This window comes from Gambusia affinis, linkage group LG11 (genome assembly GCF_019740435.1).
Source record: "Gambusia affinis linkage group LG11, SWU_Gaff_1.0, whole genome shotgun sequence".
NCBI lineage: Eukaryota > Metazoa > Chordata > Actinopteri > Cyprinodontiformes > Poeciliidae > Gambusia > Gambusia affinis.
Genome location: NC_057878.1, coordinates 11,836,395 through 11,942,466, shown reverse-complemented (window position 1 = coordinate 11,942,466; position 106,072 = coordinate 11,836,395). Strand labels below are relative to the sequence as shown.

The 106,072-nt window shown below is 39.3% G+C and overlaps 9 protein-coding genes and 1 non-coding gene across 19 annotated transcripts; 3 read left to right on the top strand and 7 right to left on the bottom strand.

Moving 5' to 3' along the window:
* Nucleotides 1-1,675: 1,675 nt before the first annotated feature.
* On the bottom strand, nucleotides 1,676-26,425 carry dcaf6 (ddb1 and cul4 associated factor 6). Of its 4 annotated transcripts, XM_044130897.1 has the most exons (21): nucleotides 26,032-26,425; nucleotides 21,969-22,030; nucleotides 18,413-18,505; nucleotides 17,371-17,556; nucleotides 17,169-17,282; nucleotides 15,800-15,935; nucleotides 14,886-15,097; nucleotides 13,077-13,170; nucleotides 11,734-11,853; nucleotides 11,139-11,492; nucleotides 9,593-9,778; nucleotides 7,949-8,008; nucleotides 6,621-6,807; nucleotides 5,573-5,682; nucleotides 4,465-4,783; nucleotides 4,289-4,330; nucleotides 3,719-3,857; nucleotides 3,304-3,460; nucleotides 3,113-3,201; nucleotides 1,863-1,968; nucleotides 1,676-1,773 (listed from the first exon to the last, which is right to left on the bottom strand). In XM_044130897.1, exons 1-21 carry the CDS (start codon nucleotides 26,117-26,119, stop codon nucleotides 1,715-1,717), a joined length of 2,913 nt encoding a protein of 970 aa, XP_043986832.1. In that variant the 5' UTR covers nucleotides 26,120-26,425; the 3' UTR covers nucleotides 1,676-1,714. The 4 variants fall into 4 exon arrangements, with proteins under 4 accessions (XP_043986832.1, XP_043986833.1, XP_043986834.1 ...); XM_044130898.1 differs by lacking the exon at nucleotides 4,289-4,330; XM_044130899.1 differs by lacking the exon at nucleotides 9,593-9,778.
* Nucleotides 24,184-35,522, top strand: LOC122839387 (mitochondrial pyruvate carrier 2-like). The gene is made up of 5 exons (XM_044130904.1): nucleotides 24,184-24,259; nucleotides 32,435-32,475; nucleotides 32,718-32,802; nucleotides 33,117-33,228; nucleotides 34,609-35,522. The coding sequence occupies exons 1-5, from the start codon at nucleotides 24,199-24,201 to the stop codon at nucleotides 34,646-34,648; spliced, it is 339 nt and encodes a 112-aa protein (XP_043986839.1). The 5' UTR covers nucleotides 24,184-24,198; the 3' UTR covers nucleotides 34,649-35,522.
* A 1,083-nt stretch (nucleotides 35,523-36,605) lies between these two features.
* Nucleotides 36,606-40,583, bottom strand: rpl24 (ribosomal protein L24). Its single transcript, XM_044130903.1, has 6 exons — nucleotides 40,499-40,583; nucleotides 40,297-40,372; nucleotides 39,626-39,736; nucleotides 37,954-38,090; nucleotides 37,086-37,149; nucleotides 36,606-36,736 (listed from the first exon to the last, which is right to left on the bottom strand). Exons 1-6 carry the CDS (start codon nucleotides 40,501-40,503, stop codon nucleotides 36,656-36,658), a joined length of 474 nt encoding a protein of 157 aa, XP_043986838.1. The 5' UTR covers nucleotides 40,504-40,583; the 3' UTR covers nucleotides 36,606-36,655.
* On the bottom strand, nucleotides 38,842-39,022 carry LOC122840486. Its single transcript, XR_006372243.1, has one exon. It is a non-coding gene; the product is annotated as a small nucleolar RNA SNORA23 (small nucleolar RNA).
* A 370-nt stretch (nucleotides 40,584-40,953) lies between the features above and the next one.
* On the top strand, nucleotides 40,954-46,866 carry cep97 (centrosomal protein 97). The gene is made up of 11 exons (XM_044130896.1): nucleotides 40,954-41,100; nucleotides 41,598-41,740; nucleotides 42,049-42,207; nucleotides 42,314-42,415; nucleotides 42,527-42,640; nucleotides 43,168-43,334; nucleotides 43,431-43,595; nucleotides 43,698-43,876; nucleotides 44,409-45,060; nucleotides 45,197-45,272; nucleotides 45,923-46,866. Exons 1-11 carry the CDS (start codon nucleotides 41,064-41,066, stop codon nucleotides 46,403-46,405), a joined length of 2,277 nt encoding a protein of 758 aa, XP_043986831.1. The 5' UTR covers nucleotides 40,954-41,063; the 3' UTR covers nucleotides 46,406-46,866.
* A 1,883-nt stretch (nucleotides 46,867-48,749) lies between these two features.
* nxpe3 (neurexophilin and PC-esterase domain family, member 3) lies at nucleotides 48,750-58,731 on the top strand. The gene is made up of 6 exons (XM_044130894.1): nucleotides 48,750-48,890; nucleotides 49,843-50,041; nucleotides 53,671-54,452; nucleotides 54,856-54,923; nucleotides 54,994-55,215; nucleotides 55,304-58,731. The coding sequence occupies exons 2-6, from the start codon at nucleotides 49,949-49,951 to the stop codon at nucleotides 55,864-55,866; spliced, it is 1,728 nt and encodes a 575-aa protein (XP_043986829.1). The 5' UTR covers nucleotides 48,750-48,890; nucleotides 49,843-49,948; the 3' UTR covers nucleotides 55,867-58,731.
* Nucleotides 58,732-61,817: 3,086 nt separating this feature from the next.
* On the bottom strand, nucleotides 61,818-71,676 carry me3 (malic enzyme 3, NADP(+)-dependent, mitochondrial). 2 transcript variants are annotated; one of them, XM_044130892.1, is made up of 15 exons: nucleotides 71,512-71,676; nucleotides 70,889-71,118; nucleotides 67,938-68,071; nucleotides 67,231-67,380; nucleotides 66,855-66,930; nucleotides 66,037-66,198; nucleotides 65,806-65,909; nucleotides 65,620-65,729; nucleotides 65,291-65,388; nucleotides 65,084-65,197; nucleotides 64,897-65,002; nucleotides 64,288-64,430; nucleotides 63,996-64,169; nucleotides 63,710-63,808; nucleotides 61,818-62,831 (listed from the first exon to the last, which is right to left on the bottom strand). In XM_044130892.1, the coding sequence occupies exons 2-15, from the start codon at nucleotides 71,111-71,113 to the stop codon at nucleotides 62,670-62,672; spliced, it is 1,857 nt and encodes a 618-aa protein (XP_043986827.1). In that variant the 5' UTR covers nucleotides 71,114-71,118; nucleotides 71,512-71,676; the 3' UTR covers nucleotides 61,818-62,669. The 2 variants fall into 2 exon arrangements, with proteins under 2 accessions (XP_043986827.1, XP_043986828.1); XM_044130893.1 differs by having other exon boundaries at nucleotides 71,216-71,522.
* Nucleotides 71,677-72,928: 1,252 nt separating this feature from the next.
* On the bottom strand, nucleotides 72,929-79,554 carry ildr1b (immunoglobulin-like domain containing receptor 1b). 3 transcript variants are annotated; one of them, XR_006372074.1, is made up of 9 exons: nucleotides 79,233-79,518; nucleotides 77,561-77,731; nucleotides 76,640-76,789; nucleotides 76,326-76,445; nucleotides 76,084-76,230; nucleotides 75,656-75,778; nucleotides 74,542-75,410; nucleotides 73,720-74,120; nucleotides 73,472-73,540 (listed from the first exon to the last, which is right to left on the bottom strand). XR_006372074.1 is itself a non-coding variant. In XM_044131356.1 (8 exons), the coding sequence occupies exons 1-8, from the start codon at nucleotides 79,279-79,281 to the stop codon at nucleotides 73,502-73,504; spliced, it is 1,668 nt and encodes a 555-aa protein (XP_043987291.1). In that variant the 5' UTR covers nucleotides 79,282-79,554; the 3' UTR covers nucleotides 72,929-73,501. The 3 variants fall into 3 exon arrangements, 2 of the variants coding, with proteins under 2 accessions (XP_043987291.1, XP_043987290.1); XM_044131356.1 differs by lacking the exon at nucleotides 73,720-74,120 and having other exon boundaries at nucleotides 72,929-73,540; nucleotides 79,233-79,554; XM_044131355.1 differs by lacking the exons at nucleotides 73,472-73,540; nucleotides 73,720-74,120 and having other exon boundaries at nucleotides 74,147-75,410; nucleotides 79,233-79,554.
* Nucleotides 79,555-80,811: 1,257 nt separating this feature from the next.
* Nucleotides 80,812-96,015, bottom strand: ildr2 (immunoglobulin-like domain containing receptor 2). 4 transcript variants are annotated; one of them, XM_044132103.1, is made up of 10 exons: nucleotides 95,877-96,015; nucleotides 91,503-91,832; nucleotides 90,708-90,827; nucleotides 88,154-88,210; nucleotides 87,141-87,287; nucleotides 86,881-87,054; nucleotides 86,429-86,542; nucleotides 84,500-84,695; nucleotides 83,307-83,973; nucleotides 80,812-81,366 (listed from the first exon to the last, which is right to left on the bottom strand). In XM_044132103.1, the coding sequence occupies exons 1-10, from the start codon at nucleotides 95,917-95,919 to the stop codon at nucleotides 81,331-81,333; spliced, it is 1,884 nt and encodes a 627-aa protein (XP_043988038.1). In that variant the 5' UTR covers nucleotides 95,920-96,015; the 3' UTR covers nucleotides 80,812-81,330. The 4 variants fall into 4 exon arrangements, with proteins under 4 accessions (XP_043988038.1, XP_043988040.1, XP_043988039.1 ...); XM_044132105.1 differs by lacking the exon at nucleotides 86,429-86,542; XM_044132104.1 differs by lacking the exon at nucleotides 88,154-88,210.
* Nucleotides 96,016-96,138: 123 nt separating this feature from the next.
* LOC122840092 (cell surface A33 antigen-like) lies at nucleotides 96,139-102,027 on the bottom strand. Its single transcript, XM_044132248.1, has 7 exons — nucleotides 101,868-102,027; nucleotides 101,450-101,604; nucleotides 100,491-100,704; nucleotides 99,480-99,644; nucleotides 99,262-99,378; nucleotides 98,379-98,502; nucleotides 96,139-98,262 (listed from the first exon to the last, which is right to left on the bottom strand). The coding sequence occupies exons 1-7, from the start codon at nucleotides 101,917-101,919 to the stop codon at nucleotides 97,647-97,649; spliced, it is 1,443 nt and encodes a 480-aa protein (XP_043988183.1). The 5' UTR covers nucleotides 101,920-102,027; the 3' UTR covers nucleotides 96,139-97,646.
* Between the last annotated feature and the right edge of the window lie 4,045 nt (nucleotides 102,028-106,072).

The window sequence follows — 106,072 nt, the reverse complement described above, 5'->3', positions numbered from 1 at the left end:
GAAATGTTTTCAGAGGTACATGTAGCTTATCCATTTCTACATTCTAAGTTGTATTGAAGAACCTCGGCTTATTTATGAAACTCGTATTATAATGTTATTCCCTCATCAAAGACACGCCTGGAGTGTTTTTATGAAATTCAGTTTTACTTTGTATGTTCGCTTATTTTTTTTAAACTGGTACTTTTTTAGTAGGAAAAAAAACTACACACGAGAAGTGATATAATCTTCACTGAGGTTCATTTCATTTCCTATTGTAACTATGGATACAGATATTTGTATTAAAATTTTATACCATCGAAACTCAATATTTTTTATTTGTGAAGGTTGTGTGTCTCTGCCAATTCAATTTAATTCAAAGTCAAAAATACTTTCCTTATTGACCCTAAAGGGAAATTAAATGTTGCTGTAACTCATATAATCAAAGAATCTCCTGTAGCAGTCTGTAATACAAAAGCCTCTGACTGAAGACACTTTTTCTATGACAGTTTCATGTAGAGGAGGCTCAGACTTGTCCATAATTTTCTTGATTTTATGTAAACTCATGAACACGCAAGAAAAACGAAAAGAAGGAAGTATCGGTAATTTAGTTGAACTCCCAGTAACCTCTACCAAACTCTACATGTTTATATTTTGGACAGTAGGACGAACGTCAAGATGCAATCTTTTGACTGTTTATGATGCTGCAACAACAGAGGATTTAAAGTGTTTCTTGTGAATGTTTCCCAGGGATGTCAACAATAATGTAGGCGTCCATCTCATTAAGCTAAATGTTTAAACGAAGCTTCATCCTGATTTTTGCTCCAAAACAAACAAAAAAAACTCAAATCACGTCTTACAGTTTGAAATACATCTGACTGATGTTACAGCTCTGTTTATTGTGCATTTGGCCATATTAGCTCTATGAGTCACAATAACTTAACGCTCCATCTCTAGCACAAAAAAAAAAAAAAAAAAGGTGTAGTTTATCAGAGTAAAACTCTTCTCAAACATTTTTTTTTTTAAACCCAAGTCAAGTAAGAAAGCAAACAAACACGTTTAATGCATGAAAAATAAATAAAAAGGGCAGCTAAGTGAGAAATACTTCAGCTTTCGATATTTCCCAGACGGAGACGGAGCCTGCGTTCAGACACACAGCTGCTCAAAAAAAAAAAAAAAGGGACAGCTGTAAGCAGCAACTCAGCCGCTTAAAGCCGAGTCGTTTCCATCGCTGATCACAGTTCTTTCCGTCCAAACTCTATAAAACAACAGAATTAAAGCCTTTGTATTTTAATTAAAGTCTGTATTCACATGCTTTAAGTGCTGCAGTAGCACGTCAACATTTCATTGCTACAAATTCAAAAATGTTAAACATTAACACTGATCCAACTCTCACCGTCTCCAAACAAAGAATATTGCACTTTAACATCCTTTCACACCAGCCGCTGCAATTAGCACTCTAGACACACACGTTTATATACCCATACTGGCGTCCCTTTGCAGTCACACAGCTGTAGTTTATCCTCATACAGAAACATCAGTAAGAAAGTTCCTTAAAAAAGAAAGAAAAAAATAACACATGGGCCTAGAAATAACACTAATATCCAAAAGGAAGTATTCTACTAGTACAAATCTCGGGGGTTCTTTGCAAGTGCTATACAGCAACAACAAAAGGTGTTGGTTCTTTTTTTTGTTTTTCTTTTTCTTTTTTTTCCATGAAAATAAAATGCCAACTTGGCTACTGCTCTTCCTCGTTTTCCTGACCGGATCCTTCAGATCGATCGCCCTCCAGGCGATCTACAAGAAGAAGAAGAAGAAGAAGAAGAAGAAAAAGTTGACACAAGAGAAAGAGCGACGCTTTGTGGGTCGTTTGCGATGAGGTTTACCTGATCTGATGTGATTGAGGGACGCCAACATTCGGAGCATGAAGGAGGCCGGGACAGTGATTGTGTTTCTTGTTTCTTCCAGCATCAGCTCATTGCGGGTTATGACCTTTATATATATAAATATATATGAGTTTTATTTTCTGAAACTAGTGGCAGGAACATAGAACTTTTTAATAATATTCATAATTTTAGATTTATGTCTGTAAAGAGAGCTTTCAGGAAGTTCTTGTTGTTATTATTATTATTATGTTTCGTCTTCTGAAATTATCAGGGCATCCAGCTGGACAGTGTTCAGCCCCAGGACAGAAGTATGAACTTTTCAAATGAAAATTGGATATTAAAACAAATAGCAGATTATGCGTTTCAATCTGTCAAGAATTTATTTTTTGGTTTCCGCACTGCTTCACCTTTGGTGTCGTGTAAAGTTGTTTTAGGGCTGGACAACAAATCAGTTTTATCAGTATTTTGCCAATGATCTCCTTGGGTTTCCAAATGTTCAAAGTGATGTCAGCACGCCCAGGGCGGCCATCTTGTTTGACGAGCATGCTTAACCACTTCTATTTTTCTTTGAATTACGGTAAACTCAACAACAGAAACGGTCAAGAGTTTTTTCTTATGAAAATAGAGTCATAATATTACAGAAATGGAGTCATAGCAGTATGAGAATAAAGTTAAAATAATGCTAGAATAAAGTCTTAATGTTACTAGAAAAGGGTCGCAGTGGTCCAGACGATGACCAAGAGTAGTATGTAGAGGAAGTATTGTATGTGAATGGAAATGATTATGGGGATGTACTGCTGATCTCACATTTGTGCCTTTATGTATGGTTTCGTTTTTATGTATTTATGTCATTTTGGATGGGCTCTTATTGTTGTGTTACAGTTTTGCCCCTGCTTCCAAGATGAATTTCTCCTACGGGAGACTAATAAAATGATCTTATCTTATCTTTAATGTTAGGAGAATATCATAGTAATTTTATGACAAAGAAAACCGAGATATTTTTTTTAATCCAAACTAATTTTTAGACTTTCTTGTGGTGAAATTGCATCTTTAATCTGCTAATATTATCATTGCATTCTTGCAACTAAACAAAAAAAAAAAAAAAATTGTAAAACTCACAGAAGAATTGACTGAAATAAAATCATTTGTCATTTCTTTTTTTAGAAAATAGATCAGAAAAAGATGACTCAGCGATATTATTTTTACGCTAAATCGCCCAGCCCTAAGTCGTCGTATATCATTTGTTATACCTCCTCAGCAAGGACTCTGTTAAAAGACGCCAACTGCTCCAGTGGTGACCAAATCTTGATGTCATAGTCTATCCCCGAAGAAGCCAAAACTGGAGAAAAAAAAAAAAAAAAAAGCATAAAAATACTAAATTACACAGCTGTATTCCTTTCGTCTCGTTCTATAATCCGACCACCACCCTGACTGGACTCACTGGGGTCGTACGGGTGCGGCTGCAGGCAGTTGACCACGTGGTTGTCGGCTTCCAGCAGCATGAGGTGTTCCGCGGTGTGTCTGTCCCAAATGAAAATGTGTCCGCAGTCCGAGCCGCTCATCACAAAGTTGTTGCCCCAGAAACACGACTCTTTTATCTGGACACGAGGGCGAGAAGCACCTCAAATGTCACACAGACGACTGCTAGAGGATACCTAAACGTTACAGGTGTCTCAAGTTCTTCTGCTGTGAGAGTCATAGAAACGGATTAGCTTTCAAAAAAAACCAATAAATAACCTCGATTTTCTAAAAGCACGTACATGTGTTGATTGTCTGCGTCGAGATAAAACCAATGGATTTACCTGACTTTTCTGTTTACCAGGCGTGTTGGTCAGTTGGACCGGGCTGATGCTTACCATTGTTCTGGAGTTGCGGTGGCCCTTATAAACCATTTTCACTGAAGGTCTCCTGATATTCTGAGTTTCACTCTCCTCCATCTCTCTTCTCTCTTTCCTCCTGCGAAACAGCTCCTGGATGCGAGCTGCTGCAGAGCGCCTAGCAAAGAAAAAGCAACAAACCCACAAAATTTAAATAACTCAAAAAACATTCGCAAATTCATGCCGAGTCATGATTTGATTTACCCTAGATTTTTACATTTCATCCACTAGAGTATTGTCTAGGATGTTTTTTTTTTTGTTTTAGTAAAATCACCTGCAAGAAGCATCAAAACATGTAATTCTTTTCATGTTTTCCTCATGCACACGGATACAATAAATGCAGCCGTGGTGTTTTTAGTCACGTCGTTTGTGATCACATGCAAACACTCCATACTCAGCTCTTTTGTATTAATAGCTCGAGTCAAACCAAGTCAAAACAAAGAACGGGTTAGCTGAACACTTTGTGGTGCTTTTGGCTTTAGATGCTGTGCAGCAGATCACGCAGCTCCAGTGTTAGCTTGTTTTAGGTTTCCAGAGCGAGCGCGTTACCTGATCATCCTATCTCCTACTGCAGATCCTCTGGAATTAAATCTACATTTGTTTGAAAACAGTGAGTGTGACAGCACAAAACTTAAATCAGAAAATCTATCCTTAAAAAGTGCAAAGATGTTTTATTTATTTATAATTTTATAGATACATGTAGGGTGGAGGCTCCTATGTAGTACCTCTGCCCCTGCCCTCTGAATCTGGCTGGTGGGATGAGAATGGGATCGTCGTCGCTGTCGTCGGAGTCCTGGTTGCTAGGCGCCGGCTGACTCTGACCCTCCACGCCCTCCTCTCCGGCAGGCTCCGCCCTCCTGCAGTCGCCTGACGGGTCTTCGGAGCCCTCTGGCTGACTCCTCTCCTGCGGCGGAGACCCGGTGCATTCCCACTCGGCGGGGCCCCGAGTCGTGGAGACGCCGAGGGGGCCGACGCCGGAGTCGTCGCGCAAAGACTCTGATGTGGCTGCTGCCAAACTCTGCTGCCTAGAGGACTCACAGGGAGCTGAGGAGCACAGGAAGTCACACATGGTCCAATTTATTCTGAAGTAAAATGTATGATTAAATTTGAGGATATAGTGCCAGCTAAAAGTATTCATACCCCTCGAGCTTTTTAAGATGTCACATCCTGACCTTCAATGTATTTTACTGAATTCTGAAGCCAAGAAACTGCATAATTGTGAAGCTAAAGGAAAACAACCAGTGGTTTTTGGAGTGATGTTTCCTTCTTTAGCAATTTTCTCTTTTTTAAAAAAAAAAAAAAAAAGAAAAAAAAAAAGTGGCATCCATTTATATTTAGAGCCGCTTTTACTCTGATACGTCCAAGATAAGATCCAGTGCAACCAATTGCCATTTGTGCAATTTCCTTTGTTCTGTGAAGCCCCCAGATGTTTGTTACAGAGTAAAGAGCATCAAACAAACCGAGAAGCAAAGCAGACAAGTCAGAGAGGAAGGTGGGAGGTTCAAAGCAGAGGAGCTGTGCACTTTATGGAAAAGTTGGAAGAAGAAATCTGTTGGTGAAAGAAAAACCCAACAAAGTCTTTTGCAGTTTGTCACAAGCCATGTAGGAGACACGGCAAACATGTGAGCGAAGATGCTCTTTTAACAGAGGCCAGAATTAAAAAATCTGAGAATATACATTCCCCTAATTGGCTCTCGGCTTCCTAATTATGTACAACTCTGTGTTTGTTTCGCATTAAAATGCCAGTGAAGGCACTGAGGTTTACAGCTGTGACAAAGCTCGAGTGGCGTCAGTACTTTTCCAAGGCACTGAACACTGAAGGACGTGAATCACCCTGTTCCGACGCCGAAGTCTCCGCTGACAGAGTCTCCTGGCTGTTTGGAGCCACGACTTCAGATGTTTTGGAGACTCCGGTGCCCATTGAGCTCGACGTGGTGCTGCTCCTGTGGAGAAAGTCGAACAACGACCAACTTAAGAAGAAAACTTGTTTTACCATAAAGAAACCGACAAAAAGTGGTGAAGGATGGATTTTTGAGACCCAAAGATACATGATAACCTAAATCCTATATCCAGAAACAAGTGCCAACTCATTTAAGTAGGAATAAAGTCAAAGTGATCTAAAGAATCAAAGATGCAAAATCTTCCAGGCTAAAACTAAAAAAAATCCAGAATCAGTTTATTACTGCAAACAGAACGGGTCTAAGAGTCGCATCGGCCGATGTCCAGGAGCCATCTTTATCTCTGAAGGTTTTACTGATTTTAGCAAACAATCTGTCAAAATAATCCACAATATGTTCCTGAAAAACATTCTGGATTAAAACTACTGTGGCTTAATGTTGGGTAAATATCTGGTCCATCATTTATTCACCTACATATTTGGATTTCTTTATGGTTCATACAGGAGGCGGAAAGCTCTCTATAGACAGACAAGGCGGAAATATTTACAATCATTAAATCCAAAATCTTGGATTTAGGTCAGGAAAAAAAAGCCAAAGTACCAGTGGAGATACTAACAGATCATGGAGAAGTCTTTCGATTTGAATCGCAACACTTCCTAATGAGAAACTACAGGCCAGTGCTGTGCTGTTTTTGGCAAACGAATAAATTAAACTGAGCAAATTTTTCTATAAAAACACCATTCCTTCTTTCAATCAGTTACTTGCTTTGTCGTTTTCATTTAAAACATCGTCAGGGCATCAACTCTAATCTGATTTTAAACACAAACTCTAAAGCTTTTTCGGCACATCGTATCTGTTGGTCACTTATTTTAATCTGATATTTTATCCAAGCCATTTATCAAGTTAAAACACAGAGTGATTGCTGAGAAAAGTTGCCACAATTTAAGGTCCGGACAGAAACCGTCTCTCTGCTCGTCTCTCACCACTCGTCGGTGAAGTCCAGCTTGATGGTGCTGGTGGTGGTTCCCTCTGAGCTGTAATGCAGGCTGAGGACCGGCTCTGCTGCGCCGGGTCGGGTGGTGGACGGGGTGGGAGTTGGGGTGGTGGGGGTGCTGCTGGTTGCTGCGGTAACCGATTCCTCAGGATTTGAACCTGCAGCCTCTGCTGCTCCTGACGGCAGAAACAAGATGGAAAGCAACGGCGGTTGAACGTCTCGTGCTTGCAGAATGAGCGGGAGAGCGCTGGAAATGTGTGAAGAAAAACAATTCTGAAAGGTTTTGAGAACATGCAGCACGGGTTAACCCAGGGAAAACATAAAAAGGTTCATCAACTATTGGAGAAGAATGTTTAAGCAAATGAATTTAAGAAGAATTAATACTGAAAGACAATCTTATAGCTTACAATATACGTGCAAAGGTGAAGATTTATTACTAGATTATCTAACTCTTAAATATTCTAAATTGTTTAAAACAGACTGAGTTTGTGCAAAAACAAACTGGAAAACTAACTGTTTTTATTTATTTGACATTTCCAAACTCTATAACTCATCAAAACACGTTATTTCCAAATGTATTCAGAAAGCAGAGCCTATATAAGTGGCACTTCATTAACAGTCAGAGGGCGGCGGCAATAAAAGCAGCCAATAAAATAAAAGTCATATTCAGATGTATATTACATTCATATAAGACATTTAACAGTCACTATGCTGGAAACGATCATTTTTCATGAACTCTGCGCTTGACATCTATTTTTATTTACAGTTGGGGTTTCTGGTGACACCTAGTGGTCAACATAAGTACAGACGAGCCAGTTAAAAACATTAATTGTGTGATAGAGGGTCAAATCCTCAAATCAAAGAAAGTGTAAAATAAGGCTGTCAGTTACACTGAATCACCAGCAAACATTACTCTACTCCACCTACTGATAAATTCGCTTTTATTTATAATAGGTCTGCATCCTTAAATAAAAATATAATACAGGAAACACCTGTCAGTTGTTTAGCTCTTGGTAAGACGTAAGGTTGGAGCCCAAGTATTAACTATTAATTAATTTGTTAGGATACGCTTTCACTCATGTTGAACTGCATCTCTTGCATCTTCAACAGGTGCAAGAAAAAAAATCTGCAGTCTGCTTCAAAATCCACACATCTAATTCTAGTAATTAGAATCACCATCTCCTTTCCTGCACGTTAAAGGTTGTGTAGGTGTTGGACAAGAGGATGAATAGAGAAAGAGCTGAAACAAGACAAACAGGACAGACGCGTTCTGAGGCGGAGAGAGAGAGAGGACAGAGGAAGGATGGAGAGACGCACCCTGCTGTTCATCCAGAGTCATGGATCCCAGCTGTTTGTTTACCACAGACGAAGGGGAATCTGGAACACAAACCACACAAACTAAACACTTAGCAAGGAGTTCAAAGGTGAAGGCTCACACGCTCAAGATGCTTAAGCTTCACAAACTTCATTCGAGTTACACAGTATATCCGCAGCTACATGTAGGCGCTGTGGCAGATTTTTACAATGCACAAAGAGGGAGATGAGCAAACCTGAAAAGAAACAACAAAATCAGAGTCCACATCTGCTTACTGCACAAGTCACAAAAGTATTAATATATCCTTACATTGTTCCACATTGGAATGTCAGACTTTAATTAAGTCCTTTATTTATTTACCCCCCCAAAAAATGGAAATTATATCCAGCAAATGTTGGCGTGACGACTAGATGACAGCTGAGCAAAAGCAAAATGCAGCACCAAGCGTCCAGTAAACGTCCCAATCAGACACGAAACATTCATTTGAACTTTGACCTCAGCTGAGCTGTCAGTCCACTGGAAGACAACTCACAACACTGACATATTCAGTGATTTTATTTACATCTGAAATAATTAATCAGATTAATTGTGATTAATTGATTATTGAAATAATCGTCAACTAATTTAGTAATTGATTAATAGCTAGATCCCCCCCCAAAAAAAGAGCACACTCAAAATGCGTAATTATGCCAAAACTGCATAAAAAATATAAACACTTTGGATTTATGATAAACGAAAACCATTCCCTAAAAACATATTCTGCCTAAAACTCATCAAACGGCATTCACTTTTTGATTCATTCGATAAAAACTCTTAAAAAAATATTTTGCTGTCCCGTTATTAATCAATTAATCCAACAAATGATCACCAGATCAGCCCTGCACTGTGTGGATTTTAAGTCCAGCAGCAAGAACTGACGTCAACTTTAACATGTTGATGTCAAGCATTTTTTTCAGCTACAGATGCTACAATTGACCAAGTGTACACTAGAGAAATGCTATCTTATTGCATTTTAGGCATTTTTATTATTTTAAAAAGTAACTGAATTATTTATCTGTACTTTTGATGCATTTATAATATTGTAGGAAATAAGTTTGAGTGGGAAAATGAAAAATCTACAAAATGTTCCCTCGTTTCAATTAATCAATTAAACGTCAGAATGATAATGAGTTGTAGTCCAAATTTCCTTCAACAAATCTGGTGCTTGAAGTTTCATGTTTGACAGGGACTTTAGTTTAGTTCTTAAAGTTGAAGTGATCAAACCACAGGAAGGAAGCCAGTCGCAACCAATCTTTAACGCGTCTTCATCATCAACCAGGGAAACAACCGCTTGAACCAAACCAATCAGAGAATCACAACCGCTGGTGCCACTCCAAACAGAGAGTCTGCAGATGAAAACCCAAAGCAACGAGGAAAGGAAGGGAGTGAGAGCGTTAGTGAGTGAGGGGAGCGGAGAAGCTGCTGGCGGTTATGGGTTTGTGAAACGGACGGTGCGTTAGACGGGGGGTAGTGCTGGGTTCTAGCAAGACCAGGATTTTCTGGAGCCAAAGTGAGTCTGCAAACAAACATGTCTGCCACGGTTACATGAAGAAGCTCAGACACAGAACTTGACAGGCGTTGCTGCAGGTTTGGAGGGAGGGGGTAACCTGTATGGGGTTGCTTCGGAGCAGCAGAGGCGGCGGCGGCAGCGGCGGAGGTGGCCCTTCGCTCAGAGGCTGCGGAGGAAGTGGAAGCGGTCGCTCGCTGACCCAGTCCCGGGGGGTCGGCCAGCCGAAGCAACCTCTGCAAACGCCTACACACTAAACTTATGGGCAGCCGATGAGGACCGTACTCTGACGGAGAGGCAGAGGAGAGACAGGGACAGTGGATGAGCCATTAGGAGGACAGAGAGGGGAGGAGGAGGACAGAGAGAGGGGGGGGAGAAGGAGGAGGAGGAGGAGGCAAAGAGCAGAGGGACAAAGAGAGGGACAACAGGATGCTGAAGGAGAAGAAGGTGAAGCTGCTGCTGCTTCTCGAGTGGAGTGGCTCCAAAGCAGACGCTCAAACACACTCACAGATCCATTATCGCACATACTGCACTGCAGAAGCACTCACACTCCTTTAAACCATTTCAGTTTGTTACATAACCACAAACTATGATGCATTTTTCTGGGATTTAACTGGCAGGAGAACGGTTCATTAATTAAATTGCAAAAAAAAAGTCTGTGTAAGTGTGGTGGGCATCTTACTCAGCTCTCCCGAATCAACGTTTTGCAGAAAGTCGTCTCACTACACAGGCAGGGACATGTCTCTACCATTAATCCCCCCCCAGCTCTTAACTGTTAAATAGTTCAAACTTAGTCAGACTGGACAGATTTGGCTACGGATTCTCAACTAGATGTAGGTCTGGACTTTGAATGGACCAGTTGGACACAGGACTGGGTTTGGTCTAACCCAGAGGTCTCAGAACGCTGTGTTGAAGCACAGACTGCTACAGGAGACAAGCCTAAGGCCCTGATCTAAACCATTCAGGTCCCATCAGCTCTGAAGAGCGTTTCTTTATCTGCTGAAAAGGAGCATCACCGTATTCATAGTGGAGGTGGTGTAATTCCATCAAACGTAAGTACCGTAGATTTTCACTTGTTTCCCAAAATGTTCAGCTTTGGTCTCATGTAACTAGAGCAGTTTCTTGTTGACATTTGGTACAGCTGTCCTATAAAGATCTCTGCAATTTCCTCAGAGTTAAAGTGAGAGTTCTCTGATTAATACAGCACACCTCAACACAACTGAATTAATGCAATGCTAGGGAAAGTATGTGTATTTTTTACTCGCATTTCACAACTATGAACTAGTTAATTCATATGCATTGTCCCCTTTATAAAATAGATAATAATTCATGACAAATGCAGGACTTTGGTTTGTTTATTTAGATAAACAAACTAATATATCAGTAATATTTTCGATCTATGTTTCTTGTTAGGTTGTGCTTTTTTCCCCCCTTTTATTGCCACACATTAGATTCACAAAAATATTCCCAGTAGAGCTTTTTATTGAAGATCGAAAGTTGTTCGTTGTGGATGTAACAAACTGTGAAACATTTCAGAGGGTGTGAATATTTCTGTGAGGGACTGTAAACAGCGGGCCAAGTTAGCCCTGAGTATGCCTTCACACTGAACTGAAGTGACGCCAGTCAAAGTATAACTAAACTCTCACCCGATAGCGCAGGCTCAGAGGTGGGCGTGGCTGTGGCTGTGGGCGTCCCGGTCGTGTCCCCCTGACTCCTTTGCTCCGAGTCAGGGGAGGAGGTAAGAGGAGAAGAAGAAGAAGCGGCCGAGCTCTCTACCAAAGACGAGCCGGAAGTGGGAGGCGCAGTGACTGTTGATGACGACCCTGAGGAGGAAGAGGAAGTGGATTTGGACATCGGGGCTTCGGAAGTGGCTGCAGGACTGGAAGGGACCTCCAGGGAGTCTGTCTCCACGGGCCTGTCGGGGCCCCCGGACTCCTGGGTGGAGTCTGCACCCGAGGCGGCAGGAGTGTTTGCCGAGCCCTCGGGCCGGACAGCAGTTCCTAGAAATGCGGCAATCAATTGATATAAATTGATTGCCTCCTCAGATTAATAATTGAGAACAACTTATTAATACTTACTGAATAAAAGACTAAGCTTCAGACTGAAATGCGTCACAATTTTACAATTTTGCTTTAAATATGACTGCATATAATCAAGTTTTTGGCATGTTTTTTTTTTTTTTTTTTTTATATATGGTACAACACACTTAAACTAAGGAGGAATTAAAAAGCGAGACCTCACCTCTGGGCCGAGCCGGAGGTCGGCTTCCTCTGCTGCTCTGAGCTTCGCTGGCCTCTTCAAACCACCGGGACAACATGTCCGACATTCTCTGCATCAGGGACACATTCGGACTGTGCTCCCCTAAAGCGTGAGAGGAGGGGAAACGTTTCAAAATGACATTTGATTCTGCTCCGAAAATATAGGCACATCCCAGAAAACGGTTTTCAGACGGGAAAAGCATTTCTCCAACGGTTGGATTGAGGACCAATAGCATCCCAACATCTGGGGCCCCGATTTACCACTACGCCACGCTCTGCCCCAGCCCAGTTCATGCCAGTCCTGACCTTGACAACATTGTGTTTGACTGTCCACAGTGAAGCAAGTTTCATGTTGCTGTGCAATGAGAAGGTAATACCTTTTTCAAAACCGACATTAGCAGCTTTTTCTTTACAAATGTGCGCAAAACTTTTCTGATATTGTGCTAATGTTGGGGGAAACCCCCCCCACAATTTTGCAATAACAATGTTTCCATTTAATAAGAAATGCAATTAGCGTAATTAAGTGTGTTCACGGGGTGAGTCATCATGGACGGATGGAAATACTTCCATGATATATATTCATATCTCAGCCACAACAACAGAGAAAATCAGAAATCAGAGGAGAAGTCGGTGTTTTATTCAGTTACTGAGGCAATACTTGAGAGAGGCCTCTTAAAATATGCAGCGTTTTGGGGAACTCGTAGTTTGCGATTTCACAGAAGAGCTATGGAGTGATGACAAAAACCAAACCCGATTTATACCAGAAGATTGTTGGTGACAAAAAGCAGATGATAAAGATGCAACGAGCTAAGTGACTCTTCCATGATTTAATAAATTCAAGGTACTGAGATAAAAACTATTATATTTCTGACAAAAAAAACAACAGGATTTTGTTGCCCTGGTTGCTAAAGCACGCTATTCATGCACAACAGCAAATCATTGTATGGGTTCATGTTATTTGTACCACATCTTGATGGAAAGCTACACTGGTTGCTCAACTTGTTTGATTATCGTGCTGAATTATTTTATCATGTAAAGTGTTATAATTGCACACTTATGATTTAAGATGCTATGTTATGAATGTCATTAAGTGTGCATAACTGTTGTTTTGCAACGTGAACCCCAGGAAGAGTAGCCATTGTTAAGGTAATAGCTAATGAGGATCCTAATGAACAATCTTCTGTGTTTATTGGGGATTGTTGCTCCAGACTTGGAAGATGAAAGTGTGACGAAGCGTGAATGAAAACATTTGGGCAGGCTTGGTGCTCTCTCCTGGAATGTGTGAGGTCTGCTTTAAACAAGGAGCAGAACATTCTGTGATCTTACCATCTCTTTCTCTTTCGCTCTCAGGACGGGCTCGGGGTCCCGTGTCGGACCAGTCCCCCCGCAGCCGGAGCCGCTTCACCGGAGGCTGCCTTAGCTGTGGAAACACGCACGCAGTCAAAGATTAGCGGTTTGTTAGTCAAAGCACAGTCAAAAATAACTCTGCTGCCAAAGCAAAACACTGCCCGTCTCTGTCGGCGTCCTCTCCCACCCCCCTGGCAGCACAACTTAGGCTGCCCCCTTTTTTTCCAGTCCCTCGGATGCTTTGCGGTGCAACCGACCGAGAGCCAGAAATAGAAAATCAAGGTCTTAGTGGAGGGACTTTCAACTGCTTCGCACAGGAAATGTCATCAGGGTCTGGACAGGTGGTGAGAAGCAGCGCAGACGGGACGAGACAGGAGGAGGAGATAAGAAAGAAAAAGACCAGGAACTAAATGAGGCCAGAGGTGGAGGAGAAAGACAGATAAGAGAGGTGCCTGTGCCCCCCCCCTGTCCCCAGCACTCTACCCCTCAGCTCAGACTATTTCAGTGGGTTGAGGAACGCCGTCTGCGTCTGTCGCTGTATTTGGAAAGGAATGTGTGAGTGTGTGCACCTCGACACAGCTGAAACCCAGGCACCATGATCTGGCACATTTAAACGAACAACCGCAGCACAGACTTCCTCACCGGTTGTCACAGTTTCATACTAACATTACACAGTAAGAGGGGGAAAGTGAAGAAATTATCCTTGGTGCCCTTCCAATTCTTCACTGCAGCTCAAAAGATGCGACTCTTTTTCCAATCAATAAACCCTCCATACCTGAGCACTAACAGGAGGGAGCAACACTCTTCGGTGAGGAAGTTGCTAACAGGGAAAGAAGATTCAAAGTTGCTAATAGCCGTTTAAAAATGGAGAGAGGAAGCACAGAAGCTATTTTAAAAAGTGAAACTATTTTCTGCAGGTTGAGACAAGTTCGTTCAAGCTGTGAGAGCGAGCCAGATTTTCAGGAGTTAAGTCTGAATAAGTTCCAGCAAGAATGACGCTTTTGTTTCGTCTGAACGGAGTCTGTAAGGGAAAGTGCTACATTTTAAAATGTTGGCAGCCTTTAATCAAACTGCTGTTTTGATTAAACTCTTGAACTCTTCTCTCAAACAAACCGTCTGACCTCTTCCCCTGAAAAATATGAACAATTATGTTCTACGTGATGAAATCTGAGGAATCTGAATGGCATAAAAGACAGTTTTACAGTAACCAAAGACTAGAAACTGACGATGAAACATTGATGACATAACTTGAATAAAGTATGCATACTTGCTCTTCACAACATTTCATGACAAACATTTTCAGTCCACTTGGATTTTTGTTGTGTAAGCCTGATTGACGGATAAACAGATGGACGAAAGGGCAGACAGACGGGCAGACATTGTATTCCCTAATCAATCATTTAAACATGTAGTTTAAATGATTGATTAGGGAAAATGATCTGGAATTTTGAATATTTTTTTCCACACTTTGTTTTCATTTTCAATACTTATACAGAACTTGAAAATACCTAAACTCCATGCTTTTCCAGACTGTGTAGGAACCATGGAGAATCGTTCTGTAAAGCCACAACAGAAAAAGCTTTCCTGACAGAAACAGATGATGCATCAAAAAAAAGAAAAAAAAGTAAAATCTCCCTGTGAGAAATTAACACTACATTCAGATGCTGCTGCGTAAAAGAAGACCACAAAATGTTCCTAGCATGACCAATGCTTCTAACAGTGTTGAAAAGTGACAAAGGAATCAGGAAAAAGAAAAAAAGGCTTCAAAGCGTCACAGTGTGACCTCACCTCCTCCCTCCTCTCCTCCGACGGGCCCTTGAGCTCCCGGGCCTGGTCATCTTTGGGGTTGAAAAGGTAGATGTAATCCGAGGAGTAGCTGACTAGCACCTCTTGACCGTCCCCGCTGTAGCAGAGAGACGTCACCCTGCACGACTTGTTGGACAGGTGGGAAGGTACGAACCGCACACACATGCCCGTCGTTCCCCGGCCCATGTAGTTACCTGAGAAAGAAAGGAAGACGTAATGAAGACGTGACTATCCGTTTAATTAGTCCAAGTCATCAGATGTGAAATGGGTGCTTAGAGTTCGATTGCTTTCCCCACATATATTACACAACAAGCATAACTTATAATGTAGAGACAGACTGAATTGTTCTGAAAACCATAGAAGAGCTGCTCTGTCACTTAAAATCCAAATAAGCTGCAATTTGCTACACACCAATACATTCGTACATCTTTGAAAAGCAGAAGTGGAGCATACTGCACAACCAATGAGGATGCAGTAAGTGGTTTATGTATGGCAAGTCAAAAACAAAAAACTCATCTTTTCCAGCAGCCATTGTATAGCGCACACAGCAGTAAAGTCATCTGATGTAATATGCTGGTGCTCCAGCATATTACACCCTGCTGGTGCAGGGTTGCCAGGTGACAAGCTGGGCCTTGCTGGGGTTGCTAGGTAATCGTAAAATCTGACTTAATCTTTTTTATTTATTTATTTTTTTTAATAGCTAATTTTCCAGAGACCATGAAACATTAACTTGGTGCCACAAAATGGCTGAGTGTTTTTTTTTAAGCCCTTGGGCTGTGTTCAGAAACAGCAGAGACCCAAATGGAAGCACAAAATGTGAACTTTGCATAATATGGTCCCTTTAAATCTTACTGAAATCAACATAAATACAAAGAATCGAAACAGGGGCAGTTTACCTGTGGCTCTGGTTCCTAGCATGCGTCTGTCATAGATTCGCACTGAGCTGTCTGAGCAGCCCACAGCCAGATAGTATGGCACCAGAGGTGAGATGGATATGGAGGTCGCCGCTCTTCGGCAGTTAATCAGAATGTCCTGGGATCATAGCAAAAATGCCACAAGGTGAAGCTCAGAACGACATAAACCAGTAATCTGTTCAATAAAGCTTAAAATAATTTAAAAAACGGAGTATTAAAAATATAAATAAACGTAGGCTACAGAGTCTCACTCCCTGCAGAGCCTGCTGCAGGCGGAAAGTAACACTGGTTTGCAGGTACAGAAGAAATATAAGCCTGAACTTAAATGCATTCTGTCAAGTTTTTGTAAGAAAAAAATAGCATAGAAGGCCAACTTGTGATGATTTTTTTCAGCTGATGTGTTTAAGCTGGAACAAGATTTTATAAAACCGGAAGAGCAATAATGACGCCACAAATGCACATTTCTAAAAGTTAAGAAGTTAGACTAATTCACTTTCTTATAACTAAAGCAAAGAAATACGTGGATAAGGGTAGTTTTTTTGGGGTAAAGCTGCACAACATATCAAAGTAGAGCATCAATGTTTGCAAGATGTTTGTTATAAAGGACTGCTTAGAGTGCAGTAATTGTTTGTAGATATCTTAAAGAGAGCAGGAGAAAAGTAAACATGCTTGGAGACTAAATTGCGAATGCTACAATGAAATAATCAGTATGCTAATTTGTGCAAAGCATCACGATACATACATTTTTCAAAGTATGAAAGGGTTCATTTTCCAGACTTTTAATCTCCAATGTACGAGAAAAACTCTGCTTTCAGAACCAAACCGTCTCCAGACTGGAATAAATCTCAAAATCTAAAGTATCTAAAAAATATTAAGGTTGGTAAATGTGATCTTTTTTTTTTTCGGACTTGTTTTTCTGGTAATACAGAACAAAATAAATGACATCTTTTGAAAGAATGGACGTCCCTACGCTAGTCGAGCTAATCGAGCTAACGTGATGTTTGGTTGTTTTTCCTCCTTCAGATCACTGACGGATCTCCTCTCATAAGGAACAGCACCAGGGTCAAGCAAGGCAACGACGATGCCACCTGGTAAAACTATTCAAGTAGTTTTAACGTCATGGGTTCTAATCTGAAGAATGAAACATGAGACAGCACCCACGCAAAGGCTTTCTGCATCGCAGGCAGCCTGGACTGAAGTCAAGAAAACAGTTTGCCGAAGTACTTCAGAAAGAAGCAACAGCGCCACAAGGTTGACCTTCAACACTATGAGGATTTAGTAAACGCTCAATTATTTCTGTAACTTCCTACTGATATTACTAGAATTAAAAAGAGCCCAGTTGTCAGCATACATCCTTGCAGTCTTCTTTAGTGCAGCTGGTTTTTGTGCGAAGGTCAAACCACCGCACCGTGCCGTCCTCCCCACACGACAGGAAAGTGTAGGGATCATTTGGTACAGTCATAATCTGAGCGGAATAAAATAAACACGGTCAGAGAAGAGGTCATTAAGTAAACGTATCATTTTATTGGGGGAGCAGCATCGCCGTTCAGCACCTCGTAAGCTGTGCCGTAGTGGCAGGTGAACTGACACTGCCGGTTGTACTCGGGACTCTTCTCGGTGTGGGTGTAGAAGATGACGCCGTCTCCGGAGCAGGAGACGATTTCCTGATCGTTTGTGTGAGGCATGAACTTCGCACTGAAGATGTTCGCTCGATGGCCAGAGCGGATCGACTTCTTCACCTGAAGACGGGAAAACAAAAGTGGACATTTGGGGTTAATTTGTGGTACCTAAAGCTCCTGTCCAGCTTAAACTTCAATTTTATTTTTTAGATGTACTTTTTAGATACAATATTTTAGATGTACTTAATTGTTTCTAAATATTATTTTAGCAATGTTTAACCGTCTGCATATTGCAGCCTTTTTACAAAAAGAGAAATAAGCAGTAGGTGATGTTTACATATGCTGTATAAAAACTTTTTCTTATTGTCAGAGTAAACGTTGTCTACTTCAGGGCATTTTGCTAAATAAAATGGAATCATCTAAACTTTTCTCAAATCCAGAATCTTATATCCTTTTCTTTAGCCCAGTCACGTTCAACAAATTTGAATATTCACTCCAACGAGGCTCGTTTGTCAGATTAAAAGTGCATTTAAAAAAATAACCTTTAAACAGGTGTTAAACACGCTTTTCCACAAACCCATATTTCTGTATTAAAAATATTTTTTATTGGCCTAATATAATATCCTAATCTTAAATGTCATGTTTTCATTTGCTGAAGGAGGAAGATCATGATGATTAGCAGAAATAATGATGCCAGGGTTACAGCTCGCCTCAGCACCAAACGTAAACCATTGAAACGATAAGGTGAAATATACCAGAAAATCTAACGGTTTTGTTTGTTCCTTCAGTGCCACGTCATATTTTCTAATTTAAATATGTCTTATATTCCTGTTGCAATAACCTGCATCTTATGAACTCCGACAGCAAAGTAAGTAAGTCGTGTGAAAAGTAGGGAGACGTAGAGCTCCCTTTCTGAGGTTCAATTTATCTCCGACTGTTTCTGTCGTAGTGCTAAACGTCACAGGTTACCACCAACCTTCTTGTTGTACGGGTTAGTGATGACCAGAAAGGTGTCGTCTGACCCAGACAGGATGTATTCGCCTGTGTCGTTCCAGGATATTGTGTTGACCTGAGAGGAGATGAAGGAATAAAGTGTTTACAGGGCTGACAGAAAACTAATGTGGAAACTTCATGCCTGCATTCTGGCAAAAGGAGACAATACTAAAAACTGTAGACATCTACTAATAACTTTTCTTTATCATCTTAAAGTTCTTTTTACTTGTGTTTCTCTCTTTTATTTTGGATTCTTACTCTTCGCATTGTTGTTTGAACCAAATAATCATCCATATACTTGTGTGGACAGCCACAAATATCAAATTTTACAAGACTGGTTTGAATTGAGTTAGTATAAATATCCACATGTGTGTTTAAATAAAAACATAACATGCAAAGAAACACAGTAGCTTCTCAAATGTGACAATTAATTAAATGTTTCTGTATCACAACTGACCAGAAAAAGAATAAAATTTTACCATTTAAGATGTCTACTGATTTTGCAGACTAGGCAAACAGATTTCAACTGGATTTTTTTTTTTGTAAAATGTGGAAGAAAACACTTGTCTTAAAATAAGTTAATTATTTCCTGTTATCTGTATGAAAATCACAAGAACAACCGTATAAATGATGACACAGCCAAAAATGTTTACACTCCCTTTAGTCCACTTTATTAATCCAAAAGAAGATTTATTTTAAACTAACAAAAGATCATTTTAAACCAAACAGGACAACAACAAAAAATCTGCCTTTTTAAATAAAAGAAAGATGAAGTTCTAAATCCAATTCAGCTTCTAAATCTTCACTCAAATCCTAGATTTATATTTGTGTTTTGCTCATATTTAGCTGAACGTCAGTAAATAATTGAACAGCATTTACTCCCAGGTTCTACGTTCCCAGCAGCAGAAACAGAACAAAGCCTCAGAGCTGCTTGTTTTCTGTTTGTCTGCGGATCAATATTTCATTACGACCTGCAGCCTCGTTCAGCGCTCCGTCGTGACAGAGCGGCTCGCTGCAATCAGTGAGATCACTCTGGGCTCAGAGCTGCACTGCCAAACAAACCCACACCTCTGCAACAGCCGACGCTTCAAACCCACTAATGAATACAGATGAGCCGATTCCGGTGGGAAAAAAATCACGGGTTTCGTTTATGATGATGGGTTTTGTTTTAATTATTATTTAAAAACACGGCATTGACTATTTCTTATTGCCCGAGCGTTCACTGGGAATCTCCCGTAAATCGGTTTCTGTCGCCGATGATGAATTAAAATGACTTTCGATGTTTTCCTTCTGTTTTGTTGTGTTTGAGCATCTTAAATCATCATCTGGTTTCCTGTTTTCCAGTCCACAAATAATAACATAAAATAAAAATCCACCTCAAAGTGGAGGAGGAGCTGGTTTTAGCGGAAAAACCTGTTTTTCATTAAAACCCTTAATGAAACCTATTTTAACACGCATCCTTTCTTTCTCCGTGTGGAACTTGAATTGTTTAATTTCTCCCATCAATTTCAAACACGGTGAGGACAAACACTGACTTCTTATTTTATCTGCAAATAAAATAAGAACTAAAACATAAGGCACTGCTCTTAGTAAAATGAGAAGAAAATCGGATAATGAAGCAACTCCTGCTAAAAAGGCTCACTGGAAGACAGGGCAGTTTATGGAAGTATTTTTCCCTTACCAGTAATTAAAGCAGCTACCAAATTCAGAGCAAATATTCATCTCATCCAATAGCTTCTGCTTATAGCAAAGCTGCATAAACAAACAATCATTTAAAAAAAATAAAAATTCCTAACTAAGTTTTCTGTTCTGCGCTACATTTAAATTAATATTCCTGTTTCCTAGAAGAAAAAAAAAGAAGAAAAAACCCCTCAAATCTAAACGAGGGAAAAACCCAAAGCACAAATGCTTTATTTGGTCCTATTACTGAATGCATATCGTCTTGCTCAGCATATGTTCTGACTCAACACATTTAAAGGAACAGCAACACCGCAGATTGTGACCGCCGACACTCCTGTATTTAGACAGAATGGATTTATTAAATATAAAGGCTGCACAAATAGTAATATCAGAAAACATGAGTGCTTCCATGACTTCAACGTTCAGTAATCCTGGGTGTTTTAGACTGTGTGATAAATGACCAAACAAGAAGCAGATGGGGCGGTCAAAATATTAAAGACTTGTGCATTTAATCAAATGGATTAACTGGAACCATTAATCCATCTGATTAAATGTTTACAGTTGATCAAAAATAGAAACCTCTTTACATAGAAATGTATTAATTAACCTTCAAGCTGTATAAAAATGCTTTAATTATATTTTTAAATGCATTTTCCTGAATATTTTTTTTATTAAACAATCCTCTAAAAATGCCGCATGTCGTACTGGAAGGTGAAACTCCCCTTCAGTCTAAACTCTGCTAGCAGTTTTCCTTCTATAATCCTCCAAAATGTGACCAGCTACAGTGTCCCTGCAGAAGACAACCATCCCCACAGCATGATGCTGCCACCACCATGTTTGTAATATAGTCTTAATTCCCACCAGGTACAGTTCTTTGCATACAAGCCAAAGGTTTCCTGTACAACCAAAGAGCCATTTCTGCCCTCAGTCCAGCTAAATAAAAAAAAAAAAAAAAATTGAGTCATGAACGTTGCATAATCTTTTGTGAAAAGACAATCTGACATTTAGAAGTGAATCTCTACAATAGGAAATTTGCGGTTGTTTTTAAAGGATCATCGTTCTGTTATCAAGTTTCAAAACAAAGAAAAAAACATAAATCACTTACAAAAAGCACTTAGTATTGATGAGAACAAATATTACTAATATTTGTGTCTTTCTGGTGTGGAAATTTAATGCAGGATTTATTCCAAACAAAAAACCTCTAATAAAAACTGCTCAAATTTGCATTCGTCATATTTATATTTTTATATATATATATATAAATAATTTAGATTTTTCTGCACCGTTTCAGGCAAACTAAGAGGGATGAATGCAAATGCACACCACAGCTTTTAGATTTCTTTTCAAAAACAAAATCATTCTTCATTCAGCATTTTGTGGTTAGACTATCAACTATTAAATCCAATAAAATTTGAGATGCAATGTGGAAAATGTCAAGGAATATGCCAACTGTTAAGACAACATATATAACCTGACAATGCAAAGAACAAACAAACAAACAAAAGAAAAAAAAAAAAACCTGCTAAAGGTTGAAAAAAAGAAAATGAAAAATAAAATTTAAAAAAAGGTAGGCAGCTCTCTGAGGTCGTGCGAGTGTTGCTGCGGTGTTTTGGTCGGACTGACGTCCTGCCTGAAAGCGTCACGGGATGCTGTGCGACTGATCTGTCAGCTTCAGGTTTCCTGAAGGCATCAAACACCTGACCTGCAGCCAGAGCTCCGCTCGAGTTCACATACCGACCAGGGGGGAGGGGGGGTGGACAACATACTATGCGGTTTTCTTCCAGACAAAATAAACTCATAAAAACGGGACAAAGACATACATTTTTTAAAAAAGGGGCTCAGAAATGCAGAACACTTACACAACCATCGTGGACGTTGAGTGTCGCTTCTAGTTTCAGCCTCTGGACAAATTCTCTTCTACCTGCAGAAAAGACCAAAACGCTTTTAAACCTGCCGACGTTCATTTGAGGTCGGTACTGAGAGCTGGAACACTTTGACACATTTAATATTTGTAATAAATTCGTGTAGAGTGCACTGTGTTATTCTCGTTTGCAGAAATACTGCTGCTGCAGAACGAGAGCAAGGAAGCAGAAAGAGGACGGTGTGTTGCGTTTAAAGGCCGAGTTCTGTCAGGATCTGAAGACGCCGCCGCGTTCCTGAGATCAGTCCGGGGATGTCGGCTTTGTACTTTGAGTTTAAGCTGTGAAAATTCTGCGGCTGCTGTTTGCTCAGACGGAAAACCGGACCCGCATCGACGGGTTTAAAATTCAGGGCATGTGAAGGTGCCGAAAACGTTGCCATGTTGGAGACGCCAGGATGTCCAACGGCATTTATTATAATCAATACTGACAAATTCTGAAATTCACACAAAAATATGCAATAATAATAATTTAGGATTGTACTCTGGGTCACATGTTAGTTGAGAGCAAAAACTAAAGTATTGTTCTAAATACTTATAGTTCATCTAATTGCAAAGAATTATTATGGTCAATAATTTTCCTCCCTATTCTTTCTTCTCCATCATTAACTATTTTCTGAGAGCTTTTGCTTCTCAGCCAATAAAAATATACATCTGGCACTAATGAGAAGTTTCCCTCTAGCACTGCCAAAATTTGACAGAATGACAAAGTTTGCAGGACAATAAATAGTCCCAGAAGTTATCGAGATAAACAATAATAAACAATAATAATTGTTGTTTTGAGATCATTTTCAAGTAGAATAAGAGTAATGACATAATCATGCAAGTGTGCATTCTCAAAGCTCAATAAACTTTAACTTTTGATAAACATTTAACACTGAGACTGGAAGACATTTTAAGTCTCTGTAAACACAACTGCCCTTCGCAAAAGGGCCTATTAGAGACTAACGCACCAAACTGAAGGCATTTGTCATTTGGCATTTGGTACAAACAGAGAGAGAAACAAAAACAAGAAAAAAAATGAATCATGCGAATGAGAATTATCAACCTCATTTTCATTTATCATTTCTTCTTATTTTGACAGACTTGCTATCAAATGATATTTGAAACGTCTAAAATCTCCAAACGCTGAAATTATTGTTGGGATTTTTACTTGTCATACGAGATTAGCCATAAATATCAATACATTTAGAAATATTGATAAATGCTATTACTGTGTGGCATTGAGCGATAGAATCGCACCATTTAAGGTCATTTACTCTCTTGGTTTTCTTTTATTTTGTTTTTAAGAAAATTCGGTTTGTTAACAGAGACATGTAGTCACAGCCATACAAACTACTGTCAAAAAAATAGACGGAAAATTATTTTTTAAATTGTTTTTATCAGAATTTTTATCATTATCACGATATATGTTATAAAATACTGACATTTAAGTCTATATATATATAACCCATCCCTATAAAGTCCACATATATTTTGGATAAACACAGCGGAATATTATATCCCCACAGAAATTGCATCCAAGCAGATTGCAAATTTAAGTTTTTCCCTCAGTCATTAGTGTAAAAAAAAAAAACATTTTTAACTTAGTGGAGGTGAAGAAGTTGAGCAAATAAAGCTGCTCAGAGAAGCATTTGTTTTGAATTTATTCCTTTTCTTTTATTTAACAATCTATTTGGTTGAAATCGCAAAAGAACCAAGTCAAAAATCCCACCGCGTCCATCAGCTTCGCAGTTTATCTCCCCGCTTCACCTTCTGATGCGCCGTTTTTAACACTAAATATATCTGATAAGAGGTGTGACCCACACATCCCTGCATGCATCCTCGCGTGCACAAACCCAGCTCTGACTTTATCTCGGCTGGTGCTAAATACGGCACTGACTAAACCTCTGAGGCACCAGCTCCACCTCAACAGGCTCATGTCTCCTCATTCAGGCCTCCGACTGAACGCTGTGACACAACAAGTCATGGAGATCGACTGCTTCTGCCAACGGCGGCCATCTTTACTGATTGGTTTATCTGCGCCGTTCAAAACCAACACAAGCACAAACGCACAAATGATGACGGGAAACCTTTGCTTTGGTGGACTGAAAGATCCTAAAGCTGGTATTTCAATCAAGATTAACCGTGTTTAGCAGCTGACTTTACATGTTTTAATCCTTAATGTGAATATGATAAAGGAATACGAGCAAAGACAAACTTCTAACGTTGGATTACCCAAAAACTTAGCAGGTAGGACCTTAATTCAGCAGCAGACAAGTTGTCTTTTTAAACCTTTTTATTTCCTGTGCACAAGAAGCTCTAGAAAAGTCAAAATAGAGATGATATTAATGAGGACTGATCTGTTTCAACATGCAGCACAGAGAAAATACCAAAGACTGTTAACTAACTTCCAATACAGGCAGACAGAAATGGAAATCTATTATGTTATCTTCTGATTTTTTTTTTCCCATTTTGAAATTCTTTTAAAATGCAGAAGAAACACAACAAATGGTTGCGTTTTAAATCATTTTAGACTGTAGATTAAATCAGTTTCACATAAGCCAACTTAATCACATTGTGAAACTGAGGATTTTTTTTTAACATAGGAGTTAGCTATTCTAAAACTTTTATCAAAATCTGATGAAGCAATCAAACATCAGGTTACAGGAGCATAAAGTCTCAGTCTTTCTGGAAATCTTAGTTGTTGTTTTTTTTTCCTGTCTGCATCCTAAATCAAATTAAACAATGTTCTATAAGATTCGTTTCACTAATGTAATCTGCCTGCTGCGGTTTCCAGTACTTTCCAATACTATTACTGTATAATTTTCCAAATGATAGTTCAAACAATCTTGAAGACACAATTTACTACCTTATGTTTACCATTAAATTAATTATATTGTTCTCCTTTTTAACAAAACCTAAAAATGGAAATAGATAAGATGGTTGCTTCACGCTTTGCACGTACAGTAACTGAAAAATACATATAATACTTTTTTTAACTATTGTTTAACTAATTTTATTTTTGCTTTACTTCGAACCTTTAAATATTTCCCTGATCTGCAAAAGTTACATTGTTGAATGTCTGTGATATAATTTAGATTCTTCTCTTGCTCTGTTCCTTGTTGTAAATTAAAGGATTTAAATGAGCTATTTTACTTTTTAGCTGTCAGAAGAAGTGAGTAAGGCTGCCCTGCCCCCACCTGTTGCTACAGAAAGAAATTTTAAGTTTTTGCAAATTGCTATTAAAAAAACATTTTGAAAAATGTATGAAATATTTTCATTAAATTGCAGATTTGGCAAAACAACCCCAGATTTTCATATTGGTTCTGGACGTTTCAATTGTTTGAATTATATTTGTCCACAGTGACATATTTGCAAAAGATGTTTAATATTTGAAGGAGATCTGTAATAGCAATTATACATCAAAACTGCTTAACACACAAACTAAATTTCTATCTAATTTTTAATCAACAAATTAAAATGTTTTTGTTTGTCTGTTTGTTTTGGTAAGATGCCTTTGGAGGGTTTTTACAAATTGTTTTCCACATAATTGACGATACATTTCTGACACTAAAGTTTAAGTTCTGTTAAAACACAAGGAAAATTAATTTTCATAATAAAGTCCAGCATTTGAGTGCTGAAAAACTCCACAGATCTGACATAGATGTTTACTTTATGTCTCAAGCAGTTAATTGATCCGTGATCATGAAACTAGATCATCCCAGAATATTGTAATATCACCAATCTGTTGCCTGGCATATAGATGCGGGGCTGTGGAATAAATACTATAATGTGAAGTGCTAAATGATCTGGAATTCAGTAAACATCCAGCTTTAACCTCAATAAAGCGGCTAAATTGATGGGTTAGATAGCAGAATAAGATCTCGGTTAATACACGGCTTAATTTGACTTGAGGATAAGTCCAACTCTACTGCTTCCGTTTCAGCTAAAAACAAACAAATCAACACACGTCCTGTCACATATGTCAGCGTTAGCATAGCGACTTGGTATTTTGTTCTTACCTAAATAGCTGGTTCTGATGGAGTTAGGATCCCCGTATCCAATCAGACGTTTATTAACATCCCAAACCAGGTTCCCAGTGCAGGACATTGCGACCAAGTGGGTTTGTTTTTAGCTGACAATAACATCTAAACTAAGCTAACCCTTCCTCGGACGGCGTCGCCTTTTGTCGGATTTCCATCCACTTTGGTCCCGTTCTGTCGGGACGGTGCTAACTGGATGTGGCGCTCAGCATCGCCGTGGAGGGAAAGTCGCCCCAGTCCGATCCCCGCCGTCAGTCCCTCAGAGTCCACACGGTCCGTGTCTCTGCTCTACGGAATCCAAACTCTCTGTCTTTCTAGCCTAGCCTGGTTTATTTCTTTCTGCGGATAGCGGTCAGCTGGATCAAAACAACGCGAGAAAGTGCGTGTTTTTGACAAAGAAGGTAGGTACGCTCGTTTTTATACGCCTGGAAGAAATGGCTGTCGGAGTCTTTGCAAATACAATATCAGAATCAACTACATTGGCATGGATTATGTGCAAAAAAATTTTTAAATAACGCTCACATGGTAAAGCTATTATTATTATTATTATTATTATTATTATTATTATTATTATTATTATTATTATTATTATTATTATTATTATTATTATTATTACTTCCTTTCTTGTAATAACTGGGTTATGTTATTCATTTTCTGTATTCTTACTTGAACCATTCACATCTGGATATTATGGATATTATTCTTTATGAATAAAAATTAAAGACATGTAAATAATGTTCTATTACCACTAAATAATTCAAATACAAGTTCAGTTTCATCTTAAAAAACATTTTACCAAAATAATGTAAGAATCATTTTAATATTTTTAGAAATACTAAATGTACTTTACTGACACACATTTGAAGACTGTCTTAATTCATCATTTTAAAATGTCCACGTCACTGCTAAGTTGTTTGTTTTTCATATTTTTATTTTTATTTTACAGATAAGGCTAGTGTATTCATACAACTTGAGCTGCTCCAGATTTTCTCATTTTACAATAAAATATTTAAAAAATTTTCAAAATCCAAAACCTGTGTATAATGTTCAGATAGTTTACTCTGATCATCCGATATAAAATTCAGCTCAACAGAAAGATAAATTTCCGCACAACTAGGAAATATAGTTCAACTATGTGCAATAATCTCAAAATACAATATACAGAAGCAAGATAGGACATGGAACAAATGCAAACAGGATTAATCAGAAAATCAGCTTGAAAATTCATTGAAACTGAAGAGAAGCAGAGATCCTCAGCTGATCCAACAAAGTGCAGAAATGTGAGTCTAATGGACTAGAAGAAACCAAAAGCTTGCATCTTCTTGAATAAATCGTCACTGTAAATATATGATGACAACTTTTTACTGTTAGGATTCTTTTCATGTCTTGCTGCTTTAATTGGAGTGAAAATTAGCTCTAACGTTTTGAATTTGGCGGCTGAAATTCAAAACTCTTAAAACCCTTTAAGATTTTTATTTATGAAACAATAATGGAAAAAATATGCATAATTTACCTTCCACTTGAAAAAAATTAATACTTTGTGTTTTCAATCACACAAAATGAAGACACAGGTTTAGGGTGTTATGTAGCAAAAAATTAAAAAGTTCAAGAAATATAATGAACATTTATATAAATTTACGGAGCCCCCTAGGGGACATGGGGAATTTTTTTTCTTTTGCGTTACCTCGCAAAACTTTTGCGTTCCCTCGCAAAACTTTTGCGTTCCCTCGCAATACTTTTGCGTTCCCTCGCAATACTTTTGCGTTACCTCGCAAAACCTTTTGCGTTCCCTCGCAAAACTGTACTGATCAGTTATGCGGCATAATTGAATACTGTAAGTCTTTCTTACGGTGGTTCTGATTTAATATAAGGTTATGTAAGGTTTTTCCATGAATGTTAATATCTCGTTGTGAAATATCTGAAGTTTTATATCTTTCTTTAGAATACAAAGGCACCACAAACCTGTTATATAAACAGAAACCTTCCGTAAGTAGGAAAGAAATAAATACTGTACATCCAAACTATATTTCTGAGTTATTATCGCGGCGTAATAAGTCATCTGACAGTTTTGATTGTGTCGCTGTTGTGTTGGTTGCCTGAATGGTTTAAAGTGCTGCTTTTATGTTCAGTTCCATCTCAACCTTAACAGACATAAATATGCGGTGAATGAATCAATTTTCAATAAGTTTTTTGCACCAAAGACTTCATAATAATAAACACGTTTTATTATTAAAAACACGACAAACTAATTATGGTAAAGGGCCGTATTGGGTTAACTCGGGGAATCTCATCTCTCCGTGTATCATTTAGCTCCAAACCACTTCTTTGTTCTGTCACATTTATCGATTTATTCCATTTTGATTATTATGCTCCAAACTTTGCAAGGACTGACCAACCCGCTCACCGTTTCCTCATACACACAAACCAGCAGGCCAGTAACCTTCCCATTCATACTTGTTTGATCACTCCCACACCACCTAATTCTGCAGTCAAAAAGTCGCACCATCAATAATTAATGAAGTCTTTGGTGCAAAAAACTGATTGAAAATCGATTCATTTACTGCATATTTATGTCTGTTAAGGTTGAGATGGAACTGAACATAAAAGCAGCTCTTTAAACCATTCAGGCAACCAACACAACAGCGACACAATCAAAACTGTCAGATGACTTATTACGCCGCGATAATAACTCAGAAATATAGTTTGGATGTACAGTATTTATATTTCTTTCCTACTTACGGAAGGTTTCTGTTTATATGTGGTGCCTTTGTATTCTAAAGAAAGATATAAAACTTCAGATATTTCACAACGAGATATTAACATTCATGGAAAAACCTTACATAACCTTATATTAAATCAGAAAGTACGGCGGCCACCGTAAGAAAGACTTACAGTATTCAATTATGCCGCATAACTGATCAGTACAGTTTTGCGAGGGAACGCAAAAGGTTTTGCGAGGTAACGCAAAAGTTTTTGCGAGGGAACGCAAAAGTTTTGCGAGGTAACGCAAAAGTATTGCGAGGGAACGCAAAAGTTTTGCGAGGGAACGCAAAAGTTTTGCGAGGTAACGCAAAAGAAAAAAAATTCCCCATGTCCCCTAGGGGGCTCCGTATAAATTTGATATAAAACTATAAATTTATATAGTTAAACTATATAGTTCAACTATAATTTATAGTTTGGGCGCTGTAATTCTTTTGATGAGTTTATGTTTCCGCCTTTCTGGTACATTATGGAAACAAAAACAAACAACCTCGATAGTAAACCAATCATCGCAGAGCTGTCACAGTCTGGACCAATGAGAACCGTGCAGCTGTGTAAGCCCGCCCATCACGCGGAAGGTTGAGTCGAACAGAAAGTCACCTCTTCTTGTCGGTCAGGGGGAAGCTACTGACAGATAACAGCAGCGGCTTCTACCGGGGAAAGGTCGACAGTAGGACAGTAGCATCCTCCTCTAACCTTAAACTTCCCAGTATCCTATTTAAACCATATTAAATAACATCTAGCAACAGTTCTGTGGCTGGTATACGCAGATAAATAACAAGCTAACAGTTTATAGGAAGCTAGCTTCTGCAGTCGGAATAACCCGGATCATGGCTGCGCTCAGAGCGTCCTACCACAGGATTCTGGACCGGATCGAGCACATCTTGTATTGGCGAGGTGTTGCTAGTGGTCCAGCTGTAGTGGTGTGGTTGTTTATGAATGGGGAGCGCATCCTGAGGAGAACCCGAGAGCAGCTACTGTCTAATCTGTCCGCCGCAATTTTACGAAAAGTCATTGTTTTTATCTAGTAACTTCATTCTTGGATAACTTTACTCCAACCAGACCTAATCTTGTTAGAGTGCTAAGAGTTTATAGGTAAAATGTCTGCACTATAGGTTATGCTTTCTAGTTTGACAAAAATTAGTTCATTCAAGTTTTCGGACACTTCTCAGCAGACACACCTGACAAGTTTCTGTGTGTTGTTTTCTGTCTTGGAAAGCAAACACAGATAGTTATTGATTTCTGCAGCAAAAATAAAATGTCCATGAGCAAATACAGTTTTTTTTTAATTATTATTCTGGCAAAGAACTTGGAATGTAAATATTCAGCTCTGTTATTGTATTGTAATATTCTGGGTGGCATTTTTATGTCTCATTATGACCAAAAATGTTCAGCAAGTCACACCTTTCTAAGTCAGATTTATTCAAAACTGAATGTTGCCCAATATTTAGATTATTTTTCTATAAAAACAATAAAAAATGTAGTATTTTAAAAGCCAAATTTTTACTTCTGGTCTTGACTTAATGGAGGATTGCTCATTAAATGGACTAAAAGGTAAAAATCTCACCTTTCATCATATCTTTATATGTTGCCTACTCAGTGTCTATCAATACAGGTAGAATAATTACAGTACAAACACCGGCCAACATGACTTTTCCAAAACAAAGCAACAGCACTGATTATAATTTGCCTAACTTCTTAGTCCTATATGTGTAGCTAATGTTTAGTAGCTCAGAGTTCGATTTTAAGCTCAACGAAGGAAGTTTGAGGTGAAACTGAGGTCACTGTTTTTTGTTTTTTTTTGTTCTTATTATTATTCAAGGACAACTTTCCTAAGTGGTAGTGAGGGCGGCGACAAAAGCCACCTCCCTCCAACATGATTTGCAGTGACAGACGTCCCACTTTTTTTTTAGTTTGTTTCGCCACGTTTGAGAAGATTATTGACTCCAGAGCAGCAGCTTTTATGATCAGGGTTGAAGCTTTACGCAGCTTTATTGTGTGTCACTCCTGTTTCTTGGGAGTAAAACTCTCTGTGTGGTTTGATCTGTTTTGACACGTCAAACTCTTGAAGGAGTGAAAGAATACTTTTAGTTATTGTCCAATTTAACATTCCTAACCTTCATTGTCTTGTTCCAGTTGTCCTGATGAAATACAGATTACATCAGACATTTTTAGGGCTTTTTTTTTTTCAGAGTGCAAAGGTATTGCCATAAAACAAATTAAACTCCTCAACTTGTTTAAAGCTGTTAGTATCTATCTGAGTGACTGTTTATAAAGTAAAAATGCAGGTCAGTTAAAAAAAACAGTTTTCTCTTATTGACTGTTCAATAAATTAACTAAAATTAAACATCATTCTCAAACAGCATATTCTTTGATATACTTGGTTTTGAGTTTATTCAAAGCATGAGTTGCATAAACATAAACTGGAATAAACCTTTATTTTCTTTTGCATTTAAAACTATTTCATCTGTCGAGTAAGATTGATCATCTCATTGCTGTCCGTCAGGTAAAAGTTAAACTTTTTTTTATGTAAATCTATTATATTGCTTTTATATAAACATTGCAAGTTCTATGTTTTTAGCTTAGTAAGTAAAATTGTTGTGGTTAGAACACAGTCCAAAATCCCCCAAAGTGCCATTAGTGATGTGGTATTGATTTAATAATGACACGTCACTAAATCAAAGTAACAAATTATAGTTAACAAAACAAAACCAATTGGGGAAAGGAGGAAATCAATATTGATATTTAATTTGATGTTGATCGTTTTGGCTCCAATAACCAGAAGGAAATTGTTTACATAATTACTGTTGATCCTTTTTCTTGGAGAATTTGCCAACAATTGCAAAACTTAATAAAGAGTTTAAACCTTCATGAGTTTTGCATTTGTGCAACATTTCATGAATGGAGTCATTTTGAGAAATGAGTGTTTGTTCTCTCATGTTGTTCCTTCTCATTTGCCATTAAAACAAGATAAATTAGACCTAATGTGGTCAAACATAAAAGCAACAAACATACCTACTGCTGCTAAAGTAAACTCAACATATTGTTACATTCAAAGTAATGTAATCTGGAACATTTTTATTTTGATATATACACTTACCAATAATATAAAATAAGGACCTTGTGAAATTTATATTAGTTTTTAAGAAAATATGCTTCATTATACATAATATAATTTAAAAAATAGCCGGTTAATTTGAGGAGATGTTTGCTCTAATAACCAGCAGGCAGTCAGGTTTTAGTTTTCCCATTGTGGTTTTAAAGTAGTGATGGTTGGTGCACCTTTCATTTCCACGCTTCGCTGAGACATTTCCAAACCACCCAATTTGTCTTTCTTGCATTTGTATTGAAAGGAGTGGTGGCCCTTTCTCATCCAGCTGATCAGTAGTCTGTAGCAGCAGGTTGGGGAGGGGCAAGGCGATACTACTTTATGCCCTCCTGGTGGTCTGACATGTCATTAAAGTGACTTATAAGTTTCTGAAGGAAAGTTTTCCTGATTTTGATTAGTCAGCTTATGCATCTTAAAACAAGTTAATTGTTCGACAGGAACTGGAAGCTAAACAAAGTAGCCTCAACATGAATCGCCACATCTCACGGTTTCCCTCTCACTGTGTCTCTCCAGGTCCAAAAACAGTTTTTTTCTGGGCCCCGATGTTTAAATGGGTAAGTGCACTTTCACACACATTCATCTGCAAGCCTGCGAACTTAAACAGAGGTCGTTCCCGACCTTTGTTGGCTTTTGACAGCTTAAAACAAAGTTTAACATACGTAACCCTTGTCTGGTTGCCAGGTCAGTACGTGAACATTGTGTACCTCGGATATTTTCTCAGGGGTCAAAGTCAGAACTGAAACGTTGACTGACTGGTGTCGTAAATGTTTTGGATTAAAGAAAATCTCTTTTTCAGGGCCTGGTCATGGCTGGTTTGGCTGATATGACCCGACCAGCAGATAAACTCAGCACCTCCCAGTCCGCAGTGCTGACAGCCACAGGTGGGTTCAAGTTGAATTGGTCATCAGGGATCATTTTAGAGCATATGAGTAACTAAGCATAGAAACATTGTTTGGTTGAGGTAAGGTCTGCTTTGGTTTTTCTCAACAAAGACAACAAACGTTGTGGATCAAACTGCTTGATCCACAAGCAGCCTGAGATAGTTTGATTAAAATGTGCTAAAGGTTACCCATTGCATCTTCGTTTGCTTTAACAAATCTTATCTATCAGCCTTTTTTTTTTTTTGCCAAAACATTGACTCTGTTCTGGTTTATCGTCACTGTGGACAAATGTCCCTCCTGTCCTCCTCCCTCAGGGCTCATCTGGTCCAGATATTCGCTGGTCATTATCCCAAAGAACTGGAACCTTTTCGCTGTGAACTTCTTCGTGGGCAGCGCAGGAGCGTCCCAGCTCTACAGGATCTGGAAGTGGGTTTGGGTTTTTCTAAATTTACAACTAAACATGCAATTGAAAGGGATTCATCAAGCAAAGATAGTCCAGTTTCCTCACCTTTTACTGATGACCTTTAGAAATATATGGCCGCTTTCTTTTACTCCAGCACACAACCTGTAATCATTCCTGATGTAAAACACCAGTAAGTTCCTTTCTGACCTTCCACTCTAGAGGTGTTGTACATTTGTTAGAGGTATTTTTGAGCAAATCAAGAAATGACTGAACTTCCATCAAGAGAATCGCCTCTACCTGCATCTTTTACCTCAGGTTTAGCCTGATGAACTGAGCAACATCACTCAAATGCTTTCCTTCTCGGTCAATCTAAAAACCAGCAAAGTGACAAATGTTGCACTCAACTTGAATTACAAATATGTGCTTCGCAAATATGACAGCTGCTTTAAAAATGCCGCTTAACACCGGATCTATAAGTTCAAAGTTTCAAATCGTGATCAGAAATGCAAGAAAAGAGATTTAAAATCTTGCTGAATGACATAAAAATTTAAATACCTAAACATTAAACTTCCAGATGCTCGCCATGCATTTATTTGTGTGCAGCGACAATAGTTTTAACCAAAGCCAGATCTAAATAGTAACAGAGTAAAGCTAATTAAAACAAAACAGGCATAACATTACGACCATCTGCCTGTCGCTGAGTCGGTTCCCTTTCTGTGACCGATGGACTCCTCTGGACCCCTGAGGGCGTTCTGCGTTGTCAGCAGCAGATCCTGTGAGACCCGTGGATCAGGCTCATTAGTCCTAGTTGAACCTGTTTTGCTTTGCCCAGGACTGTTCTGAGGAACACAGCATTTAGCGTACATACTGCCTTCATGGAGAAAGTAAATGGTGTGTAACAATGCTGAGGCAGGTTGTACACATAGATCCATATAAGAGGAGGAACCAAGAATATCGCCTAAACCTCTGATGCCAACATCCCCGCTGTTTGTTCTTGAGGTGGCGATCAAGGCCCACATCTACTGGGACTTCCTGTTTTAATTTTAACTGTAAAATTGAGTCTTTTCAACTCAATTTTAATTAGTGTAGCTTAGCTCACTGTTTATATGGGAATGTTCTTTGAATTTGGCTTGAATAAAAAAAAAAAATCTTTTATTGCTCAGTTTGACTGGTTAAAAGGCTGCATCCACAAAAACGTTGGACACTTTGGACTCTAGGTGGTGCTATAGTGCTTTTACGAGAGTGATTTTCATCTTTACAATGATTCATGTTTTTAGCAGTAAAATCAAGTTTAGCATAATCCAGGTAGCAGACAAAAGAAATGAATATATATAGAAAGCTACAAGCAACATAAGTGTTCAATGTTGATGTTTTCCAATACATTTTTCTCCTTGTGTTTGCAGCTACAAGCAGGAGCTGAAGGCTAAAGAAGCCGAGTCGTGAGGAAGTTCTCGCTGCGATGCTGCTGACACAAAGGGAGACTTTTATATCATCTCTGCACCATCCTACGCTGTTCCCATAACATCCATGCCATAACCACGTTTTACCACATTAAGCCTGTTGTCCCTGAAGGAAATACACTTTTCCCCAAGTTTCACGTTTCCGCAGGGTGTTTATAAAAAGATATTTGTTTTTGTTTTTTAACTCGTCAATACACGCTCAAGAACCGTGGTCATCAACGCACAAGTACCGCTTGTTCATCAAGTTTTATGATTGTACAGTGTCTGATTTCACACGTCAGACTTTGTATCGTGCGCACTAGTCGGGGAAATTTTGCATCATTTGTCAACTGACTTCTGTCAGATGTAGCAATCAGTACCTCAAGCAAAATTCACCTGACTGTTGTATCAGTGCTGAATGTCACCATAAATTTAAGAAGGATTTATCTTTTCATTCACATATTTATAATTTCATTGGTGTCTGTTCCTCAGCAGTCATTAAGCCTTTGATTACAATGGAAAGGATTCCTTCCATTTTAATAATCCATTCAAGAACAAACCCTGAGTTATATATTTATTTTGACAGAAGTGTGTGAGAAGTTATTCAACATGTGCGTGCAACTTTGCGAGTCAACGAGCAAACACTGGGACAGACTGTAACAGCTCTTTTTAGACTTCCTCATAAAATACTTGATCTGGGAAAATGTTGTTTTTTTTTCAATAATTGACACAATCAAACTGTATCCATGCAGTAACTCCCTAATTTAGCAATAATTTGTGTAATTAATCTGCTGACTGTTCAGACATTTAAGGGATGGTCACTAAATGTATGAAATATGTTGGTAATTGCTATGTATTAATAAATCCGACTAATACAGCTTGGTCACTTGAGTATTGATGATTAACTCTGGATATACAGAGAATGGTTGCCAAAGTAATATATAAAATGTGTTAATTATTTTACCTAGACTACAAATACAGATGAATCAAGATTGACATTGAATCAGACCAAACTTTTAATACCATGAGAATGTTTGAACATCTTCAAACTCATACGTTTCTTCACATGCACCAAGATTACTATTCCTTTAAATTACTTTTGGGAAGCAAAGATGATTATTTGTGAATCCACATTTAATTCGGAGGCACACTTGTGGATGTATTCTAAGACACAACCTCACACTGCTGCTTTTTGCGACATCATGAAAAATAATCAAATCAGATCAGAAATCAGCCATAATTATTGAGACTTAGCATTTCAACATCTGGCTAATATTTGGGTTTAAGTTCCAGGGTTAGGGTTAGGGCCCTGCTCATCGGATTGATTACACTAATTTGGGAACGTCCATTTATCCTGTTTAGAAAAGATGACGTCTCAAACAATATGGACATAAAACAAAAAGTAGGGAGTTCAAAAGACGTGCGAACAAGTCAATTTACAAATCTCAGTTACATCAGTTCTGTGAGGAGGAATGGGTCTAAACTCCAGCAAACTATTGAGAAGCTTCTAGAGGGAAACTCATAAGTGACCTATACAGCTCCAAAAACATTGGCTACCTGACACTCAAGAAATAAGAACTTAAAAAAATTGAGGTTAGAAGAACCTATACGTTGGTAATCCTCAAAAGAACTAAAGCAGGAAAAGTTTTGAGTTAATATCACTGAGGGAAAGTGCTATTGTAGAGTAGGTTAATATCTGTCCAACTTGTAAATATTTCAAATCTTTAAAGTTTTATGAAAAAAAAATACTTTTTTTAATACAATTTTTCTTTTCCCGTTATAAAAGTTGGATCGTGTGTGTGTGTCATTTCTGAAGTGTTTTTCAACAGGATTCATACTTCATATCAAGCTTAATGAACTGAGGATGAATATTTAAGAGTAAGGAAACAAAATTAACCACATCAGAGGTTTACTTTCATCTCAGTGTTTTATCTTCAAAAATAAAAATTCAAAACCAGACATGAGGTTTAACCACAAAACTTTATTCACAAGCAGTAATGTAAGTCCAGATTTAGCGTTTTCCTCCAACGCGGGGTGCGCTGACCTTCATGGGCTTGGCGATCTTGGGTTTCTGTGCCGTCTTGGCAGAAGTCTAGAAAATAAGAAAGGTGTTCAAAACACCAAATTTATCTAGAAACTGGTTAAATTACAGGTCTCAAACTCCAGTCCTCGAGGGTCGCTGTCCTGCAGTTTTTAGATGTGCCACAGGAACAAAACGCTGGAATGAAATGGCTTAATCACCTCCTCCTTGTGTAGATCGGTTCTTCAGAGCCTTAATGACCTTAATAGCCTTATTCTATTCAGGTGGTGCAGCAGAGGCACATCTAAACGCTGCAGGACTTGAGGACTGGAGTTTGACACCCCTAGGTTAAATTTGCCTGCAGTAAGCCTCAAACCTACATCAAGGTCATTGTGTAATAAAGCGTGGCTACATTTCTCACCTTCGCACTTGGAGCAGCGGGCTTCTTGGCTGCCTGTTTCGCCTTCTTGGCCTCCTTGGCAGCTCTAAAATGAGAAAGAAAGTTTGAACAGCTACTGCTGGATAATTTGGTCTGTTATTATGTCATCTTTAAGTGATGGTGGTGTTATTGTGATCTGGTAATGTTTAAATGATCAGTCTATCATATCAGTTCTAGTAAAGTACTGAAAAAGAGCCAAAAAAAAAAGGCACAGATACTTCCAGTTTGGCTCTCATTTCGGGTTAATTATTTGATATTTGGAAGTCTCTTAACTCCTGTCATAGATGTACATAAATTGAAATGCACACTGTTTACACTCTTCAGAGCTTAATTTTAACATAAAATATATAAAGAGAATGGGAATCCTAGACTGAGGAACAGTCTTTATAAGAATTATTTATTTTAAGTGGGGTTTAGTCATGTTAAGGTTTATGGACAGTAGAGAACTTTAGTGTCCTCACTTTGATCAAACAAAGAAGCAGTCCATTAAAGACTGTCACCCAAAAGGAAAAAATCTTCTTCCATGTCCAATCTCTAAAACATCTTACTAAACATGCAAATATTTCAAAATTTTTAAACCCTGTTACATTTTGATTTGATGGTTAATAGAAAAAAAAATTAAAACAGTAGTTAATTTTGTTCAGGCCACTTCTACAAGCAGATAGCTCTAAGAATTATGCTTTCTCAAATTCAAGATAAAAAGGGAGTTTGGGCAAGAAACTGAATGATTATGTCTTTTATCAAAACCACATTTTGATATTCAAGTACAGTTTTCTCAAAACATACTGCAAACCACAGCCATACGGAGTTCAGAACATCTCAAAACTTTAATCATTACTCGTCTTCTTACCTGATGGCCTGCTCCCTCTGGGCCTTACGGACCTCGGGTTTCTGGTTCCTCTTGGCCAGAATCTCGGCCAAGGAGGCCCCAGTGATGGCCCTCTGGAACTTCACTGCGCGACGGGTACGCTTCTTCGTCACCTCTTCCTGTAAAGGCAGACATTTATTAAAATTCCTGCAGATTGTAATACAAGAAGATACTTTTGAAGACACAAACTGGCCCAACACCCATGTTTAAGCTAAGAGAAATAGCAATATTCTTCTTAAACATTGTGTAATTGTTAATAAAGCTTTAATTCTCTAAAGCAGACATTATTTTAAGGGTGAAGCACTGCTTTTACCTCGGAGCAGGAAGGAGGACAGGACTAAACATCTGCTGTAGCTGCATTTAAGTTGACTTCAGCACCACCAGGTGATTTAAATAAGCTGATATAAGTTTTGACTGACAGAAGTAAACAGTACTCAGGAGCAACAAGGTGATATTTAAGCACTGAACGAAAACTAGACCGAAACATTGCTCCAAGACGAAAACCGCCTCACTGCACTGCAAGAGCAAAAGAACATCAAAAGGTTAAAAAAAATTAAATAAATAAATAACCCACTACAAGTTTATCTTGTGACTCTTTGGCCATAAAAAGCAAACCTATTCTCAAAAAACTGAACATTAAACTGAGTCTGACTTAACTCTGGCTAAAAAGTTAAGAGTTTTTTCTCATCATCAATACTAAGAAAAATATCAACATTTAACCAGACACAAGGTAGATTACTAGTCTTAAAAAAAAAAAAAAAAACTAAACTACTGTCCATTTGACAAAGCAAACACTTATTTTGACATTAAGCACCGTGCAGTGTACCAATAATACTAGCTGATATATGAGCCGTTATGTGTAAATGAGTGTTTTGTTGGAGACTTTGGAGGCTGGTCCATGATCAGATGTCTGAGAAGACTTCAAAGACCAGTACTATGATCCCCGATTGCTCTATGGCTGCAGGTGCGGAGTGAGCGCTGTGGCCAGGACTGCAAAACGCAGCCTAGAAACACCACGTAACACAGACCTACACTGTGCACACCATTCACCCACAGCCAAAGAAAGATGTTTGATCAACTTCACACACATTCAGAAGCCTTTTTAAAGGTCACAGTAAATGTAAGGGAGTAATTACTTTAAAAAAAAAGAAAAAAGATGTAGAAATGCATCACTAAGTGTTGTGCTACAGTGCATAACTTCAGAGGCATATGCAACTATTTATGTGAAGTTCAACCATTGTTTGTCCTGGTTGAAATGTACGACTAACATTAAACAAATTATTGTACCAAGACATTTCTGTCTGAAAAACGTAGAAAAAGTGCGTCACCTCTGCTTGTTATGCCTGCAGCTAATGTTTAGTCAGTCACCATTTTAGGCAATTGTTGGCAAGTCTCATGTTCTGCACATCTATGGTGGCGTTTTACAAAGAAATTACTTGGAACGTCTTCGAAATGTTTTTTTCAGCATTTATTTCACATTTCCTATGCAGAGAAATGAAACACAACACAGCTATAATTTGGACCGTGTGGACTTGCACATGACAATATGTAAGTTTATATATTGCCACTGTGACAATATAGAAACATAAACTGCAAAGTGAAGACTTTCTACATCAACCCAAATCAGGTTGTGTTTGTAAGCGCTGGTACTTACAGACTGGCCCTTCTTGTGCTTGCGTCTGTACAGCACAGTCCAGTTGATCTGTCTGGGGTTCCTCTTAGATAGAAAGGCAGACTCACACTTGGCGTTCAAAAACTGGAACACCTAACAAAAAACAAAACAATTGCTATAATTTTAGTTTGTGTGCTAGAAAATTGACATTTACTAGTTCAATAAACATGTTGATATATTACACCAATCAATAATAAAGATGTGAATACTATTATAAGTCAGAATTTATATAATTACAGTGAATAACTATACTAAATTGTTAAGATGCACAAAGCTAACAAGTTATTATTCAATATGAATGTATCAAGATGATTAATAAAAAGGTCCCTGATAAAACATATGTAAACTTAAAGAGTATGCGTGACTTTAACATTATTTGACTTCAAAAATACATACTATTCTCTTGGTAAGAACCTAATGTCAGAACAAACTTAAGTTTTACATTAACTTATATGTTCTTGCTAGAATGATGACGCTGGAAGCTAATGTTAGCAAAGTAAATAGCTTTCAAGAGGACCAAGAGTACCTATTACATAGACTTGAACTAAAACATTAACAACAAGCTATTCATTTTAAACCAAAAACAGCATTTACTTCGCAAAACAGCTACATTTGCAATGGTAAATAGCCAAAATACAATGTGAAATTGTTACCTTTCCGTCTATCCTGGCGTATCGGCGGCCATGGCCGGGGTATATTTTATACCCGCTAAAACTGCACAACTCGACCCTGTAACCACCAAATATAACACATCACCAATAGAAGAATGAACATCATATCAGTTTATGCTAGAAGCATCTTAACAATGTTTATTAAAGAGTTCAGATTGCTTTTGATTATATTCGGTACACTCACTTCATGATGGCTACGAGAGGGCTCAAAACCGGAAAGAAAGATACCGGAAGCGGAAACTGATATAAGGTTATTCATTTGCTATTTAATATATACAAAAAGTGAACGTTTCCTAGGAGTTAGTCGTATGCTTGCTTTTATGTTTTAATATAATAAATTTAAAGTAATTTTTGGGTCATATCTATATCTTGGGTAAACGTTACAATTTGACGTCATAACTTAACCGTTGCCAAAAAAGCAGAGAATTTTTTTGATTAAAGAAAATAAAAATAAAACAAATATAAAATTATTATTAAAAATAATAAGTAATTTCGTTCAGCATTATTAATCTTTTGTCTTTATTTTCTAATCAAAATGTAGTTGGCGGGACCGGCGTACAACCGCGGACAATCAATGAGTTGTAGTCCTATCGGGAGTGTATTGTAAAGCACCCTTATGAAAGAGAAAGGCACGTATAACTACGTTTCCCATAAAGCCCTCCGTGCCGCAGTTTGGCAACCTAAAGATGCTTCTTGTCTTTCCCACTGTAGCTGTTAGCTAAAACTTAGCCTTGTCCTGAGCCTATAGGATGGGTGTATCAGACGTAAAGTGTGATACAAATGCTGGTAAGTGGATAAATTGTAGTTTTTCGTAGAGAAATAGATAAATTGGGGTGTTTAATAGAAGACGCCGCGTAGGGCGCATCAGATGACACCCGTTAGCAACCTAACGCTATAAGTACATAGAAACACCCAGAGTCAGTTACTCTGAATTAGACAAGAAGTTTACACGTTTCATGTTTTGTTTTGCTTATTTCTGAATCAAATCAATGCATATTATGTATAGGTATCTTGTACGTGTTGTAGGATTATGATAAAATATTTGTTAGGATGGTATTTTCTTTCAGCCCTTATTTTGTCCTCTTGATTGAATTCCATCGACTATTAAGCTCAGATAAGCTTTTAAACATTTAAGTCTCAATACATTTGTCAGTCAAACTCGTTGCTTTTGTTTTAAAATGAAAGACTTGTGTCTGCTGTTGTCATATAAAGTAATTAAATAATATTTGTGTGTGGCTTTTCTGACTGCTCTGTCCTCATCCTTAATTTCCCCCCCGCCCCAGTTCCCGTGGTTGATCTTTCAGCTCGCAGTATGCAGAAGCTGGATCACAGTTTCACATGCTCTGAGGACACCCACACCCTCATCTTGGACCGTAACAACATCATGAAGCTGGATCACCTGGAATCTTGCCCAAGCCTTCAGCAGGTAGTGTTGGGAGAGACACACGGCACTTACTAGCAGGACTCTCAAGTATAAAAATTGATTCGAGTATTTTCCAGTTTGTTCCGTATCCTGAACTCTAAAATATTCCTCCATCCATTGAAAATATTTGGCATACTGTACATTCATATTGAAGTTTTGTACTTAACCTTAAAATTGGCGAAATAAAAGAAAAGTATGCAACATTGACTAGAAAAATGTGTAGAACTTGTAGGTTTCATACTCTGTAAACATTTGCTTTGATCTCTGTTTAATCTCTATCTAATTTGAACTCATTATTGTCTACTAATCAGCTATCTGTAGCCAATAACCGATTGGTAAGAATGATGGGGGTCTCCCAACTCAGAGAGCTGAGAGTCCTCAATCTTCCCAATAACAGTATTGGCTACATTGAAGGGCTGCGAGATCTGTCCCATCTGACATGGCTCAACCTGTCAGGAAACAACATTAAGGTACGGAAATATTTGTTCAGACATCGACTATGTTGTAATTAATATGGTAGTATGTTGATCTAATGTCAGATGATAAATCTTTAACAGTCTCCTCTATCCATCACAGGTCATTGAGCAACTGAACAGCTGTGTGTCTCTCCAGCACTTGGATCTTTCTGATAATAACATATCTGCCATAGGAGATCTGACTAAACTAGAGGCATTAAAGGTAAGTCTTAATATTTACTTAAACAAAAAAATCCAATAGAACACTTTAATGATTCTTGTGTTGTTGTTTTTTTCCCTTATAAAAGTGATCCATTTTCCATCCACTTTGCAGACGCTGCTGCTCCATGGAAACAGTATTACAACGCTCCGCACTGTTCCTGCTCATCTGCCTACCCATTTATCCATCCTCTCCCTGGCAGAAAATGAGATAAGGGATCTTAATGAAGTAATTGTCTACATTTCATTCTGTCCTGATTAGGATCCTAACTGAAATAAGGCTTGCTACAATAGCAAATTTAGCTGAATGATGAATTGTCTCAGACGTTATTGTGGTAAATAATGATATTATTGTCTTGAGACCATTTTCAAATAATATAATGATAGTGCCATACTAATGTGAGAAAAACATCCTCAAAGGTCAATAAACTTGAAATTCGAATGAGTATTTGACACTGGAACTCGTAGATATTTTTTTTTTTTAAAGTGCCAAATTAAATAAAGTATGAAGTTTCTGTAAATTGTCTTTCAAAAATAGAGTTAGTTGAGACCAATGAACCACACTGAAAACGTCTGTCATCCAGTTTTTGGTAGAAATGGAGAGAGACGAGAAAAATGATAAAAAGTGGAAATATAAATTATGAGCCTATTTTAAATTATTATACAATTAATTGATCTATCATTTATTGCAACTGGCCTAACTGAAACACACAAATATGCTTTATCAGTGACAGTATTAAGTGTTGTTTTTTTTAGGTGTCATATCTGGCCCCTCTTCATGAACTGGAGCAGCTGTCTATCATGTGCAACCCCTGCGTCATGGCGACTCCCTCGTTGCCGGGTTTCGATTATCGACCGTACATCATGAGTTGGTGCCTTAACCTGAAGGTCCTCGATGGCTACATAGTGACGCAAAAAGAAGGGTGAGCCCGTTTGCTGCACTTCTACGGTTTACTTGTGAAGCTTTGTCAAAACATTTGAATCTAATTTGTGTTTTCTTTATCTGTTGATGACAATAGTCTCAAAGCAGAGTGGCTCTACAGTCAGGGAAAAGGTCGCTCATATCGACCTGGGCAGCATGTTCAGCTGGTTCAGTACCTGGCCACTGTTTGCCCCCTGACAGCATCACCTGCCCTGGAGACGGCTGAAGATGCCAAACTGGAGAAGATCCTCAGTAAACAGAGGTATTAGTGTGAATGTTGTGTTGCCTAACACAAGCATGAAATGGTTATTTCCACCCGCTTTTATAACATATAATTACCTCAAATTCGCTCATTTTGTGTCAGATTCCACCAGCGGCAGCTGTTGGAGGAGACGCGCGGAGACTGTCCCAGTCCTCCTCGTCCAACTCAGCTGGATGTTGAAAGCCATAGCCCTTCACATGCAGCGTCACAGAGCGGAGACCAAGAGATGAAAAAAATCCCCACACCTGCTCTAGCTGCTGCTCCATCTGTCCAGGAGAAAGGTGAGAAGACGGCTTTATCAGTTGTATTGGTAGTCATGATTCTTTGCTTTCGCTTTCGTAACTATTACATAGTGTCCACGCAACCTTCAAAAGTCTTAAATTTATTAATCTAAAATTAAGACCTTGAAATATCTTAAAGTTATTATAGAAAATGTAGTTGGACTTAAATATATTAACCAAAGGTCTTAAATTTTGTTGTGATAGGACTACTTAATCTGTAGATGTTCTATGAGGCAAAAGTTGGAGTTTTATGTTCTGTTACTTAGGTCGGTTAAGGCTACCAGCAACAAGCTGCTAATAGTTGGTTGCTTGCTAGCAAGCGAACCAACAAGCCAATAGCAGTTAGCACATGGCTCATTAGCAGCTGGCTTATGTTACATGAGAAGCACCAACCTGCTGCTAAGAGCAACCCCCAAAAATGTTTCAGTTTTGGTTCCCTGCGTGTCTTTTGTACGTCTTAAAAAGTTTTAGATTTGAGTTGGTGGAACCTGCAGAAACCATGTGTTTGTTTACCCCTTCTGCTTTCCTACAGAGCCAGTCGTGCAGTTTAACACTTGGGTAAGTTGTGACGCATCTCATGCGTCGCTGTCAGTCGTGCGCAGCACGAGGATTACAGGGGAGCACATTTTTTTGGAAGACGTGCAAACCGACGAGGACAAAATCAACAGCAGCTTGCTTTCCTCTGAGTCCACTTTCCTTCCCTTCACGTCTGACCTGGACCCACAAACGGCTCACACCGACAGCGAAGACGAGACGGAGACGTTTGAGCCCGATTCGCTGGCTCCAAAGCGACCGTCGCAATCCAGAAATCCCAACCCTAACAAGACCAACGAGTCGTCTCCGACAGAAAAGAACCAGAGGAAAACGGGTGGAGAGAATATCGCATTTGTTGCCACGACAACAGCTGCATCCACAGAAAGAGTTAACGTGCCAAAAGGTCCTACAGAGACACCCTTTGACTTTGGGGAAGCAGAACATAAAGACGCTGCAAAGCCGGCACAAGTGAGCTCGTCTGTCGATAAATCAAATCTGCTGGAGGCAAATGAGGCGGCGGTTAGAATCCAGTGCTGGTGGCGAGGACACTACGTTCGATGTTTTCATCCCGCAGCCAAAGAGGTGCGCAGCGAAATCCGTCTGCGCCGAATGCAAGAACACATCCTGTTCCTGTCTGATAAGCTGGAAACGTAAGTTTCTTATCAACAGTGCTATTGTAACAGATTTCAGTACGAGGGGAAAATAAAATCAGATTTGTTTTACTTTTGGTTGCGTTTTAGCACATGTCAGAAACAAGATGTAATGTTGAATCTGTTGTGTCAGCAGGATGGAGAAGCAGTACGAGGAGGAGAGGCTCCAAAGGCTGGTTCAGGAGGAGGCGGTGAAGTTTCTATGGAAAGAGGTTAATAATTATAGTATTTATGATTAATAAAAAATTTTTTTAGCATTGGCATGTAAACGGTCGACACCAACCAAAATATTTAGACTTATTTTTTGCTATTTATGCAAAATGGGCAAAGTGTTCTGCTGAAATGCTAGCAGAATACAGATCGATTGGATCGAGTTCATTCTTTGATGCTTCTGATTCATTTTCTCACCTGGCTTGTCAGTTGAGTTTGATGCCCGTGTTATTGTAAGATGGTCACTTGAACATCGTTCAGTTAACTGTTAAAAGTTTGGTACATTATTAATAACCTAGCTCTGCATAGCACATCTGCACAACTTTTATCGTGCTACGTTGGTTGTGTTCCCTGATCTTTCTGATCTGAAGCCTTCAAGAAATGTTTACTTTCTAGCATTTTCTTCACTTCACAGTCATTCACTAGTTTCTGTTGATAACATTAATCCCAATGAAATTCACTGAAGTTTGTAATGTGACAAACTTTGAAAAATGTTTTTGTAGTCACTTTTTCACAGGAACAGCTGTATCCTTTTGAGAACCATTTTCATGGGTGCCAAAGTTCTTTAAGTTGTATTTGCTATCACTGGTATGATTTTATTTTCAGAGACGCAGCCTGTTATTATTCCACTTGCTCTGTGTTCTTCATGTAGCTTCAGTCCATGCAGCAGTGGAAACAGTTGGTGGAGAACAAGCTTGCAGCCGTTGTGCAACCAGCTCCTCCAGCTCCGATTTATTCTCCTGGGGTTTGCCACGCAGTCCCTCCTGCCGCCTCAAGCACCACAAACCCTCCCATCACAGACGTCTCCTTTCCAGACTCTGGATTCCAGTCGACCAATGAGCAGCAGGCGGCGCAGGAGGACAGTTTTCTGAGCAGCGGGACAGCCGACTCTCTGAAGACGGTCCGAGCGCTGAGCTCGGTTCGGAGTGGCTTCGCCGGCTTGGGCGACGGTGGGGACAGCGCAGACTGCAGCCTGTTGGACGAATACCTGTCCTCTGTGCAGCAGAGGGAGGAGGAGGCTGAAGAGGCGAACAGCGATAAAACAGAAACTCCACAGGCCTCCCCAAGCAGGACAGCTTCGACCAACAACACCCCCACGCAGAAGGCAGCACAAAGCACTCCAGAGTTGGTCTGAGATCCTTATTCAGAATGTGTGTTAATAATTGTTCTGTGTGGGACTCAGACATTTTGTTCCTTAATAAGACCTTGATTAGGTCTATAAACTGCATTCTACTTGATTATAAACGAAGCTCAATTTTAACTCTCAGAAGAAGCTTGAAACTCTACCTTACACTGAATGTAACTTAAGCTGTTTTGTACCATCTGTTCTGGTTATTACTGGACATTTAGTGCTATGAAAATATATTGACTGAATGGAGCAACAGAATTTATAGCAGTCAATGTGGACAAGGTTCATCAGTAACTACTGCAAATACAGTTACACAATGTATATCTTATTGTGTTTTTTTCTTGTATTTTTGATCTGTTTACCAATGTAGATTTTGTCAGCGTTTGGTCTGATAAGTTTTAGCTGTTGTGCTGTCTTCAAAAATGTAAATAAATACGTAGATATGCATTAGTGGCACAGTAGATCAGCACACGTCTGGCCTACTTGAATGACTTTCCCATCTTTCTCATTTTGAAGACAAAAAGTTCCTCGTCTCTGCCCCTGTGCTTGGAAACCAATTCATTTGCATTTACCTCCCAACTGGACTTTGCACCTCTACAGTTCACAAGGCTCCCTCTGTGCTCTGGATGATTGAGCTTCGTCGTAATTTCCTTTCCCTTGTTCCCTTGTTTCCTCGGCAGCAAGTGTTCTATGCTTCTGATGCTGGAGTCACAATTTGCGCACAGACTTCATGCATATCCTTCCACGAATAACCATTTACCACATCTGCTTGCATCCACCCATCCATCTATTTTATTACCCGGGTCTATCTCCAGCTGTCCACGGGCGAGACATCTGTTTGCTAACAAAACAAATTTAATGAGTGTGTTGAAACAGTACACGCCCTTCTGCCAGATGCAAATAGGAAGTCGGAAAAACACCGTCTCCACAAACAGTTAATTAATGGGATGCAAGTGTCAAGAGGGTGTCGAGTGCACAATTCAGAGACTGAGATCTAGACAAAAGTCAGGGAGCAAAAACAATCTTTAATAAGTCTGCAGACAGAGAGCAAAAATACATGAACTGCTTTAGGAGAAATCAAAATCTGCTCTGACGAACTCAAGAGTTACACAGTTACTTTTTGCGCCTCTTTCCCACGTAACAAAAGTGGAGACTTAATCCACAGAGAACAAACAAAAGAGAAAAGATTTGATTTCTGTTGAACAGGTGCTAAGGCGGAACGGTTCAACCTTGCTTGCTCATTCACCACGTCAGCACAAGCTTACTCTCATGTCTACAGGATGCGAAAGGTAAACACTCTATCTCCTGTGCAGCTTCCTTTGGCCTTCTTCCTTTGCAGAGAAGGCCAAAGGAAGAACAGCAGGTTTCCCAGGCGACAGGCGATCTAATCAGCAGAGAACAGCAGGCACATCTTGTTCAATTAGTTTTCAGACCCTCTGCAGCTACACAGCTTCCAACAGAAAAACATCTTGACTGTGATACATTAACACTACATTTATGTGATACATAAAATGAACAATGTGTGATGCAAATAAAACATTTTACTCTTCAATGGAAAATCTCCTTCCATTAAATCTCCAGGGTCAGCTGAAAATCCCACTATCTGAAGTAGTCAATTGTTAAATGGAAAGAATAAAGGGATGAGAATGTCGATGATATAAAGAGCTTTTAGCCCCCTGACAGCAGTGGGTGGGTGAGTTTAACTTGGAGAGGAGAATAAATATGTTCTGCTTCAGACCAAAAACAATCTTGGAACAGTTCTGCCTGCTTCATTTGTTGATTTTAGCTCAAGACATGGATTCTTTTTGCAACTTTGTACCTAAAGACAGTCATTTTCTCCCCATTCTTAAAGCTCTGCATCTTTGGAGCGTCATTTAAAAAATAAATAATAAAAAACAGAAGTAACTCCTAAAGGTAAGGATGGAATCCCATTTGGGGTCATGAATATATCATTCAGGGATCATGATGTCGGAAATTAACCTAAATATCCTTAGCACCAAAAATTGAGAACGAATATGCATTTTAGAAATTTTGTCAAAGATTAAAAACATGAATTGAAAATGGAAAATGAAGCAACATGTTGACCAATACACTTGCTGTTTGTTTTCATTATGTTGACATTGCAGCACTCACCATGCTGATTTGGTATGAATGCTTGTGTGCTCAGCCAAGAATTTGAGTCACGACCTTCTTACATTTTTATTTTGTGGGTCAGAAGCTGGAAAGTTTGGTAACCTCTGAAGGTCTGGCTTCGCTGTTGACCCTTTTGTAGAAGTGAGCGCGCGCAGCTTTTAGAAAAAAGAAAAACGGCATCCTAAATTTACAAGTAAACGTGTGTCAAACCTTGACCACCAGGGGGCGCAGTTAAGCTCAGCAGCCATCTTCAGCACCGTTAACGGTGATTCTGCCTTTCATGTTCGGATTTTTCTCTCTCTCAGGTCTTCTGGCCTTAATTCTCTATTTCTCCGTCGGTGCGACGTCATTCTAACATGTAAGTAAGATATCATTAAGCGGCTGAACGCCCTCCGCATAAAATAACGATTTCGGTTCTACGGTGTATCTTTCTTGTCTTATCTATTACAAATCTTCATATGTAGGCTATTAAATGTTATTTGCCCGGGTTTTACGTATGTGAAGGTGTCGGTGCGCCGCGACATTACACACTGTCATCTTTCTTCCGCTGATTTAAATACAAAACTGTCGCTCAGTCTACATCATTGAGCTGGTTGTTTTTTTGTTGTTGCTTTGTTTTGCTCATTGCTTTGCTAATATCTGCAAAGATTTTTTGGGGGGCGGGTGGGTTGAAATACATAAATGCTAAATTTTTAAGAGCTGCATTCAAATCATATCGCTCTGCCATACATCAAAACAGCAACCCGATTCCTCTGGCTGTGCTGTAGCAGCCGGAGTTCAGCTTTGTCCTTTGTTATGGCTTTATCCAGGGCTGGACCTGGAAAGATGCGGTATAAAAAAAAAGACAATTCTTGTACCCCTTCTCAGATAACTTTCTATGCTGCATATAAATTACACTGTTGATGGTATATCTTTAAGAATTGTAGATAAAACTTCCAAATGTACAAAGAACGCCAGTAAGATTTCTTTAAATAGGAGAAGTGTTGTTTTTTGTTAAGTTGTACCTGTATGTCAGGAAGAAAAGGATTCATACGTTGAAAGTTCATAGACAATCTGACCAACTTTAAATATTTTCTTCTTGATTTGAGCCTTCCTTATCTGTCAGCCTGGTTAAAAGGTTGGACTTTTCCTTATTTTTATTTTAAATGATCACTGTGAGATTGTGATAGCATGATAAACAATTCACTTGTTGTAAATTCAGTAGGACCGTGTGCCCAGTCCAGAAAGAATAATCTTATTACGGGAGTGTTTTCATAGACTGGACTGATAATGGCTCTGCTCAATTTGATATTTTCTGCTCTGCCTCTCAGTGTATCTACTTATCACAGAGCTGATAAGTAAAATCATGCCATCATTGCTGTGGTGACGTGACGAAAAAGAACAGGGCCTGATCATGAGAGACAAAAAGGAGACACCATGTGCCGAAATCTGTCCAAGTATGCCTTGCTTTTCCTCTTCCTGTCGCTGTCGGGATTCATCTTCCTGTTGCGCAACATCCACACTCTGGAGGTAAGGAAGGAAGTGGGCCTCATGTGGGTTTTATTTAACAATGTGAGAGTGATGTTTTTTCCTTTAAAGCTTCAGGATGTTTTTTGCCTCATACCATACTGAATAATACCTAGTAATTGCATTTCCATTGACCTTATGTTTATGCAATTTGAATTTAATTGTGTTTCCTATTTAATGGAAACACTGCAATTGCGAATTTGCGGATTTTTTTTTTCAACATTAGTGGAATATTGACAAAATTTTGGGCACATTTGTAATGGAAACGCAACAACTGAAAGTTTTAACAGATATGTGAAAAAATATTTATTAAAGTTACATACTGTAACTTTAGGCAATGCTATAAGCTATTAGGACTTTATTACTAAAAAGTAATTCCGGGCAAGTGAAACTCATTACCATATCTGAAGAGGGATTTTCTCTTTATGGTTTTATGCTACACACTACAATGAAATGTTTGCCACACTTAGTAAAACCTTACACTTCAGCAGTCCAGATTTGCAAGATCAGCTGGAAAAACCATAACACAGCTGGTAAGTTCACTTATTTTCAGCAAAAACTGGGGAAAAAATGTGTGGTGCAGAATGCACAGAAATCAGTTCAGCAACCAGGAACAGAGAGAACTTTCACAAATAGATAGTGAGAGAGGAAGTGGCTGTCTTCTTAGCAGGGTTAGTAAAAACCCAGCCTACATTTATGTGTTCTTCTGAAGCACTAAAGTTCATACCATTTCCTGTGTAAAATGCCATGTGGCATTTTACACAGGAAATGGTATGAACTTGGTTTCGTAAGCTCAATTGGTTTTGTAAGCTGCAGCGTGTGCGTGGAAATCAAATCAAATCAAATTTTATATGTATAGCACATTTCAGCAGCAAGGCATTTCAAAGTGCTTTACATCATAACTAACACAGAAACACAAAGTCATCAAGTGGGGGGTTCTTGCTTTTGCATCCGTAAAAGGTTCACCGGTTACACTCCTACTGTGTTATATGGAACGAAATGCCTATTGGTATTTTTATTCCCACTCACGCTCACAATCACGCAGTTTAAAACCATGTAAACAGCCTTTCAACGGGCTTCCGGCACGAGGCTCCGTACACCTCTTTCACTGAATTTCGCTCTGGGACTCCATCGTCCCTCACGGATTATTGTGCAATTGCAACATAGAATCAACAATCAAAACATGACATTAAGTCAAGTTCCATCATTAAATTTGTAATTGACTACATTTCGAATACAATCCTAAACAGGTGGGTTTTTAGTCGAGATTTAAAGGAAGTCAGTGTTTCAGCTGTTTTACAGTTTTCTGGAAGTTTGTTCCAAATTTGTGGTGCATAGATGCTGAATGCTGCTCATTTGGTTCTGGTTCTGGGGATGCAGAGCGGACCAGAACCAGAAGACCTGAGAGTTCTGGAAGGTTGATACAACAACTGCAGACCTTTAATGTATTGTGGTGCAGATTGAAGAGGATACAATAGATAGAGGAAAACACAGAATCCATAACAGTTGGTTTGAGTAATCTGGTAGCTTTGAGCCATTACACTGGTAATAATGGTACTTTCAGAAAAGCTAACTGTGTGCTATGAGAAGTGAGCTTTGGTGGAATAATTTATTAGAGCAAAAATTATTTGGAATTTGTTATTTGAGCAAAGTCAGTATTTATCAGCATTCAGCTTCTATGCACCACAACTGTGGAACAAACTTCCGGAATATTGTAAAATAGCCAAAACACTAAGTTCCTTTAAATCCAGACTAAAACCTCAACTTTTTAGAGTTGTTTTTGTGCCGTAATTAATGAAACACTAACCAACACTTTAATGTGCAAATGACAGCACTTGGAAAAATGTAATGTTTCAACTGTTCATTTTTGTGTTTTTATGATGTAAAGCACTTTGAACTGTTTTCCTTTGACGTAATTTCTGTTTACAGCAAAAAACAAAAAAAAATTTGATTGAGAACATATTCTTTAGACTGTTGGTGTTTATCCATAAATCACAATTAATTAGCAATGCTGGATATTTATTGCGTATTTGCAGTTGACATTTCTTCTGGGTATCATTAAAGTCAACAAAAGTTCCCCCCCCAAACCCACAGCAATACTTTTGAAAACCTTTGGCACAAGATATATTTTACAATAAATAAATAAATAAATTATCTTAACAGTTACACAAATTTCCATTTTCATTCTGTAGTTGTATTCAAGATTGGTATATCTGCACAGACGAGGCAGTTTTCAAAAGTCTACTCCCCAAACTGATTCACAACACTACAGAGTGTCAGACTTTTCACAGATCTGGATGAAAGGTGAGAGGCTATTTAGAGAAGAGGAACAGAAAACGAAAATCAAAGCTGAACTAAAAAGGAAATGTATTAATGGTGCAAAAAGGGTTTAGGTTTAGGCACAAAGCATCACCCTTCAACTTGTGTCTGAGACCTTACCAATTGTTATGTGTGACTGGCTGGAGTCATATGACTCACACTGATTAGCCTACTCTTTAGAGAGGGTACAGATTGCAGAGAAGAATAAAAAGCTAAACTAGCGGTACAATCTTTGCCTTACTTGTTGTGGCCCCAGCGCTGGACGGTGAATGTGACTCTGTATCTGTTCCATTTGTATGACATGTATGGCTTGTAACATTTGATCATTTTTGGCAATCTCATTATTTCTTACGGTAATTTAAACTGAGGGTCAGGTCCTAAAACTGGTTAACAGACCTGGGTGGTGCACAGAGACAGAAATGAATGAACTCCAATTCAACAAATGACATTTAACCACTCAGCGATGAATGGCCAACATTCCCCACATCAGCATGGACTTCCTGCACACTTCTATATTTCTATTACTGAGTTACTAATTTATATTTATCTATTTAATAAACAGATATGAGATCATCGACGAGTGCCTCCGCTAATATCAACAGCCATTGCAGGGCTGAATTGCCGTTGGATGGCTGGGTCAGCAGTACTCCTGTAACAGATCATGTTACAGGAGTAACATGATCTGTTGCTCCTGGTATTCAGGAGTATTCAGAATTAAAGGGGTGAAGCAGCTGAAGGGGTGAAGCTCTGACTCATAACTCAGCCTCCACTTGCTGGGGATTTTCCGTCAGGGATGTTCCCAGGTCTGTCAAATACAAGTCAAGTTGTTGCTCATTATCCTCAGCTTGCTGTGTATTTTACTAACAATCATATTTCTCAGATCTGATGGACACTATAAGGTGATACATAGTCTCATGTACTCCGCAGAACAGCTGCTGCTGTCTTTGCTTTATACTCCATCACACATTGTTCTTCAACCCCGGCTTACCCATACTAGCTAGGTAATTGTTAGTGGTTACGAGATTATATTTACCTTCTGAGGTGGACGATCGGTGGGTCAGTTGGAACGCCCCAGCTCATCTCAAGACTTTTCAATTGATCATAGTCTATCAGTTCAGATCAAGGAATGAACAAATAATGTGCAATTGGCTAAAGAACCCTTGTTGCAGAAAAACTGGTCTTACCTTTTACAATATTATCATTTCTACAGAGAAATTGCAATTTGCAAAAAGTCCACATTGATTTCAGCAAACAATACAAGTCTACAGGGCAGCAGGCTGTGTGTGATACTCAACTATCTTCTTCTTTTTTAGAGTTGGAACTGCCACGCAATCTCAGCCTTTTACCAGTTTCAGACCAGGATCCATTCGTCGCTTGTGTCGGTGAACCTCCCAACATACAATCAGAACCTCACCTTCTGTGCCCATCTGGGCCAGAAACCATCTCCTGAGGATAAACTTGAAGAGCACGACTTGTTGGACTCAATAAAGTGGCCTGGCCCTCCAGCTCACTTTGCTCCACTCAGCCTACGCCAGACAAGCGACCCTGTTCACAGCCTCGTCACCATCCTTCCCAATAAGGAAAGAAGAGAGTGGCGCGTTGGGGACCAGCTAGAGGCTCTGGTCCAAATGCACGACTATCAGGGTCGTCCTAAGCGTTATGGCGGGGACTTCCTCCTTGCCAGGCTGCATTCTCCAGAGCTCGGAGCCGGTGTAGCTGGGACGGTGGTAGACCACAGGAATGGAATTTATTCTGCTCTGTTCCCGCTGCTCTGGGTTGGGTCCGCCCAGGTCGAGGTTACGCTTGTGCACTCCAGCGAGGCGGTCGCTGTGCTGAAACACTTGAGGGAGCATCGGCCCGATAGGGTTTTTTTCAAGAGCCTGTTCCGCTTGGGCTTCTTGTCAGAAACGACAGTGTGTAACATGTGCTTACCCTCCGACCAGCATCCTCTGTGCAACTATACAGACCTCTACACAGGCGAGCCCTGGTACTGCTACAAGCCCAAGATGCTCGGCTGTGACACCAGAATTAACCACGCCAAAGGGGGATATTTAAAACACCTCCTGACCAACCAGGAGGCTCTACTCTTCCAGAGGTCAGATGTGTTTTATGGTTAAACAAATCATAGTGGGTTCCTCCACAGTCTGGCCAGTTCTGGAAATCAAGTGTTTTCCATGTCAGGAATCTATTTGTAATAGATGAAATGAGAATGAACTCAATCAATCAATCAATCCATCCATCCATCCATCCATCCATCCATCCATCCATCCATCCATCCATCCATCCATCCATCCATCCACTACCAATCAACCCAATCTTTCAGTATGATGTACACTCACTATCAATACTATAATCTGCATCTGTAAACAGCAGGCACATTAGTAACTTTAGCTTGAGGATTGTTTTCTACAAACTTGTTTACTAAAATATTAACATTTGTTTTCACTTAACCCTCACTCTAATTTGCTTTAAATAATATTTCACTCTCATTTTCCCAGTGGTGTAAACATCAAAGTTCAAATACACACCTCAGGAAAAGACAGAATCAACGTGCTGCCACCTGAAGGTAAAGTTTATACTTCTTAGTTCGTCAGTGTTTGTGTTCATGGACTCATTTTTTTCTCCCTTTGTGGCAGATGACGTTGAGAAGGAAAGCAGCTCTGTAAAAACAGACCCGGTGAAGCCCAAGCCTTCTGGATATTATTTAAAAGACTCATGGAGGCCGTTAGGAGGGACCGTAATGCGTCACTTCAATGAATCGACGGCAATCACTCAGTGTTTGAGGAACAAAGTGATCAACATGTACGGAGACTCAACTGTTCGACAGTGGTTCGAGTACCTCATTACTTTGGTCCCAGGTGAGTAGTTGTTTGTTCCTATCTTATTTTATTTATTTACTTCTACACATCCCTTGTTGCTCCTAAAGCAACTTTCATTTATTCCCAGAAATGAAGGAGATAAATCTACACAGTCCTAAAAATGTGGGGCCCTTCATGGCCGTGGATACAACCCATAACATTCTGTTAAAGTACCGCTGCCACGGCCCGCCCATCCGCTTTTCCACTGTCCTGTCCAGCGAGTTGCGCTACATTTTTAATGAACTGGACGGCCTTTCCGGAGGCCCCAACACCGTGGTGGTCCTCAGCATCTGGGCCCACTTCAGCACCTTCCCCGTGGAGGTTTACATCCGGCGCCTCCGGCACATTCGGCGAGCGCTGTTGAGATTGCTGGGCCGGGCGCCCGAGACGCTGGTAGTGATCCGGTCGGCCAACCTCCAAGCCCTGGATGAGGAGGTGAGCCTGTACAACAGCGACTGGTACTCCCTGCAGCTGGACACGGTGCTTAAGGCCATGTTCAGAGGCATGGATGTTCTCATGCTGGATGCCTGGGAAATGAGTTTGGCTCACCACCTCCCTCACGCCCTCCATCCTCCTCGGGCCATCGTGCAGAACATGATAGACATGCTTCTGTCTTACGTCTGCCCAGCAACAAAGTCAAGGACCAAGTAGAAGCTGCGACGTCTGGTGAAAGAATCTGTTGTTGAAGGGAACAGGAATCCATCTGTCAACTGTCTGGATCTGAACAGCTTTTCTTCTTTTCTGCTTCATAGAGCTACCCTCCCAAATTTTAGCGAATGGTTTTTATATTTATCGTGTTCCTTCCTGTGCATCATTTGTTCCAGGAATGCCAAAAAACTGGCAGAATCATTTCTTCTCCATTGCTGGTACCAAAGTGAGCTTGTCTGTAGCCTACATGTCAAGCAAACCCGGCTTCTTCATGCTTCTTTAATATGACAGGCTGAGGCAGGAAAAACATCCCATCTTTCTTATTCATCCCTTCATCACAAACACTAATCCTCCTGAATGCTATGAAAGGAAAACTTGGACAAAATGTACCTTAGAATCAAATACGAATTAATTATTGTAAAACATTACAAATCTGTTCCAATTTAAATAGTTAAATGTTTCTGATTGCCATGTTTTGACGTAGCAACCCAAGTAAGCACAAAATTCATGTTTGAAATTATAGTTTTAAGAAGACTATCCACAACAGTGCTGCCTTATGTGGAACAGCCTTGCTAGTATTTTTTGGAGCATTGTCCTCCTGTGCATGTGAATGTCACAAACTGGTGGTCAGACATTTTCACTCAGACGTTTCTGTTAGAAGGCGTTAGAGTCATCGTAGAGACTTGTTGTTTTTCTCATAAGGCTTTTTGTTTTATGCAACAAAAGATGAACACTTTTCACTTTTGTCTCGTCAAGCCACAGAGTAGTACTCTTGAATTCATCAAGATGTTTTGGGCCCAGTGTAAGAGAGGCTTTCATCTTCTTTTTGGTTAGCAGACATTTTGTTTTCCTGAGAACTTTTCTATTTTTGGCTTTTACATGACTAATTCTGTCCAAAGACGGTTCTTTAAATGGTGTTGTTTTCCTTTTGTTTTTTGGCTGCTCCTCCCAAGGGCTTAGGAACTCTATTCACCACTGATAGATGTCAGCAGCTTTGGATAGATGTTTTTCTCTAGCAGATAACTGCTTTTCGTATTCACTGAGTTTATTTCACTGATATTATTTTAGCATTTAGGTGTGACAAACAAGGAGAATCAGAAGAAATCTGTAAGACAAGCAAATGCTTTCTCACAGCAATGTAGATGTTCATTCTGTAGTACCAATCAATTATATCCACCTTTAGACTCCACGTGTAACAGGGAAGTTGTTTGTCTGAAGCAACCAAGCCTTACAAATCATTGCAATTTTCAGAAAGTTAGCTGAAAAATATTATAAAACAAGCTTTTTTTTTTTTAGTGTAACCCGTTTACAAACATATTAACTTTCATTATGTTTACTTTAATAGCATTTCACTCCTCAGTGAATCATATTTATACAGATTTCTGATCAAACATTTGCCTCAAGAGCATGTTAGAATTTGCACAATAATTAGTTTCATCATTGACTATTGATTTAGGTGAGAAATAATCATTGCTGGCTCGTGTTGGAATACATGAAAAGTTATGGAATATTTCTGAAGTGATTTCTAGGTGAGGATCATTATCTGGGATATTTTTCTTGTTAAAGAAATGTGAAACTCTGTGAGCTATCAGTATTTTAAAAATATAATGACAGTAAATGCACTTTTAAACAGAAACTTTTACTTATGTTGTAATTTAGTACATGAAATAACCAACGCTACTATATATTTTTTTGGAATTTGGGGATTTTTAATTCTGTGGCATCTCACAAATCTATCAGCAAAGACCCAATAATGTTACTTAATCTCATGCTGCCCTATGCTGACACTTTGTCTGTACTGATGAAGATGAACTCTCCTCGGCATGTAGAATGCTTGGAGTGGCTGACACAATAGGAGAGTCTGAGCTAGTTTTAAACTCGTTCTGCTAATTATTTAGCCATCTGAGGGACATTATGTAGAGTATTAAACCAAAATCAGTCCAAGATGGTCAAAGAAATGGAAACAAAGCTTACTCTGTTTGCTCTTATGCAGGCTTATGCTGTAAAATTTGCAATCTTCATCCCAAAATACGTACAAACATTTTCACATTTTGTCAAACAAAATTAGTCCAGTTTTTCCACTCACATTTAACGAGCAAACACGCTTCCGCTTTAATCGAAGATTAAATTATATTATATTTAAGCTTCTTTAATGGGACAAAAGAAGCCATTAGCTAATATGGCTTCTTTTGTCCCATTAAAGAAGCTAATTACTTATTTAATGGGATAAATCCTTGATAATTCCTCGTAATGATGAGTTACAATGAGCACTGGACAGCAAATAGCTTTTTCTGAACTTTTAAAACTCTTACAAATGGAGCGCAGGCAGGACCACATTATTTGCTGTAAGGTGAAACAAGCAGGTGTTTTAGAGTAGGAAAAACCAACGTTATGGTGGTGATGGCAGTTGGAGTTGGCCCTGCAATCAGTGGGTCAATAGTTCGACGTCTGCTTCTGTCCGTGAGTCCGTGGGCAAGTCACTACACCCACCTTCCCTGCTGGTGGTGATCAGCAGGGCAGATGGCACATTATGGCACCCTTGCTTCCGTCAGACCGCTACAGGGCAGCTGTGGCTACTATCTAGTAGCTTACCATCAGTGTGTGAACGTGTGCATGAATGGAAATGACTGATCTCATTGTAAAGCATCTTTGAGAGACCTGGGAAGCTCTATACAGGTCTTATTTTATTTCTTACTTCCTCTTAGGAAATCAAGTTATTTGAGCATTAACATAATGTTCTATCCTCTATCCTTTAAATAACGTTTTGTGCAAATCAGAATTTCTTTGATGTAAGTTTACCAAGACTGTTAATTTCCCTTTAGTGTTACTTATAATTTTTGAAATAAAGAATTTTATATTTAACTTTTACTACGTGATTATTTTCTTTTGTTTTTTCTAAATGTACCAATAGAACCTGCTGTTATTGGTAGTCTTCAAAGATCTACGCAAAATCAAATGAAAACAAATTGTCTTTGGGACAGATTGTTGGTAATAAACCTGAAAATATTTAATGCAAGCGGCAAAAGAAATTATGGGCAACCTCAATGGAGCAAAACACAATTATGCAAACAGCTTTTACAAGACCAGCTAGAAACATAAAATAAATATGTTTTTTGTTGTTGTACTAGCCAACACCTGGTACCTTGCAGCTTTGGGTGCGGGTTTGTGCAACAAACTACAGAAAGAACACTCTTCATGGACAAATAACGAAAGTTACTACCGTAACTACGGTTCTATGAATCCCGGATGACCGCCAGAGGCGGTGCTTCAAGCACTGAATGATCATTCTTGCGCATGCGCAGGTCGAGTACTAATGACAACAAAGTCACCTGTGACCTGCCGGGGACCCACATGACTCTATATAGTCACGTGGCACCCGGCAATCAATCCCTCAATCTCAATCGAGAAGCAGAGATTCCGAGGGACCAAGCACTCTGGCGGTCATCCGGGATTCATAGAACCGTAGTTACGGTAGTAACTTTCGTTCTATTTCATCCCTACTGACCGCCAGAGGCGGTGCTTCAAGCACTGGATGACTCATATCAACAAGGTCACGAGGAATCAGCAACATTCAAGGGACAATGACTACACCACCCACCCTAATGTGATGTAGAGGCATGCTGCTCCAGGATGCCTTGAAGCGGATGGGGTGCAGCCACATTCACCCTGTAGAACCAAGTAAAGGTACTAGGTGATTTCCAGGAGGCCGCATGGCATATAACATCCAAAGGCACCCCAGTCATGGCAGCAAACGATGTCGACATGCCCCTTGTAGAGTGGCACTTCACTCCTGCCGGCAGTGGCCGGTCCTGCAAGGCATAAGCCTTGGAGATCAAATCCACAACCCAGTGTGCAAGTCGCTGCTTAGAAAGTGCCTGAACTTTCCGTGAGCCAGCGTAGCAAACAAAAAAAGGCTATTCGTCTTTCGGAAGGATGGCGTGGCATTGATATATGCCTCAAGGGCACGAACAGGCCACAGTGGTTCAGAGGGGCTACCGGTGTCAAACCGGGCAAGATGGAGCGGCTGGGTACTGCCTGCCGCCAGTGACACCTTAGGAATAAATGCGACGTCAGACCACAGCGTAACGCCTGAGCCACCAGTATTCCACCGGCAGCAGGGCTCAGCTGTCGAGAGAGCCTGTAATTCCCCCACACGTTTTGCAGAAACCATAGCCAAAAGGAACACTGTCTGCAGTGAGAGCCACTTGAGGTCTGCCGATGCCAGGGGCTAAATTGGGAGGGACCGAAGAGCCTCAAGCACAAGAGAAAGGTCCCACGCCGGTGCCACAGGGCGGTTGGGTGGTCGCAAACGCCGAGCACCCCTTAAAAACAGCACAACGTCCTTGTCTCGGCCCACAGAACAACCATTCAGCCCGACATGCCAACAGGAATTGGCAGCCACACACACCTTCAAGGTAGACGGAGACCGTCCTTGATCCAGTAATGCCTGCAGGAAGGTCAGTATGTCAGAAACTGAACACTGCGCCAGGTCCCGCCCTCTATTACGGCACCAGGTCGCAAAGACCGTCCACTTGTTAGCATAGACAGCTCGCGTGGACGGCGCCCATGCATTAGCCATTGTATGCATTATGGACTCAGTGTATCTTGAGAAAGTGGACCCTGGCCTTGCAGGGGCCAAATCCAGAGCTGGAGCCGGTCCAGTTTGGGGTGCAAACTCTGATCCACCATCTGGGAAAGAAGATCACTCCTGGAGGGGAGACGCATTGGCGAGCTGGAGCGGAGCTCACACAGTAGAGGAAACCAAGTCCTCGCTGGCCAGTAGGGGGCCACCAGCAGAACCCTGTGCCCCTTCTGATGCACCCTGAGGAGAGTCTGAAAAAGTAGGCTGAATGGTGGAAAGGCATAAAGGAGAGTCCGGGGCCAGTCGTGTGCCAGAGCATCGTGGCCCAGAGGGCTGCTGTTGTACAATGAGAACCAAAGGGGACAGTGAAACGCGTCCCTTGAGGCAAAGAGGTCCTCCCAGCCAAAGACCTTCCAGATGCACTCCACTACCTCTCGGTGAAGCTTCAGTGCCTCCCGGAGATGTTCCACACCGAGGCAGGAGGGACACAAGTCATGCCCGTCGTCGGGCTGAAGTGGAACCAGACAGGTCGAGCAGCATAAATTATTCAGCAACATACTGCTGAAAGGCGTGATTAGCCCGCCAGCAACAAGAAGTCAACACGAGCAGAAAACGCTACTGGCGACTCCGTTGTAGGAAAACCCCCGTAGAGGTTCCAAACTCAGCGTGAGCAGAAACGCCACTAGCAAATCGATTATCAACCAAAGATGAACTCAGCACGAGCAGAGACGCCACTGGTGAGTCAGATAAATAACAGCAAAGTAGAATGGACTCAGCACGAGCAGAAAACGCTACTGGTGAGTGTAGATAAACAAACTGTAGAAGAACTCAACGCGAGCAGAAACGCTACTGGTGAGTGTAGATAAACAAACTGTAGAAGAACTCAACGCGAGCAGAAACGCTACTGGTGAGTGTAGATAAACAAACTGTAGAAGAACTCAACGCGAGCAGAAACGCTACTGGTGAGTGTAGATAAACAAACTGTAGAAGAACTCAACGCGAGCAGAAACGCTACTGGTGAGTGTAGATAAACAAACTGTAGAAGAACTCAACGCAAGCAGAAACGCTACTGGTAAGTTCAGGCAAATAAACTATAGAAGAACCCAACGCGAGCAGAAACGCTACTGGTGAGTTTAGGTAAACAACTCAACGCGAGCAGAGACGCTACGGGTGAGTTTAGAGAAACCAACTGAAAACGAACTCAGCGCGAGCAGAAACGCTACCGTTTGTTGTCATCAGGACTCGACCTGCGCATGCGCAAGAATGATCATTCAGTGCTTGAAGCACCGCCTCTGGCGGTCAGTAGGGATGAAATAGAACCACTTTACTGTTCAATCATATAAAAAGCTCACAAAAAAAAGAAAATTCACCACATTTTCTTAAGACTTTTATTTAAAAACATACATGGTATTTTTTCCAAAACTTCAAGCATATCTCTAACTGCTAAAGCCTGCACAGCATCCTTTTTCATAGTAAAACATATAGAGCTTAAATTGCTTTGGCAAAAAAAAGACAAAACACCAAAAAAACACTTGTTTAGAACTGAAAGCAAACACCAGAGTTGTACAAAAACATCATGATGGGGACAATTACAATTAAACAATTAAAGTGTCCTTCGTTAAAAATAAAATTCTGACAGCAATCCAAAGCCAAAAGAGAAGACACTGATTAGAATACAAAAATAAAAACCAGTACAAGAACAAACGGAGCAGAGTGTATTACAGGAAGTATAACGGGACAGAATGATTGCACGGTTTCAGCCAATGGAGCAGCAACCTCCTGAGGTCACAGAGTTAGACACACCCGAGACTGACGGGGATTTTTGACTGCAGTTCAGACACAGCATCACAATGAATCCTCTGTTTTCTTGTGACGAAACACCAAAGCACTGCAAGGTACTGTGACACAACGCTGCACAGTAACTACTGCCTGCAGCATCTTAGTTGAAAGAAACAAGTGAAAAGGGTTTGTGTACAAGTGGCATGATTGATTTTTTTGTTTTTTTGATATGCTGCTTTGAGAACAGAACATAATCTTCATTTAGTAACGGGTTAAATGAATACCACCAAAATAATAAATTCTCAATTCTCAGACGACTCATTGTTTGGTTTCTCTGGGTCCAATGCTTTTTTAGCTGAAATTAAAAAAAAAACTAAAAAAAAAAAATGTAAAAGGAGTGAAATTGTAGGCAATACCACAGTGGTATATAGATATCAGAGAATGATTACACGTCCTGGACATTTATGGCCTCCTGCGGCCAGCTGTAAGTATCCAGAGTGAAGGAGTCGTAGTCAGGACTGTAGATATGCGACAGAACAAACGCCTCCTTATCCTTGGGCTCAGGGTACACCGAAGCTATGTTGTTCTTGTATGCATAGTTGACGACCTGAAACAGGAACACAGGGCAGGGCGTTGAGATCAGTCATTTTGATTTGATCAACCAGGTGGAGATGTTTTCTGGCATCTCCTGGCCTGATCTCCAGCTCCCTCTGCTGGTTCTAGAAATCACTGCAGATGTTTCCTTCACAAAATTATTTTAATTATTTAAATGATTAGGACAAAGCACTGACAAATAAAAAGAAATAAGTTGTTTTACTTTTTTTTTCTATAAGTGAGTCTAATTTACACAATAAATTAGATTTTAAGAATGTTTATTGTGGGAATTATTTTCCCACTCGTAAGATGATGCAAAAACGAGTGGTTACTATATTTCACTCAAATTACAGGTCTTCTTACATCTCATTACCCCTACAATTAGTGTTAAAATACTGAAAAGTGTATTTATTTTAGTAATTTCATTGTAAAGTGTAGCTCATAGAAATTCATCCAAAATCACTTATTTGATATTTTATGCTTACAGCTAATAAAATCTAAAGTCCAACCAAATTTAGTTCCAGAGAAAATTTGAATATTCAATCAGACTGAATAAAAAAATACTTCTTAAGTTAGAAATTTTATTTTCTATAACATTTTTTATTAAAACTAATAAGGATCAATGGTATATTGATCTTTATTTAACATCTATTTGTGCCATGTTGCTTTAATGTTAGATATGCTTTGTCTTTTGGATAGGGAAAATATACAGGAGAGAGATAGTTAGGATTGGCTGGAGGTACATGTCATGAAGAGAAAATCTAATTACTAACATTATTTTTAGAACCCGCTAAGCTGGATAATAATATAGTCAAACTAATTTGTAAATCTTTCGGGAAGCTGCATGAGAAAACAGGTAATCGAAATATTGTTTACCATTAAATCTCTCACCTTCACTGCGATCTTGAAGGACACTTCTCTGATGGTGCTTAGAGGTGGATAGAGTCTTCCTTCGGCCAGGTTCTCTTCTGTCACCATGTCAGCTATCGCCTGACAGAGACAAACGGGCACAGCAGGTATGATGATCAGACGTGAGGTTTTTACTTGAAGGTTCAATCAGAGGGTTCGAGTTGAAAAGGAAAACGCAGAGATTCTGGGTTTGACGAAGCATAAAGAGATTCAGCAGAACCTGCTAAGCTTCTAGTTAGTACGTCTTTTCTTTCAGTGAGGAACGGACCTCTGCAGTGGTGAGGAAGATGTCTTCAGATATGTGGCGCACTCCACAGGCTATAACACCCAGGGCAACTCCGGGGAACACATAGGCGTTGTTTCCCTGACCGGGGAAGAAGGTGCGTCCGTCTGCCAGGGTCACTTTGTTAAATGGACTCCCGCTGGCAAAGATGCCTCTGCCCTGATCACAGACAGAGTGAGGGGAGGAAACATGACAGCCTTAAAAAAAACCCAGCAATAAATACTTTTGCATGGCCCTGAAATACATCAACTGCAATATGTGTGTGAAAATATGTTGCCTCTGTGAGTTTGTAGCACTGCTCTGCAGTACACTCAGCCTTGCTGGTGGGATTGCTCAGAGCAAAGATGATGGGCCTCTCGTTGAACGCCGCCATGTCTTTAATGATCTTCTCGGTGAACGCTCCTCCGATCGCAGCCACACCTTCAGCACAAAACACCAGTCAGGTTTCTGACAATGATAATGATGAATACAGGGTCTCTTCATTTCTAGGATTCTGGTTGGCAAAATATGTTAAAAATTAAAGCTAACAATTATATTTGATCATTTTGTCAGATAATTACTTTTGTACCATGTATTTTTTTTTGTCTTACGGCTGATTGTTGAAACTTGGATGAGATGTTAGAAATATTTGACAGCTCAATTTACATGCAGTTTGCAAATTTCAAACCACTGAGTACAGCGTCTAGGTTTTCGATGGTTCAGATTAAAGCGAAAGCAGTGAGTAAGCATTTTGCTGCTCTGGTGAGAAGAAATGCTACGTGGAAAAAGAGTCACCTCTCACAGACTTTCACTGAGTTTCCATAACTGGTTAGGAACAAAACAGATGTGGGTTACACAACTGGTGAAACAATGCGCTTAATTTTACCAGCGTTTCCAGTTATCTCACCAATAATGGCAGTGGGTTTGATGGTTTCCACCACCTCCTCCAGAGTCTTCAGGTGTGGATGTTCGTGAGCAAACTCAGCCTTCTCGTGGTTCAGATTGCCTCTTCCCTGCAGGAACAACAACTTTCTTTGTTTGATTTCAAACCTCATGGCGATTTACATACAGGAGCATGTGATTAGACATGCTACCTTCACAATAAGACCCTTTGAGTCAACCATCCAAATCCTCTTGGCAGCATCTTCTCTAGACACTCCCTCTTTAGCCATGGCCATCATAAGTAGGTGGGCGATACCCAAAGCAGCCTGGTCAGATAACAGCAACAACAGAGTTCATTCTGTAACAAAGTCTCCCCTTTAATGCTATTTTTAGATTTATCATCGTTTAGCTCGACTCGCCTCGCCTGCTCCCTGGAAAACAAAAGTGTGGTTCAACAGTTTGTCCTTTGTGATCCTCAGAGCAGCAAATACTCCAGCGACGGCTACAGATGCCGTGCCTGCAGAGAAAACGAATTTAATTATGAAGCAATATCTGCTTGTGACTCACTACATATCAGATGTATCAAACAAAACCATGCTTAATCACATAAAACCAACACAAAATAAAAGTGTGTTGAAGTGCGGAATGGAAAAATGTACAAAACTTCAATGGGTGCCAATTCTGCTTTTTCAAATGCCAACAAAACTGATTGCAATGGCAACACCGACGCCTGGGACTGACAAAATACCTTGGATGTCGTCGTTGAAGGTGCAGTAGCGATTCCTGTACTTGTTAAGGATACGAAAGGCGTTGCTGTTGGCGAAATCCTCAAACTGGATCAAGCAGTTCATCCCATACCTGCAGAGGAAATGCACCGTCAGCCAAGCATCAAGATTACTATTTAATTTTAGTAAATAATTGCTGATGGACTCACTTGTCCGTCACTGCCTGCATGAACTCGTCAATGAGCTCGTCATACTCCTTCCCTCTGATTCTCTTGTGCTTCAGGCCAATGTAAAGAGGATCGTCTAGAAGCGACTGGGCGAGAACACAACAGATATTTCTGACTTCCTGAATTGGTTTTAGAGTTAATCATGCCGATAAATGTGCGGTTCTGCAACAAGAAAAAAAAACAAAAAACATTCTAGCGCTCTTGCGCACTCACCTGGTTGTCGGTGCCGACGTCCAGCAGCACAGGGAGACACTGCTGAGGAGGAACGCCGCCGCACGCCGTGTAGAGAGCCAGCTTCCCAACAGGAATTCCCATCCCATAGCTGCCCAGGTCTCCCAGTCCTAGGATACGCTCTCCATCCGTCACCACTATGGCCTGGACCGACACCAAGCATTACTTCATATTTTTAATCACAAAATGACTACGTAGTTTTAAAGCACAACAGCAAATTAGCGTCTGATTCTCAGTCTTCTGCAGGGCCACTGATTTGCTTCGGTAGCATCTGGACTCACGTTGCTACCATTTAAAAATCTGTAACTTTGACTTGTCAAATTAAGAATGGAGCATCTAAGACAAAATGCAGAATCTTTACAAACCTTATTATTATTGTAAAAATTCCTAAAAATATTAGTTTTAGTGTTTGGTTTAGCATTTTAGACCCTCTTTAAAGCCTGACTGTAAAAACCAGACAGCAAAATCGTCTCCTTTTGGTTTTTTCAATATAAAACCAAAATCCAGAGAAGTTAAATGTTAAAATCAAGATGGCAAATCAAAGATGAAGCATGTCCATGTAGCAAATCAGTGTAAAAAAAAAAATCCACTGCCTTATTAGGCTTCATTAGACTTCTCAATCACAAAATACAAGAAGGAAAGTAGTCTGGAAGATCAAAACATTTGGCACACTCAATTTCCTTTTATCCATACTTATGCAGATCTGGAAAATCAAAGCTAATTCTACACAGTGCTCGATTTTCCCAGACTGTACAGGAACATGGCTAATGTGTGTTAACAGGTCAGTGCACGGTGTCCACCTTGATGTTGTCTACAGGCCAGGAGTTGAGCATGGTGGCAATGTGTCCCCGGTCATGGATGGTGATGAAGAGTCCTCTGCAAACACACGGGACGGCAGCATAAAATTAAATCGGTCATACAGACTAACATAAAGCATTTAAAAAGTCACAGATAAGTTAAAAATCAAGTAAAAACTATAAACACTGTAGTATAAAGTACAGCATAAACACATCCATTGTCTACAACCAGTAGGAACTAGAGAGACCGGATCATCAGAATAAATAAAGAGTAGAAAAAGTAAAAAGAAAAGTTTAATCATCACTGCTATACTGCAGAATAGAATCACACATTTATTTCTTTTGAATACTACGCAGCACTAGCAGGAACCAGCCTCACCGAGGCCTCCTGAAGGCGAGGCCGTACTGCTGACAGGCCAGGCCTACGGTGGGAGTGTACACGATGGGCATGAACTCCTCGATGTCAGAGGTCAACACCCGGTAGAACAGCTTCTCGTTCCTGTCCTGCAGAGTCATCAGTAGGATGTACCTGAAATGGAGAGATAAGCACAAAATGACAAATTTTTCTGTGTTAAAGTATATATTTTTAGAAATATCCCTTGAAGTTTCCCAAATTTTAACCTCAAACTTTGATGCATTTTACTGGGATTTATGTTAGAACACAAGGAGGGAAAAGGATAAATAAATAAATTAATATTTTCCATGCATTTGTTAGAGACAAGAGTAATTCTGAAGAATTCAATACAAATGAGTTAATCTGATACTTATAGCAGATCCAACACGTAGAATCCCTATAAAATACCTTAAAGGTTGTGGGTCTGAATACTTTCTAATGCTTTTGAAGGGATTTTTCTTATAATGTTCAAAGCAAATTCTCAACCAATTCTGAGCCTTTAATCCCAGAATAAATAAATCTTGAATCGCTTGATTAAAAAAAAACAAAAAAAACAAGCCGTAAGTGCAACAGCTGGAACATGCTAAAGAGGATTTTACTCAGCGAGCAGGACAGCGCAGCTGATTAAACATCTGCATCTGCAGTGTGATAATCTTGAACAACACTTTGCCAAGCTTTGCTGGGAGACTCACTTGTCCAGAGGGTTGGTTCGGGTTTCGTAGCTCCTCATGACACGCAGAACTTGAACATCCTGGGAGAGGAAGCAGGGGGGGATCAGGCCGTGGATGCCCAGCTGCATGCGCTCCTCCAGGGTGAACGCCATTCCCTGAAGGGTGGAACATCAATTATTATAAAGCACTGTAATCCCGGGGAAGAATCTGCACCGAGAAAAAGGCTTTAAAATAAATAAAGACGGCAGCAGATGTAGATCGCAGTGATTCATGCGTCTGTCATCAACCTCAGGGTGGAGTTATGACTCATCGTATTCACAGAAAAACAGAGGTCTCTCTTTTGTGGTCACATTTCCACTCCAGCGAAAGCAACATGTTGAAACTCAAGGGAGGAAACAACATGAGGCAAAGGGATTAGAAAGCAGCGATCGTATGCTGCTTCAGTCGGAAAGAAAGTTTAGGCAAAAGAGAAAAAAAAAAAACTTTAGAAGTTCCAAAAATCTCCAGCAGTCATTGGACAAGAGGCAGGGATCACCTTGGCAGGTCGGCGGTCTATCACAGGGAAACACACCCAGACACACACACGAGGGCAATTTAAAGAAGACAATTAATCTATGATGCAGATTTTTACAATGTGGGTATACACCTGAGTTACTTGTAGAGCATTACGTATATTAATTTAAAGTACATTTCTATTTGCTACATGCATTAACAGAATAAGCCTTATGGGCCAGGATTGTACTCAAAAACAAGACATTTCACACACTCAGCATACAGACACTGGGCATAAAAAAACTTCAGAAGAAATAATAATAAAAAAAAAAGGTTAACATTATGTTTGTACAGCCATTTCCCAATATATAAAAGAAACGAGGAAGAAAGGTTGTGGTTTATCATTTAAAAAAAAGCATAAGTTAGTATAAAAATGACCTTTATTGCACATGCCATTACTAATTACAATTGACCAATGCGTTGAGGCCTTCTTTTGCAGGTTTATTACCATTTGCATTGCCTCTTGTAAGATAATGTGTCTGATATGGAAGGACAGAGGTAATACCAATGTGTGAGCCGGTTGGGTAATTTATAAAAAACAAAACAAAAAAAAAAACCTTTACAGCTTTAATTCTGAAAAGGAACATTGTAAACTTGTAAAAGTAGTTTCCTCGAGTCCTGCATGCAGGCGACTTGAAAGGCATCTGAGTGGGGGTGTGAGTTTAATCTATTTATTCTGTCCAATGAAGTGAGGCCCTGCTCCCACTCCCCTCTATGCTCCACTTGTCTTTCATCCTCTCTCCCATTTCTCCCGCTAAAAACACAGAATACACTCCGACTTTGTTCCACAGTGCATTTATCATAAATGCATAATTTTCTTTGGAACCTATTCCAACATCAGACGAACTACAATGTTTCAAACTAAACAGGACTTGCTGTAGCCACGCAAGTGAAGGTCTCAGAAAGAAGACAATAGGACACTGGTTCCAGAACTGCAGAGTAAGAGAAAGTTATCTGGGAGGAAGCTTCCCTGGAAAATCCTCAAAGTAACTGCTTACACAGAAGGAAAACTTTCACAACTCTCACAGAGTAGTTTTAAAGTGGCGACTATTCCAGTGTTACGCATTTTTACGTGCAAACATAATATCTGTCCAGCTGGACAGTCTCACAGCAGCAGATGCTCCACACCAGACACTGACATTCCCCAAAATGCTAAAACTCACAAAGATAAGACAGAAGAAAGAAATACTGTGCAGCCTTACTGTTAGCTGTTTGCGGAAACTGTTTAATTAATTCTGGAGGTAATTGGTTGCACTGGATGTTATTCAGAAGAGTCAGACTAAAAAGACACGCTTTCTTTTAATGCTAAAAGAAAGTGTGTTTTATTTCATGTTAATGTAACACATGGAGAAAATGAAGAGAAAAAAAAAAAAGAAAAAATGTGTTTGATTTTAAATTAACCAGGAGCCACACCTCCTCCCTGCTGCTGTAACGCTACAAACTATAATAAAGTTTTGCAGCCTCTAAAGTGAAGACAATAAATATCTGGACATGTTTGAAATTACTGGAATCCTGTTAGCAGAAAGTATCTCACTGAAGTGGAGCTCTGCTTGGAGTCTCACCACTTTGCAAGGCACAGAGGGAAAATCTCTTTTTGTGCCGAAGTGTGACTGCATTTCCTGACTGTTTGCACTTAAATGAACCTGTTAGGATGTGACTGCTGAGTCAGCATGGAGAGAAGAGAGAACTGAGAGCGACCTCTGAACATCTACAATCTAAGCAATAAACTCATCTTGAGCCTCTGAAGGAATCCTGGTGTCTTCAGGGGCCAGAACAATTTAGACAAAAGCATGAACAAACTATGGTGACTGGTGGGGTAAAGGAAAATCCAGGAATACCACAGACAATGTTCTTTGAGGAAATTTTGATTATTTTCATTCAAACAGAACAGAGGAGGAATAGGGGTGCGATTCTTGTTCTGTGTTGACTGCTAAATAATTAGCAGAGAATATAAAAAGTGCTAAATACTAACATCACTCATGAAGCCAAACTTTCTGGCCTTTTACTATGTTTATATACATGCCAACATCATAGCACTTTCTCTGCAGGACGTTATGTTGACTGTACAAACATTTAGCTTAATGTAGTGAGAGTTGAGTTTCTGAAGCACCTTTATGCATCCATTTACATTTTCCTCACAACTACAACCTTAAAAAGCACATTCGCCTGTCACATTTGAGTTAAAAAAGGTTTAAGGTTGACAAGAAGTTAGAAAATATCACTTGATAATTATGTGTTATTAAAAGATTGGAAGATTAATACCTGAACACCAATTATAAAGTCTTAATTAAAAAGACTTTAAAAAATAAGTAACGCTTTAGCCTAGTGGGGGGACAAGTAAATAATACACTGGGGGAAACCCTGGGTTATATATGCTATATAAAGTAAACAGGTTCACACCGGCAGATAAATAAACCAACCTTGTTCAGGTGGGGGTTCCTGGTGATGTCGTAGCCCCGCTTCTTGGTGTACACGCTGCCCTTCTGGTTGGTCCCAGAGTGGCAGACCCGGACAGTCTGGAGAGCGGCCCTGTCGGCCTGAGCTCCCCCAGTGGAGCGACCCGGAGGGGCGACCAGCACCCTCATCCCGCCCGCAGCTGCGCGTCTGCACAGAGACAAAGCGGCTTTTCCTGGGAGGGAGTTCATGCTGCCTGTGGACACCGAGAATACAAAAAAAACCCAACTCAGTGGAACATGACACATTACAGTACGCCGGGGGGACATGCAACCCCGGGATGCCAAACATACCGTGACTTATACAAGTTCAGCTTCTCCGTAAACAACCGGCTTCAAGCGCTAAACCATTAGCTTCAAGCTGAGTCATTTATAAAGACAACAGGAATCACAGTCCTCTGCACTATGCTGTGTTTCTCTGGACATAATCCCACTATAATAAAGATTAAACAAGTAGCCGAATGGTTAAACTCTTTTATATAAGAAGCTAGCTGCGGTTAGCACATGCGCCTCTCCAACAAGCACGGTTTTCTATGCAGATGAACCAGCTAAAACCAGCAAACTCAGAGCTGTTAGTCAGTGGGCCTCACCTGAAAACTGCGGGAATATGATGAGCACCCGGCTTAATTGATCAGAGGAAAAGCTCCTCTGGCCCTACGGCTACCGATAGAACTGTTTAACCAGAGGAAGGAGGCTCGACAGCTGATGCAGGATCTCCTGACATTGGGCGGCTTCACTTCCGTGTCCAGTTTAGCCCGCCTCTCTAAGCCGCGCATCAGCCAATGAGAGACCCGCTCTGCGAGGAAAGAAGCCCCGCCCTCAGCACGGCTGCTCTGTGGACATCTTCAGCATCTGCGCCAACTTTCACTGGCGCTCTTGTCTAATCTCACGATAACGACGGCCTTTAGACGCCTTCTAGTCATTCATGTTCTGTAAACTTGCAGCATGAAGTATGCTACTGACTGTAACTAAATACAAGTTAATTTTATCGCACTGCTTACAAGTATAGCGGATTCTACCACTGGAACTACCGAATAAATTTAAACTCTTTGTCCGCCTAATAAACCTTTTATAAATATAAATAAGGCTAAAAACTTTTGGAAACCATAGATCTGCCTTTACCGGTGCAAAGATTGGTGCAGCTGAGGTAAACCGAAGTAAATTTACCGACGTTTTAGTAAAATAAATACATACTGAGGGGTTTTGCCTTTGGCACAATCTACAAAAGTGAGAATTTTCCTGTTTCAGCTTCTTAAACTTTTGTCTAAAATTGCTTGATTTTTTTCTTTATTCCCACCTTTTGTTTAAGACTGACATTGAAAAGTATCTTTAAGTGGAAAAATACTAAACAATCTCCAAGCAGAAATTTAAAACAAAGTTACCAATTTTTTTTTCAATCTTAATTTTTTGTGGAAATTTGCAACTTTTTTGTATATATATAAAAAATACATTTATTTTACATTTACTCAGCAATTTTGTCCCACGTGCCAAAAGTTTTGGATATTCCTGGCCTAATAGATCAAATACACGCCATTGGTGACTCAAAACAGTTCATTAAGCTTACACAGTCATTAAAAATCCAAACAGCAATCTTCACCAATCAAAGATATCCTACACTGTTCTGTATTCATATGTAACCAGGAAGCTGTCAGTTTTATGAAATAAGAACTTCAAAACATGAGAAATGGCATGAGGGAAATATGATTTTGTCTCTGATGAATCTCGTGTGTTAATTTGGAAATACGTGTAAACAAATAAATAAAATGCAACTGCAGCTAAAGATTAAAGTTTTTTATAGATCATTACCATGGTGATATTCACTCTTTTTTTGTTGATGTAAGGCCTATCATTTTATGGATTATAAGCAGACACTAAATAATAAGCTTTGCTCCCCTTTTTGTCAAATAGATTCACATAAGAGCCAATGAAAATCTCCAATCAACCTGTGGTGAATTTCTCTGCATCTCCAGGAGTATTTGAGCACATTAAGGACCAAAGTCACTCTGGTTGTATCTAAACAATGTTTATTAAAAAAAACAAACATACTAACATTATTTATACACAACACTACTTTTCTATCACAAAAAATGGTTAAGTAAGATCACATTTATCCAGTATTTCAGTGTCGACAGTGATTTCAAAACTATTCATTCATTTCAAAGTACTAGTCAGTGCTTTCTGCTTCAGCTGTTCTATTAGAGAGAAAAACTAAATGTTTAAATATTACAATAATTATGCAAAAATAAAATAATGCAGAAACAAATCAATACACAATACTTCATGTGTTAGGTGAAACTAAGTCTACATCAACCTAAAGGAATGTTTTCCATCACCAAGGAAAAACACACAAAATGTGGAATGACAGATTCACATAAAAACAAATAACAATAGAAATGAACAGGATTTATTACATTGCTGAAATACAATAGATGTGCAGTTCAAAGATATGCACATATATTACATGTATGTGCATATTTTTACAGTCCTAAATGCTTTAGGTCTGTAAAACAACATTTCAGTTTATTAACCAGTTACAAACTTCTTAATTGGAAGCAGTCAGGGGAATATAAGAGAAATGTTTCAGATGACTACGCTGGTACTGCTATGGGAGCCTCTATCCTATGAGAGAGAAAAAAACGTGAAAAAAAGTTAAGGCTAGAGTCTAAGCAAGAGATGCTATGATTACCACATCCAAAAACAGACAGAAACAACAACAAAAAAGCACCAAAGAAGAGGAAGAAACCAAAGCCATGCAAGAACACGAGAAAGAGCTTTGCACATCTATTTGTTGTACCCACCTGGTGCCACTTGGGGGCAGTGTGAAAGGTCTGCGGAACAGTTGGAGCTGAATCTTCCTAATGTGCCAATTTTCTTTAATTCCATCAAAAAGGGATCAGAAAAGGTTTCAGATGATGCCCTTATACCATCACCTGAAGCAATGGGAAGTTCTGCAACAAAGCCACAATCTGCGACTCTACAAGACTAAAGGATCTGAGTGTAATGTTCCCACAAATTAGCGATCAAGAACACAGACTGATTCTTTTTGCCACAGAGTGACACAAGATTTGTACCAGCCAGATTTTAAAGAGTAATTTTTTTCCTATGTTTCCAGCTTAAAAAAATGATAAGATGAAGCATTTACTCCAATTACCTTTTTTTATATATCTTTCAGTTTCTCCGCAGCAAATTCTCACAAGATCTGGCAAAACACACTGTATGTTAATATTGTGTGCATGTAATATTGGTTCATTTCTGTTTTATCATTCACTTATTTGAATATTGCTATATACCCAATATACTTCATGCTCACACTTATGAGATAAGATATTGCTACTGCAGGTTCTAAAGGTCGTCATACTTTGAAGCAGGTTTCAAAGTACAAAGAAAGAAACATTTCCTCAAAGTGGAACTAAGCTGAGTATTAAATTGATCTTTCAGGTTGTTTGTGACTCTGCTGTAAAATGGCGGACTGTTTTCAAAACCACAACACACACAGGTTAAAGAAGCAAGAAAGAGGTAAAGGCTGAAAACTAAAGGTAGTAGAACACGATGATAAAACAGGTTAAATTTTAACACACTGATGGTTCAGTGTGTGTGTCAGCAGAAGGGGAAGCTCTTACAGAAAGATGGCTGTAGTTCCTGCGACCAGGCTGCACCTCACTGGCGTAGTAGCTGGGTGGTTTCTCGGGCCAGTCCTTTCCTTTGCGTCCTTTTTTCTGGCTGCTGCCCTCATCTGAGCTCCAGGATCCTTTGTGGTGCGTAGGAGGGGAGTAGCTCCTCTCCCTCCTTGCCGATCTGGTATGCAGCTCCTCCATTAAGTCATCGCGGCTTCGGGCACGCGGCCTGGACCCTCTCTTCCTCTTCCCGGACGAACTGCCCCTCTCGTTCCTTGAACTCCTGTGCGTTGCTCTTCCTCGCCGGTTGTCCCAGTCTGAATCGTCGCTGTACTCGCGCAGTATCCCCTGCCTTGGTAGAAGGTCCTCTCTGGTTCTGTACCCACGGTTGTCTCCCCGTTGGCCCCTTCCTGATCGGTTAGTACTCCCACTAGAGTGACTGGACAATCTCGGATACCCCCCGGCCCCATCTCCAGCAGGATCCCTGCGGGAGGAGAAGCTAGGAACTCGCTGGATGATGGGAGGCAGAGTGATCACCCTTCTTTCCACCCCTCTCACCCCCATATCATCCAGCGCCGACAACATGCTGGGTGGGCCGGGGGCGTAGGGCACAGCTGGAGGAGAGGGTTGGGGCTGTAATGGGGCCATGTTTCGGACAGCATGTGGCGCCATTTGAGGGGGTCCCACATCCAGCCCTCTCACCTGGTTCTCCAGGTAGTCCAGCATTGGGTTGGCACTTTGATTACTGCTACGCAGGCTGCCATTCACTACATATTGAGCATGCAAAGGGGAGTACTGCTGCTGTGGGGCCATGGTTCCCAAAGGGATGGGAGTCATGGAGATGTTTTGTTTGGTTGGGTAATCTGACACTGAGGCTAGGAATAAACAAGACACAAAAAAAAAAGATAAAGACAAAATAAAAACTTCAAGTTTATAGAAAATGATGCTAAATGTACTAAGGCACAACATAAATATGTAATGGGTTTGTTAGAAGTCCTTATAAGCGCAAGAACTGGTTTTCTTGTACTTTGGTTTTCAAACCAAATAAACACACCCTGAGAAAAGAAACAAATCATTCACTAAATAAATCTTTTCATGCTTTTGTCTGACCGATGCTCACCTGAGTAGAGCAGGGGAACACCCTGGGAGGAGGTGTTGCTGACGTTTGCGTAAACAGGCTGACCGTACATCCAGGGAGCCATGGCTTTCTGAGCTTGTTTCAGCATCCGATGCTGCATCACGGCTACAATCACAGCAAAGACCAGAAACGCTTCAGTGGCACAAAGTATCACCGAGTTGGTTTATTTAATCAGAATCTGCAAGTTAATAATAATTTCCAATATTTTTAACCTGAAAGTGCATTCAAAGCAAGATAAAGATCATACTTTGATATCATGAAATTTTAAAGACTATGAAGGAACACTGAAGTGCAGCTCTTTGCGGCATTAGCTTTTTTCTAGAATTTTTTTTTCAAAATCAGAATCTGTAAAAGTGTTTCTGCCACAGAAACCTCCCTCTGCCTCCGTGACATGAAGACATCATCAGTACCTTTTTCAGGGCAACAGCAGGTCTGCGGGCAGCAGGGGCAGCGGACATAGCAGCAGCACTTTTGCGGGCAGCACTGACAGCAGCATATGCAGAAGAGCATGACGAGCAACAGAGCGCCGATGATGATAAATAGCACAGTCAGCCAGTCTGAAGCAAGAAAATCATTTTTATTAGTTCCTAGGTTTGCGGGCTTTGATCTCTGTGAATGTTAAAAAACAGTAGCAGAAACTGAAGAAACCCACGGTACACGATGAGTCTGACTTCTCGATCCGAGTCGCCTGTGGTGTCACCTGGAGCATCGATACTGCAGTAATACATGCCGTTATCCCACCACATCACCTCATTTATCACCAAGTCAGCCTCTGTTGAGAGAAAGTTCTGTTTAAATCCCCCGACGTTGGGTATTTGCTATAACGCACTAATTAAGATATGCTCTCTTAAAAAAGCTAGAGAATACAATCCTTCAACACTGGAGTAACAGCCAGGAGAAGAAAAGGACAGTATGCATGTTAACCGTCCCAGGACAACAAAGAAATTATACTGGGATCAAACTTACTGTTCTGGATTGTGATTTTACGATTCCTGTACTCTGACCCCAGCGTTGCCTCATTAGTGCCTCTCTTCTGGATGACGGTCCGAACTGTGCGCTGCCTGTCTGGACAGTCATTGGCAGGATCCTGACCCAACTGGAGAGCCGCCTGATAAGCTTCAAATACAAAGTAGAGCAGAGCATCAGGCTTACCGTTTTGGTTCAGGGTAAGTGCCCAATAAAGCAGCCAAGATGTTTTTTCTTTGTGTTGCAGAATTAGTTTGTACAATATCTTTTGTAGCTGTATTTTACATGTATTTTGCTAATTTTACAGCATGTGCTAGTCATACAGAGGCTTTGAGACCTGAAGTAAGAATTCATTCATCTCTTTGCAGCAAATGTATCGTTATAATAATAGAATATAACAAAAACTCTGAACTGCTGCTGGTTCTTTCCATCCTCCTCATTGAGTGTAATAACAGGGCTCGTCTTTGACAGCTGGACAAAATAGCACAATACAACTTTATGCGGTCAACCAGCAACTAGCCTATGTGCGATTTGGAGGTGAGCGCACCTCTCACTGTGACTGCCTGCTTGTATAAACCTTATTTACTTGGTGAAACAACCAGCATGAAATGATTAAATACACAATGTCACTCATCTTAGTGAACCCACTGTGTATTTTTGATGCATCCTTGTAGACCTCTTTAAAGACACACTTTCTGGCTATTTTTCCAATGTCTTTGTGAAGTGTGAATCTGGTTCTGCATGTTCTGTTCACAAGTAGGGTGCACCGAACCTAACTGAACTCTTTTAGGAAGGACTGACGATGCATTCAGAACTTCCTCCAAAGTTTATTTAGTCATTTCAATGAAAAAATAATCAAATATCTAATTGCAGAGCCTAAATTGATCCTATTGAGCCCTTCCCATTCATCGACAGCCCCACCTGTGGAGTAGTACTCCAGAACTGGGTCTTTACAGAACGACTTGAATCTCCACGTGACGAGGACCTCCTGGGGGTTGGCCGATGTTGTGTAGTCGCAGCGGATTGTCACCCAAGCAAACAGCGTTGTTGTTCTCTCAACCTCTGGAACGACCACCTGAATGGACAGCAGCTCTGGTGCAAAGACAAGGAACAATGACACGAGTCAGGTTATTTAAGTGACAGCAGCATAACTCTGTGGTTAAATGCAGGAATCTGACCAGACTGGTTAACGGTTTACAACAAGTAGACTGTGTCATCACCTGTAGTCACAGTTATCAGTCATTAACTGCAAACTGTATGTCCTCATGGCGGGAAGCCATTGCTAATGAATAAAATTATGATCTACGATTGCTGGAAAATGTAAACACTTTGTACCTGTGACTGTTGTCCGATGTTTATGAGCTTTTGCTTCTCATAATTTAACGATATTTGAAATCCTTAAGCTTTGACGATCAGATACAGTCATAATGTATTATTTACTTAATATAAAACAATACATATGAAAAAAAACAGGATTGATTGATTGAGCTTTACCTAATTTTACAAACATTTGCACACTCTATCCAAGTATGAAAAATATTCTATTGATTATCTTTAGTCTAACACAGTGTTTGATTTTACAGTTTAAATATATTGAGCTTCAAACATAGAGAGAAATCTAACTAGCAAGGCTCTCCAAAAATGTCAACGACCTCTACACAACCTTTAATACACATTACAAAAATATATCAAATCAAAATTTATTTGTATAGCACGTTCAATGTGCTTTAAGTAATAAAAACAGAAAATTACAAAGTTATAAAGAAAATACCATACAGTCGTCAATTGAACAGACATTATCTTTTGATGAGCCCCCTCACCAAAATAATATCAGATATGTTGGTTAATGTTTCTTTTATTGTGGTTCAAAGGCAACTCTAAACCGGTGGGTTTTTAATCTTTATTTAAAGGAACAGACGTATGCTAATCTGTTCCAGGCAAAGAAAATTAAATCAACATAGACAATTATTATAATTATTGCCGTTATTGTAATAATAATATGGTCCAAAGTTCAAACAAAAGTCAATAGCCAACACTAGGAAAATCTTGTGTGTTTCACAGAAAAAACCCCCAATCTAAATCAAACTGTCATGCTAATCTTATGGATAGTGTTATAGCCAACATTAAGAACATTACCATCCTCTGCACCAGACTAGCTTTAAATAATTACATTTATTTAACAAAAATGATCATGAAACAAGAAACACGATTAGAAATGTTCTTTGAAACAGAAAAGCTGACACAAATCCAATCCCTACAAGGGGTAAGAAGGCATTTAAATCGCTTTTGTTAACAGCGTCTTTGATAAATGATCTAACTCCTTTGTGTGGTTGCAGAAACTATACTCTTGATGTTGGGAGTTTCTTGTGTACAAGGAAAACTAGGCCCCGCAGATAAGTGACATCACTCGGCCTTGTCCTGTTTACACCTGTAGATTATTAACTTGCCACCATTGTTTATTACTGACGACGATTTGCCCAATGTTTCTTAGTTTGTTACTGAATGCCTCACTACAAATGATACAACAGTAACACAGAATCACAGGTGAACGTTCAGGCAGAAAGTGTTGATCCTGGGAGAGTTAAAACCTCACCTGTTGGCAAGTGAAGCAGCAGAAACACCACCAGTATCATATTTCTCATCTCGGTGCTCTGTATCCTTCCGCGGAAACTTCACTTGTTGCTCTTGTTAACCGAAAATCTTGTAGAAACCCGGAGTACTGGTAGAAAAAAGTCATGTACTCGCTGTTCTGCATAATCACCGGGTTTCCACCAAAGGCAACATGTTGCAAGCGTTGTTTATCTCCCTGAAGATGTTTCAGAAGTAGTTCAGAAGAACTTCCAGTGGAAAGGCGGAGGCTGATCATCCCCTCCCCCACTTAGCTACAGGTGACATCACTGGCCCCGCCCACTGTGACAGGTGCAGGGAGACACGATGGAGAATATTGAATTGACCTGAATTTGCAGAATTTGCCCCCTTATAGATTTCCTCTGTTTGTGCTTTTTTTCCCACTGAAACATATCGTCAAAGAAATTCTAATATCGCTTTGAAATGTAATATTTCAATTATTAAGGAAAAAAACTCCCCAAACCGCCATCTGTGTGAAAAAGTTATTGCCCCCCTAAATCTGTGATTGTGTCACAATTGTTAACATAATGTTTGTTTGTTTTAATTCAAACCAAACCATTTTTCAGAGAAACAAAAGTTGGTCTCTCTTTTAGAAGGTATCGTATCTGCCTCCTTCGTTGTGGTTTGAATCAGCAAGATTGAAGTAGTCCATCAACAACAGTCTGCAGTGTTGCTGTGAGTTTCCATTAAACAAGAATGCATTCATCACGTGAATGCTGACATCCTCTTCATGAAGAAGAGGGATTTGTTTTCCTCACAGCTCCTGACTGTGGAGCTTCCTCTCAGGATGCAAAGAGTTGCAGCTGCCAGGATTCTCACGTCTTGCAGGGGACATGGAGCCTCTTCCAGCTTTCCAGCACAGACACAGCACAGACCGGCCTGTGCTGAAGTACTCTTCACTTCTCACACAAGTGTTTCTCAATACTCTAAGAAATGAAGCAGAGATGAAAAGCTCTGCTCTCTGCAGTTCCTTAATTCCTTCTTTGTCTTTGTCTAGAGAGAAGATGCAGCACCTTTCAGTCTGTGCTGGCTTCTGTCCACTATGTGAAAAAGTTCAGCATGATGGTTCATTAATCTGGGTATCAGAATTAATAGGTTTCTTATTTATTTTCTTCCAAACATGTAGCATAATTTTTGCCTAAAAATGTATCAATGGAGCAAGTCCTAACATAGGCGAACAAGATACATGATATAAAGTAGTATAGTAAGCTTCAGCTGATGCATGTTCATATACTAAGTCTAGATCAAATGGCGTCAACCTCTTGCCTAAACTCTCCCAGACAGACAAAGGAATAAATAATGAGCCTAAAATAATTGGAAAAATGACAAGCAAGGCAGGAAGAGAACAGAACAATCACTGGACGCATCCGTCTGGCAATCCAGTGAAATAATTTTAGGAACATTATATTTTTATTTGAACAATTTAAAAATAATCTAAGAGTTTAGCTACTGAACGGTTAATCACAAATGTAAAACTTTTGCATCTGCGAAGCCAAACCAAGAGAGAGTCAGCTATGTTCTGCACTTATGATAAAGTGACAGGATTTCAGAAGATATTTTTTATTACAAATTCAAGGTGAAGTACTTCCAAAACAGTCACAAAAAGGAAAGATACAAGGACAAAATGCAGAGTTAACCTGAGTTACAGAGTACTGACATATAAATAAGCAGAGTGGAGGCTGCAGAGGTTTTTACCTGCAAAAATTGGACAGATAAAATAAAACATCTCGGCACTTGTGTAAATTTAGCCACCAGACAAAATGGACAAAAAAAGGGGTCATACCTTACATAAAATATGCATGTACAAATACACGTGATACAGTATCATTTATGCACAAGTATAATCCAGAAACCTTCAAGCTCTAACAGCAGAGGCTGGATGCCTCAGTCTGTCTCAGGTTTTCCTTCCTCTAACGTTGTTTCCCACTGAGGTTATTTCAAGACGAGCCAGACTTCATGCAGCTGCTGGTGGAGACAGTTAGCTTCTCCCTGCGTAGCTGCATGCAGGACGGATAAAACGAACGGACCGGCAGCTCTGTGCAGGTGGAGGTCCGAGTGCCTCGTCACACTACCAGAGAATCCCTGCTCAGTGCAGCGCTCTGTTAGGGAAATACAGCGAGAGGCTGCAGGTTAGAGACGCTCATGCTGAGTGACGGTGCTTAACCAGTGTGACGGCTGGAAACCATGCAGAGGAAGGGTTTTAGTAAGATTTGTTTGAGATTTAAAACATTGGAAAGGAAGGAAAGACAAATTTTAGACTGAGAGAATATATCAAGAATTAGTTGTGATTTAAAGGACATTCCTGTAAAAAGAAAAATAATAACACCTCAAAAGGACAATATGTTAAAAACTAATAGTTCAGTGTTCCACTATGCCTTATATTTTAAAGTCACAAGAGATGAAAATATATACACAAACATTAATGATGAATGTTTCTTATTGACAACAAATACAACAAAAACAGACAAAAAAATCTTCAGTGAACTAACTTGTGCTGCAGTTCATTTTATTTCCACTGGAGGGCTACAGAGCAATCTGTAAACGCTTGATATTCTCGACATGCATAAAGAATAATGCATATTTTACACCTCCTGCAGACCTGTAGAAATTATTTAGGTGTGTTTGTAAGCACCTCAATAATTTAATTGTGCATATCAAACTTACGTACTCTTTTTTAGGGTGCCCACAGTTTATGAAATGAAAACTGTGGGTCTTAATCAGAAATTTTGTGTACTCTCTTCCAATTGCTGCTGAAGCAGATAACTAAATGTGGGTTGGAAATTTAAAATAATGAGCTGAAATTGCACAAAAAAATCATTTAAAAAAAGAACCAGAAGGGAATTTCAGGGAGGGCTGGAAACAAAGGCCCTAATTGGACTGAAACCGGAGGTCACCAGGACACATTATGAATAATAAAACAAACTTCTGGGAACAAAAATGTAACAATCCCCCCACTTTGAAGACAGACATGCCTGAAGTTACTGTGCAATTAGGCATCATTTGATAGTTGTTTTATTTTGTGGACTTTCTGCACTCAAGCTTGTCTTTTTACTCATATTTGCTCACTTTGAGGTAATTTTGCATCGTTTCATAGTTGAAGAGATACATGGATCAGAGACTGGAAGCAGATTTCGGATCTGTCTTACTTTAAACTTTAAAATGGCAACACAAACTTTTCAATTTGTCAACATTAAAATGCATATTTGCAATCTGGCTAGCTTAGTACCGTTAGCATTAATAACTGTGAACTTCGGTGACTTTGACACTTAAATTCTCTCAAGGTTGCAAATGTTCAGCATGTTTCATGACAAGCAGACAGAGGTTAGAACTCTAAAGAATAAAAAAGGAAAATATGGATGTAATATCTTCAGGCTATTGGCAGATTTTGATATGGGATTGTCTACTTCCAGTCATCAGCTAATATTTAAGGCATTGCTTATCAATTTGCATCACTTTATAATTGTGTCATATCATCTGCCACTATTTTGTCATTCTGTGCCCAAAGATGAATATTTCCTGATTTAAATTTGAATCTTTCATGGTTCCTCATATTTTAATTTTATTTAGATGGTTTTGTGTCATAAATTGGACACTTATAGATTTATTATTACTTGTCTATAATTTTTATTTGATTTCTCTCAGTTTGTTATATGTGGGACATTTGTTCATTTTTTGTTGATTTTTGTCTCTTTTCATCAGCTTGCATTAATTCGGTAGTCATTTTTATGGTTCTGTTGCCTTTTTTTGGTTACTTTTATTTGTCTCTTTGTGCTCTTTGAATAACATATTTTGTATTATATTCTGGTCATATTGCGTATCTTTGTGCTGAGTTTTTTCAATTTTGTTCAATTTTACACCTTTTATATTTACCAAAGCCTTTTCAGGTTTTAGTAGTGGAGTCCACTTGCGATAATGTTCACAACAAGAAAACTACCGGATGCCATTGGGCTTGACTTGCAGCAAATTACAGGACATAAACGCTCTTTTCCTGCAGAGCGGTGGAGGAAGGAAGTTCTTGTTCCTGCTACAAGTAACTCACCAGGTTTCGGCTCCTGTCCCGCTCCTCTCTGCCCCCTTGTAGTGTCTGGGACATTCCCTGGTGGGGACGGGTGTAGGAGAAAGGCCTCGAGCCTGGCTCTGCGGTCCTGTATCTGTCTGATTGGGGCGGTTCTGCTGTGCGGTACCTGTCTGGGGTCAGGTCACCCCGACGGTATCGCTCGGCCTCCAGTTCAGAATACGGAGGCAAAGGGTCGTCCTCATCTGGACGGTGGCTGGGCGACCGGCTGTAGTAGCTGTCGCTGGCTTTTCCCCTGGAGCTGCCTTTAGACGGAGTGTCGCTGTCCTCATCCGCTCTCCCAGCGCTCCTGTTCCCTTCCCGGCCTCTCGCCTTCCTCTCCAGCACGCTGGTAAGGAAGCCGTCATCATAGCTTTTGCTCAGGGGCGGTCGAGAAGGACGGTCACTGTCCCATGTGTCCCTTCTCTTGTGCATTAAAGGTGAGGGGCTCCGGCGGGCCCAGGTATCGTTCTCCTCTCGGTAGAAACGCCGCGGTGGGCTGTAGTCCCGCACACGGAGCCGATCTGGAGGCTCAGGACGACGAGCGCGGGAATTGTAGAATTGTGCGAACTCCTCCAGCTCATCCAGGGAGCCGGTGCGACCTCGTCTGCTCAACGTCTTCCTCTGCAGGTGCTCGGAGCGGGGATTCCACCTACAGCAACAATTATTACAGCTTATTTTGCTTGACATTGTTACTCTGTTACCTATTTTGAAAATGTCCCATAGGTTGAAGTTTGTTCCAGTAAAATGTGGGAAAGTTTCAAGAGCCATGAATATTTTTTTAAGGTACTATAAAAGAGCAATAACTACATTCACACAGCAGATAAAAGTGACTCAAATCTGCTCCCCCCTACCCCCCCAATGCGAACTTTATCTGGCTTTCTCACCACAGTCTGAAGCCCAATTTCAATATTTTCACCCCCCAAAAGTCCAATCTGTGCCACTTGCATTTGTCTGAACGGACATTTTGCATCTTTCTAGCTTTCATGTTATTGATGTGAGACATACTGTACATCATAACTCTGAACCAGAAAAACCCAGAGATGGTGAATCAGGAAGTCAAGAACGAAGGGAAATTATGATTATATGAACTTAACCGGCATCAGACCACTCCTGGCTCTGACAACAAGTGTGAAGGTAGCCTATTCCAGAATCTGTGGCGTTACAAACACCGTTACCTTCGCTCCAATTCATCGTCTGAGAGACTCCCGTCATTTCGTCTGGGCCTCCGACTCTGCGCGGGTGGAGCCGCTCTCACCTGCTCCTCGCGGTCCGGGATGGGCGGCAGCGCCTTCATCTGGACCGTCTGATAGTTGCGTCTGAAATCCGTGTTCCCTCCATCGTGAAGGGAGCTCAGCTCTGACATGCTGCTGGCTGAGAAGTGATTGTGGCGACATTCAAAACAGGAAGATTTATGGGAATCCTCAGAATGTATTGCAACATTTCACAGAGGAGGAATGAGTTCTGCTTGGATGAAATATGAAAACATTTGGCAGCACTTGAAAATAAATGTCTGTGGTGGTAACAAACTTCCATCTGATCCACATTAAGGATTAGGTCTAATGTGCATTCTTTTTATTATTACAACAGAAAACTCTAAACAACTGCTTAGAAACTTTGTATTAATTACTGAGGCGTGCAATGAAGGTGATGAGTCTTTTCCTCATAGCTCCTGCTATTGTTGAGACCTTCCTCTCAACAATACTCCACAGATCCTCTTGAACTTTATCACAATATTAAAATTTAATTGGCTAATTTTTGGATGTTTACATCTAGAAAATCCACATTTATTTAGCCCCAAACTTGTCAGATATAAATCATTGCTTACTGTCTTCCTTCTTCTCTGTGGCTGTAATTGTTTAAAACAACACTATTGAGAACCTCCCTTTTTGAGAGTTTCTGAGCATGTCTGAGTTTCTTCATGCTAATCTTGTGATAAAGATGATTAACTCATGTTGTACTTTAATTACCAAAGTGTCTTTAGTCAGCAGATCATTAGTTATTACACTCTGTGCTTTAGGTTTTCTGGTTGTTTCTTTTTTTTTTTAGACAATAGTCGACTGCTTCCGCTAATTTGTTCATAGCTGTTTTTCTTGAATTAAAAAAAAGTCAGAAGGAAAGAATTGTAAAGAACCTTCAAATCTCAGCACATTGTTTGGAGGTAAGGTACACTAGTAAGAAACCTGTCTCTAATTTACGGTAAAATACCAGTAGCTGTGGTTGCCAGAATTTTACCATATTTACACAGAAAGACTCTGGAAACCGTTGCTGCCAATATTAGAGACTTTTTTTTAAAACAGTGCAAGAAGTGAGAGGCTGAAAGGCAGATCTGCAAGAGAAGGAAAACATTGGAAGCTAAAGGGAAGAAAAAGTGATTCACACAAATGTTAATTTACGTTCCATAATAAATGAAAACAGAGGAGATGTTTTGCGCTCTTTGTTTCCGTTGTGCACCTGATTTACAATGCAAATTGTGTGAAATACAAGAGAGTCCATCCTTACTGCAGACTGACTACCTCAGCAGACAAATTAACCAGCTGATATGAACTTGCTGGACTCCCTGCGTTACTTGAAAAAAAAGACATAAATAATATAAGTGTAATAGTAAATATATTTAAACAGAAGGCAGAATAATGGTTGATTTCTGTTTCACATTAATAGCAATTAAATCAGGCTAAATATCTTATATCTGTCTGATGCTGGAAACGTCAACAATTTTAATGATTGTACATGTTTCTCATTTGTGTCTAGGTTGCTCATGTCTTTAGATGTGTTTCAGATATTCTTTTCTCACAATCTCAATTAAAAAAAATAAACCCTTTCAATAAAACCAGATTTCATTTGAAAAAAAAAGTGATAAGTCTGAATATTTGCAGGCTTTTTTAAAATTTTGGACATTTCATAAGATTCTGGTGAAGAGAAAAAGACATTAAAAACATACTCAAAGCACTCTGAATTAGTCATATGTTTTTGAGATGGTTAAGAAGACTAGATGGATTCTACCACTATTTGACTCACGCAAATCGCACACATAAGAAAGACAGAATGACACACACTCACACGGCCGTAGAGACACTGAGAAAAAGACCTACTTAGTGGCGGCTTACATTTGAGTGAAGCCAACCTGCTGGTTGGAAACTGAGCCAGCTCCTTCTCTATGTAGTACAAAACTTTCATTGAGTCCTGGTCTTGGCTGCTGGTCAGACGGTAACCACTGCGCACTGTAGATGCAGACACACAAGCAGCCATACACACACAGACAAGGAGGATGTTTACAGGCAAAGACGCACACACACAAAATGATTCATGAGGTGTTAATTCACAAGCATGCATGACACAAAGAGATGTTTCTGTTTTGAAAAGGAGTCAAAGGTGACAGATAGAGTCAGAGTTAGACGCTCAATGATTAATGGTTTTCCATGAATCATATTTCCTTCGAAGCTCTGAGAAATTAAAGGAGGGAGTATTACATTTATGAGGTTGTAAAGTGATAAACGAGCTATTTTCACTTCCTTCTAGGGTTTAGAGGAAGTAAACCATTTAAGGAGCGATGACTCACCTCCAGCCAGGTTATTTTCAGTCGAGGCGATTGATGAGATCTTTGGGTCCAGTTGGGATGAAGGAGCAAGAGGGACCACAGTCGGCACACTGGAGATGTAGTAAGGATACACAGGAACCTGGGAGGGAACCGAAGCCGCCTGTCGGGACTTTGCCATCTTCCCTGCCTCGTACACTGAACAAATCAACAACACATCAACACCACCCAGGCAGTCGGTAAGAGAAGTGGAAATACAGCGGATGGCTGTCTGTGTTACTGACGGTGTCGTGGGCAGCAGCAGGTATCAGGGCAGCAGCAGCAGCTGACGTAGCAGCAGCAGGAGTGAGGACAGCACTGGCACCAGCAGATCCCCAACAACAGGAGGAACAGGACACTGCCCAGGGCCACGGAGCCCACAAACGCCCACTCTGTTTTACACAAACACACACACACACACACACACACACACACACACACGCACATACGCACACACACACACACACACAAACAGGAAGAAAATACAGCAAACGATAAATACACCTTTAATGCTGATCTGATTTATTGACAAGCAGCCAAAAACAATAATGTTATAACTTGTTCAGATTGCACTGCGACTGTGATTAGAGCAACACAACATTAGTATATACAAGGCAGACCCAAAACAAAGGTGCTTAAAGACCCATTTAATAAATTGGAATGATACCGGAAAGTTCATTTATTTCAGTACCTCAAACACTTTGTGTTAATCATGATGATTTTCTGCTTACAGCTAATAAAAAAAATGACATTTTGGGATTAAAATATTACATGAGATATCTTTTATCTGTACACAAATGTTATCTCAGAATTAGTTTGAGCGTAAATTCAGAAGTCCTGTTTTATCTTTTACCCTAACAAGCTAACTTCTCACCCCTAGTAAACCAGTTTCTCTTCCAATTGTAGCTTTTATAATGGTTCTGAGTGACATGAAGCAGAGCTTGGTGGCGGGGATCTCGAGGGAACTTACAGTAACATTAATCCTTGATCACATCTCCAAATTACAGACAACACACCTCCCCAGGGGAGGCATCAAGCAAAATCTGCACAGCCCACCAGAGCTCTCCAAAGAATTTAAACTATGACTAAAGATAAAGCACCAGGTCTGCCTTTTAAACAGCAAGAAGTCGTTAGATGGAAGCCCATAACTTATTTCAGAGTCAAGACAAGCGCTGGTTATGATGAGTGTGAGTTCAATCAGTTAGCAGGCGACAGAAAAGCTAGAAAATGCAGAGAAGCGGCAGCTGATTGGCTGTACCTGGCATGATCTCCATATCAAACTCAGGCAGAAGATCGTCCTGCTCACCTGTCCTGCCTGCAGAGAGAGGGAGAGCACAGGTGAAGCCCAGACAGAAGAAGCAGGAAGCAGCGCCAAATATGGTCAGGCAAATTAGCAAATCTGGCAGCAGAGATGATGATTGATGTTCATGCAATAATCAATTAATCAAAGAAACTAAGATTGTACAAAATTAGGCTTAGCAAACATACAGGAAAAGCATTAAAAGAGCAGGTGTGTTTCCTTGAATGGGGTCATGTTGGGTACTTATTCATAGAAAAGTCATTACTATCAGTAAGAAACAGATAGGAAGACCACCAGCAATGAACCCAGTGGAGCTGACGAGTTGATAAAAACATTCAAACTAAATTGCATTTTTCCAGATGATCTACAGATCTGCTATTACTGGCATTACAACTTTTAAAAGGTCTGAAATCGGTTTTAAATACCCCCCCAAAAAACAAAGTTTATGGTTTTGTCAAAAACGTTCCTGCAACTCTTTAACAATCAAGGACTCTTTATGTCTGATGATGTAATGATTAAAAGTGTGTCCTCCTCTACGTAACTGGGAATAGGAACTGATGAAAGGCTTAAATGCTCAGTTCGTTAACCTAGGTAAGAAGACAGAAATATTTCAGTTTTATATTTCAGAAAACGGCTAAATCCATGTATTTGTCCGTAACTGATTCCTGTGACATACTGTACATGCATGCAGCCTCCTCCTCTAAAGGGCCGCCTTCAAATTTCGTCTCAAATGCAAGATCTTTCATGTGTATCTCTTAATGTATAAAGCCCTGCTGGGTGAACTCACAGAATGCCTCAGTAACCTATTTTCTGTCAGCTCCATAAACACCACTTAGTCCCTCCAAATGGTTGCTTTCGAATGTCTGACTTTGACAGATTTCGGGCAAAACAGCATTTTCCTACCATGCATTACGGAGTTGGATTGAACTCAAAACACTTCCATCCATTAAGCCTTTTAAGGTTTATAAAAAATGCAGTGAAGAAGGAACGTCATCGTTTTTCCTCTGAGATCACTGTGTGTAATTTGTCGTATTTATCGTGCAATGTTTGATCTACATGGTTCTGATTTTTATGTTGTCTCACTTCTTAAAGAGATTTCTGATCTCAGTGGGACTTCCTGGTTAAAGAGAGGCCTAATGATAATAATAAAACATAGTTTTAGCTTCTACATTTTGTTTGACACTGCTGTTTAAAGGCACCAGCTTCAGCAATATAACATTGGATAGTTTTTGTTTGTTTCTGCCAAACATAATCCAAACATATTTTAGCAACAAGGCGAAAAGTCAAATCAGAGGTCGACCCTTTTCCATAGCAGATCATAAAAAATGGTTTAAAGAGTTGTATTATATTTAAAAGACAATGTTCTTTTGCTCTCTTTTTTTATGTCAGGAATAATTTCATCAGGTAGAAAACTGCAACATTCTGAGGTTGAGCCACTTGTTTTTGCCCCATGTGCTTATTATGAGATTTTAAACAACTGTGATTAGAGTAAAGGCCAGCAGATGATCTGTCTGTCTGCAAGCAGAAACCAAACTCTCCTGGTACTGCGAACAGCTTATTCCAAACGTGCTGAGTCAGCTGTTGGTAGGGAGTGTCGAGGCAAAAAAAACCCCCCCAAAAAAACAAAACAATCTTGCTACCTTGGCCTTGCAACTGTACTCACATACCATCTGAAACACGGAGCAACTGGAGAAAGACGAGGAGCGTTGCGGTTGCGAGGAGCAGGCAGTGATTGGAAGGTTATGGAGTGAGTCATGGGCTAATTTATGAGGGGATTTTGGAAGACAACAGGGGGCAAACAACAAAGTGTGAAAAGCAGAAATTCAGAAAAAAAAGAAGAAAAACTTAGCCAAGGATCAGTTAGTTGAGAAGAAAACTGTGAAAAAGAGGGAATTTTTGAGATATAAAATTGTTCTGTTTAGAGAGGCGAGGAATGGCAGCATTTGTACCACTTCTGTCGTAAAACAAGGTCAGCTCATGGTTCCTAAAACTGTAATAAGTTAAATTGTGATTTCCTGGGTTGTTTTGAGTGGTTTTTTGAGGTTTGAAATAGTCTATTTCTTTGATCAGGTCAGTCTAATAGGCCTCAGGTCAAAGTTGGTCTTGGGAGGACAACCATCTCTGTAAAGAGCTCCAGTTTACAGAAAATGCTAATTCTCTGACTTTTATCAGTGAAGTACGAGCTGTTTGATGGAGATTTGCAAGACCTGTACAATCATTAACCGGGAACCAGTACTCCCAGTGAACCAATAGAACACACACAATCCTTCAGGACTCTGCTGCCCAGCCTCACTGACTTTTAAGTTCTTTTCCAGTCCAGTCAAGTGCACACAGATCCTCTGAAATGCACGACTGGCTGAACAATAGAGTGTGTCATGACGGATCAGGACCATCTAAAGGCTGTTTCCATGGCAGCTGCCGTAAAGGCACTTGGGAATGCAGCCCAAAGAAGGCACCTTTTTCAAAAACATTTACGGCTATAAACTTTATGTTGCTTCATCCGCAGCCATACCGAGAACCAGTAACTCCATGTGGTCCTCATCGTTTCCCACCAGATCATCGGCAACGATGACTTTACAGAAATACACGCCGCTGTCGCCCCACTGCAGCTCCCCGATGCGAAGGTCGGCCTCTGCATGGAGACATAAAGCTCAAATTTAGAGGATTTCTGTGAAGATGAGATGAAGATAAATTCATTCTGAAGAAAAGAGGGGTTGAGTGATGATGAAGGGTGAGTTTTGTAAAACTTTAGACAAGGAGGTTGAGCTCATGAGACTGGTCCTCCTCCTGTATTGTGAAACTATGACACAAATTCTTATTATATGGAGAGAACAGCGATGATTCAAACAGACTCAGCAGCTGTCCCATTCAAACGTTTGTCATGAGCTGCAAAAAGACAAAATCACACCAAGTTTTTTTGGTCTAGTTTGTAGTGCAAATATCTTAGTACCCTTAAAATAAGACATAACTTTCCAGCAAGAAATAAAAGCTGGTTTTAAGTGAATAATTCCTTAATATTGATGAAAAAGAACTAGTTAACATGGTAAATAATTTCGCATATAACATGGAGAATGTCTTTTTCCACTGGCAGTTTATTGCACTTATAGCCTGTATTTTTTCATATGAGCATCATCAATATTAAGAAAATATTGACTTAAAATAAGCTCCTATATCTTGCTCAAAAGTTACTTGTAAGTTAGTTTTGTCTTATTTCAAGTCCACCAAGACATTTGCAGCAGAAGCTAGACCAAATATTTCGTAAGACTTTGTGTTTTTGCATTGTGGAGGAAAAAGCGGACAGCATTACTGTTTACGATGGTGACGTCTCTGTCTTTGTAGTGCTCGGTCAGCGTCACAGACGACTCCTGCTTCGAGGCCACGATCCGGACCGTCCGGCTGCTGTCGGAGCACTCCACCTGGGCCGTGGCTCCCAGCTCCGAGGCCTTGTAGCCCAGAGAGTCGGGCAGGGAGAAGGAGGCTTGTGTGGAGTCTCGACAGTAGGACTTGTACCGCCACTGCACCACCGGAGGCTTGCTGGAGGACGTCTGATACTGGCACCGGAGGACCACGGACTGGAAGAGCATGGCGTACTGCTTCTTCTCCCGCACTGTGACGTGCATGCCATTACACACGCAGACTGACACAAGCACAGACAGAGACAGATATTTTTTATGACACTGAGAGAACAATTGTCCAAACTGAACTCTTATTCCTGGATATTTGGTATATCAACTAGGACTGAAGTGATTAATTACACTAATCGTGATGAATCAATTATTGAGGTAACAGTCAAGTAACTCAGCAATCGATTTTAAAATCCATGTGCTGAAAGAACAACAGTCAGATAATTGATTAATCCAAAATTGTGCAAAAACTATTTACATTTTGCATTTGAGATGAGGAAAAAAAAAATCTAAACCTCTTCCCCAGTGTTTAGTGTTTTGTAGTTTCTCGTAGGTTTTCTTCCAAAATTTGAAAAGCATCTATTTTGTTTTCACTTCATAAATGTGTTCTAGTTTATATTGGCTTATTAATGCTGATGTGACATACTGACATTTGTTACAGTTCTTTACAAAAACATTAAATAAGTTAAACAACCATTGTCTTTTCACATGATGTCACTTTGCAACCACATAAAACATTTTTAGCGATATTGTATAAAGGGACGAATTTTTTATGGCCTATTAACGACTTACTATACTTTCTTTTCTCTGCAATAATTGATCTGACCAACCCAACTTTCAGACTTGAACGAGCTTGCTTTCAGCTTCACACCTGAACATTTCCCAGAGTGTGCTTTTCACGGTAGCTTTTTACAGCTAATGGTTTATAGCATTTTTTTGTTGTTGTACCTGCTAATTAATTATTTTTTGACGCTCCTTTAGTGTCATACAAAAGAGCATAGCCCAAGAGGTTTTGAAGGAACCTCTTTAAGGCTGAAAAATGCATGTAAATTACAGTTTTATTTCTGTAGAAACAGCTGTAGATCTTCTTTATCTGTGCAGAAGATTCAGGATAAGAAACTGTAATTTGCATTGCGTCAAAATGGGAGAAGACAGGAACAGAGATTAGGTGTGTGGGGGGCTCTTCTGCTGTTCAGGCTTTGGGGTCAGGAGGTTAAATTCCAGTGTAGCGTGGGGGGACCGGGGGAGGACTGAGGGGAGCCAGGGGGACTGTGATCACACAGGGAGGGGATGCAGCAGTCAGATGCTCGTGAGTAATGCCTGAAAGTCATTTTAGCTCTAGGTGGGGCAGGAACTGGTTTTAAACATTTCCCTCAAGACAGGAAATGAAAACAAAAGCAAGTCAACCAGTCTGCCTTTCCTTCAGAGCAGCAGGAGGAGAACTCACCCTGTGTTTACCATGTTTATTTACTCTCTTTTAATTAAAAATAGCCAGGCCCTGATTAGAACAATTAGTTCTGTTTCTCTTCTCTGCAATAACCAGTTTAATTAATAATGCAGTGGTTGTATTTCAATGGTTCTTATCAGTCAGTGGTCTAAAGCACAAAGCGTTCAGAAAGCATTTTTTTTTTTTTTACATTTTACAATAATTAATCAACGTGTTTTAAAAAAATTACTTTAACCAGACCCTGAAATCTAATTTACTCATTTTCTTTTTGGCTTACAGCACTAAGAAAAAGACCATTAGGCTTAGTGAACCTTTGCTGGGAGACTTGAATATGTTTTTCATAAGTAATGATATTTATTGATGTTTTATTAGTAAAACTATACTTCTGCTGTTCAGAAGAAAAGTCTGAACTTTCCTGTCATTTACAAACTATTTTAAAAATATACATCATGGATGTATATTGATATATATCAATATACATCAATATTTTTTTATTATTCTTTTAGGAATTAATTACATACAAATGAACAGTTAGTTTTTTATGTTCTACTATTTCTTATATTTTTAAAGAAAATAATACATTTATGTTTTTCTTTTGGTCTTTCAAACAATGATTAAAAGCAAGCTAGATTTTTTTAAATTTTATTAAGAAACAATAAAAATCTAAACATCAGGATATTTTAATTTTGGTTTTATTGAAATATTTTAAAATGAGATTTTTTTTTTCATTTTAAAATTAAGTCTTTAAAAATAAATTTAATAATTAGTCTTTAATATTTTTTGTCTTATTGTTCTTTTTTTTTTTTTACTCCAACATGACCTGATTATTTTTCTGCCTCATGAATACTTGTTTTATAGAAATCCAGTTTTTTCACTTGTCACATATTCCAAATCCTCCACCATAAACTTTAACCTCACAACTTTAAGCTCTGCGAAAAGTGTTGTGTACAACGTGGCCTGAGATCCTGAATTCCTCCAGTGGAGGAGCTGCGGTCTTCCCTTTGTTTCCTTCTTTATGGAGCTGACCATTGTTCCCCACTTTGCTGTCCCAGTTGAGGAGCTGAGAGGGGGGAAGGAGGTCACAGACTCTGAGCCAATAGGAGCGTCCGGCCTCATACAGCTGGCTCCGAACAGACCAATTAGCCACTGAAGATTTAAACCAAACCGTTCCTCCATGAATGCATTCAGTTTGTTGTGAGAGGAGTTTTGAATAAGCAAAGAGGAAAACGTCTGTATGCATCACGAAGCACGTGTGTTAACCATTGTTTACTGTGATGGATACTGTGGTCTAAGAGGCAGGCTCCTCGCCACCTGTGCTCTGACTGAAGGTGTTATTTCAGTGTTAGAGGAGCCGTTAAAACAGTATGAGGTATTCCAGGTCACAACTCTGCTGCTGGACGCTGGTGGTTTCCTGAACACGGTCAGGCTTTTCCTCCCAATAACCGTCACATTTCCTGCCTTTTTTCTCCCTGTAGTGCATTCCTTCACATCGACTCATTATTCCAACAAATGCCATGGATAAGACTGAAAATAGACTCAATGGTTGATGGAGGATTCCTCTGCAGATTTCCAAAAGCACCCAGAAGTCAAGAAATTAAGCTTTGTTGCTTCCAAGCTTAACTTCAAACAATCTTTGAAGCTCATATCTACACAGGATGGAATCTGCCTTATAATGTGTCCACATATTATTATCATCATCATCATCATCATCATCATCATCATCATCATCATCATCATCATCATCATCATTATTATTATTATTATTATTATTATTATTATTATTATTATTATTATTATTATTATCAGTTTGTTTGTTTTTTTAAATGAAAATGACTGCTGTGAGTAACCCTGACTACTGCAAAGTCTATTTCACAATAAATTTGTGGATTTACTCCTACTTAGCTTGCCAGTCTTTGGAAGCTCCTAAATTTTTCACAAGTAGATGCAGATTCTCCACAAGGTATCGAGGTGCTGAACTTTTTTAAGTTTAAGTTTTTAAGTGACAAAAAAAACAAACTCTTCATAGAAAAACTGTTTGTAACTTTCCTCTTGGGATGTTTTTACAAAGTACTTATTGTTAATGCTTGAGATATTTTCTAAACTGATTTTTTAAGGTTTATTTTAGATTCCATGTTGGTAATTTTGCATTTCATTGCTGTACTTTGTCCCCCCCCCCCCCCCCCTCCCTACTATCTTTGTTGTTACTGATACTAGTGCAGATTAGAATTGTTTTATTTAGTATTGTTCATACTACTGCTAACTTTTTGGATTATTTGAATTATTTTTATTTGCTTTTTACTCTTCCTAACCAGTTATACTTTGTATAGTGTATAATGCAGAGACATTAAAATTAAAAAAAAAACTCTCCGTTATAATGCAGTTATAATAATTGCATTAATTACCACTAACACCTACTAAAAAACCCGTACTATTCCAAATGCATATAATTTTGCTACATTTGAAAAGCTTGAATAGTCTTGTTGATACAGCGTTGCTGTATCACAAATTCTTCCAACAGCAAATATTTAGCACCCTGAGGAATTTTCACAATGATTAATGACAATCAGCAGCCAATTGCACAAGGAAGGCTTTCCCAGAAGCCAAAAATATGTGAAGACAGTTCAAAATATTTGTCCAGACCTCGGCTATTAAAGGGAGCCGGTCTAGTTTGGCTCGGTGAAGGTTAAAACATAACCTAAACCCTTCAGCGGGTTCCTCGCTGAGGCCAGCGGGTTTGGGATAAGCTGAAGTTTACGGGCACAACCTGTTGCGCTGTTGTCGAGAACAGAAAGGCTGTTAAACATGTTGTAATAAAAGGAAATAAACTCACCCGATGCTCCCAGTAAAACCGCCAACCGGTAAAAGTTCATCATATATTCCGTGTTTATGGTAAAACGGTTTTTATCCGCATGTTAATGTTGTCGATGTCCGCTCTGAGTGCGGCTGCTGCAGACCGGAGCCAGGCTGCGTCTAACGGGACTGTACCACTTCACTGACAAAGGGGAGCTCTGACACAAAACTATAAAATCCAACTGTTTGACAAAATGCTTTAATACTTATTAAAAAGAAAAAAAAAATCGTTGCACGCTAATGCTGTCACCAAAGTAATTTATTAATTTCGATATGAAAGTGCACCTTGGTTGCACAGAAAATACACCAAAAACACTACAAATGATTGATTAAGTCACTTAACATGGATTTTGTGGAACAAAAAAGAAAATCCTATATCTATTTTTTATATGTGATAGACGCATGAAAAAAAGAAAACATAGTACTTACAAAATAAACTAAGATTACATGCACAATACAAACTTATTCCCAAATTTCATTAAAAGATGCAAAACAGGACTAAATATATATATTTAAATTGCCTAAATACTTTTACCAAAGCAAAACCTTAATTAATCAGTTAAAATTTCAGTATACAGTATATTTTATTTTGTAGGTTGACAGTCAACCTACAAAATACACTAACCATGGCTCTTTGCACCAACATGATTAAAGATTTTAGTATAAAAACTTTTTCTAACACAAACAGGCTATACAACATGCAAACATAACATTATGCCATAATCATCCCTCATCTATTTCTTTGCAAGCAACAAACTTAAATTCACTATGTGTTCTGACACTTTCCAATAAGAATAACAATTAATGCCTTTATCACTTTGGGCTGCAGAAGCTCCCCACTCCTCTGCACTTTTGACAGATACTGACCACTGCAGACCTGGTGCACCGCGCAAGAACTGACGTTTTAGAGATGCATTGAACCAGTCATGTAGTGAATACAGTTTTTGGAGTCCCTAAACTCGCAAATATTTTCAGCTTTCAACACAGCAGCTTTGAGCATTGCATTTCTTCTTACTGCATCTTGCAGAGGCACCCAAAATATATACACCATTGTTGAAATACAAGACTGACAGCATTGCAAATCACTTCAAAATCTTTTCCACATTTAAATGTGACATATCATGTGTAATTCAACTGAAAAACAATCAAATCAAATTTCACATCACAAAAAGTTGTAATTTTCTCAGGATGTGGAGATTTTTATAAACCACTGTGGCTCCCACTGAGGATTAGGTGCCATAATGAAACAAATTATTCACTCTTCCTTTCAGTGGCTGTAATATTATGCCATAGACTGGTAGATAATGACACTAACTGTACACTTGTATGATTATTTTCTATATTTAATGAACAATTTTAGTATACAAAATCTAAACAGTGAATTCATCCACAGTATATTTACTTTGCCCTAATTGGCATTTAATTATAGAAAGACGGGCCACCAAGAATAACCAGCTTTAAGTTGTGAATTTCATGCAGGAGAGTTCAGTATGACTGGATCACAAACATTAATTATTTTAAACTAAATTATTGCTGAGTCTTAAATGTAAAAAAGTCCCATTTAAGACGTTAGGCATCCATGGATAATAGTATCTTTCTTGATGTCATAAGCTCAAAGGGTAATGGCCTGTACTTGTATAGTGCTTTATCAACTCAGAGGACTCCGAAGTGCTTTACTGTACCCTTCCAAACATGGGTCGCGCTATCCCCTAGCCACCACAGCACGCCCACATATTAATTTTTATATTACTCATCTGTGATCAATGCGATCGCGGCTACCATGGTACAAGTTTTGATCACGGTAATCGTCAAGTCGATCTCGACTTCCACAGTGAACACGTTGATCATCGAGACGATCTCTACTGCCATGGCGATCTCGCTGATCATCTAGACGATCCCGACTTCCATACCGATCTCTTTGGTCGTCAAGACGATCCCGACTTCCATAGCGATCTCTTTGATCGTCAAGACGATCTCTACTGCCATAGCGATCTCGTTGGTCATCAAGACAATCTCGACTTCCATATCGATTGTGTTGATCGTCACGATCTCGGCTTCCGTTGTGATCACGTTGATCTTCCAGGTGGTCCCGGCTTCCACGATAATAATCTTTCCGATCTCCTTGGTAACGCTGGGAATCTATATCACTTCCCTTTCCGTCGTGCCTCTCTAAACCACTTTTATAACTGTGCTGGTCATCATCAAATGTCTTTCCTGCTCCACCTGTGGTGTAATTGCTTTGAGGAGCAATATCTTGGTCTTCCTTCTGATTAGGCTTCTTCTTTTCAGTGTTTGACTTGTCATCCATGTATGGCTTTCCCACTTCAGGACCTTCTTTGTCATAATACACCTTATCTCCATGGGGACTAAAACGCAGACAAACAACAACGAAGTTTTAAATGGTTACATGACTTTGACACAGAAAACTCTAAAAATTACACACTTGTTGATTTGCTAATTTGATTAGCAAATGATTGCATACCCCTCGTCATCAGCCTCGCTTTTACTCTTTCTTCTGCAGCAACAGAAAATGACAATCCCCAGAACCAGAAGACCAGCAGCAACTGCTCCAATTATTATTCCAGTGGATGCAAAGCTCATACTGGCTAAGAGAATAAATCAGAAAAGACATTATTCCAACTTTGAACTGTTTTGACAAAAAATACAGATGGATACAATAAGAGAAACTGAATCAAGCAATTTAAGTAAGTGATAACAATCTTTAATTTAGTAATATAAATGTTATTGTAATAATGTGTGGATATTCACCAATTTATGTTGGTCTACAATTTTATTGTTGTGAAAAAAACTTGACAATCTGGCTGGGATTTTTGAAACAAAATTGTGTTTTGAGATTCTTTCTGAATAAACATAGTAATTTCATTTGTTTTCATAAAAGATTATATACAATTTCATTTAGATATCAACAAATTCCTTTTCAACCTAATTCAGTTATTCAAAATACGTTGCAAAAACAATGATTTTTAATGCCAGATAACTGTTTTGTGTACTTTTCTACCCACACAAAGCAAAAATGAAGGAATACAACGACTTGAAAAAGCAGAGTACACCCAAAACATTTTCACCTTCTGTCATGTCACAGCTACAAATACCAATGTATTTTATTGGGATTTTATGCTATAAAAAAGTACAAAGTGTTGGTTACACTAGATTTTATTCAGGGCTCTCGGAGTAAAAGGGATCTAAATCAAATGTACACTAGATGTTTCAGACTTTCATCTGTAAAATATCCTGAAACTGTTTTTCTTCCACTTCGCTGGCTTGATCTCATCACTCTAGCACATGATGGAAACTGATCTGCCATTCACACAAGTTGTTGGATTGAAATGTTTTAAAATACTTACGAGGCATTACAGCTAAGGTAAAGTTGCAGCTGGCAGAACCAATGTTATTTTTTGAAAGACAGATAAAGAAGCCAGACGTCTCCTTTGTAATATTGAAGAGAGACAGAACTCCATCCTCTGCAACAACATCATGCATGTTAATCACAATATGGGCAACATGCACACCAGCCTGGATCATAAACATGTTTCTTTAAAACATGGCTGGTTTTAATGCATACCCTGTGTTGTCTTCGGGGGAAATTGTCTGGGAATGTTTTCAATACTGTAGCTTGTCCAGGTGTAGACCGGCGCTGGGGAACCCTCCTCAGACTTGCAGGTGAGTTTGATGTCAGTGAAATACTGTGCTTGTCCCTGAAGTGTGCAGGCTGGTTTAGAGGGAGGCTCTGAAATGGAAAATGTATTGGATTTCAACATAAACTGCAATATAGTGTCTGTTTTTCCATCGCTGATATAAATACAGGCAATCGGTAAAGGACACCCCTTATTCTATTTTCCAACAATGTAAGAAAAAATATGAACAATTCACAAAAGAGTTTAGTTTACATGTTTTTTGCAACATTTTATGTAGCACATTACAGTTTAACTAAGGAAAAAAAACACAAAATGTATTACATAATTGTGAAGTGCAACAATCAGAATAGGTGGTTTCCAACATTTGTTTACAACTAGATTTGAAAAGTGTTGCATCGCATCTGCCAGAAGAACTAAAGGCTTTTGCAGCTTATAAAAGGTTTTTCTCCAGTATTTTCTCCAGGTGAAGACAGAATAAGGTAAAAAGAAATCTTGAGTAGATGTCGTTTACGCCAACGACATCTCGAGTAAACGACAGAACAAACAAAACACAAACTCATAAACACTGAATACAGTGAAGAGAAAAATAGAAGATAACAATCCCCTTGTAAATGAGCCAATCTTTCATTTACTGAAGTAGAAATATTTGCTTCCCGTAAAGATCTCACTGATTGAAATAAAAAAAGGGTAATATTGCAACCCATTCTCACTCCCGACTCGTCACATATTTACACATGGGACGTCCGTCCTCAGAAGTGAAATGTGTTGAATATTGTCAACGCAACCTCTTTAAGTGTGTCTCTACCACTTCAATATCCCTTCTTCTCCATTTGAGTTTAGGAGTTTAACTAAATATTTATATACAATATGTATTTATCAATAAATGTAGAGAGACAGACAATCAAGTACATAAAGCTCACCCTTGTGTTAAATCTCACCTAGAACTAAAACAGAAGTAGAGGCGATCGGTTTTCCCTCGTCATCATTGGGGATTCTGACGCTGCACTGATAATGGCGGCTGTCTTCCATGGTCAACTTTTTTAAGTGGAGCGTCGCTAATCCCCTGTCAACATCAACGTCCAGGGTGGCTCTTCCTTCATATGCTGGAGCGATGTCAACAGGACTGTTCAAAAAGAAGGAGGCCACTGCTTTCTGGAGGAAGAAAATGCAGATTTGATAGAAAAGGATGATCCATAAATCGCTACAATCCTGCATGACAATACAGATCCATCATAGTGATGGCTGTTACATAATTTCTAATATTTATTCTAACCTTTCACATTTCCTCAGTTTAAAATACTTTATGTGCTCTTATCGAAGACAATTTATTAAGTATTAGAAAACAAAATGTGTTCAATTAATGCTTACAGGGGTATTTTCTTTTTCTGACCCGTGTAAGCAGGACTGTAGTTTTGTGCATAAAACAGTTGTGACTCATCCACCCATTCATCATCCACTGGACAAAGGTCACTAGCTCATCACATCCAATAAAAGCATGAGTCAGATTTATTTCATTGCATAGACACTATGTTTTATTGAAATTCTTAAGGCAAATAAATGTCATAACATGTTAATTTCCTTTATCTCCAGAAATATGGACTTCTTTGCGTTGGTCAGAGAAAATCGTAACAAAATACATTAAAATTTGGTGGTTGTCACGTGATAAAATGTGAACAAATTAAGTTATTTGTTTTATATGAAACTTTAAATCCTGCTTTGAAACTTCTCCAAAGTTTTTCAGTTGATAACATCAACCGAGGGATCAACTGATCCCACAGTTTCCAAGGTGAATTGATTTAGATTAGACCCTTTTACTGTATCATAAACCTGCAATTTACCACCAAAATGCTAGAAAAAACCCAGAAAACATCTCTGCTTTAGATCTTGTACATCTTACCGATGGGATACCCACAACGTCCCATGCCAGGACAAAGTTATTTTTTATAGGGACAGCAGGGATGAAGGAACAGATCAGTGTAACATCATCTCCTTTTGCCACCTTGTATTCCTTTTCTTTGATAGACACTTCCACACTCCAACAGCAGGGCAAAACTACAAAACACAAGGATAAACATGATAACACATGAACCACATCCCTCTATGTCAGCAACTTTTTATTTCAACATACTTAGGGAGAGTGAAATCTTGATATTCATTTGAAATATTATTTTAACCAACTGATCTCTTTCTAGTAAAACATAATCCAGCTTTAAGTAGCACAGAATAGTTACTGATTAACAACAGCAATACTACCATAAAGGTGTGGCAGGGGCTGTTTAGTAAAAAATAAAAATGAACAGAATCATAAAACCTACCTGCTAGTAGCAGAATTTGTTTTTGCCATCCGAAAGGCCTTCCCGTTGTCATTTTTTTAGTTGAAGACTAAAACATTCACCGACTGTAGAAACTTGAATCAGATGTTCTTCGACGAGGAACAGGAGCCTGCCTAACCTTCACGGTGAACTCCTGCGTCTCCTAGGTGTGGACAAGTTGACTCTTCCAGGTAATGAGTTAACAATATGTGTCACATGTCAATCGACGTCCAATCACTAACTTGCTTTTGTTTGAATTCTGGCTCATAAAGATAAGAAAAGGGGATCTCCCAATCATACAGAAACCCCAGACAATTTTTGTTCTATAGGCCAACAAAAAGTTGTTCATCATAGAGAAATAAAAGGAAAAAAAAAACATATTGTTACAAAGAGAAAGGTCTAAAAAGTGTTGCATGCATGTATATAATATGCCCCACTTAGTCAATACTTTGCTCCAGTTGATGTCACTAATTTTTTGGTACATTGTCTTACATGAAAATAACTAAACCTCAGTCATATTAAATTAGTTTTCCTAAATCTAACACGTTATCCTTTAAGAAAGTCCTGTACTACCTGCATCCCTCTTCCCAGCCACTTTGAACAGCACGATGCTGCCTCTACTATGTTGTGTAGATTGCCAGATATAGAGGGATACAGACACTTTCTCGTCCTATAAATTTATATACAGTATAGGTTTAGTATTTAAGTCAGCAGCTGGTGTTGTATACCATTTGACCTGCAGGTAGCACCATTGAGCTGAAAATAGCACGTCACATTTAAATTAATGAATATCATTGCAGAATTATAAAGAGTGTAAAGAGCTCATAAATGACAAATGGGAAGCTCTTTCCTTGATTTGCTGAACCTCTTCTTCAAAGCTTGTTGCAATAAATTGAAACCAGAAACCCAAAGTTATATTCAAGAAATTAGAGCATGAGATCTAATATTGTTTCTTACCGTCTCATATAAAATCAGGATAAACTTTCCTTGTGTAGGGAAAATTATGTCATAGGTGACTATTTTCTATTTTCTGTTTTGTAAATATGAGAATAACAAGTATATTTTTGCCTCTTAAACTTTGAAGGTGTCAGGATTTTGGGTTGTATGAGTTTGTTTTGGGTTTTACTAATTTCTGTATTCCTTGGTTCCTTTCGTTCATTAGATGACCCGTGTTACCGTTCCTTACTCTGGTTCTGTCCTTTGTTAGTGATTTTAGTTTATTAGGTGAATTTGTTGTGTCTATCCTTTCTTAGATAATTGTATCATGTTTACTCATTCTGTAGCGTTAGATTCATTTCCTGGTTCCCAGTGTGCTTTTCCTGGCTCCCATTTGTTGCTTCATTTTTCTTTCTCGCTCGCTTCACACCTGTAACCTGTTTGCTCATCAGCTCAAGTCTTTGTTTTTCCAGTATTCATCATCTCAGTATTTAAACCCTTTTCCTGCTTGCACTCTTTGCTGGTTCCTCCTGTTATATCCCAACCATTCCTGTTTACCCGCCGTTATGCTCCTTGTGTTCCTGGTTCCAGTTTTGTTCTTGCTTTAGTGATTTCCCAGCTGCTTGTAAATTTGTTTTTTCAGAATTATTTTTATCAAACCCTCACCATCCATTTGACGTTTGTGCCTGTGGGTCCACATCAACGTCCACACAACATGACAAAAAGTTTGGATCAAGTTTCTTAACATTTGACAGAACTGTTTTTTATTCCTTATGACTTGAGTCAAATTTGGGGTATTTTTCAACAAGTTTCTCCCAATAGTTTAGAGGTTTGACCTGATTACTGATTACTGAAATGATGTAATTTATTCAGGGTTAAAGGCCACTTACTGTGTCCATGTTTACTTTGACACACATGCAGAAATCACTCAGAAACTAGAAAGTAAAAATAGTAAGTGGTTTATTTACACTTTGGAAATGCATTATTACAGTGGATGTTCCAGGTTCTTATATAAAGTCATGCATAGTTCTTTGCACTATAAGTCCTTGTATTTCTTTCATGGTTGATGTGATCTTCAGATTACAACCTTTTTGATCTAATTATGTTTGCTGGTTAAACCTCAAGGGGTTTCATTACTGTTCCTGTTATTTGTTGCCAAGTTCCAACTTGTTTCAGAATGAATTACAGCAAAACATAAAAACTTACACGTCAGTTCAATGGCATGAGTGAAGAAAGTGGTGTAATTTAATGGGTTTTAGTGCAATTCACTTCTAACCACTAATTTGCAGGAAGTGGTAGAACATCAGTAAAGTTATTTTGGCTTTACATCCCTATATATTGGAGAAGTGAAATTGTCTTTCTGTGGTCAAATAGAAGTCAAAAACTCTCTAAGATGTTATGTTTGAATATAAATCATTTGTCTTTCTCCTTGCTCAAAAAGGGTCAATATAAACAAAAATCACAAAAAGAAAATCTGTAATCTGTACCATTATTCAGATCAGAGAACATTTTTCATCCAATGATCAAAATAAATCAGCAGTAGAGATCTGAAAACCCAAACTGTGGTTGAGCAATTCAAATATTGCTAAAGCCCAACTAAACAAGAATAATGCTCCAAAACGTCTCCAAAACTATTAATGTAACTTTGGCTTTTCAATGCAGTTTAATAATATCAAACCAATTTACGCAAAAAAAACCCAACAAATCTCATCTGGAGGCACTTTGCGAATAAGAAAAAAAGTTGGTCCAAATCATATCTAATTATAGTTATATGTAGATTTGCTTTTCTGCAAATTAAATCAAATAAGTCCAGTCCATACTTAGAGACCTGAATTACTTACAGTCCAAATCAAATGATAAAGCAGTCCAATCAAGTTCAACTAATTGCATAATGGCAGTTGGGTGAAAATGTATCTAATCCTGGATGATTGCGCATTCACTCTGCAACAATCCCTCTACGAGATCAAGTATAAGGCAACAGTGGAAAGGAAGCACTTCTCACCACTTAGCATCAGCAACCATGTGGTAGATCTTTGATGTCGTCACCTGGGAGAAGAACAGACAGCAGAGATTACACTTTCTGAGGAAACTGAAACAAACATCACTACCTATCAACGTCCTCATAATACACAACAGAGTCTGGGCTCATCTTCATTTGAGCTTGATACTCCAGTATCCACATTATGATAAAAAACAAGTCACCTCTCTGTCTCCCCAAACAAAACGTACACTTTTGTTTGGTTTTCAGTATAAAGTCCATTCAAGCTTTGTGTCCAGTTATGAAAAGAACATTATTTTAATATAATAAAATATTAGAGAGGGGAACATTATTCTCATGCAGGAGATAGAGAGGGGAACTTGAAGTTGTGCTTGGAGTGTCCCTCCCCTTTGATTCAGATCATTATTAGACTTTTTGTACATGCTTCATCTGGTTTGTGTGTTTTAATCTAATTTCAACAATGTAACTGATTGCATTTAATATGTTACAACAAAGAAAATAATAATAAAAAAACCAATTAATCTTAAATTTTATTTCTGGATATTCAACTTTGTGTTTAATGACCCTTGATGGAGTACCAATGGTAGCTGATTCAGATAAGCAATGATTATTTTGCTTTCTCTGCTACAAACTCTGAGTACAAGTTATGGACAAATAAATGGTCTGTGACAAAGAGAAAAATCTGTCTCACTGTGTAAATCATCAAAAAGTTAATTTATTTTACTCCAAAAAGGGAAACTCATGTGATATTGACTCATTAAAGAGTCTTTATCTCTGTTAATTTTGTTTTTTAATGGCTGATATATAATGAAAATCAAGTATAGTTTTTCAGAAAATGTGAATTTCACAAAAGTATTATAAAATGGGATTATTATTAATACAGACATGTTAGTCTAATGAAAAGTGTGCCCATGTACTGAATAGTAAATGCACTTTTTGACAAGCACCATGATTGTGAAGCCTTTAAGAGTTCAGCCCTAAATATCTTGCAATCTTACTGAGAATTTGAATTTGAGGTTTTCATTTTCTGTAATAATCAAAATTAATGTTTAGAATATCTTATTGTGTGCAATGAATCTATATGACTTTCACATTTCAAATTTGATTGCTACAATAAATCCACCTTTCCATAATATTCTGATTTATTGAGATGCACCTGTGTGTGTGTGTGATTAAAAACTGTCAGCTCAGGAAGTCAGTCTGTTTTGAATAATCACTCCAGAGACAATTTTAAACTTTCAGGTTTACTCAGTGTTCCCCTCCGAGGCTTTTA

Bases quoted from the DNA above. Each gene is read 5' to 3' on its own strand.
- LOC122839387 (XM_044130904.1), top strand. From the start codon at position 24,199: ATGATAAAGGAATACGAGCAAAGACAAACTTCTAACGTTGGATTACCC. The intron at 32,803-33,116 runs GTGGGTTCAAGT...CTCCTCCCTCAG, and splicing joins CGCAGTGCTGACAGCCACAG to GGCTCATCTGGTCCAGATAT. The intron at 33,229-34,608 runs GTGGGTTTGGGT...TTGTGTTTGCAG, and splicing joins CAGCTCTACAGGATCTGGAA to CTACAAGCAGGAGCTGAAGG.
- dcaf6 (XM_044130897.1), bottom strand. From the start codon at position 26,119: ATGTCCTGCACTGGGAACCTGGTTTGGGATGTTAATAAACGTCTGATT. The intron at 8,009-9,592 runs GTTACCCCCTCC...TTTGTGTTCCAG, and splicing joins TCCGAAGCAACCCCATACAG to ATTCCCCTTCGTCTGTGGTA. The intron at 1,774-1,862 runs GTAAACCTCATC...TTCTTCTTGTAG, and splicing joins CCTCAATCACATCAGATCAG to ATCGCCTGGAGGGCGATCGA.
- ildr1b (XM_044131355.1), bottom strand. From the start codon at position 79,281: ATGAGAAATATGATACTGGTGGTGTTTCTGCTGCTTCACTTGCCAACA. The intron at 76,446-76,639 runs GTAAGTTTGATC...TTCTCTCAACAG, and splicing joins TAAAATCACAATCCAGAACA to AGGCTGACTTGGTGATAAAT. The intron at 75,411-75,655 runs GTGAGCATCGGT...GTTTATTCCTAG, and splicing joins TGTTCCCCTGCTCTACTCAG to CCTCAGTGTCAGATTACCCA.
- me3 (XM_044130892.1), bottom strand. From the start codon at position 71,113: ATGAACTCCCTCCCAGGAAAAGCCGCTTTGTCTCTGTGCAGACGCGCA. The intron at 63,809-63,995 runs GTCCGTTCCTCA...TGTCTCTGTCAG, and splicing joins TCTTCCTCACCACTGCAGAG to GCGATAGCTGACATGGTGAC. The intron at 62,832-63,709 runs GTGAGAGATTTA...TTCCTGTTTCAG, and splicing joins CCTTCAAGATCGCAGTGAAG to GTCGTCAACTATGCATACAA.
- ildr2 (XM_044132103.1), bottom strand. From the start codon at position 95,919: ATGATGAACTTTTACCGGTTGGCGGTTTTACTGGGAGCATCGG. The intron at 87,288-88,153 runs GTACAGCCAATC...TGTGTAAAACAG, and splicing joins TGATATGGAGATCATGCCAG to AGTGGGCGTTTGTGGGCTCC. The intron at 87,055-87,140 runs GTCAGTAACACA...TGATTTGTTCAG, and splicing joins CTGCTGCTGCCCACGACACC to TGTACGAGGCAGGGAAGATG.
- rpl24 (XM_044130903.1), bottom strand. The intron at 37,150-37,953 runs GTAAGAAGACGA...TTCTCATTTTAG, and splicing joins CAGAGGGAGCAGGCCATCAG to AGCTGCCAAGGAGGCCAAGA. The intron at 36,737-37,085 runs GTGAGAAATGTA...CTTATTTTCTAG, and splicing joins CCGCTGCTCCAAGTGCGAAG to ACTTCTGCCAAGACGGCACA.
- cep97 (XM_044130896.1), top strand. From the start codon at position 41,064: ATGGGTGTATCAGACGTAAAGTGTGATACAAATGCTG. The intron at 43,335-43,430 runs GTGAGCCCGTTT...TGATGACAATAG, and splicing joins ATAGTGACGCAAAAAGAAGG to TCTCAAAGCAGAGTGGCTCT. The intron at 43,596-43,697 runs GTATTAGTGTGA...ATTTTGTGTCAG, and splicing joins AAGATCCTCAGTAAACAGAG to ATTCCACCAGCGGCAGCTGT.
- LOC122840092 (XM_044132248.1), bottom strand. From the start codon at position 101,919: ATGACAACGGGAAGGCCTTTCGGATGGCAAAAACAAATTCTGCTACTA. The intron at 101,605-101,867 runs GTAGGTTTTATG...TGTGTTTTGTAG, and splicing joins ACAAATTCTGCTACTAGCAG to TTTTGCCCTGCTGTTGGAGT. The intron at 98,263-98,378 runs GTATGCAATCAT...TCTGCGTTTTAG, and splicing joins AGCGAGGCTGATGACGAGGG to TCCCCATGGAGATAAGGTGT.
- nxpe3 (XM_044130894.1), top strand. From the start codon at position 49,949: ATGTGCCGAAATCTGTCCAAGTATGCCTTGCTTTTCCTCTTCCTGTCG. The intron at 54,924-54,993 runs GTAAAGTTTATA...CCTTTGTGGCAG, and splicing joins CAACGTGCTGCCACCTGAAG to ATGACGTTGAGAAGGAAAGC. The intron at 55,216-55,303 runs GTGAGTAGTTGT...ATTTATTCCCAG, and splicing joins CCTCATTACTTTGGTCCCAG to AAATGAAGGAGATAAATCTA.